Source organism: Heterodontus francisci, chromosome 26, assembly GCF_036365525.1.
Source record: "Heterodontus francisci isolate sHetFra1 chromosome 26, sHetFra1.hap1, whole genome shotgun sequence".
In the NCBI taxonomy this organism is placed as follows: Eukaryota; Metazoa; Chordata; class Chondrichthyes; order Heterodontiformes; family Heterodontidae; genus Heterodontus; species Heterodontus francisci.
This window is the reverse complement of record NC_090396.1, coordinates 6,581,955-6,726,133: the sequence shown is the minus strand read 5'-3', so window position 1 is coordinate 6,726,133 and position 144,179 is coordinate 6,581,955. Positions and strand designations below refer to the sequence as shown.

The 144,179-nt window shown below is 46.5% G+C and overlaps 2 protein-coding genes across 7 annotated transcripts; one reads left to right on the top strand and one right to left on the bottom strand.

Annotated features, from left to right (window-relative positions):
- Nucleotides 1-40,837: 40,837 nt before the first annotated feature.
- Nucleotides 40,838-51,734, bottom strand: LOC137384162 (large ribosomal subunit protein bL27m-like). 2 transcript variants are annotated; one of them, XM_068057767.1, is made up of 4 exons: nucleotides 51,491-51,718; nucleotides 47,459-47,584; nucleotides 44,980-45,047; nucleotides 40,838-41,964 (listed from the first exon to the last, which is right to left on the bottom strand). In XM_068057767.1, the coding sequence occupies exons 1-4, from the start codon at nucleotides 51,519-51,521 to the stop codon at nucleotides 41,758-41,760; spliced, it is 432 nt and encodes a 143-aa protein (XP_067913868.1). In that variant the 5' UTR covers nucleotides 51,522-51,718; the 3' UTR covers nucleotides 40,838-41,757. The 2 variants fall into 2 exon arrangements, with proteins under 2 accessions (XP_067913868.1, XP_067913869.1); XM_068057768.1 differs by lacking the exon at nucleotides 40,838-41,964 and adding an exon at nucleotides 44,736-44,884 and having other exon boundaries at nucleotides 51,491-51,734.
- Nucleotides 51,735-52,030: 296 nt separating this feature from the next.
- On the top strand, nucleotides 52,031-129,944 carry LOC137384161 (crossover junction endonuclease EME1-like). 5 transcript variants are annotated; one of them, XM_068057761.1, is made up of 10 exons: nucleotides 52,031-52,933; nucleotides 65,488-65,759; nucleotides 81,125-82,032; nucleotides 86,419-86,558; nucleotides 109,265-109,354; nucleotides 111,316-111,437; nucleotides 113,946-114,075; nucleotides 114,968-115,083; nucleotides 119,917-120,106; nucleotides 128,672-129,944. In XM_068057761.1, exons 3-10 carry the CDS (start codon nucleotides 81,153-81,155, stop codon nucleotides 128,840-128,842), a joined length of 1,839 nt encoding a protein of 612 aa, XP_067913862.1. In that variant the 5' UTR covers nucleotides 52,031-52,933; nucleotides 65,488-65,759; nucleotides 81,125-81,152; the 3' UTR covers nucleotides 128,843-129,944. The 5 variants fall into 5 exon arrangements, with proteins under 5 accessions (XP_067913862.1, XP_067913865.1, XP_067913867.1 ...); XM_068057764.1 differs by lacking the exon at nucleotides 128,672-129,944 and adding an exon at nucleotides 123,863-123,945; XM_068057766.1 differs by lacking the exon at nucleotides 128,672-129,944 and adding an exon at nucleotides 120,736-120,967.
- The last annotated feature ends 14,235 nt before the right edge of the window (nucleotides 129,945-144,179 follow it).

The window sequence follows — 144,179 nt, the reverse complement described above, 5'->3', positions numbered from 1 at the left end:
TGTTGAGCAGTGTATATATCCGGCGGCTGGTGTTGAGCGGTGTATATATCTGGCGGTTGGTGTTGGGCAGTGTATATATCTGGCGGTTCGTGTTGAGCAGTGTATATATCCGGAGACTGGTGTTGAGCAGTGTATATAAATGGCGGTTGGTGTTGAGCAGTGTATATATCCGGAGACTGGTGTTGAGCAGTGTATATAAATGGCGGTTGGTGTTGAGCAGTGTATATATCCGGAGACTGGTGTTGAGCAGTGTATATAAATGGCGGTTGGTGTTGAGCAGTGTATATATCCGGAGACTGGTGTTGAGCAGTGTATATAAATGGCGGCTGGTGTTGAGCAGTGTATATATCCGGAGACTGGTGTTGAGCAGTGTATATAAATGGCGGTTGGTGTTGAGCAGTGTATATAAATGGCGGTTGCTGTTGAGCGGTGGATATAAATGGCGGTTGGTGTTGAGCAGTGTATATATCCGGAGACTGGTGTTGAGCAGTGTATATAAATGGCGGCTGGTGTTGAGCAGTGTATATATCTGGCGGTTGGTGTTGGGCAGTGTATATATCTGGCGGTTCGTGTTGAGCAGTGTATATATCCGGCGGCTGGTGTTGAGCGGTGTATATATCTGGCGGTTGGTGTTGGGCAGTGTATATATCTGGCGGTTCGTGTTGAGCAGTGTATATATCCGGAGACTGGTGTTGAGCAGTGTATATAAATGGCGGTTGGTCTTGAGCAGTGTATATATCCGGAGACTGGTGTTGAGCAGTGTATATAAATGGCGGCTGGTGTTGAGCAGTGTATATATCCGGAGACTGGTGTTGAGCAGTGTATATAAATGGCGGTTGGTGTTGAGCAGTGTATATAAATGGCGGTTGCTGTTGAGCGGTGGATATAAATGGCGGTTGGTGTTGAGCAGTGTATATATCCGGAGACTGGTGTTGAGCAGTGTATATAAATGGCGGCTGGTGTTGAGCAGTGTATATATCCGGCGGCTGGTGTTGAGCAGTGTATATAAATGGCGGTTGGTGTTGAGCAGTGTATATAAATGGCGGTTGCTGTTGAGCGGTGGATATAAATGGCGGTTGGTTTTGAGCAGTGTATATATCCGGCGGCTGGTGTTGAGCAGTGTATATAAATGGCGGTTGGTTTTGAGCAGTGTATATATCCGGCGGTTGGTGTTGAGCAGTGTATATATCTGGAGACTGGTGTTGAGCGGTGCATATAAATGGCGGTTGGTGTTGAGCGGTGTAGAAAATGGCGGTTGGTCTTGAGCAGTGTATATATCCGGAGACTGGTGTTGAGCAGTGTATATAAATGGCGGTTGGTGTTGAGCAGTGTATATATCCGGAGACTGGTGTTGAGCAGTGTATATAAATGGCGGTTGGTGTTGAGCAGTGTATATATCCGGAGACTGGTGTTGAGCAGTGTATATAAATGGCGGTTGGTGTTGAGCAGTGTATATATCCGGAGACTGGTGTTGAGCAGTGTTTATAAATGGCGGTTGGTCTTGAGCAGTGTATATATCCGGAGACTGGTGTTGAGCAGTGTATATAAATGGCGGTTGGTGTTGAGCAGTGTATATATCCGGCGGCTGGTGTTGAGCAGTGTATATAAATGGCGGTTGGTGTTGAGCAGTGTATATATCCGGAGACTGGTGTTGAGCAGTGTATATAAATGGCGGTTGGTGTTGAGCAGTGTATATATCTGGCGGCTGGTGTTGAGCAGTGTATATAAATGGCGGTTGGTGTTGAGCAGTGTGTATAAATGGCGGTTCGTGTTGAGCAGTGTATATATCCGGAGACTGGTGTTGAGCAGTGTATATAAATGGCGGTTGGTGTTGAGCAGTGTATATATCCGGCGGCTGGTGTTGAGCAGTGTATATAAATGGCGGTTGGTGTTGAGCAGTGTATATATCCGGCGGCTGGTGTTGAGCAGTGTATATAAATGGCGGTTGGTGTTGAGCAGTGTATATATCCGGCGGCTGGTGTTGAGCAGTGTATATAAATGGCGGTTGGTGTTGAGCAGTGTGTATAAATGGCGGTTGCTGTTGAGCGGTGTATATATCCGGAGACTGGTGTTGAGCGGTGCATATAAATGGCGGTTGGTGTTGAGCGGTGTATATAAATGGCGGTTGGTGTTGAGCAGTGTATATATCCGGAGACTGGTGTTGAGCGGTGTATATAAATGGCGGTTGGTGTTGAGCGGTGTATATAAATGGCGGTTGGTGTTGAGCAGTGTATATATCCGGAGACTGGTGTTGAGCGGTGCATATAAATGGCGGTTGGTGTTGAGCAGTGTATATATCCGGAGACTGGTGTTGAGCGGTGTATATAAATGGCGGCTGGTGTTGAGCAGTGTATATAAATGGCGGTTGGTGTTGAGCAGTGTATATATCCGGAGACTGGTGTTGAGCGGTGCATATAAATGGCGGTTGGTGTTGAGCGGTGTATATAAATGGCGGTTGGTGTTGAGCAGTGTATATATCCGGAGACTGGTGTTGAGCGGTGTATATATCCGGCGGTTGATGTTGGGCAGTGTATATATCCGGAGACTGGTGTTGAGCGGTGTATATATCCGGCGGTTGGTGTTATGCAGTGTATATAACCGGCGGCTGGTGTGGGGCGGTGTATATATCCGGCGGTTGGTGTTGAGCAGTGTATATATCTGGACGTTGGTGTTGGGCAGCGTATATATCCGGAGGCTGGTGTTGAGCAGTGTATATATCTGGCAGTTGGTGTTGAACAGCGTATATATCTGGACGTTGGTGTTGGGCAGCGTATATATCCGGAGGCTGGTGTTGAGCAGTGTATATATCTGGCAGTTGGTGTTGAACAGCGTATATATCTGGACGTTGGTGTTGAGCAGTGTATATATCTGATGGTTGATGTTGCGCAGTGTATATATCCGGAGGATGGTGTTGAGCAGTGTATATATCTGGTGGTTGGTGTTGAGCAGTCTATATATCTGGCGGTTGGTGTTGAGCAGTGTATACATCTGGCGGTTGGTGCTGAGCAGTGTATATATCCGGCGGCTGGTGTTGGGCAGTCTATATATCTGGCGGTTGGTGTTGAGCAGTGTATACATCTGGCGGTTGGTGTTGGGCAGTGTATACATATGGCGGTTGGTGCTGAGCAGTGTATATATCCGGCGGCTGGTGTTAGGCAGTGTATATATCTGGCGGCTGGTGTTGGGCAGTGTATACATCTGGCGGTTGGTATTGAGCGGTGTATATATCCGGCGGCTGGTGTTGGGCAGTGTATATATCCGGCGGCTGGTGTTGGGCAGTGTATATATCTGGCGGTTGGTATTGAGCGGTGTATATATCCGGCGGCTGGTGTTGGGCAGTGTATACATCTGGCGGTTGGTGTTGAGCAGTGTATACATCTGGCGGTTGGTGTTGGGCAGTGTATACATCTGGCGGTTGGTGCTGAGCAGTGTATATATCCGGCGGCTGGTGTTGGGCAGTGTATATATCTGGCGGCTGGTGTTGGGCAGTGTATATATCCGGCGGCTGGTGTTGGGCAGTGTATACATCTGGCGGTTGGTGTTGAGCAGTGTATATATCCGGCGGTTGGTATTGAGCGGTGTATATATCTGGTGGTTGGTGCTGGGCAGTGTATATATCTGGCGGTTGGTATTGAGCCGTGTATATATCTGGTGATTGGTGCTGGGCAGTGTATATATCTGGCGGTTGGTGCTGGGCAGTGTATATATCTGGCGGTTGGTGTTGGGCAGTGTCTATATCAGGCGGTTGGTATTGAGCCGTGTATATATCTGGTGATTGGTGCTGGGCAGTGTATATATCTGGCGGTTGGTGTTGAGCAGTGTATATATCAGACGGTTGGTATTGAGCGGTGTATATATCTGGTGGTTGGTGTTGGGCAGTGTATATATCTGGTGGTTGGTGCTGGGCAGTGTATATATCTGGCTGTTGGTGTTGAGCAGTGTATATGTCAGACGGTTGGTATTGAGCGGTGTATATATCTGGTGGTTGGTGTGGGGCAGTGTATATATCTGGTGGTTGGTGCTGGGCAGTGTATATATCAGGCGGTTGGTATTGAGAAGTGTATATATCCGGCGGTTGGTTTTGGGCAGTGTATATATCCGGCGGCTGGCGTTGAGCAGTGTATATATCAGGCGGTGATTGTTGGGCAGTGTATATGTCCAGCAGTTGGTGTTGAGCAGTGTATATTTCTGGCGGCTGGTGTTGGGCATTGTGTATATCATTCGGTTTGTGTTGGGCAGTGTATATATCAGGCAGTTGGTGTTGGGCAGTGTATATATCCGGTGGCTGGTGTTCAGCAATTTATATATCGGGTGGCTGGTGTTGGGCAATGTATTTATCAGGCGGTTGGTGTTGGGCAGTGTATATATCCGGTGGCTGGTATTGGGCAGTGTGTATATCAGGCGGTTGGTGTTGGGCAGTTAATAAATCTGGTGGCTGGTGTTGGGCGGTGTCTATATCCGCTGGCTGGTTTTGGGCAGTGTATATACCCGGTGACTGCTGTTGGGCAGTGTATATATCAGGTAGCTGGTGTTCGGCAGTGTATATATCAGGCGGATGTTGTTCGGCAGTCTATATATCAGGCGGTTGGTGTTGGGCATTTAATAAATCTGGTGGCTGGTGTTGGGCGGTGTCTATATCCGCTGGCTGGTTTTGGGCAGTGTATATACCCGGTGGCTGGTGTTCGGCAGTGTATATATCAGGCGGATGTTGTTCGGCAGTCTATATATCAGGTAGCTGGTGTTCGGCAGTGTATATATCACGCGGATGTTGTTGGGCAGTGTATATATCAGTTGTCTGGTGTTGGGCAGTGCATATATAAGGCGGTTGTTGTTGGGCAGCGTATATATCAGATGGCTGGTGTTGGACAGTGCACATATCAGGTGGCTGGTGTTGGGCAGTGTATAGATCAGGTGGTTGGTGTTGGGCAGTGTATATATCAGGTGGCTGGTGTTGGGCAGTGTATAGATCAGGTGGTTGGTGTTGGGCAGTGTATATATCCGGCGGCTGGTGTTGGGCAGTGTATATATCAGGCGGTTGGTGTTGGGCAGTGGAGATATCAGGTGGTTGGTTTTGGGAAGTGTATATATCAGGTGGCTGGTGTTGGGCAGTGTATATATCTGGCGGTTGGTGTTGGGCAGTGGAGATATAAGGTGGTTGGTGTTGGGCACTGTATATATCAGGTGGTTGGTGTTGGGAAGCGTATATATCAGGTGGCTGGTGTTGGGCAGTGTATATATCTGGCGGTTGGTGTTGGGCAGTGTATATATCTGGCGGTTGGTGTTGGGCAGTGTATATATCCGGCGGCTGCTGTTGAGCGGTGTATATGTCCGGCGGTTGGTGTTGAGCATTGTATATATGCGGCAGTGGGTGTTAAACAGTGTATATATCCGGCAGTTTGTGTTCGGTAGTGTATTTGTCCTGCGGTTGGTGTCGGGCAGTGTATATTTCCGGCGGTTGGTGTTGGGCATTGTTTATATCTGGCGGCTGGTTTTGGGCAGTGTATATACCCGGTGGCTGGTGTTGGACAGTGTATATATCAGGTAGCTGGTGTCGGGCAGTGTATATATCACGCGGATGTTTTTGGGCAGTGTATATATTAGGCGGTTCGTGTTGGGCAGTGAATAAATCTGGTGGCTGGTGTTGGGCGGTGTATATATCCGGTGGCTGGTGTTCGGCAGTGTATATATCCGGTGGCTGGTGTTGGGCAGTGTATATACCCGGTGGCTGGTGTTGGACAGTGTATATATCAGGTAGCTGGTGTCGGGCAGGGTATATATCACGCGGATGTTTTTGGGCAGTGTATATATTAGGTGGTTCGTGTTGAGCAGTGTATATATCAGGCGGATGGTGTTGGGCAGTGTATATATCAGGTGGCTGGTGTTGGGCAGTGTATCTATCCGCTGGCCGATTTTGGGCAGTGTATATACCCGGTGGCTAGTGTTGGGCAGTGTATATATCAGGTAGCTGGTGTTCGGCAGTGTATATATCACGCGGATGTTGTTGGGCAGTGTATATATTAGTTGGCTGGTGTTGGGCAGTGTATATATAAGGCGGTTGGTGTTGGGCAGCGTATATATCAGGTGGCTGGTGTTGGACAGTGTACATATCAGGTGGCTGGTGTTGGGCAGTGTATATATCAGGTGGTTGGTGTTGGGCAGTGGAGATATCAGGTGGTTGGTGTTGGGCAGTGTATATATCAGGTGGCTGGTGTTGGGCAGTGTATATATCTGGCGGTTGGTGTTGGGCATGTATATATCTGGTGGTTGGTGTTGGGCAGTGTATATATCTGGTGGTTGGTGCTGGGCAGTGTATATATCAGGCGGTTGGTATTGAGAAGTGTATATATCCGGCGGTTGGTTTTGGGCAGTGTATATATCCGGCGGCTGGCGTTGAGCAGTGTATATATCAGGCGGTGATTGTTGGGCAGTGTATATGTCCAGCAGTTGGTGTTGAGCAGTGTATATTTCTGGCGGCTGGTGTTGGGCATTGTGTATATCATTCGGTTTGTGTTGGGCAGTGTATATGTCAGGCGGTTGGTGTTGGGCAGTGTATATATCAGGCAGTTGGTGTTGGGCAGTGTATATATCCGGTGGCTGGTGTTCAGCAATTTATATATCGGGTGGCTGGTGTTGGGCAATGTATTTATCAGGCGGTTGGTGTTGGGCAGTGTATATATCCGGTGGCTGGTATTGGGCAGTGTGTATATCAGGCGGTTGGTGTTGGGCAGTTAATAAATCTGGTGGCTGGTGTTGGGCGGTGTCTATATCCGCTGGCTGGTTTTGGGCAGTGTATATACCCGGTGACTGCTGTTGGGCAGTGTATATATCAGGTAGCTGGTGTTCGGCAGTGTATATATCAGGCGGATGTTGTTCGGCAGTCTATATATCAGGCGGTTGGTGTTGGGCATTTAATAAATCTGGTGGCTGGTGTTGGGCGGTGTCTATATCCGCTGGCTGGTTTTGGGCAGTGTATATACCCGGTGGCTGGTGTTCGGCAGTGTATATATCAGGCGGATGTTGTTCGGCAGTCCATATATCAGGTAGCTGGTGTTCGGCAGTGTATATATCACGCGGATGTTGTTGGGCAGTGTATATATCAGTTGTCTGGTGTTGGGCAGTGCATATATAAGGCGGTTGTTGTTGGGCAGCGTATATATCAGATGGCTGGTGTTGGACAGTGCACATATCAGGTGGCTGGTGTTGGGCAGTGTATAGATCAGGTGGTTGGTGTTGGGCAGTGTATATATCAGGTGGCTGGTGTTGGGCAGTGTATAGATCAGGTGGTTGGTGTTGGGCAGTGTATATATCCGGCGGCTGGTGTTGGGCAGTGTATATATCAGGCGGTTGGTGTTGGGCAGTGGAGATATCAGGTGGTTGGTTTTGGGAAGTGTATATATCAGGTGGCTGGTGTTGGGCAGTGTATATATCTGGCGGTTGGTGTTGGGCAGTGGAGATATAAGGTGGTTGGTGTTGGGCACTGTATATATCAGGTGGTTGGTGTTGGGAAGCGTATATATCAGGTGGCTGGTGTTGGGCAGTGTATATATCTGGCGGTTGGTGTTGGGCAGTGTATATATCTGGCGGTTGGTGTTGGGCAGTGTATATATCCGGCGGCTGCTGTTGAGCGGTGTATATGTCCGGCGGTTGGTGTTGAGCATTGTATATATGCGGCAGTGGGTGTTAAACAGTGTATATATCCGGCAGTTTGTGTTCGGTAGTGTATTTGTCCTGCGGTTGGTGTCGGGCAGTGTATATTTCCGGCGGTTGGTGTTGGGCATTGTTTATATCTGGCGGCTGGTTTTGGGCAGTGTATATACCCGGTGGCTGGTGTTGGACAGTGTATATATCAGGTAGCTGGTGTCGGGCAGTGTATATATCACGCGGATGTTTTTGGGCAGTGTATATATTAGGCGGTTCGTGTTGGGCAGTGAATAAATCTGGTGGCTGGTGTTGGGCGGTGTATATATCCGGTGGCTGGTGTTCGGCAGTGTATATATCCGGTGGCTGGTGTTGTGCAGTGTATATACCCGGTGGCTGGTGTTGGACAGTGTATATATCAGGTAGCTGGTGTCGGGCAGGGTATATATCACGCGGATGTTTTTGGGCAGTGTATATATTAGGTGGTTCGTGTTGAGCAGTGTATATATCAGGCGGATGGTGTTGGGCAGTGTATATATCAGGTGGCTGGTGTTGGGCAGTGTATCTATCCGCTGGCCGATTTTGGGCAGTGTATATACCCGGTGGCTAGTGTTGGGCAGTGTATATATCAGGTAGCTGGTGTTCGGCAGTGTATATATCACGCGGATGTTGTTGGGCAGTGTATATATTAGTTGGCTGGTGTTGGGCAGTGTATATATAAGGCGGTTGGTGTTGGGCAGCGTATATATCAGGTGGCTGGTGTTGGACAGTGTACATATCAGGTGGCTGGTGTTGGGCAGTGTATATATCAGGTGGTTGGTGTTGGGCAGTGGAGATATCAGGTGGTTGGTGTTGGGCAGTGTATATATCAGGTGGCTGGTGTTGGGCAGTGTATATATCTGGCGGTTGGTGTTGGGCATGTATATATCAGGTGGCTGGTGTTGAGCATTGTATATATCATTTGGTTCGTGTTGGGCAGTGTATATATCAGGTGGTTGGTGTTGGGCAGTGGAGATATCAGGTGGTTGGTGTTGGGCAGTGTATATATCAGGTGGCTGGTGTTGGGCAGTGTATATATCTGGCGGTTGGTGTTGGGCATGTATATATCAGGTGGCTGGTGTTGAGCATTGTATATATCATTTGGTTCGTGTTGGGCAGTGTATATATCAGGTGGTTGGTGTTGGGCAGTGTATATATCAGGTGGCTGGTGTTGGGCAGTGTATATATCTGGCGGTTGGTGTTGGGCATGTATATATCAGGTGGCTGGTGTTGGGCATTGTATATATCATTCGGTTCGTGTTGGGCAGTTTATATATCAGGCGGTTGGTGTTGGGCAGTGTATATATCCGGCGGCTGGTGTTGGGCAGTGTATATATCCGGTGGCTGTTGTTGGGCAGTGTATATACCCGGTGGCTGGTGTTGGGCAGTGTATATATCAGGTGGCTGGTGTTGAGCAGTGTATATATCAGGCGGTTCGTGTTGGGCAGTGTATATATCGGTGGTTGGTGTTGGGCAGTGTATGTATCAGTTGGCTGGTGTTGGGCAGTTTATATATCAGGCGGTTGGTGTTGGGCAGTTTATATATCAGGCGGTTGTTGTTGAGCTGTGTATATATCCGGCGGCTGGTGTTGGGCATTGTCTATATCAGGCGGTTGGTGTTGGGCGGTGTATATATCTGGCGGCTGGTGTTGGGCTGTGTGTATATCAGGCATTTGGTGTTGGGCGGTGTATTTATCAGGCGGTTTTTGTTGGGCGGTGTATATATCAGGCGGTTGGTGTTGGGCTGTGTATATATCAGGCAGTTTGTGTTGGGCGGTGTATATATCTGGCGGCTGGTGTTGGGCTGTGTGTATATCAGGCGTTTGGTGTTGGGCGGTGTATTTATCAAGCGGTTGGTGTTGGGCAGTGTATATATCAGGCGGTTGGTGTTGGGTAGTGAATATATCAAGCGGTTGGTGTTCGGTGGAGTATATATCAGGCGGTTGGTTTTGGGCAGTGTATATATCAGCTGGTTGGTGTTGGGCAGTGTATATATCAGTTGGCTGGTGTTGAGCAGTTTATATATCAGGCGGTTGGTGTTGGCAGTGGAGATATCAGGTGGTTGGTGTTGGGCACTGTATATATCAGGCAGTTGGTGTTGGGCAGTGTATATATCAGGTGGCTGGTGTTGGGCAGTGTATCTATCCGCTGGCCGATTTTGGGCAGTGTATATACCCGGTGGCTAGTGTTGGGCAGTGTATATATCAGGTAGCTGGTGTTCGGCAGTGTATATATCACGCGGATGTTGTTGGGCAGTGTATATATTAGTTGGCTGGTGTTGGGCAGTGTATATATAAGGCGGTTGGTGTTGGGCAGCGTATATATCAGGTGGCTGGTGTTGGACAGTGTACATATCAGGTGGCTGGTGTTGGGCAGTGTATATATCAGGTGGTTGGTGTTGGGCAGTGGAGATATCAGGTGGTTGGTGTTGGGCAGTGTATATATCAGGTGGCTGGTGTTGGGCAGTGTATATATCTGGCGGTTGGTGTTGGGCATGTATATATCAGGTGGCTGGTGTTGAGCATTGTATATATCATTTGGTTCGTGTTGGGCAGTGTATATATCAGGCGGTTGGTGTTGAGCAGTGCATATATCCGGCGGCTGGTGTTGGGCATTGTATATATCATTCGGTTCGTGTTGGGCAGTTTATATATCAGGCGGTTGGTGTTGGGCAGTGTATATATCCGGCGGCTGGTGTTGGGCAGTGTATATATCCGGTGGCTGTTGTTGGGCAGTGTATATACCCGGTGGCTGGTGTTGGGCAGTGTATATATCAGGTGGCTGGTGTTGAGCAGTGTATATATCAGGCGGTTCGTGTTGGGCAGTGTATATATCGGTGGTTGGTGTTGGGCAGTGTATGTATCAGTTGGCTGGTGTTGGGCAGTTTATATATCAGGCGGTTGGTGTTGGGCAGTTTATATATCAGGCGGTTGTTGTTGAGCTGTGTATATATCCGGCGGCTGGTGTTGGGCATTGTATATATCAGGCGGTTGGTGTTGGGCGGTGTATATATCTGGCGGCTGGTGTTGGGCTGTGTGTATATCAGGCATTTGGTGTTGGGCGGTGTATTTATCAGGCGGTTTTTGTTGGGCGGTGTATATATCAGGCGGTTGGTGTTGGGCTGTGTATATATCAGGCAGTTTGTGTTGGGCGGTGTATATATCTGGCGGCTGGTGTTGGGCTGTGTGTATATCAAGCATTTGGTGTTGGGCGGTGTATTTATCAGGCGGGTTTTGTTGGGCGGTGTATATATCACGCGGTTGTTGTTGAGCTGTGTATATATCTGGCGGCTGGTGTTGGGCTGTGTGTATATCAGGCGTTTGGTGTTGGGCGGTGTATTTATCAAGCGGTTGGTGTTGGGCAGTGTATATATCAGGCGGTTGGTGTTGGGTAGTGAATATATCAAGCGGTTGGTGTTCGGCGGAGTATATATCAGGCGGTTGGTTTTGGGCAGTGTATATATCAGCTGGTTGGTGTTGGGCAGTGTATATATCAGTTGGCTGGTGTTGAGCAGTTTATATATCAGGCGGTTGGTGTTGGCAGTGGAGATATCAGGTGGTTGGTGTTGGGCACTGTATATATCAGGCAGTTGGTGTTGGGCAGTGTATATATCAGGTGGCTGGTGTTGGGCAGTGTATATATCTGGCAGTTCGTGTTGGGCAGTTTATATATCAGGCGGTTGGTGTTGGGCAGTTTATATATCCGGCGGCAGGTGTTGGGCATTGTATATATCATTCGGTTCGTGTTGGGCAGTGTATATATCAGGCGGTTGGTGTTGGGCATGTATATAACCGGCGGCTGGTGTTGGGAATTGTATGTATCATTCGGTTCGTGTTGGGCAGTGTTTATATCCGGCGGCTGGTGTTGGGCATTGTATGTATCATTCGGTTCATGTTGGGCAGTGTATATATCAGGCGGTTGGTGTTGGGCATTGTATGTATCATTCTGTTCGTGTTGGGCAGTGTATATATCATTCGGTTCGTGTTGGGCAGTGTATATATCATTCGGTTCGTGTTGGGCAGTGTATATATCAGGCGGTTGGTGTTGGGCAGTGTATAAATCATTCGGTTCGTGTTGGGCAGTGTATATATCAGGCGGTTGGTGTTGGGCATGTATATATCCGGTGGATGGTGCTGGGCATTGTAAGTATCATTTGGTTCGTGTTGGGCAGTGTATATATCATTCGGTTCGTGTTGGGCAGTGTATATATCAGGCGGTTGGTGTTGGGCATGTATATATCCGGCGGCTGGTGTTGGGCATTGTAAGTATCATTCGGTTCGTGTTGGGCAGTGTATATATCCGGCGGCTGGTGTTGGGCATTGTATATATCATTCGCTCCGTGTTGGGCAGTGTATATATCAGGCGGTTGGTGTTGGGCATGTATCTATCAGGCGGTTGGTGTTGGGCAGTGTATATATCATTCGGTTCGTGTTGGGCAGTGAATATATCAGGCGGTTGGTGTTGGGCATGTATATATCCGGTGGCTGGTGCTGGGCATTGTAAGTATCATTTGGTTCGTGTTGGGCAGTGTATATATCATTCGGTTCGTGTTGGGCAGTGTATATATCAGGCGGTTGGTGTTGGGCATGTATATATCCGGCGGCTGGTGTTGGGCATTGTAAGTATCATTCGGTTCGTGTTGGGCAGTGTATATATCCGGCGGCTGGTGTTGGGCATTGTATATATCATTCGCTCCGTGTTGGGCAGTGTATATATCCGGCGGCTGGTGTTGGGCATTGTAAGTATCATTCGGTTCGTGTTGGGCAGTGTATATATCAGGCGGTTGGTGTTGGGCAGTGTATATATCAGGCGGTTTGTGTTGGGCAGTGTATATATCTGGCGGATGGTGTTGGGCAGTGATTAAATCTGGTGGCTGGTGTTGCGCAGTGTATATATCCGGTGGCTGGTTTTGGGCAGTCTATATATCAGGTGGCTGGTGTTGGGCAGTGTATATATCCGGTGGCTGTTGTTGGGCAGTGTATATACCCGGTGGCTGGTGTTGGGCAGCGTTTGTATCAGGTAGCTGGTGTTGGGCAGTGTATATATCACGCGGTTGTTGTTGAGCTGTGTATATATCTGGCGGCTGATGTTGGGCTGTGTGTATATCAGGCGTTTGGTGTTGGGCGGTGTATTTATCAAGCGGTTAGTGTTGGGCAGTGTATATATCAGGCGGTTGGTGTTGGGCGGTGTATATATCAGGCGGTTGGTGTTGGGTAGTGAATATATCAAGCGGTTGGTGTTTGGCGGAGTATATATCAGGCGGTTGGTTTTGGGCAGTGCATATATCAGTTGGTTGGTGTTGGGCAGTGTATATATCAGTTGGCTGGTGTTGGGCAGTTTATATATCAGACGGTTGGTGTTGGCAGTGGAGATATCAGGTGGATGGTGTTGGGCACTGTATATATCAGGCAGTTGGTGTTGGGCAGTGTATATATCAGGTGGCTGGTGTTGGGCAGTGTATATATCTGGCGGTTGGTGTTGGGCAGTTTATATATCCGGCGGCAGGTGTTGAGCGGTGTATCTCCCCGGCGGTTGGTGTTGAGCAGTGTATTTATCCGGCAGTTGGTGTTCGGTAGTGTATTTGTCCTGCGGTTGGTGTCGGGCAGTGTATATATCCGGCGGTTGTTGTCGGGCATTGTATACATCCGGCGGTTGGTATTGGGCTGTTGAAAAAGCCGGCGGTTCGTGTTGGGCAGTGTATATATCTGGCGGTTCGTGTTGAGCAGTGTAAAAATCTTGCGGATGTTGTTGAGCAGTGTATATATCCGGCGGCTGGTGTTGGGCAGTGTATATATCATTAGGTTCGTGTTGGGCAGTTTATATATCAGACGGTTGGTGTTGGGCAGTGTTTCATCCGGCGGCTGGTGTTGGGCAGTGTATATATCATTCGGTTCGTGTTGGGCAGTGTTTATATCTGGCGGCTGGTGTTGGGCATTGTATATATCATTCGGTTCGTGTTGGGCAGTGTATATATCAGGCGGTTGGTTTTGGGCAGTGTATATATCAGGCGGTTGGTGTTGGGCATTGTATATATCATTCGGTTCGTGTTGGGCAGTGTATATATCAGGCGGTTGGTGTTGGACATGTATATATCCGGCGGCTGGTGTTGGGCATTGTATGTATCATTCGGTTCGTGTTGGGCAGTGTATATAGCAGGCGGTTGATGTTGGGCAGTGTATATATCATTCGGTTCGTGTTGGGCAGTGTATATATCAGGCGGTTGATGTTGGGCAGTGTATATATCAGGCGGTTTGTATTGGGCAGTGTATATATCAGGCGGTTTGTATTGGGCAGTGTATATATCATTCGGTTCGTGTTGGGCAGTGTATATAGCAGGCGGTTGATGTTGGGCAGTGTATATATCATTCGGTTCGTGTTGGGCAGTGTATATATCAGGCGGTTGATGTTGGGCAGTGTATATATCAGGCGGTTTGTATTGGGCAGTGTATATATCAGGCGGTTTGTGTTGGGCAGTGTATATATCTGGCGGATGGTGTTGGGCAGTGATTAAATCTGGTGGCTGGTGTTGCGCGGTGTATATATCTGATGGCTGGTTTTGGGCAGTCTATATATCAGGTGGCTGGTGTTGGGCAGTGTATATATCCGGTGGCTGTTGTTGGGCAGTGTATATACCCGGTGGCTGGTGTTGGGCAGTGTTTTTATCAGGTAGCTGGTGTTGGGCAGTGAATATATCACGCGGATGTTGTTGGGCAGTGTATATATCAGGTGGCTGGTGTTGAGCAGTGTATATATCAGGCGGTTCGTGTTGGGCAGTGTATATATCAGGTGGTTGGTGTGGGGCAGTGTATATATCTGGTGGTTGTTGAGCAGTGTATATATCTGGCGGTTCGTGTTGAGCAGTGTATATATCCGGCGGTTGATGTTGGGCATTGTATATATCAGGCGGTTGGTGTTGGGCGGTGTATATATCTGGCGGCTGGTGTTGGGCTGTGTGTATATCAGGCGTTTGGTGTTGGGTGGTGCATTTATCAGGCGGTTGGTGTTGGGCAGTGTATATATCAAGCGGTTGGTGTTGGGCGGTGTATATATCAGGCGGTTTGTGTTGGCGGTGTATATATCTGGCGGCTGGTGTTGGGCTGTGTGTATTTCAGGCATTTGGTGTTGGGCGGTGTATTTATCAAGCGGTTGGTTTTGGGCAGTGTTTATATCAGGCGGTTGGTGTTGGGCAGTGTATATATCAGGTGGCTGGTGTTGGGCTGTGTATATATCAGGTGGTTGGTGTTGGGCATGTATATATCAGGCGGTTGGTGTTGGGCATGTATATATCAGGCGGTTGGTGTTGGGCATCTATATATCCAACGGCTGGTGTTGGGCATTGTATATATCATTCGGTTCATGTTGGGCAGTGTATATATCAGGTGGCAGGTGTTAGGCAGTGTATATATCATTCGGTTCGTGTTGGGCAGTGTATATATCCGGCGGCTGGTGTTGGGCATTGTATATATCATTCGGTTCATGTTGGGCAGTGTATATATCCGGTGGCAGGTGTTGGGCAGTGTATATATCATTCGGTTCGTGTTGGGCAGTGTATATATCCGGCGGCTGGTGTTGGGCATTGTATATATCATTCGGTACGTGTTGGGCAGTGTTTATATCCGGCGGCTGGTGTTGGGCATTGTATATATCATTCGGTACGTGTTGGGCAGTGTTTATATCCGGCGGCTGGTGTTGGGCATCGTATATATCATTCGGTTCGTGTTGGGCAGTGTTTATATCCAGCGGCTGGTGTTGGGCATTGTATATATCATTCGGTTCGTGTTGGGCAGTGTATATATCAGGTGGCAGGTGTTGGGCAGTGTATATATCCGCTTGCTGGTTTTGGGCAGTGTATATACCCGGTGGCTAATGTTGGGCAGTGTATATATCAGTTAGCTGGTGTTCGGCAGTTTATATATCACGCGGATGTTGTTGGGCAGTGTATATATCAGTTGGCTGGTGTTGGGCAGTGTATATATAAGGCGGTTGGTGTTGGGCAGCATATATATCTGGTGGCTGGTGTTGGACAGTGTACATATCAGGTAGCTGGTGTTGGGCAGTGTATATATCAGGTGGTTGGTATTGGGCACTGTATATATCAGGTGGTTGGTGTTGGGAAGTGGATATATCAGGTGGCTGGTGTTGGGCAATGTATATATCTGGCGGTTGGTGTTGGGCAGTGTATATATCCGGCGGCTGCTGTTGAGCGGTGTATATGTCTGGCGGTTGGTGTTGAGCATTGTATATATGCGGCAGTGGGTGTTAAACAGTGTATATATCCGGCAGTTTGTGTTCGGTAGTGTATTTGTCCTGTGGTTGGTGTCGGGCAGTGTATATATCCGTCGGTTGGTGTTGGCATTGTTTATATCTGGCGGCTGGTGTTGGGCAGTGTATATATACGGTGGCTGGTGTTGGGCAGTGCATATATCAGGCGGTTTGTGTTGGGCAGTGTATATATCAGGCGGTTGGTGTTGGGCTGTGAATAAATCTGGTGGCTGGTGTTGGGCGGTGTATATTTCCGGTGGCTGGTTTTGGGCAGTGTATATATCAGGTGGCTGCTGTTGGGCAGTGTATATATCTGGTGGCTGGTGTTGGGCAGTGTTTATATCCGGTGGCTGGTGTTGGACAGTGTATATATCAGGTCGCTGGTGTTGGGCAGTGTATATGTCACACAGATGTTTTTGGGCAGTGTATATATCAGGCGGTTCGTGTTGAGCAGTGTATATATCCGGTGGCTGGTGTTGGGCAGTGCATATATCAGGCGGTTTGTGTTGGGCAGTGTATATATCAGGCGGTTGGTGTTGGGCAGTGAATAAATCCGGTGGCTGGTTTTGGTCAGTGTATATATCAGGTGGCTGGTGTTGGGCAATGTATATATCCGGTGGCTGGCGTTGGGCAGTGTATATACCCGGTGGCTGGTGTTGGACAGTGTATATATCAGGCGGTTCGTGTTGAGCAGTGTATATATCAGGTGGTTGGTGTTGGGCATTGTGTATATCTTTTGGCTGGTGTTGGGCAGTGTATATATCTGGTGGATGGTGTTGGGCAGTGTATATATCTGGCGGCTGGTGTTGAGCCTTGTGTATATCTGGCGGTTGCTTTTGGGCAGTGTATATATCCAGCGGTTGGAGTTGAGCGGTGTATATATCTGGTGGCTGGTGTTGAGCTGTGTATATTTCTGGTGGCTGGTGTTGGGCAGTTTTTATATCTGGCGGCTGGTGTTCGGCAGTGTATATATCCGTCAGTGGTTGTTGAACAGTGTATATATCCGGCGGATGGTGTCGGGCAGTGTATATATCCGGCGGATGGTGTCGGGCAGTGTATATATCAGGCGGTTGGTGTTGGGCAGTTAATAGATCTTGTGGCTGGTGTTGGGCGGTGTATTTATCCGCTGGCTGGTTTTGGGCAGTGTATATATCAGGCAGTTAGTTTTGGGCAGTTTATGTATCAGGCAGTTGGTTTTGGGCAGTGTATATATCAGGTGGCTGGTGTTCGGCAATTTATATATCAGGCGGTTTGTGTTGGGCAGTTTATGTATCAGGCAGTTGGTTTTGGGCAGTGTATATATTCGGTGGCTGGTGTTCAGCAATTTATATATCCGGTGGCTGGTATTGGGCAGTGTATATATCAGGCGGTTTGTGTTGGGCAGTGTATATATCAGGCGGTTTGTGTTGGGCAGTGTATATATCAGGCGGTTGGTGTTGGGCAGTTAATAAATCTGGTCGCTGGTGTTGGGCGGTGTATATATCCGCTGGCTGGTTTTGGGCAGTGTATATATCAGGCGGTTGGTGTTGGGCAGTGTATATATCAGGCAGTTGGTTTTGGGCAGTGTATATATCCGGTGGCTGGTGTTCGGCAATTTATTTATCCGGTGGCTGGTATTGGGCAGTGTATATATCAGGCGGTTTGTGTTGGGCAGTGTATATATCAGGCGGTTCGTGTTGGGCAGTTAATAAATCTGGTGGCTGGTGTTGGGCGGTGTATATATCCGCTGGCTGGTTTTGGGCAGTGTATATATCAGGCAGTTGGTTTTGGGCAGTGTATATATCATGCGGTTTGTGTTGGGCAGTGTATATATCTGGCGGTTGGTGTTGGGCAGTGTATATATCATTCGGTTCGTGTTGGGCAGTGTATATATCAGGTGGCTGGTGTTGGGCAGTGTATATATCAGGTGACTGGTGTTGGGTAGTGGATATACCCGGTGGCGGCTGTTGGGCATTGTTAATATCAGGTAGCTGGTGTTCGGCAGTGTATATATCACGCGGATGTTGTTGGGCAGTGTATATATCAGGTGGTTGGTGTTGGGCAGTGTATATTTCCGGCGGGTGGTGTTGGGCAGTGTATACATCAGGCGGTTGGTGTTCGGCAATTTATATATCAGGCGGTTGGTGTTGGGCAGTGTATATATCAGGCAGTTGGTTTTGGGCAGTGTATATATCCGGTGGCTGGAGTTCGGCAATTTATATATCAGGCGGTTTGTGTTGGGCAGTGCATATATCAGGCAGTTGGTTTTGGGCAGTGTATATATCCGGTGGCTGGTGTTCGGTAATTTATATATCCGATGGCTGGTATTGGGCAGTGTATATATCAGGCGGTTGGTGTTGGGCAGTGTATATATCAGGCGGTTTGTGTTGGGCAGTGTATGTATCAGGCGGTTGGTGTTGGGCAGTTAATAAATCTGGTGGCTGGTGTTGGGCGGTGTATATATCCGCTGGCTAGTTTTGGGCAGTGTATATATCAGGCGGTTGGTGTTGGGCAGTGTATATATCAGGCAGTTGGTTTTGGGCAGTGTATATATCCGGTGGCTGGTGTTCGGCTTTTATTTATCCGGTGGCTTGTATTGGGCAGTGTATATATCAGGCGGCTTGTGTTGGGCAGTTAATATCTGGTGGCTCGTGTTGGGCGGTGTATATATCTGCTGGCTGGTTTTGGGCAGTGTATATATCAGGCGGTTGGTGTTGGGCAGTGTATATATTAGGCAGTGGGTTTTGGGCAGTGTATATATCTGGTGGCTGGTGTTCGGCAATTTATATATCCGGTGGCTGGTATTGGGCAGTGTATATATCAGGCGGTTTGTGTTGGGCAGTGTATATATCAGGCGGTTGGTGTTGGGCAGATAATAAATCTGGTGGCTGGTGTTGGGCAGTGTATATATCCGTTGGCTGGTGTTCGGCAGTGTATATATCATGCGGATGTTGTTGGGCAGTGTATATATCAGGTGGCTGGTGTTGGACAGTGTACATATCAGGCGGTTAGTGTTGGGTCGTGTATATATCTGGTGGTTGGTGTTGGGCAGTGGAGATATCAGGTGGTTGGTGTTGGGTACTGTATATATCAGGCGGTTGGTGTTGAGCAGTGTGTATATCCGGCGGCTGGTGTTGGTCATTGTATATATCCGGCGGCTGGTGTTGGGCATTGTATAATTCAATCGGTTCGTGTTGGGCAGTGTATATATCAGGCGGTTGGTGTTGGGCAGTGTATATATCAGGCGGTTTGTGTTGGGCAGTGTATATATCAGGCGGCTGGTGTTGGGCAGTTAATAAATCTGGTGGCTGGTGTTGGGCAGTATATATATTAGGCAGTTGGTTTTGGGCAGTGTATATTTCCGGTGGCTGGTGTTCGGCAATTTATTTATCCGGTGGCTTGTATTGGGCAGTGTATATATCAGGTGGTTGGTGTTGGGCAGTTAATATCTGGTGGCTGGTGTTGGGCGGTGTATATATCCGCTGGCTGGTTTTGGGCAGTGTATATATCAGGCGGTTGGTGTTGGGCAGTGTATATATCAGGCCGTTGGTTTTGGGCAGTGTATATATCTGGTGGCTGGTGTTCGGCAATTTATATATCCGGTGGCTGGTATTGGGCAGTGTATATATCAGGTGGTTTGTGTTGGACAGTGTATATATCAGGCGGTTGGTGTTGGGCAGTTAATAAATCTGGTGGCTGGTGTTGGGCGGTGTATATATCCGTTGGCTGGTTTTGGGCAGTGTATATATCCGGTGGCTGGTGTTGGGCAGTGTATATACCCGAAAGCTGCTGTTGGGCAGTGTTAATATCAGGTGGCTGGTGTTCGGCAGTGTATATATCACGCGGATGTTGTTGGGCAGTGTATATATCAGTTGGCTGGTGTTGGGCAGTGTATATATAAGGCGGTTGGTGTTGGGCAGCATATATATCAGGTGGCTGGTGTTGGACAGTGTACATATCAGGTGGCTGGTGTTGGGTAGTGTATATATCAGGTGGTTGGTGTTGGGCAGTGTATATATCAGGTGGCTGGTGTTGGGCAGTGTATGTCTCCGGCGGCTGGTGTTTTGCAGTGTATATATCAGGCGGTTGGTGTTGGGTCGTGTATATATCTGGTGGTTGGTGTTGGGCAGTGGAGATATCAGGTGGCTGGTGTGGGGTACTGTATATATCAGGCGGTTGGTATTGGGCAGTGTATATATCCGGCGGCTGGTGTTGGGCAGTGTAAATATCAGGCGGTTGGTGTTGGGTAGTCTATATATCTGGCGGTTGGTGTTGGGCAGTGGAGATATCAGGTTGCTGGTGTGGGGTACTGTATATATCTGGTGGCTGGTGTTGAGCAGTGTATATATCGGGCGGGTCGTATTGAGCAGTGTACATATCAGGCGGTTGGTGTTGGGCAGTGGAGATATCAGGTGGTTGGTGTTGGGCAGTGTATATATCCGGCGGTTGGTGTTGAGCAGTGTATATATCTGGTGGTTGGTGTTCGGTAGTGTATATGTCCGGCGGTTGGTGTTGGACAGTGTATATATCCAGCCTTTCGTGTTGAGCAGTGTATATATCCGGCGGCTGGTGTTGGGCTGTTGAAAAAGCCGGCGGTTCGTGTTGGGCAGTGTATATATCAGGCGGTTCGTGCTGAGCAGTGTATATATCTGGCAGTTGTTGTTGAGCAGTGTATATATCCGGCGGCTGGTTTTGGGCAGTCTCGATATCCGGTGGCTGGTGTTCGGTAATTTATATGTCTGGCAGTTTGTGTTGGGCAGTGTATATATCAGGCAGTTGGTTTTGGGCAGTGTATATATTCCGGTGGCTGGTGTTTGGCAATTTATATGTTCGGTTTCTGGTATTGGGCTGTGTATATATCAGGCGGTTGGTGTTGGGCAGTGTATATATCAGGCGGTTTGTGTTGGGCAGTGTATATATCAGGCGGTTGGTGTTGGGCAGTTAATAAATCTGGTGTCTGGTGTTGGGTGGTGTATATATCCGCTGGCTGGTTTTGGGCAGTGTATATATCAGGCGGTTGGTGTTGGGCAGTGTATATATCAGGCGGTTTGTGTTGGGCAGTGTATATATCAGGCGGTTGGTGTTGGGCAGTTAATAAATCTGGTGGCTGGTGTTGGGCGGTGTATATGTCCGCTGGCTAGTTTTGGGCAGTGTATATATCAGGCGGTTGGTGTTGGGCAGTGTATATATCAGGCAGTTGGTTTTGGGCAGTGTATATATCCGGTGGCTGGTGTTTGGCATTTATTTATCCGGTGGCTTGTATTGGGCAGTGTATATATCAGGCGGCTTGTGTTGGGCAGTGTATATATCAGGCGGTTGGTATTGTGCAGTTAATATCTGGTGGCTCGTGTTGGGCGGTGTATATATCCGCTGGCTGGTTTTGGGCAGTGTATATATCAGGCGGTTGGTGTTGGGCAGTGTATATATCAGGCAGTTGGTTTTGGGCAGTGTATATATCTGGTGGCTGGTGTTCGGCAATTTATATATCCGGTGGCTGGTCTTGGGCAGTGTATATATCAGGCGGTTTGTGTTGGGCAGTGTATATATCAGGCGGTTGGTGTTGGGCAGATAATAAATCTGGTGGCTGGTGTTGGGCAGTGTATATCTCCGTTGGCTGGTTTTGGGCAGTGTATATATCAGGTGGCTGGTGTTGGGCAGTGTATATACCCGGTGGCTGCTGTTGGGCAGTGTTAATATCAGGTACTGGTGTTCGGCAGTGTATATATCACGCGGATGTTGTTGGGCAGTGTATATATCAGTTGGCTGGTGTTGGGCAGTGTATATGTCAGGTGGTTGGTGTTGGGCAGTGTATATATCAGGTGGATGGTGTTGGGCAGTGTATATATCCGGCGGCTGGTGTTTTGCAGTGTATATATCAGGCGGTTGGTGTTGGGTCGTGTATATATCTGGTGGTTGGTGTTGGGCAGTGGAGATATCAGGTGGCTGGTGTGGGGTACTGTATATATCAGGCGGTTGGTATTGGGCAGTGTATATATCCGGCGGCTGGTGTTGGGCAGTGTAAATGTCAGGCGGTTGGTGTTGGGTAGTCTATATATCTGGCGGTTGGTGTTGGGCAATGGAGATATCAGGTTGCTGGTGTGGGGTACTGTATATATCTGGTGGCTGGTGTTGAGCAGTGTATATATCGGACGGGTCGTATTGAGCAGTGTATATATCAGGCGGTTGGTGTTGGGCTGTGGAGATATCAGGTGGTTGGTGTTGGGCAGTGTATATATCCGGCGGTTGGTGTTGAGCAGTGTATATATCCGGCGGTTGGCGTTCGGTAGTGTATATGTCCTGCGGTTGGTGTCGGGCAGTGTATATATCCGGCGGTTGGTGTCGGGCAGTGTATACATCCGGCTGTTGGTGTTGGGCAGTGTATATATCCAGCCTTTCATGTTGAGCAGTGTATATATCCGGCGGCTGGTGTTGGGCTGTTGAAAAAGCCGGCGGTTCGTGTTGGGCAGTGTATATATCAGGCGGTTCATGCTAAGCAGTGTATTTTTCTGGCAGTTGTTATTGAGCAGTGTATATATCCGGCGGCTGGTTTTGGGCAGTCTCGATATCCGGTGGCTGGTGTTCGGTAATTTATATGTCTGGCAGTTTGTGTTGGGCAGTGTATATATCAGGCAGTTGGTTTTGGGCAGTGTATATATTCCGGTGGCTGGTGTTTGGCAATTTATATGTCCGGTTTCTGGTATTGGGCTGTGTATATATCAGGCGGTTGGTGTTGGGCAGTGTATATATCAGGCGGTTTGTGTTGGGCAGTGTATATATCAGGCGGTTGGTGTTGGGCAGTTAATAAATCTGGTGGCTGGTGTTGGGCGGTGTATATGTCCGCTGGCTAGTTTTGGGCAGTGTATATATCAGGCGGTTGGTGTTGGGCAGTGTATATATCAGGCAGTTGGTTTTGGGCAGTGTATATATCCGGTGGCTGGTGTTCGGCATTTATTTATCCGGTGGCTTGTATTGGGCAGTGTATATATCAGGCGGCTTGTGTTGGGCAGTGTATATATCAGGCGGTTGGTGTTGTGCAGTTAATATCTGGTGGCTCGTGTTGGGCGGTGTATATATCCGCTGGCTGGTTTTGGGCAGTGTATATATCAGGCGGTTGGTGTTGGGCAGTGTATATATCAGGCAGTTGGTTTTGGGCAGTGTATATATCTGGTGGCTGGTGTTCGGCAATTTATATATCCGGTGGCTGGTATTGGGCAGTGTATATATCAGGCGGTTTGTGTTGGGCAGTGAATATATCAGGCGGTTGGTGTTGGGCAGATAATAAATCTGGTGGCTGGTGTTGGGCAGTGTATATCTCCGTTGGCTAGTTTTGGGCAGTGTATATATCAGGTGGCTGGTGTTGGGCAGTGTATATACCCGGTGGCTGCTGTTGGGCAGTGTTAATATCAGGTACTGGTGTTCGGCAGTGTATATATCACGCGGATGTTGTTGGGCAGTGTATATATCAGTTGGCTGGTGTTGGGCAGTGTATATATAATGCGGTTGGTGTTGGGCAGCGTATATATCAGATGGCTGGTGTTGGACAGTGTACATATCAGGCGGTTAGTGTTGGGTAGTGTATATATCTGGTGGTTGGTGTTGGGCAGTGGAGATATCAGGTGGTTGGTGTTGGGCACTGTATATATCAGGCGGTTGGTGTTGGGCAGTGTATATATCAGGTGGTTGGTGTTGGGCAGTGTACATATCCGGCGGCTGGTGTTGAGCGGTGTATATGTCCGGCGGTTGGTGGTGAGCATTGTATATATCCGGCAGTGGGTGTGAAACATTGTATATATCCAGCAGTTGGTGTTCGGTGGTGTATCTGTCCGGCGGCTGGTGTTGGGCAGTGTATATATCCGGCGGTTGGTTTCGGGCAGTGTATATATCCAGCGTTACGTGTTGAGCAGTGTATATATCCGGCGGCTGGTGTTGGGCTGTTGAAATATCCGGCGGTTCGTGTTGGGCAGTGCATATATCTGGCGGCTGGTGTTGAGCTGTGCATATATCTGGCGGCTGGTGTTGAGCAGTGTATATATCTGTTGGTTGGTGTTGGGCAGTGTTTATATCAGGCGGTTTGTGTTGGGCAGTGTATATATCAGGCGGTTGGTGTTGGGCAGTGAATAAATCTGTTGGCTGGTGTTGGGCGGTGTAAAAATCCGGTGGCTGGTTTTGGGCAGTGTATATATCCGGTGGCTGTTGTTGGGCAGTGTATATACCCGGTGGCTGGTGTTGAGCAGTGGAGATATCAGGTGGTTGGTGTTGGGCACTGTATATATCAGGCATTTGGTGTTGGGCCGTGTATATACCTGGCGGTTGGTATTGGGCAGTGTATATATCAGGCGGTTCGTGTTGGACAGTGTATATATCAGGCGGTTGGTGTTGGGCAGTGGAGATATCAGGTGGTTGGTGTTGGGCACTGTATATATCAGGTGGTTGGTGTTGGGCAGTGTACATAATCAGGTGGCTGGTGTTGGGCCGTGTATATGTCTGGCGGTTGGTGTTGGGGAGTTTATATGTCCTGCGTTTGGTGTCGGGCAGTGTATATATCCGGCGGTTGGTGTCGGGCACTGTATACATCCAGCGGTTGGTGTTGGGCAGTGTATATTTCTGGCGGTTGGTGTCGGGCACTGTATACATCCGGCGGTTGGTGTTGGACAGTGTATATATCCAGCGTTTCGTGTTGAGCAGTGTATATATCCGGCGGCTGGTGTTGGGCTGTTGAAAAAGCCGGCGGTTCGTGTTGGGCTGTGTATATATCTGGCGGTTGGTGTTGGGCAGTGCATATATCAGGCGGTTCATGTTGAGCAGTGTATATATCCGGCGGCTGGTGTTGGGCTGTTGAAAAAGCCGGCGGTTCGTGTTGGGCAGTGTATATATCTGGCAGTTGGTGTTGGGCAGTGTATACATCCGGCGGTTGGTGTTGGACAGTGTATATATCCAGCGTTTCGTGTTGAGCAGTGTATATATCCGGCGGCTGGTGTTTGGCAATTTATATGTCCGGTTTCTGGTATTGGGCTGTGTATATATCAGGCGGTTGGTGTTGGGCAGTGTATATATCTGGCGGTTGGTGTCGGGCACTGTATACATCCGGCGGTTGGTGTTGGACAGTGTATATATCCAGCGTTTCGTGTTGAGCAGTGCATATATCCGGCGGCTGGTGTTGGGCTGTTGAAAAAGCTGGTGGTTCGTGTTGGGCTGTGTATATATCTGGCGGTTGGTGTTGGGCAGTGCATATATCAGGCGGTTCGTGTTGAGCAGTGTATATATCCGGCGGCTGGTGTTCGGCTGTTGAAAAAGCCGGCGGTTCGTGTTGGGCAGTGTATATATCTGGCGCTTGGTGTCGGGCACTGTATACATCCGGCGGTTGGTGTTGGACAGTGTATATATCCAGCGTTTCGTGTTGAGCAGTGTATATATCCGGCGGCTGGTGTTTGGCAATTTATATGTCCGGTTTCTGGTATTGGGCTGTGTATATATCAGGCGGTTGGTGTTGGGCAGTGTATATATCAGGCGGTTTGTGTTGGGCAGTGCATATATCAGGCGGTTGGTGTTGGGCAGTTAATAAATCTGGTGGCTGGTGTTGGGCGGTGTATATATCCGCTGGCTGGTTTTGGGCAGTGTATATATCAGGCGGTTGGTGTTGGGCAGTTAATAAATCTGGTGGCTGGTGTTGGGCGGTGTATATATCCGCTGGCTAGTTTTGGGCAGTGTATATATCAGGTGGTTGGTGTTGGGCAGTGTATATATCAGGCAGTTGGTTTTGGGCAGTGTATATATCCGGTGGCTGGTGTTCGGCATTTATTTATCCGGTGGCTTGTATTGGGCAGTGTATATATCAGGCGGTTGGTGTTGTGCAGTTAATATCTGGTGGCTCGTGTTGGGCGGTGTATATATCCGCTGGCTGGTTTTGGGCAGTGTAGATATCAGGCGGTTGGTGTTGGGCAGTGTATATATCAGGCAGTTGGTTTTGGGCAGTGTATATATCTGGTGGCTGGTGTTCGGCAATTTATATATCCGGTGGCTGGTATTGGGCAGTGTATATATCAGGCGGTTTGTGTTGGGCAGTGTATATATCAGGCGGTTGGTGTTGGGCAGATAATAAATCTGGTGGCTGGTGTTGGGCAGTGTATATATCCGTTGGCTGGTTTTGGGCAGTGTATATATCAGGTGGCTGGTGCTGGGCAGTGTATATACCCGGTGGCTGCTGTTGGGCAGTGTTAATATCAGGTACTGGTGTTCGGCAGTGTATATATCACGCGGATGTTGTTGGGCAGTGTATATATCAGTTGGCTGGTGTTGGGCAGTGTATATATAATGCGGTTGGTGTTGGGCAGTGTATATATCAGATGGCTGGTGTTGGACAGTGTACATATCAGGCGGTTAGTGTTGGATAGTGTATATATCTGGTGGTTGGTGTTGGGCAGTGGAGATATCAGGTGGTTGGTGTTGGGTACTGTATATATCAGGCGGTTGGTGTTGGGCAGTGTAGATATCCGGCGGCTGGTGTTGGGCAGTGTATATATCAGGCGGTTGGTGTTGGGTAGTGTATATATCTGGCGGTTGGTGTTGGACAGTGGAGATATCAGATGGTTGGTGTTGGGCACTGTATATATCAGGCTGTTGGTGTTGGGTAGTGTATATATCTGGCGGTTGGTGTTGGACAGTGGAGATATCAGATGGTTGGTGTTGGGCACTGTATATATCAGGCGGTTGGTGTTGGGCAGTGTATATATCAGGTGGCTGGTGTTGGGCAGTGTATATATCTGGCGGTTGGTGTTGGGCAGTGTACATATCCGGCGACTGGTGTTGAGCGGTGTATATGTCCGGCGGTTGGTGGTGAGCATTGTATATATCCGGCAGTGGGTGTTAAACATTGTATATATCCGGCAGTTGGTGTTCGGTGGTGTATCTGTCCGGCGGCTGGTGTTGGGCAGTGTATATATCTGGCGGTTGGTTTCAGGCAGTGTATATATCCGGCGGCTGGTGTTGGGCTGTTGAAATATCCGGCGGTTCGTGTTGGGCAGTGTATATATCTGGCGGCTGGTGTTGAGCTGTGCATATATCTGGCGGCTGGTGTTGAGCAGTGTATATATCAGGCGGTTTGTGTTGGGCAGTGTATATATCAGGCGGTTTGTGTTGGGCAGTGTATATATCAGGCGGTTTGTGTTGGGCAGTGTATATATCAGGCGGTTGGTATTGGGCAGTGTATATATCAGGCGGTTCGTGTTGGACAGTGTATATATCAGGCGGTTGGTGTTGGGCAGTGGAGATATCAGGTGGTTGGTGTTGGGCACTGTATATATCAGGTGGTTGGTGTTGGGCAGTGTATATAATCCGGCGGCTGGTGTTGGGCTGTTGAAAAAGCCGGCGGTTCGTGTTGGGCAGTGTATATATCTGGCGGTTGGTGTTGGGCAGTGTATATATCAGGTGGTTCGTGTTGAGCAGTGTATATATCTGGCGGTTGTTGTTGAGCAGTGTATATATCCGGCGGCTGGTTTTGGGCAGTGTATATATCCGGTGGCTGGTGTTCGGCAATTTATATGTCAGGCAGTTTGTGTTGGGCAGTGTATATATCAGGCAGTTGGTTTTGGGCAGTGTATATATCCGGTGGCTGGTGTTCGGCAATTTATATATCCGGTGGCTGGTATTGGACAGTGTATATATCAGGCGGTTGGTGTTGGGCAGTTAATAAATCTGGTGGCTGGTGTTCGGCAATTTATATATCCGCTGGCTGGTTTTGGGCTGTGTATATATCAGGCGGTTGGTGTTGGGCATTGTATATATCAGGCGGTTTGTGTTGGGCAGTGTATATATCAGGCGGTTGGTGTTGGGCAGTTAATAAATCTGGTGGCTGGTGTTGGGCGGTGTATATATCCGCTGGCTGGTTTTGGGCAGTGTATATATCAGGCGGTTGCTGTTGTCCAGTGTATATATCAGGCAGTTGGGGTTGGGCAGTGTATATATCTGGCGGTTGGTGTTGAGCGGTGTATACATCCGGCAGCTGGTGTTGGGCGGTGTATGTATCAGGCGGTTGGTGTTGTGTAGTGTATATATCTGGCGGTTGGTGTTGGGCGGTGTATATATCTGCCGGTTGGTTTTGGGCAGCGTATATATCCGGCGGCTGGTGTTGGGCAGTATATACATCTGTCGGTTGGTGTTGGGCAGTGTATATATATCTGGCGGTTGGTGTTGGGCAGTATATATATCTGGCGGTTGGTGTTGGGTGGTGTATATATCTAGCGGATGGTGTTGGGCAGTGTATATATCCGGCGGTATGTGGTGGGCAGTGTATATCTATCTAGCAGATGGTGTTGGGCAGTGTATATATCAGGCGGTTGGTTTTGGGCGGTGTATATATCCGGCATTTGGTGTTTGGCGGTGTATATAATCCGGCGGTTGGTGTTGTGCGGTGCATATATCCGGCGGTTGGTTTTTGGCGATGTATATATATCCAGTCGTTGGTATTTGGCAGTGTATTTACCCGCCGGTTGGTGTTTGGCGGTGTATATATCCGGCTGTTGGTTTTTGGCGGTGTGTATATATCTGGCGGTTGGTGTTTGGCGGTGTATATATCTGGCGGTAGGAGTTGGGCAGTGTATATATCCAAAGGTTGCTGTTGGGCGGAGTGGAGTACTGGCGGCTGGCGAAGGGCCGTGTATGTTCCCGGCGGTTGGAGTTGGGCCGAGTATATTACTGGTGGTTGGTGTTAGGCAGAGTATCCTCCCCTCTCTCTCTCACCCCCCCTTTCTAACCCTCTCTTGCTGCTGCTCTCTGCCCCTCCCCCTCTCTTGCCACTGCTCTCAGCCCCCCTTGTCTCTCCGCCCCGTCAACCCCCCTCTCTCCCGCCCCGTCACCCCCCCTCTCTCCCTTCTGCCCTTTTCTCCTCCCCCCGATTCTCTACTCCCCCTCTACCCCCTACTCCACTCTCTATACCCACTCTCCTCTCTGCTCCCCACGCCCCTTTCTGCCCCCCTCCCTTGCCGTTGTTCTCTGCTCCCTTCTCTTCTCACCTCTCTCTGCCAGTTGCAGGGAGCAGATGCGCTCGGCCGAGCAGCTTGGTGGTTGGTCAGTTTTTCAAACAAACATTGCTGACAGCAGGAAGCACCGTCTCTGTCTGAAGTTCAGAAAGCCCAGTTCCCAATTTCTGGATGTGTCAGCTGTGAAACTCACTTCCAATCATTTTTTTAAAATAAAGCCGGTCTGAAAGAAGACAACAATGGAAAATTTCTCATCTCTGAAATACATCCATGGGCCGCATCCTGGCCTGTGGGCCATATGTTGGACAACCCTGTTGTAAGTGCAAGTTTTTTTTTAACAAAGTGATTCCTGATAACGCAGGGACCACTGCCATGATCAGGCTGCGCCACGGTCCACACATGTCCAGACAGGGTCCTGCTCTCTGCGTGTGCATTGCATTGCGACTTGCCAGGACTGGTTTGTGCATCTGCTGATGACATCATCACGTGTCATGTGCATCTTCTGGCAACGTGCCTGGTCGGCCTCTGCGCTTTACGCGTAAAGTAATGCAATGCTAACGGGTATTCACACATGCGTCAAGCTGTGCTCCCCACGCCCCCGCTGCTCTCTCCGTCCGCTCTTCGCTCACAATGCTCCCACTAAAACGTCACAGTCTGTGACTTCAGGCAGCTGCCAGGACTAAAGATGGCGCTGCTCAAATAATCACATGAAGGCAAACTAACCTAAACACATGGCTGCACACAATGCCGGGACAGAGAGCGCGAGTAGGCTGGGGACTGGGGGGGGCGGGGAGTAGAGTAGAGCAGGCCGGGGGAGAGGAAGCAGCCGAAAGAGCGAAGCAGCCGGAGAGAGCAGCATATAAGGAGTTAGGAAGTAAGTTGAAAAGTCGGACCTCAAACGTAGTGATCTCAGGCTCACTATCAGTGCCACGTGCTAGTCAGAGTAGAAATGGCAGGAAATATTGGACAAAGACGTGGCTGAAGAGATGGTTTTAGATTCCTGGGACATTGGGACCAGTTCTGGGGGAGGTGGGACCAGTACAAACTGGACGGGTTACACCTGGGCAGGACCGGGTCTGATGTCCAAAGGAGAGTGGTTGGGGAGGGTTTAAACTAAAATGGCAGGGGGATGGGAACCTTTGCAAGGAGTCTGGGGGGTGGGGGGGGGGGGCAGGTAATCAAAGACAAGAACAAAAGACGGTAAGGGGAATTAGAAGTGATTAGGCAGAGAAATCAAGGGCCAGAATCAAACAGGACCACAGTGAACAATAGTGGGAAGGGGACAGGTAATGTTAAATAGACAAGTCTTAAGGCTTTGTGGCTTAACGCACGGAGCATTCGCAATAAAGTGGATGAATTAATCGCGCAAATAGATGTAAACGGGTATGATATAGTCGGGATTACATAGACATGGCTGCAGGGTGACCAGGAATGGAAAATGAATATCCAGGGGTATTCAGTATTTAGGAAGGACAGACAAAAAGTAAAAAGCAGTGGAGTTGCATTGCTGGTTAAAGAGGAAATTAATGCATTAGTGAGGAAGGATATTAGCTCTGATGATGTGGAATCTGTATGGGTAGAGCTGAGAAACACTAAGGGGCAAAAAACATTACTGGGGGTTGTATACATTGGGCAAATCAAATTAGTCACAATACCACAGAGCAGGAATTCTTGGAGTGTATACGGGATAGATTCCTGGACCAATACATTGAGGAACCAACGAGAGAACAGACCATCCTACACTAGGTATTGTGTAATGAGAGAGGAATAATTGACAATATAGTGGTGCGAGACCCCTTGAAGATGAGCAACCATAATATGATAGAATCCTTCATCAAGATGGAGAGTGACGTAGTTGATTCTGAGACTAGGGTCCTGAATCTTAAAGGAAACTGCAAAGGTATGAGGTGCAAGTTGGCTATGATAGATTGGGAAACTTTACTTAAAGGGATGATGGTAGATAGGCAATGGCAAACATTCAAAGAGTGCATGGATGTATTGCAACAATTGTTTATCCCTGTCTAGCGCAAAAGTAAAATGGGAAAGGTAGCCAAACCATGGCTTACAAGGGAAATTAAAGACAGCATTAAATCCAAAGAAGAAGCATACAAATTTGCCAGAAAAAACAAGAGACCTGAAGATTGCGAGCAATTTAGAATTTAGCAAAGGAGGAGCAAGGGATTGATTAAGAAGGGGAAAATAGAGTACGAGAGTAAGCTTGCAGGGAACATAGAAAAACTGACTGTAAAGGTTTCTATAGGTATGTGAAGAGAAAAAGATTGGTGAAGACAAATGTAGGTCTTACAGTCACAAACAGGGGAATTTATTATGGGGAATAAAGAAATGGCTGACCAACTAAATGCATATTTTGGTTCCATCTTCACAAAGGAGGACATAAATATCACAACAGAAATGTTGGGGAACACAGGGCTTAGTGACAGAAGAACTGAAGGAAATCAGTATTAGTAGAGAAATGGTGTTTGGGAAATTGATGGGATTAAAGGCCGATAAATCCCCACGGCATGATGGTCTGCATCCCAGAGTACTTAAGGAAGTGGCCCTAGAAATAGTGGATGCATTGGTGGTCATCTTCCAAGATTATATGGACTCTGGAACAGTTCCTACATATTGGAGGGTAGCTAATGTAACACCACCATTTAGAGAGGGGACACAGTTGGGGAGGGAGAGAAGGAAAGAGGACATGGTGAGGGGGGGGGGGTGGAGGAGAACAACATAGAGAGGGGGACACAAAGAGAGAGACAGAGAGAGAGATATCAGGATCATTCATAACAGATGGACATCTATCTGGGACACTCCACAAACGCTACAAGAAGTGTGGTGGCAAAAACTGACCACTGGTGCTGGTAAAAAAAAATACCAGGTATCCCACTAAATCAGTGTCCAATATTGTGACGAGAAAGTCAATAAATTAATCTCATTTAAAGCTTCAAGAAATGCACTGTGATTAATTTTCAATGCCTTTATCTTTCTGAAATTGTCTCCCTGTCTGCCCCCCACCCAAATTATTGACAAAAATTGTAATGTGACCCCCTTCTCCACACCCCCCCCCCCCCCCACAATGCAAAAAGGTTGGACAACCCTGATTTACAAGAAAGTAACACCCATACTTGGACAGCAATGAAAGTGGGGCACTGCTCCAGTTCATACATGGAATGTATATGTACTGTTACCACCGAGGCAGGAGGAATGCATTGTTAATTCAGTCCCACTTCTCCACAGGCCATGACATATATTTAAATTTTCCCACTTACCAAAACATATCATACACTCTATTTTCCCCAGAATAAAGCACACGAACCAGGTTTTTTTTAATAACCAACAAAATTATCAGATTATAAACCAAGTTTTAACTAATGAAGTAAACCATACACACAAATTGGAATATTAAAGCCCCTTATTTATCTTAGCCCTCATACACACACACATCCATACACATATATAAAAGCAAAATACTGCGGATGTTGGAAATCTGAAACAAAAACAAGAAATGCTGGATTCACTCAGCAGGTCTGGCAGCATCTGCCAGACCTGCTGAGTGAATCCAGCATTTCTTGTTTTTGTTTCACATCCATACACAACTGGTTAACCAGGAAAAAAATAAAAGGGATTTTTATTTACAGCTGTTGCAAAGAAATAGAAGGAATTTTTAAAAAAACTTAGACGGAAAAGATGATATGGAAAGTATCCTGTGTGTTGGTTAGGCATCCCAAATGCGCATAGGCAGCTGTCACTAGGATCTTCCCAGAACAGTTCCTTCCAAGCAATGTTGAACATCAGTTTGGGTAGGCTTTCCAAGAGGTGCAGCTACAGTGGCTCCAAAAATAGGTCTTGCAGCAGGATGGTTTTTGCTCTCCCACACATTTGATGCACAATTTCTTCAAAGACGCAGGACTTCTTTTCCAGAGAAAAAAAAAGAGATGAGCGGGCTGGATCATCTGCTGTTCAGGCAAAACCACCAACTGCCTTTTTTTTTTCAATAGTTCATATTGAAACTAAAACTTGTCCAGAAACAAGCCTCTTGACAACCATAAATCTCAGCTAGTCACTTCTTCGTACACATTTCTCCAAATCAAAAACCACCCCCTGCTGGGTAATTATCCGGAGACCAGATGCCTTCAAGTAACACTTGTTTACTAGCCGAAATCAGGAACCTTCTGGTAACTTCTTGGTAAACAGACCCCACAAAAGGTCAGAAATCTCTTTAAAATCCCAGATGAATCAGTGTCCATAATTTAGATTTAGATATACAGCACTGAAACAGGCCCTTCGGCCCACCGAGTCTGTGCCGACCATTAACCACCCATTTATACTAATCCAATATTCCTACCACATCCTCACATGTTCCTATATTCACCTACCTATACTAGGGTCAATTTATAATGGCCAATTTACCTATCAACCTGCAAGTCTTTGGCTTGTGGGAAGAAACCGGAGCACCCGGAGGAAACCCACGCAGACACAGGGAGAACTTGCAAACTCCACACAGGCAGTACCCAGAATTGAACCCGGGTCGCTGGAGCTATGAGGCTGCGGTGCTAACCACTGCACCACTGAAAACATATTTTACAAAAGAAATAGAAGCAATCTCTTAATACCTCCACCCTTGGACCAATGATACGCTATTTTTAAATGAGTTTCATTACAATGTACAAAAACAAAACAGAAGTTGAAAACATTTTTTCACATTCATTCCCATTCACTCTCTACCTGTAGTTAATACAATTTTGCTTTGTACCATCTTTGCACTCACATAACTGAAAAAGTTAAAGTCGTGATTAAGCATCTGCAATAACATTATTTTTGCCCGCAATGTGGACAATCTTTAAGCGTAAAGGCTGTAATAGTAAACTCCATTCAGAATATTCCAGAATTCCACATATATGATCACCAAATTATCCAATTGCAACTTTCCAAACAGAACCACCCCATTTGTTCCAAGTGTTCCTTCCATGTGTCACTTTATACCAGCACACCAGCAAGGTAAACTACACAACAATATAAAAGCAAAATACTGCGGATGCTGGAAATCTGAAACAAAAACAAGAAATGCTGGAATCACTCAGCAGGTCTGGCAGCATCTGTGGAAAGAGAAGCAGAGTTAACGTTTCGGGTCAGTGACCCTTCATCGGAACTGACAAATATTAGAAAAGTCACAGGTTATAAGCAAGTGAGGTGGGGGTGGGGCAAGAGATAACAAAGGAGAAGGTGCAGATTGGACCAGGCCACATAGCTGACCAAAAGGTCACGGAGCAAAGGCAAACAATATGTTAACAATGTGTTGAAAGACAAAGCATCAGTACATAAGGTAAACTACACAGTTAGAAACACTGGCTACCACTGGGTTCACTAGTATGAGAGGGGTTTCTGGGACATATTTTAGCCTGAATGGCATTACTTGGCAATGGAAAAGACCATCTGGTGTGACAAAAGCCGATATTTCTTTAGCTCAGGGTGTTAAAGGAACTTGTCAGTATCCCTTTAACAAATATATTTTTGTAAGGAACATGGCACTGCCCACTCTGTCAATCGTCTTCCAAGCAAGGGATTAGGTAGGAGTCTGCCTTTGATACTGTATTAACTTTTCTGTAGTCTATGCAAAGTCTAGTTGAACTGTCAGGTTTAGGCGCCAATGCTATTGGTGAACTCCAGCTGCTTTGACTGGGTTCAATTCGGTGGCTTTCCAGCTTGTATTGGATTTCTGCTTTTACCTGGGCCAATTTCTCTGGACTTAAGCGGTTAGCATGTTGTTTTTTTTAGGAACAGATTCTCCTGCCTCAACATAATGTGTGGTTAAGGTTGTACATCGGGCTTATTCCTAGACTCTTAAATACTGTGAGTAGCCTTGTTAGGTCTTCTCTTGGTTCTGCATCTAAATATGAAAGCAAAGTGTCCAATCTCCCTAGCAATTCAGTATTAGCTAACCGGATAGTAGGAAGTTTAATTTGAGAATTGTCTAGGCTTCCTTCTGCTTCATCCTCACTATCCCGTTTATTCTTCACTGACCCCACTACCTGAGATACCTGTGCTTATTTATCCTCCTCCCGGCGATAATATTGTTTCAACATATTGATATGACACAGTTGATTCTTTTTCCGGTGATCTGGGGTGTCAATCTTACCTTACCAATTCTCTCGACCATGTTATAGGGACCACTGAACCATTCTTTCAACAGTTCACCCTATAAAAAGGTAGTAAACAAACACTTCATCTGCTAGTCAAAATGTTCGGGTCCGAGCATGCTTGTCTGCCCATTTTTTCATAGTTGTTTGGGAAGCTTCAAGGTGTTCCTGAGCCACATTGCAAGCTCTTGTGAGCCATTCCCAGAACAGATACATAATCTAGTACAGAAGATTCATCCCTCTGTTCTAAAAACCTTTAATTAGTTTTAGAGGACCTCTTATCTCAGGTTCATAAACTAATTCAAAAGGAGTAAAATCTGTAGACTCTAAGTGAATCTCTAGTGGCAAACAAAAGGAAGTCTAGCCCTTTATCCCAATCATGGGATTATTCATGACAGTCATTGTTTTAAAGGTCTGATGGTACCTTTCTAAAGCTCCCTGTGTCTGTGGGTGGTCTGCTGAAGATTTTAACCCTGTTATAACCAAATTACCCATAACTTCCTGAAAAATTTGACATATAAAACTGGAACCTTGATCCAACTGAATTCTAATCAGTAATCCATAACTAGTTGAAGAACTGGGTTAACTTCTCTATCACTACCTTAATAGAAACTGTCCTCAAGGAAATGGCCTCTGGGAACAGAGTAACCATATCCATGATGAGTATATATGGTGTCCCGCTTTTGGTAAAGGTCCTACACAGTCTACCAATACCCGACTAAATGGTTCCCCATTAACTGGTACAGGAATTAGAGGTACCGGTTTTATGGCAGGTTGAAGTTTTCCGACAATGTGGCATGCATGGCATGTTTTATACAACTGCACCACGTCCTAGGAAAGACCTTGACAGTAATAATGTTGCCTTCTATGTGATTTGGTCTTCCGGATGCCCACGTCTCCCTATAGGAATTTCATGTGCCAATCTTAATACTTGGAAGTTACCACTATCTGTTGAACAACCGTCCATTCTTCCTATGCAGGTCTGTGAGGCAGTCTCCACTTCCTCATCAGAACCCCATTTTTAATATAATAGCCTTCTACAACTCCTTTTGCCTCAGCTTCTGTTAGAGCTGATTGTGCCACTTTAACTCTGGATTAGCTTGCTGAGCTGTGATCAGAGAAGACATATTAAACATTTCCTTTGGATTACCCAAATCCCCAAAGTTTCAGATATTCGGCTATCTGGCTGTGGTGCCAATTTTACCTCCGACAATGGAACTTGTTTGACCATTGTGCGGGTTACTACACAAGGAGGAAAAATTCCTGGAATCTTTACCTGTAACTGTTCTGTCTCTTTAATTTACTTGGTTTTTCCATGACTACAGGAGGAGCTACTACTTTTGCTCTGGTCAAATCATTCCCCAGGAGTAGATCAACTCTGCCTACAGGCAAACTATGGACAACTGCTACAGCTACCATTCCAGACATTAGGTCGCACTTTAGTTGCACCCGAAACAAAGGTACAGATACATACTCTCCGCCAATATCATTCACTAAAACTTTAGCATTCAGTGAGCTCTCTGGAGGAAATGTTACGTCTTTTCCCAGCAAGAGTGTTTGGGTCGCTCCTGTATCTCTAAGTATAACTATAGGTTTGCCTGCTTCACTTGAGGGATAAGGAGACAATTTTCCTTTCGACAAGAATTCCCTGCAACTCGGGTATATAATCATAGAAAGTTTAAGGCACAGAAAGAGGCCACTTGGCCCATCATGTCTGGTCTGGCCAAAAAATGATTCACCTATTCAAATCCCACCTTCCAGCATGTGGTCTGTAGCCCTGCAGCTTACGGCTCTTGAGGTGCATAACCAAACTCCTTTTGAACGACTTGAGGGTCTCTGCCTCAACTACCCTTTACGGCACAGAGTTCCAGACCATCATCACCCTCTGGGTGAAAATGTTTTTCCTCATCGCCCTCTAATTTTTCTACCAATCACTTTAATTCTATGCCCCCCCCCCCCACCCACCACCACCGACCTCTCTGCTAAGGTGAATAGACCCTTCATCTCCACTCTATCCAGGCCTCTCACAATTTTGTACATTTCAATCAGATCTCCCCTCAGCCTTCTCTGTTCCAAGAAGAACAACCCCAGTCTATCCAATCTTTCCTCATAGCTGCAATTTTCCAGTCCCGGCAACATCCTCGTAAATCTCCTCTGTACCCTCTCTAGCGCAATTACAAGCTTTTTGTAGCGAGGTGACCAGAACGGCACACAGTACTTAAGTTGTGGCCTAACCAATGAGTTATACAGTTCCAGCATAACCTCCTTGTTCTTGTATTCTATACCTCGGCTAATAAAGGAAAGGATTCCATATGCCTTCTTAACCACCTTATCGACCTGTACTGCCACCTTCTGGGATCTGTGGATATTCACTCCAAGGTCCCTTACTTCCTCAACACTTCTCAGCATTTTCCCATTAATGGTGTGTTCCTTTGCCTTGTTTGACCTCCCCAAATGAATCACCTCACTTCAAGTTGAGTTCCATTTGCCACTTTTCTACCCACCTGACCAGACCATCAACATCTTCCTGCAGCTATCCTCCTCACTATCTATCACACGGGTCAATCTTTGTGTCATCCGCAAACTTCTTGATCATGCATATACGTCCAAATCATTAATATACACCACAAAAGGCAGGGGACCTAGTACTGAGCAAAGCAGAACGCCATTGGAAACAGCCCTCCAGTCGCTAAAACAGCTGTCAACTACCTTTCCAGTCCCTGCCACTGAGCCAATTTAGTATCCACCTTGCTGCATTTCCCTGGATCCCATGGGATTTTATTTATTTATTTCAAACCAGTCTGCCATGTGGGACCTTGGCAAAAGCCTAGCTAAAATCCATGTAGACCGCATCAATTGCACCACCCTCATCTATCTTCCTTGTTACTTCTTCAAAAATTTGATCAAGTTGGTCAAACAAGATCTTCCCTCAACAAATCTATGCTGACTATCCTTGATTAACTAGTGCTTTTCTAAGTGACAGTTTATCCTGTCTCAGAATATAGATTCCAATAATTTGCCCACTACGGAGGTTAGAGTGACTGGCCTGTAATTATCTGGTCTATCCTTCGCTCCCCGTTTAAACAGAGGCACAACGTTAGCAATTCTCCAATCTTCCAGAACCAACCTGTATCCAGTGAGGACTGGAAAATGATGGTCAGACCCTCTGCTATTTCCTTGCTTGCTTCCCTTAACAGCCTAGGGTACATTTCATCTGTCCCTGGTGATTTATCAACTTTCAAGGATGCTAATCCCATTACTACTTCCTCGCTCCCTATGTTTATCACATCCAATACTTCACACTCTTCCTCCTTAACTACAATATCTGCATCGTCCCCCTCTTTTGTGAATACAGACGCAAAGTATTCATTAAGAACCATACCAATATCTTCCGCTCCTACACAAAGGTTGCCTTTTTGGTCTGTTATGGGCCCTACTCTCTCCTTAGTTATCCTCTTACTCTTAATGTATTGATAAAACATCTTTGGGTTCACCTTGATTTTGCTTGCCAATATTCTTTCATGCCCTCTTTGCTTTCAAAAAGGAAATTAGGAATTCACTTTCTATACTCTTCTCGGCTTTCTGTAGCATTGAGCTCAGTGTCGGACAGAAGCTTTCCTTTTCTGCCTTATCTTACCCTGTAGGTTCCTTGACATCCATAGGACTCCAGATTTGGCCGCCTCACACTTTCTTTGTGGGAACATGTTTACTCTGACCCCCTTGAATCTCCCATTTGAATGCCTCCCATTGCTCGGACACTGATTTACCTTCAAGTAGCTGTTTCCAGTCCACTTTCACCAAATCACTGCTCAGTTTAGTAAAATTGGCCTTGCCCCATTTGAGAACTCTAACTCCTGTTCTATCTCTATCCTTTTCCATAATTATGTTAAAACTGACAGTTATGAACACTACCACCAAAATGCTCTCCTACTGCCACTCCTTCCACCTGCCCATCTTCATTTCCTAAAATGAAGTCTAAAACTGTGCCGTCTTGCTGGACTTGATGCAGACTGAGCAAAAATGTTCTCCTGAATGCACCTCAAGAATTCTGCTCCCTCAGTTCCTTTCACACTAAAACTACCCCAGTTAATATTGGGGTAACTAAAGTCTCCTATTATGACTGCCCTATTGTTTTTGCACTTCAGATTTGCCTACATATCTGCTCTTCTATCTCCCTCTGACTGTTTGGGGTCTATAGTACACTTCCAGCAGTGAGATTGCCCCTTTCTTGTTCCTTAGCTCAATCCATATGGGCTCATTTAATGAACCGTCCAACATATCATCCCTCCTCACAACTGTAATAGTTTCCTTGACCAAAACTGCCACTCCCCCTCCTTTCTTATCCCCCTCCCTATCGCATCTGAAAACCCTGTAACTAGGAATGTTGAGCTGCCATTCCTGTCTCTCCTTAAGCCATGTTTCTGTAACAGTTATGATACCAGACTGCCATGTGTCTATCTGTGCCCTCAGCTCATCTGCTTTATTTGCTATACTCCTTGCATTGAAATAGACATCCTTGAGCACTGCCAAATACTTCATTTTCTAACCCTCCTTTCCTCTGTCTTCCAGACTCATCCATTAATTTTCCACCTTCCATTTTAATTTCTGATTTTGTCCCAGCTGAGTCTACCCTTTGGTCCCCATCCCCTGACAAACTAGTTTAAACCCTTCCCAACAGCACTAGCAAAATGCCCCGCAAGGAACTCAGTCCCGGCTCTGTTCAGGTAAAACCCGTCCGGCCTGTACTGGTCCCATCTCGCCGAGAGTTGGTCCCAATGTCCCAGGAATCTGAAACCCTCCCTCCGGCACCATCTTACCAGCCACACATTCCTCTGGCTTATCCTTCTATTTCTATACTCACTTGCGCGTGGCACTGGGAGTAATCTGGAGATTACTACTTTTGAGGTCCTGCTTGCTAATTTCTTACCTAGCTTCCTAAATTCTGACTGCAAGACCACACCCCTCTTTCTACCCATGTCATTGGTTCCGATGTGGACCATGACTGCTGGCTGTTCACCCTCCCCCTTCAGGATGCTCTGCAGCTGCCCAGTGACATCCTTGACCCTGGCACACCACATTAGTTTTTGTATGTGGCTTTACAGCTGCAGTCAAAGCTACAGCCTGATCTGCTGTACCCTGTCAGGGCCGCTTTCGCTGTATTGGTTTTGTGTACCCCAATAAGTCCCATGGATTTACCCCACAACTTACAGCATCCTGCACGAAGATGCCCCACCTTGTGGTAATGGTAACAATTCGGCTTCCACCCTCAGCATCATCTTTTCTGGCCTGAGATGATCCTGGGGTGTTCCCAGTTGTTCCATCTTGTCCCCACTACTTGCCTTCCTTTCACTCTCCCACCTTCTATCCTTCTCTGTTTGTGGGGGTGCTGGACAAAGGGTTTGGGCTTATACACAAGCTCATATTAATCAGCAATTTCCACTGCCTGTCTGGCATTGAAACCTTCTGGTTCTCTACATGAGTTCTTATCAAAGAAGGGAGTGAATTTTTAAATTCTTCCAGAAGAATTAATTCCCGAACTTTCTCATACGTGGCTTCCATCTTTAGTGTCCATATCGAACGACCAAAGTTAATTTACTTTACCCTCTCAAATTCTATATAGCCTAGACAATCTCCAAAATTTGTCAATAAGCTTCAGGGACTAACTCATACGCTGCGAGAATAGCCTTTTTTGCCATTTCAATCTGCAGAAGCCTCCTCAAAGCATGGCATAAACTGCATCAGCTCTGCCCTTAATTCAATTTTAGGTTCTTAAAACATATTTTACAAAAGAAACAAACAATCCCATAACAGTACAGAGTAGAAGATGCCAAGTTTAATTTCCAGTCATTGTTAAGTCAGCTTGTTTCAATCAGGGAGCCAGCCCATAATTAGAATTTCCACCCGACTGCCACCTGGCCAAAATGTGAGCTGACGATGTCAGGAGAGGGCAAGGTGGAGCCAGACTGTAATCCCATCCAACCATGGTCAAATAGCCAGCTGACTAAATAAAGGGAACATCTGCAGGGCTATGGGGAAAGAGTCAGGGATGGGGGACTAATTGGATAGCTCTTTAAAGAACCAGCACAGTCACGATGGTCTGAATGGGCTCCTCTGTGGTCTAATATTCTATGACATCCTCAGTGCACGCTCACAAATGAAGAGTGGCTACCTGGGGTTGGGGGGGGGGGGGGTGGGGGCGGGAAAAAGGAGCCCTGCAGGATATCAGGCACCATCCCCTAGCCAGTGTCGATGCTTTAGTAAGGGTGGGGAAAAATAGGTAGAACAATGGGTACAGGCTGACGATAACTCTGTGCTGATGTCCACATAACATATGCTAGCATCTTCTCCAATGGCATTTCAGACAAGGGGCACAAAATACAAACCAATTCAACCCCGATATAATTAAAATATCTTGCATGAAAATGTTTGAGCATGAGCCTTGCTCTCCTACAACTGAAGCTAACTAAAATGGATATGGTCTACTGCTCTGTATCATCTGGCAAAGTACTATGAAAACAGGTGTTACAGACAAATGTTACAGCATCAACTTATCACAGATCATCATTCATCAACAAAAGGAACCTGTTGTAATTCAGCTGGCTCAATCTCATGGAAGTCTTCCAATTCCCACAGGAGGTGGTGTCAGGAGCTCAAAAAGGATAGATCCATGGTCAATGATCATAGATTTGCCCCGTCTGTTATGTAGAGAAACCCATTCCACAAGATCAAAGCATATCCACCAGTTTAAAGCAACCTTCCTGCTTGTTAGGTTCCACATTGATAAATGTCTTGTAAAGGACTGCCCCCTTTGGAAGGCGAGAAATCACTTTCATGGTCTCCAAGCTGCGGGGCGGAGGAATGTAGATTTCCTTAGTATAACGGACAATGCCGTCTTCAAGAGCGACGAGAGTCTTGTTCCGACCTATTGCTACCTGCGATAAGAAGAACTCATGTAAATGCCCATGTGTAAAGACACTGCAAGTGCAAAACTGAACAATACACATCAGCAACTCCCATGTTCAATTGACTAGGCTATAACTGTAGGGCAAACCAGTCACAATCCTCATCACGATCCAGTAATCTCTAGTGGAAGGTGTATGTGTATAGACATTAGGCACAGACAGGATTGGAATCTATTGTGATGTCCTGCTTGGTCAATAGCCTCCCAACACTCACCATCTAGGCTGACACGTCAAGAATGGCCACTTGGGACAAGGTACTGGAGGACAGCTGGCACCAAAGAAGGATACCCACCCCAGCAAGAATCAATGCTCTCAGAAGACAAAACAAGTATCCGATAACTAACAACCGTACATTTATATAATAGATTTTATGTCCTCAGAATGTCCCAAAGCACTTTATGGTCCAATTACTTCTGAAGATAGCCACTGTTTTAATACAGAGAACTGCAGTCAACCAATCAGCACACAGCAAGACCCCAAACGACCAGATAATCTGTTTCAGAGCTGCTGGTTGATGATAAAGAGTGGCCAGAACACTGCAAGAAATCCACTGTGCTTCTTCAAATAGTGCCATGGGATTCATTATGTCCAAATGAACAGATGGCACTTCTGATGGTGCAGCACTCCCCCAGTTCAGCAATGTATAACAAAGACAGAAGCAGATTTACCTCAAAAAAGTGCACAATAGGTTGTCAAAGCAGATCACAGAAACAGAAAGGAAGTTTCAATTCTTTTTCAACTTTCTAGAGTGTAACCAGGAATGGGAACCTGGGTCAATTTCTTACAATCCTCTAACCAGTCTAAGAATACCATGTAACCCATTCCACCTTCGATTGGTCTGTGGGAATCAGATGGCCCATAATGGCAAGGACTTTCTGAATTCCCCTTTTTACAGGTTGCTCCTCTACCTTAACCTCAATGACCTGAGAGTTCAGGCACTTTCCTGGAGTTACCCTGCCAACTGCCATTCGCTCTCAGTATCAACAGCCCTCCTTTTTTATTCAATTGTGGGATGTGAGCATCACTGGTAAGGGCAGCATTAATTGTCCATCCCTAACTAACTTAGAGAAGCTGGAGGTGAGCAGTCTTCTTGAACTGCTACAATCCATGTATACACCCACAGAGCTGTTGGGGAGTTCCAGGATTTTGACCCAGTAACAGCGAAGGAATGGAAATTAAAAAAAATTCTTTCATGGGACGTGAGCGTTGCCAGCAAAGTCAGCACTTATTGCCTATCCCCAATTGCCCTAGAGAAGGTGATGGTGAGCTGCCTTCTTGAACTGAAGTCCTTGGGGTGTTGGTACACCCACAGTACTGTTCGGAAGGGTGTTCCAGGATTTTGACACAGCAACAGTAAAAGGAACGTCGATATCGTTCCAAGTCAGGATGATCTGTACTTGGAGGGGAACTTGCAGGTGGTGGTGTTTGCATGCATCTGCTGCCCTTGTTCTTCTAGAGGTCGTGGGTTTGGAAGGCGCTGTCGAAGGAGCCTTGGTGAGTTGCTCCAGTGCATCTTGTAGATGGTACACACTGCTGCCACTATGTGCCAGTGTTGGCGGGGCAGGGGATGGGGGTGGAAAGTGAATACTGCAGGTGATGGATGGGGTACCGATCAAGTGGGTTGCTTTGTCCTGGAAAGCAGGATGAAAGGTCATAGACCTAAAACGTTAAGTCTGTTTCTCTCTCCTCAGATGCTGCCAGACCTGTTGAGTACTTCCAGCACTTTGTTTTATTAGATCTACTGGTTCCCCTTTATCTACCCTACTAGTTACATCCTCAAAAAACTAATAAAATTTGTCAAACATAGTTTCTCTTTTGTAACACCATGCTGACTTTGTCTGATCATACTGTGATCTTCTAAGAGCATTATTAAGACTTCCTTAACACCAGACTCCAGCATTTTCCCAACAACTGATGCTTGTAGTACCTGGTTTTCTCTCTCCCTCCTTTCTTGAAAAACTGAGTTACATTTGCTACTTCCAATCCACTGGGACCATTCTAGAATCCAGGGAATCAGATTTACGCAGCCGCCTCCTCTGGTTAATTGTTTAATTGTCCACCACCATTCACAACTGGATGTGGCAGGACTGTAGAGCTTTGATCTGACCTGTTGATTGCGGGATCACTTAGTTCTATTGTATGCGGTTTTCGTTGTTTAGCATGTATGCAATCCTGTGTTGTTGCTTCATCAGGTTAGCACCTCATTTTTAGGTATGCTCTCCCACACTCCATGGTAATGGTAGAGTGAGGTATATGATGGGCCATGAGGTTACAGATTGTGGTTGAATACAATTTTGCTGCTCCTGATGGCCCACAGTGACTCATGGATGTCTAGTTTTGAGCAGCTAGATCAGTTCAGAGTCCAACCCATTTAGCACAGTGATAGCACCACACAACACAATGGAAGGTGTCCTCAGTGTGAAGTCTTGTCTTGGTCTTTAAAAGGGCTCTGCGTTGGTTAGTCCTATCAATACTGTAAGGCCAGATGTATCTGCAACAGTAGATTGTTAAGGACAAGGTCAAGTAGGTTTTCCCTCTTGCTGGTTCCCTAAACACCTGCTGCAGACCCAGTCTAGCAGCTATGTCTTTTAGGGCTCGGTCAGTGGTGGAGCTCCTGAGCCACTCCTGGTGATGGACCTTGAAATTCCCCAGAGTACATTCTGTGCCCTTGCTACTCTCAGCATTTCTTCCAAGTGGTGTTTACCACCTAATGCCCTCCCTCACCTGATGAATCAGAGTTAGTCAGCTGGAGATGTCATACCCATGTTTGACTTGATGCTATGAGACTTCCTGGGGTCCAGAGTCAATGTTGAGGCCTCCCAGGGCAACTCACTGCCGACTGTATTCAACTGTGGGAAAAGTGGGAACAAAGACTGCGATCTGGGAGGATCTGAAAACAAATTAAGACAGGACATCTGGAAATCCTTCATAAAAATACCAGATCGGTATTTTCTCCATTAGTTTGTCCCAAAGCCTGGTACTTACATTGGCTCCTGGGTGCCAGCGAATCAGACGCTGAGTTGCCAGAATGTTTCCTGTATGAACAAAATCCCCTGTGGGAAGAAAGGCAAATAGTCAGTCATTCCTCCAGCTTCAGGAGAGACTCATCCAGCAGTGCTCCATTAACAGAATGAAGTAGTGAGGGAGCCCAGTGATGAGGAATGCCCTCTTTCTTCCATCCACTGTCCCCACACATCAAACCTGAGGGCTTTTATTTTATATCTGGGCAAATCCTATCCCACATTTAAAGCAATGAACCATCTGCAACTGAAAGCCGAGCCTGCTCTCATGAATGCCACTAGATTGTTCTATGTAACACCAAGTACAAAGAAAAATAAGAGTAGGCCATTCGGCTCTTCAAGACTGCTCCACCATTCAATATGATCATGGCTGATCACCCAAACTCAGTAACCTGTTCCTGCTTTCTCCCTGTATCCCTTGATCCCATCAGCCCCAAGAACTATATCTAACTCTTTCTTGACTTATTTATGCAGCACTGAAACAGGCCCTTCAGCCCACCGAGTCTATGCCGACCAGCGACCACCCATTTATACTAATCCTACATTAACCCCATATTCCCTACCACATCCCCACCATTCTCCTACCACCTACCTACACGAAGGGCAATTTACAATGGCCAAATTTACCTATCAACCTGCAAGTCTTTGGCTGGGGGAGGAAACCAGAGCACCCGGCGGAAACCCACACGGTCACAGGGAGAACTTGCAAACTCAGCACAGGCAGTACCCAGAACCGAACCTGGGTTGCTGGAGCTGTGAGGCTGCGGTGCTAACCACTGCGCCGCCCTGATATATATTTGACGATTATATTTAACGATTTGGCCTCAACTGCTTTGAGAGAATTCCACAGGTTCACCACTCTCTGGGTGAAGAAATCCCTCCTCATCTCAGTCCTAAAGAGCTTACCCCATATTCTTAGACTGTGACCCCATGGTCCTGGACTCCCCTGCCATCGGGAACATCCTTCCTCCATCTGGTCTGTCCAGTCCGGTTAGAATTTTGTAGGTTTCTATGAGATCCCCTCTCATTCTTCTAAACTCTAGCAAATACAAGCCTAAATCGACCCAATCTCTCTTCATACATCCATCCTGCCATTCTAGGAATCAGTCTGGTGAACCTTCGCTGTACTCCCTCCATAGCAAAAACATCCTTCCTCATAAAGGAGACCAAAACTGCCCACAATACTCCAGATGTGGTCTCACCAAGGCCTTGTATAATTGTAGCAAGACATCCTTACTCCTGTATTCTAATCCTCTCGCTATGAAGGCCAACATACCATTTGCCTTCTTAACTGCCTGCTGCACCCGCATGCTTACTTTCAGCAACTGGTGCACAAGGACACCCAGGTCTCACCGCATCGCCCCCTTTCCCAATTTATCGTTACAATTGCTCTCGGTCCCTAAAGTAGGGTAAAAAGAGGAAAAAATAATCAGCCAGCTCTTCTGGTCCTGATAACTATCCAGTAACCCTCACTGGACAATGTACGGGAAACAGCTGTAACATCCACCATAGTCTAACAGCCCAATATTCACAGGGAACTTGAAAATTGACAAAAGTTAATGCTTTACAGGTTGAAGAATTTTAATAGGTCCATCCATCTCCTGATATTTTGTTTATAAACAAACAGATTATGAAGTAGTAGAAAATATCAGCTGTGTAAATGCGTCTGGCACGTGTTACGACCTTTGCGCTAGAAAGAACTTGCATTTTTACAGAATGTTACACTGTCCCTCCAGACATTCTAATAAGATTCATATTGAATGCTTTTTGAAAGCATTCACTATTACCTGCATAAACACAGCAGCCATAATGACACTTTTGTATCATACTGCAGGCCAGTTCAGCAACAATAGGTATGCGAGTTCTGCAGTCAGTGTAGTCACTCGGCTGCCAGGGATATTCCCCGATACCTGTGGAGGTCACTGCAGGCAGGTAATGGCAAAAGTGCACTGCTGGCCAAAGAAAGAATGTGGCCAGAACCAACAGAGTATAATTGTCTTTATATAATATTTACTGCTGCCAGTGCCCAGCAAACCCCCTCCGATAGTGTTATCTGATATATCAGCCACTCCACATACACAGACACAAACAGAACTGCTCAGGTGAGCACATCACGCCCTTCTCTCACTGACTGTCACTAAAGAAACACCCTTGACATTTTCAGATGTTGATACCAATACTGGAACAGAAATTATAGGATTAGCTTGCATTATCTGTTGCTCCCCAATGGAGGTTCCTATGTTTAATCTCTGACTATCACTGATACTTTCAACGAACTGTCTTCTGGAATGAAGTGTACAGTACTGGATTGCTCCCTCCGACTTTGGGAGCTTGGTGGCAGGGCAATGAAACTGGGTCTTAATGACAGTTCCACCCCCATTGCTAATTAAGCAGACTCATTCACCTCCTATGGGAAAACATTGTCATAGAAGGCCAGTATATACCATCTCCCTTCTTCCATCCGTAACGTCGACCTGGGCTGTTGCCACCCAGGTTTTTGGAACTGCCTCCTGCCTTTTTGGATGCACATCTCACAGTAATAATTGTCGTCTGTGGAAAAGCCAAAAATCCTAAAGGAATATTAAAAGGAGAAAGCATGTTACAATCAGAAAACCATTAAATCAGAGCATTGAAAATATTCAAAGGGAAACTTCTCAGAGGCTGCTTAGATTGGTCTATTGTTTTTAATGTATTGACAAATTCTGAAACTCAATACAAATTAGTAAATATCAAACTGGGGAGGAGGAGCAGTGGAATTAAAAGTACCAATGGAGACTTAGAGACTGAGTTGGTAAAACAATGACAAAAGGATTATAGATAAGTATGATATGCATAGAGAAAGAAAACTTGGGTAATAGATGTACACCATGAATGACATTGAAATAGCTGATAATCAAGCTGAAAATGGGTTGAGTAGACTCAACATGTCTAATTAATTCAGAGCAGTACCAAAAAGCAGTCAGTACAATAGCATACAGGTCAGAGAAAGCAGTGATCAAACTGCACAAGGCTATGACCTGGTGTACTGTGTGCATATCTGGCCACCGAAATACACAAGGGACATTCAAGTGCTGAACATAATACAGTAAAGAGCCACAAGGCTGATCCCTAGTGTTAATGGGATGACAAAACAACAGAGAAACTTAGACTTTTCAGCTCAAAGAGGCATCTGAAGGATGATTTTCTGGAACTATACAAGGTGAAATGGAAGAAGAAAATCCAGAATATTACTGAGTAATTTGCCCAGAGTAGGATAACGGGAGGCAGGTTTAAAGCAGTGAAATGTCTCAAAGCCCCATCACATATCATATTTTCAGGGGATTTGACAGGGTAGATGCTGAGAAGCTGCTTCCCCTGGCTAGAACATCCAGAACTAGGAATTACAGTCTCGGGATAAGGGGACTGAAAAGAGGAAAATTTCTTCACTCAAAGGGTGTGAATCTTTGGAATTCTCTACAGCACAGTTATGGATACTCGCTTATTTATGGCTGAGATCAACAGGTTTTTGGACTTGATGAATCAAGAGCTATGTGACAAGGTGGAAAAGTAGAGTTGAGGTCAAACATCAGCCATGATCTTCTTGAATGATTGCGCAGGCTCGGCAGGCTGCATGGCCTACTTCTGCTACTATTTCGATGTTCCCTGAGCCCACATAAGGAGATATTAGGATAGATGACAAAGCTTGGTCAAGAAGGTGGGTTTTAGGGAGCACCTTAGGAGGGCAGTGAGAGGTAGAGAGCGGAGAGAGGTTTAGGGAGGGAGTTCCAGGGCTTCAGGGCCTTGTCAGCTGAAGGCACAGCAGTCAATGGTTGGAGCATTTAAAACAGGGGATGCTAAAGAGGTCAGAATTAGAGGAGTACAGAGGTCTAGAAGGGTTGTGGGACTGGAAGATGTTATAGAAATAGGTAAGGGTGACGCCATGAAAACAAGAATTTTAAAATTGAGGCATTCTTGGACTGGGAGCCAATGGAGGTCACCAAGCACAGAGGTGATGGTTGAACAGAACTTGATGAGAGTTAGAAAGCAGAGGAGCAGAGAGCAGAGTTTTAGATGGGCTCAAGTTTATGGAGGGGGGAAAAAGATGGGTGGCCAAATAAAGGCTGACTACTCGACCCATGTCTTCCCAGAAGCAGTGTCCAGCCCGATCCGACCCAAGCCCAAATGCTGGACTTGGAATTTCGACCCGACGCATGTAGTCCAGCATTTGGGCTTGGGTCGGATCGGGCTGGACACTGCTTCTGGGAAGACATGGGATCAGGCTTACCCATTATTCCGCACAACTCCTGCTGCAGGAATGGCCCGCTGCCAGGACAGATGAAGGAGATTTGGGTCAGGCACAAAAAAAATTTAAAGGGTTTGGGTTGGCTGTGGTCAGGCCAGGCCCGGGTCAGGTTTTAATTTTATAGTCGAGACAGGCTTTACAGCCAGCCAGGAGAGCACTGGCATAGTTAAACCTGAAGGTAACAAAGGGTTGGATGAGAGTTTTAGCAGTTGCTGAGTTGATGTAGGGGTGGAGTCAGGTGATGTTAGAGGTGGAAATAGACAGTCTTACTGATGGCACAGCGAAGTGGTTGGAAACTCATCTTGGGGTTAAATGTATCAAGGGGGTGAATGGTCTGGTTCAACAGCAGACAGTTAACAGGAAAGGGACGGAGTTGGTGGCTAGGGAATGGTTTGTGATGAGGACTGAAGGCAATGACTTCTGTCTTCCCAATATCTGGTTGGAGGAAAATTTCTGCTCATTCTGTCCTGGATGTCAGACAGTCAGACAATTTAAAGATAGTGGAAGGGAGATGGTGGTGAGGTAGAGCTGGATCCCATCAGCTGACCTGACATATTTTCAGATGATCTCATTGAGGGGCAGCATGTAGAATTGAAATGGGAGGGGTGGGGCAAGGATAGATTGGTGGGAGACACCAGAGGAAATGGTGAGGGGGCAGGAAGAGAAGCCATTACAGGTGATTCTCTGGCTACAACTGAATTAAAAGGCAAATGCAGCGAGTGGTTAAGGTCTGGAATGCACTGCCTGAGAATGTGGCGGAGGCAGGTTCAATTGAAGCATTCAAAACAGAATTGGACAGTTATATGAAAAAGAGGAATGTGCAGGGTTATGGGGAGAAGGCAGAGGAATGGAACTCAAAATTGCTCTTTCAGCGAGCCAGTGCTGACAAGATGGACCAAATAGCCTTCTGCACTAACGATTCTGTGACTCTGCAGCAAGTTTAGTGTCAATTGATCAACTGACACAGATTTTTATAGTATCCTCAAAAAGAGTTAAGGAAGAAGGGGAGCGGAGGGGGTGGGCAGTGGCGAGGACTGGGGAGCAGTGATTCTTTTGTTTTCCAAAATTCAGGAAAATCTGAAATCTGGATGGTCTTGTTCCCAAGAGTGGCAGATTTTGGGACATCCGATCTGCACCATAAAAAGTTATGTCTTTTCAAGTAATTACAATGATTGACACTAAACTTGATGCATCCAAATATTTTCAAAAAGTTGTCTTTTTCAGACAGACAGAATTTGGACATCCAACCTGTACTACCATGCAACCATCAAGAGAAGTGCAGCAGATTATCCCATCTGACCTCACCAAAGTTCTGAGGCTGCATCACTCACAGATGGAAGGATGTCAATCACATCTGTTATGCTGAATCTGCCTATTGTGCCAGTGAGGGTGCCCTATGTTTCCACTGTAATCTATCCAAATGTAGCAAATGCATCTTTGCCAACAGCCTCACCTCACCTCCAAAATCACACTGACACTTCCAAAGACACCAATCTGCTGCCTTTGGCCCACTCCTCATTCTCATCTACACACTGCATGTCAGCATCATCATTCAGACACAGGGCAGCTAACACATTATGCCAATGGCACCCATCTCCACTTGTTCAGACTAAATCAGACCATTCTGCTTGGCCCTGAATGCAACTTTAAGCTGTACACCCTATATATCACCAGTGACTAATTTTCATCTGTGAAGTGGTTGGAGACATTTATTCTACTGAAAACAGCGTACAAATGCAAGTTCTGACCAAAGGTCACAGACCTGAAACGTTCCCCGTTTTTCTCTCCACAGATGCTACTAGACCTGCACTTTCCGTTTTAATTTCAGATTTTCAGCATCCGCAGTATTTTGCTTTAACATAAAAATGCAAGCTATTGCAGGATTCCCTTTAATTGCATCTGTTTCGTGAAATAGTCCTACTTTAGATCTTTTCGTTATACCACTAAACTCTCATGCCAAGATCCTTCCGGTGAATCTTTCCTGGGATCCTCCCGTGCACTAATATAATAGATTGTCCAGAACTACATGCAACTGTGGCCTAGTCAAAGTCCTGTCCAAATTCAGTATCACCCCCTCTTTTATAATTCAATGAGCCTTTATCAAATCTAATGAAATAACAATCTAACTAAATGAAGTAGACAAATGTTTTCATATTAATGTCGGTATTTTGTGATAACAATCTGCTCAACTCACCGCTTCGCGCCCACACCTTCAGAGCCGCCATCTTCCCAGGGCTCGGGCTCTGCCGCCGCTGCCGGCTAAACCGCCTTCTCTCTTTCGATGTACTAGTACTATTTAACTGCTTTGATTGATTGCTCCACTCGTTCAGTCCAAAAGGAGGAAATGTTCACGTGCAACATTTGATTTCGGCTCGGGTCAGCGGGGCGCATGCGCAGGGCCGCCTAGCGCTGTGTTGGTGCGCATGCGCGGCTCCGGCGGGCAATCGGTGGTCCGATTGGTCGCTGCAACTGCTCCAGATTCAGCATCTTAAAGAGATATCTTCCCAGGCAGCCACAACCATCCAGAGCCATATTTCAGTTCATATCTTGCATTTTTATCCAAATCTCATTGCTTTCCCGCCATCCGGTTGAGATACCGTTTCCTGATAGGTCATCAAAGCTGTCAATCAAACCAGGCTTCCATTTCCGTTGGACTATAGCCAATCGGGTTTGCAGCTGCAGAGATTGTGGGCCAATGGGTGGCAAGTGGGCGGGTTTCAGCGCGCGGCGGCAGTTTGTGGAGAGACTTCTGAGACAGACGTTCCTTTCCTTAGACAGAGCAGAAACAGACCGTACCTTCCCCAGACAGAGTAGAGACAGACACATTCCCTTCCCCAGACAGAGTAGAGACAGACACATTCCCTTCCCCAGACAGAGTAGAGACAGACATTCCCTTCCCCAGACAGAGTAGAGACAGACATTCCCTTGCCCAGACAGAGTAGAGACAGACATTCCCTTGCCCAGACAGAGCGCAGACAGACAGACATTCCCTTGCCCAGACAGAGCACAGACAGACATTCCCTTCCCCAGACAGAGTAGAAACAGACATTCCCTTGCCCAGACAGAGCACAGATATACACATTCCCTTCCCCAGACAGAGCAGAGGAAGAAAGACAGACAAACATTCCCTTCCCCAGACACAGCAGAGAGAGAGAAAGACATTCCCTTCCCCAGACAGAGCAGAGAAAGAAAGACAGACACACATTCCCTTCCCCAGACAGACATTCCCTTCCCTAGACAGAGCAGAGAAAGAAAGACAGACACACATTCCCTTCCCTAGACAGAGCAGAGAAAGACAGACACACATTCCCTTCCCCAGACAGAGCAGAAAAAGACAGACAGACATTCCCTTCCCCAGACAGAGCAGAGAAAAACAGACATTCCCTTCCCCAGATAGAGCAGAGACGGAAGACAGACAGATAGACATCCCCTCCCCAGAGAGAGCAGGGAAGGTAGACACTGTGGGCAGTCAACAGAGTAGGAAGGGAAGACAGACAGCCCCTCCCACAGACAGAGTAGAGAGGGCAGACAGAGCATAGAGCTCCCTCTTCCAGCTCCATGCTTCAACGGCCAGTCGGTCCATTCGGGAGCTGCTGAAGAAAGCCGAGGTTTTGCCTCACTCTGATGGTCAGCCGAGGTAGGATCAGTACAACTCATCTCGCTGTTCCAATGGTGACTATCATCCAGGGCGCGCACACACCAGCTAGATATACACAATACTTAAAAACAAATATATAATACCTGTTATACATTGTACAATTTATATATCATACAGAAATGGATGCATACACTTAAATGCATATTTATGCACACTAGCTGCACAAACATTTCCACATGTATATTTAAATTAATTTTCATGGGATGTGGGTGTCGTTGGCGATGCCAACATTTATTGCGCATCACTAATTGGCCTGGAGAAGATGGTGATGAGCTGTCTTCTGGTGTGGGTACACCCACAGTGCTATTAGGGAGGGTGTTCGAGGATTTGACTCAGCGACAGTGAAGGAACAGCGATATGGTTCCAAGTCAGGATGGTGTGTGGCTTGGAGGGGAACTTGTAGGCGGCGGTGTTCCCATGCATCCGCTGCCCTTGTCCTTCTAGGTGGAAGAGGTTGAGGGTTTGGAAGGTGCTGTTGAAGGAGCCTTGGTGCGCTGCTGCAGTGCATCTTGTAGATGGTACACTCTGCATTGGTGGTGGAGGGAGTGAATGTTGAAGGTGGTGGATGGGGTGACGATCAAGTAGTTTGCTTTGATTTGGATGGCGTCGAGTTTCCTTGGTGTGTTGGAGCTGCACTTATCCAGGAATGTGGAGAGTATTCTATTACACACCTGACGTGGGCTTTGCAGATGGTGGACTTTGCGAGTCAGGAGGTGGGTTGCTTCCCGCAGGATTCCCAGCCTCTGACCTGCTCTTGTAGCTGCAATATTTATATGGCTGCTCCAGTTCAGTTTCTGTCAATGGTGATCTTCAGGATGTTGATGATGGGGGATTCAGCGACAGCCAGAGCAGATCAGAGGCTAGGAATCCTGCGGCGAGTAACTCTCCTCCTGACTCCCCAAAGCCTGTCCACCATCGACAAGGCACAAGTCAGGATGTGATGGAATACTTTCCACTTGACTGGATGGGTGCAGCTCCAACAACACTCAAGAAGCTCGACATCATCCAGGATAAAGCAGCCCACTTGATTGGTCCCCCATCTACAAACATTCACTCTCTCCACCACCGACGCACAGTGGCAGCAGTGTGTACCATTTATAAGGTGCACTGCAGCTAAAGGCCTGCTCAGGTCTGCAAAAAAAAAACCCGAGCCCAACAGAACCACATCCGACCCAGCCCGAGTCCTTCCATTTTCTCCTGACCCGACCCAACCATCAGTTAACTTACCTTCCGTTTTTCACTGTTGCTGGTCTGCACAAGCTGAAAATAACTAACAAAACCACCTTTAAATAAATAGAGCATGCCCAACCCGAGCCCAAATGCTGGACCCAGAAGTGCAACCTGAGCTGAGAACCCGACACATGTCGCCGGGTTCAGGCCGGGTAGCAGGCCACCTGCAGCAACTCGCCAGAACTCCTTCGTCAGCACCTTCCAAACCCGCGACCTCTACCACCTAGAAGGACAAGGGCAGCAGATGCATGGGGACACCACCACCTGCAGGTTCCCCTCCAAGTCACACACCATCCTGATTTGGAACGATATCGCCATTCCTTCACTAACTCCCTTCCTAACAGCAATGTGGGTGTACCTACTCCACATGGACTGCAGCGGTTCAAGAAGGCAGCTCACCACCACCTTCTCAAGGGCAGTTGGGGACGGGCAATAAATGCTGGCCCACCCAGGAATGCCCACATCCCGTGAACGACTATAAAAAGTAATCATAAATGCTGAATGTGAACAGAAGATAGTTAGATTGTCTCGTATTAGAGGACGTCATTTCCCGCCACTAGTGTGGCATGAATGTAACTTGCCACTTATCAGCCCAAGCCTGAATATTGTCCAGGTCTTGCTGCATTTGGACATGGCCTGCTTCAGTATCTAAGGAGCTGCGAATGGTACTGAACATCGCACAATCAGCGAACATCCCTGCTCTGAGCTTATGATGGAGGGAAGGTCGTTGATGAACATTTGGTGCCAAGGATACTACCTTGAGGTACTCCTGCAGTGAGTTTCTGGGACTGATTGACCTCCAGCCTTCGCAGTAATCATTGTCTTCTGCCGTGGAGTGAATCAAATTGGCTGAAGACTGGCATCCGTGATGCTGGGGACTTCAGGAGGAAGCTGAGATGGATCATCCACTTGGCTCTTCTGGCTGAAGATTGTTGTAAATGCTTCAGCCTTATCTTTCGCACTGATGTGCTGAGCTCCCCCATCATTGAGGATGGGGATATCTGTGGAGCCACCTCCTCTTGTTTAATTGCCCACCACCATTCACAATTGGATGTGGCAGGACTACAAAGCTTGGATCTGATCCGTTGGTTATGGGATCGCTTAGGTTTGTCTATTGCATGCTGCTTCCGCTGTTCGGCACACAAGTAGTCCTGGGTTATAATTTCACCAGGTTGATGCCTCATTTTGAGGTCTGCCTGGTGCTGTTCCTGGCATGCTCTCCTGCATTCTTCTTTTTATTGATCCCTTGGCTTGATGGTATTGGTAGAGTGAGCGATATGCCGGGCCATGAGGTTACAGATTGTGGTTGAATACAATTCTGCTGATGGTCCACAGCACCTCATGGATGCCCAGTTTTGAGCTGTCAGATCTGTTCTGAATCTACCCCATTTAGCACGGTGGTGGTGCCACATAACAAAATAGAGGGTGTCCTCAGTGTAAAAATGGGACTTTCTCTCCACAAAGACTGAACGGTGGTCACTCTTACCAGTACTGTCATGGACAGATGCATCTGCAACAGGTAGATTGGTAAGGAGAAAATCTAGTTGGTTTTCCCTCTTGTTGGTTCCCTTAACACCTGTCACAGGCCTAGTCTGGCAGATATGTCCTTCAGGGCTCGGTCAGTAGTGGTGCTACCGAGCCACTCTTGGTGATGAACATTGAAGACCCCACCCAGAGTACATTCTGCGCCCTTGCTACCATAAGTGCTGCTTCCAGTTGGTGTTCAGTATGGAGTGCTGATTCATCAGCCGAGGGGGAGGCGGTAGGTGGTATTAAAAAGCTAGTCAAATGGTGACCATGAAACCATTGTTGATTGTTGTAAAACCCATCTGGTTCGCCACTGTCCTTGAGGGAAGGAATCTGCTGGCCTTACCTGGTCTGACCTACATATGACTCCAGAATCAATGTGGTCGACTCTTAATTGCCCTCTGAAATGGCCTAGCAAGCCACTCAGTTGTATCAAACACTACAAAGTGTAAAAAAAAAAGGAATGAAGAACCACCTAGCATTGACCTAGGTATTGGAAATGACAACGGCAAACCCAGCCCTGTCGACCCTACAAAGTCCTCTTTTACTAACTAATATCTGGGGGCTTGGGACAGCTGTCCCACAGATTAGTCAAGCAACAGCCTGACGTTGTCTGTGTGATTCCGTAAGTACGACTATGTCCCAGATACCACCATCACCATCCCTGGGTGTGTCCTGTCCTACTGGCAGGACAGACCCACCAGAGGTGGCAGCACAGTGGTGTATAGTCGGGAGGGAGTTGCCCTGGGATTCCTCAACATTGACTGTGGACCCCATGAAGTCTCATGACATCAGGTCAAACATGGACAAGGAAACCTCCTGCTGATTACCACCTACTACCCTGCCCCCCCCCAGCTGTTGAATCAGTACTCCTCCATGTTGAACACCAATTGGGGGCAGCACTGAGGGTAGCAAGGGCAAAGAATGTATTCTGGGTGGGGGACTTCAATATCTATCACCAAGGGTGGCTTGGTAGCACCATTACTGACCAAGCTGGCTGAGTCCTAAAGGACATAGCTGCTAGACTTGGTCTGTGGGAGGTGGTGAGGGAACCAACAAGAGTAGAAAAACCTACTTGACCTCGTCTTCACCAGTCTACCTGTCGCAGATGCATCTGCCTATGACAGTGTTGGTAGGAGTGACCACTGCACAATCCTTGTGGAGATGAAGTCCCCTCCTCACATTGAGGATGCCTTCCATTGTGTTGAATGGCACTATCACTGTGCGAAATTTCAAACAAATCTAGCAACTCAAAACTGGGCATCCATGAGGCTCTGTGGGCCATCAGCAGCAGCAGAATTGTGTTCAACCACAATCTGTAACCTCATGGCCTGCATATCCCCCACTCTACCAATACCAGTAAGTCAGGGGACCAACCCTGGTTAAATGAATAGTGAAGGCGGGCATGCCAGGAGCAGCACCAGGCTTACCTAAAAATGAGGCGTCAGCCTGTGAAGCTGCAACCCAGGATTACTTGCATATCAAACAGCGTAAGCAACATGCAATAGACAGGGCTAAGCGATGTCACAACCAATGGGTCAGATCTAAGCTCAGCAGTCCTGCCACATCCAATCAGAAATGGTGGTGCAGAATTAAACAACCAGCAGGACATATGAACACACGAATTAGGAGCAGAAATTGGCCATTTGGCCCCTCGAGCCTGCTCCACCATTCAGTAAGATCATGGCTGATCTGTTTGTGTTCCGAATTCCACACTCCCATCAATGTTGGAAATAAATGAGGGGGAACTAGTAAATAAGGCCAGTAAGACTAAGAGGAAGAGCAGGCAGGGAGATGTTGCGGAGCACAGCGGGACTGGTGGTCTGAAGTGCATTTGTTTCAATGCGAGAAGTATAACAGGTAAGGCAGATGAACTTAGAGCTTGGATTAGTACTGGGAACTTTGATGTTGTTGCTATTACAGAGACTTGGTTGAGGGAAGGGCAGGATTGGCAGCTAAATGTTCCAGGATTTAGAAGCTTCAGGCGGGATAGAGGGGGATGTAAAAGGGGTGGGGGAGTTGCATTACTTGTTAAGGAGAATATCACAGCTGTACTGCGGGAGGACACCTCAGAGGGGTCGTGCAGCGAGGCAATATGGGTGGAGCTCAGGAATAGGAAGGGTGCAGTCACGATGTTGGGGGTTTTTCTACAGGCCTCCCAACAGCCAGCGGGAGGTAGAGGAGCAGATATGTAGACAGATTTTGGAAAGAGGTAAAGGTAACAGGGTTGTAGTGGTGGGTGATTTTAACTTCCCCTATATTGACTGGGACTCACTTAGTGCTAGGGGCTTAGATGGGGAAAAATTTGTAAGGAGCATCCAGGAGGCCTTCTTGAAACAATATGTAGATAGTCCAACAAGGGATGGGGCCGTATTGGACCTGGTATTGGGGAATGAGCCCGGCCAGGTGGTCGAAGTTTCAGTAGGGGAGCATTTCGGGAACAGTGACCATAATTCCATAAGTTTTAAGGTACTTGTGGATAAGGATAAGAGTAGTCCTCGGGTGAAGGTGCTAAATTGGGGGAAGGCTAATGAGAACAATATTAGGCAGGAACTGAAAAATTTACATTGGGGGCGGCTGTTTGAGGGTAAATCAACATCTGACATGTGGGAGTCTTTCAAATGTCAGTTGATTAGAATCCAAGACCAGCATGTTCCTGTGAGGATGAAGGATAAGTTTGGCAAGTTTCAGGGACCTTGGATAACGCGGGATATTGTGAGCCAAGTCAAAAAGAAAAAGGAAGCATTTGTAAGGCCTGGAAGGCTAGGAACAGATGAATCCCTTGAGGAATATAAAGACAGTAGAAAGGAACTTAAGCAAGGAGTCAGGACGGCTAAAAGGGGTCATGATAAGTCATTGGCAAACAGAATTAAGGATAATCCCAAGGCTTTTTATACATACATAAAGAGCAAGAGGGTAACGAGGAAAAGGGTTGGCCCGCTCAAGGACAGAGAAGGGAATCTCTGTGTGGAGCCAGAGGAAATGGGCGAGGTACTAAATGAATACTTTGCATCAGTATTCACCAAAGAGAAGGACTTGGTGGATGATGAGCCTAGGGAAGGGAGTGCAGATAGTCTCAGTCATCTCATTATCAAAAAGGAGGAGGTGTTGGGTGTCTTGCAAAGCATTAAGGTAGATAAGTCCCCAGGGCCTGATGGGATCTACCCCAGAATACTAAGGGAGGCAAGGGAAGAAATTGCTGGGGCCTTGACAGAAATCTTTGCATCCTCATTGGCTACAGGTGAGGTCCCAGAGGACTGGAGAATAGCCAATGTTGTTCCTTTGTTTAAGAAGGGTGGCAAGGATAATCCAGTCAATTATAGGCCGGTGAGCCTTACGTCAGTGGTAGGGAAATTATTAGAGAGGATTCTTCAGGACAGGATTTACTCCCATTTGGAAACAAATGTACTTATTAGTGAGAGGCAGCATGGTTTTGTGAAGGGGAGGTCGTGTCTCACTAATTTGATCGAGTTTTTTGAGGAAGTGACAAAGATGATTGATGACAGAAGGGCAGTGGATGTTATCTATATGGACTTCAGTAAAGTCTTTGACAAGGTCCCTCATGGCAGACTGATACAAAAGGTGAAGTCACATGGGATCAGAGGGGAGCTGGCAAGATGGATACAGAACTGGCCCGGTCATAGAAGACAGAGGGTAGCAGTGGAAGGGTGCTTTTCTGAATGGAGGGCTGTGACTAGTGGTGTTCCGCAGGGATCAGTGCTGGGACCTTTGCTCTTTGTAGTATATATAAATGATTTGGAGGAAAATGTAGCTGGTATGATTCGTAAGTTTGCGGACGACACAAAGGTTGGTGGAGTTGTGGATAGTGATGAGGATTGTCAGAGGATACAGCAGGATATAGATCGGTTGGAGACTTGGGCGGAGAAATGGCAGATGGAGTTTAATCCGGACAAATGTGAGGTAATGCATTTTGGAAGGTCTCATACAGGTGGGAAGTATACAGTAAATGGCAGAACCCTTAGGAGTATTGACAGGCAGAGAGATCTGGGCGTACAGGTCCACAGGTCACTGAAAGTGGCAACGCAGGTGGATAAGATAGTCAAGAAAGCATACGGCATGCTTGCCTTCATCGGTCGGGGCATAGATTATAAAAATTGGCAAGTCATGCTGCAGCTGTACAGAACCTTAGTTAGGCCACACTTAGAATATTGCGTGCAATTCTGGTCGCCACACTACCAGAAGGACGTGGAGGCTTTGGAGAGGTCACCGAAGAGGTTTACCAGGATGTTGCCTGGTCTGGAGGGCATTAGCTATGAGGAGAGGTTGGATAAACTCAGATTGTTTTCACTGGAACGACGGAGGTGGAGCGGTGACATGATAGAGGTTTACAAAGTTATGAGCGGCATGGACAGAGTAGATAGTCAGAAGCTTCTTCCAGGGTGGAAGAGTCAGTTCCGAAGAAGGGTCACTGACCCGAAATGTTAACTCTGCTTCTCTTTTCACAGATGCTGCCAGACCTGCTGAGTGGTTCCAGCATTTCTTGTTTTTATTTCAGTTACTTGGGGACATAGGTTTAAGGTGAGAGGGGATGTGCGAGGCAAGTTTTTTACACAGAGGGTGGTGAGTGCCTGGAACCTGCTGCCGGGGGAGGTGGTGGAAGCAGGTACGATAGCGACGTTTAAGAGGCATCTTGACAAATACATGAATAGGATGGGAATAGAGGGATATGGATTCCGGAAGTGCAGAAGGTTTTAGTTTAGACAGGCATCAAGATCGGCGCAGGCTTGGAGGGCCGAATGGCCTGTTCCTGTGCTGTACTGTTCTTTGTTGTTCTTAACCCCTGATAACCCTTGATTCACTTGCCTAACCTTAAAACCTCCACCTTAAAAATATTCAATCACCCTGCCTCCACCACTTTCTGAGGTAGAGTTCCAACACTCAGAAAAAAATTCTCCTCATCTCTGTTCTAAAAGGGTGACCCCTAATTTTAAAACAGTGTCCTCTAGTTCTGGACTCACCCGCAAGAGGAAACACCCTCTCCAATTCCATCTTGTCAAGACTGTTTAGGATCTTATATACTTCAATCAAGTATCCCCTCACTCTTGTAAACACCAGTGAAAACAAGCCCATTCTGTCCAACCTTTCCTCAGAAGACAACCTGCTCAAACAGGTATCAATCTCGTAAACCTTCTCTGAACCACCTCTAATGTATTTACCTCCTTCCTTAAATAAGGAGACCAAAACTGCACACAGTGTTCGAGATGTGGTCTCACCAATTCCCTGTCTCACTGAAGCATGGCATCCTTACTTTTATTTTCAATTCCTCTCGTAATACAGGATAGCATTCCATCAGCTTTCTTTATTACCTGCTGTACCTGCATACTAACTTTTAGCGACTCCTCCACTAGAACACCAAGATCCTTCTGCACCTCGGAATTCTGTAGTCGTTCTTCGTTTAGTACTCTGCTTTTTTATTCTTCCTGCAAAAGTGAACAGCTTCACATTTTCCCACATTATACTCCATTTGCCAGATTTTTGTCCACTATATAACCTGTCTGAATCATCAGAGTCATAGAGCTATACAGCACAGAAACAGACCCTTTGGCCCATCGTGTCTGTGCCGGTCATTAAGCACCTAACTATTCTAATCCCATTTTCCAGCACTTGGCCTTGTATGCTTGTATTGGTCTGCAACCTCCTTCTGTCATAAGATCATAAGAACTAGGAGCAGGAGTAGGCCGTCCGGCCCCTCGCGCCTGCTCCGCCTTTCAATAAGATCATGGCTGATCTTTTCGTGGACTCAGATTCACTTACCCGCGCTCTCACCGTATCCCTTAATTCCTTTATTGTTCAAAAAGATATCTACCTTAGCTTTAAAAACGTTTACTGAAGAAGCGTCAACTACTTCACTGGGCAAGGAATTCCATAGATTAACAACCCTCTGGGTGAAGAAGTTCCTTCTCAATTCAGTCCTAAATCTGCTCCCTCTAATCTTGAGGCTATGCCCTCTTGTCCTAGCTTCACCTGCCAGTGGAAACATCCTCTCTACTTGTATCTTATCTATTCCCTTCATAATTTTATATGTTTCTATAAGATCCCCCCTCATTCTTCTGAATTCCAATGAATATAATCCCAATCTACTCAGTCTCTCCTCATAAGCCAACCCCCTCAACTCCGGAATCAACCTAGTGAACCTCCTCTGCACCCTCTCCAGTGCCAGTACATCCTTTCTCAAGTAAGGAGACCAAAACTGCACACAGTACTCCAGATGCGGCCTCACCAGTACCTTATACAGCTGCAACATAACCTCTCTGCTTTTAAACTCAATCCCTTTAGCAATGAAGGACAAAATTCCATTTGCCTTCCTAATTACTTGCTGTACCTGCTGACCAACCTTCTGCTATTCATGCACAAGGACACCCAGGTCCCTCTGCATAGCAGCATGCTGCAACTTTTTACTATTCAAGTAATAATCCTTTTTACTGTTACTCCTACCGAAATGAATGACTTCACATTTATTAACATTGTATTCCATCTGCCAGACCTTTGCCCACTCACTCAATGTATCTATGTTCCTCTGCAAAGTTTCACAGTCATCTGCACACTTTGCTCTGCCACTCATCTTCGTGTCATCTGCAAACTTTGACATCCTACATGTGGTCCCCAACTCCAAGTCATCTATATAAATTGTAAATAATTGCGGTCCCAACACCAATCCCTGAGGCACACCACTAGTGACTGATTGCCAGCCAGAATAGCACTCATTTATCCCCACTCTCTGCTTCCTGTTAGTCAACCAATCCTCTATCCATGCTAATACTTTACTCCTAACGCCATGCATCCTTATCTTATGCAGCAGCCTCTTGTGCGGCACCTTGTCGAAGGCCTTTTGGAAATCTAGGTACACCACATCCACTGGGTCCCCATTGTCCACCTTGCTCGTAATGTCATCATAGAATTCCAAAAGATTTGTCAAGCATGACCTGCCCTTCATGAACCCATGCTGCGTCTGCCCAACGGGACAATTTCTATCGAGATGCCCTGCTATTTCTTCCTTGATAATACACTCAAGCATCTTCCCCACTACAGAGGTTAAGCTAACCGGTCTATAATTCCCCATCTTTTGTCTACCTCCCTTTTTAAACAGTGGCGTCACATCTGCTGTTTTCCAATCTGCTGGGACTACCCCAGAGTCCAGCGAATTTTGGAAAATTACCGCCAGTGCACCTGCTATTTCTCCCGCCATCTCTTTTAGTAGCCTGGGATGCATTCCATCAGGGCCAGGAGACTTATCGATCCTTAGCTCCATTAGCTTGCCCAACACTACCTCTTCCGTAATAATGAATAATGTCCTCTTCACAACGTACTTTCCTACCTATCTTTGTTTCATCTGCAAATTTAGCTACCGTGCCATCGCTCCCCTCATCTAAGTCATTGATATAAACTGTAAAAGGTTGAGGCCCCAGCACAGACCACTGCAGACTCCACTCGTCACATCCTGCCAATCAGAAAAGGACCCATTTATACATACTCTCTGTTTTCTGCCGGCCAGCCAATCTTCTATCCATCCTACTATGTTATCCACTACACTATGAGCTCCGACATTGCGCAGTTAGCTTTTATGTGGCACCTTGTCAAATACCTTCTGGAATTCCAAGTACATCAACAGGCTCCCCTTTATCCATGTTACTCTTTCAGAGAACTCCAAAACGTTGGTTAAACATGATTATTTATTTATTTAGAGATACAGCACTGAAACAGGCCCTTCGGCCCACCGAGTCTGTACCAACCATCAACCACTCGTTTATACTAATCCTACATTAATCCCATATTCCTACCACATCCCCACCTTCCCTCAATTCCCCTACCACCTACCTATATAGGGACAGGTGGGGATGTCGTAGGAATATGGAATTAGGGTAGGATTAGTATAAAAATGGGTGGTTGATGGTTGGCACAGACTCGGTGGGTCGAAGGGCCTGTTTCAGTGCTGTATCTCTAAACTAAACTATATTAGGGGCAATTTATAATGGCCAATTTACCTATCAACCTGCAAGTCTTTGGCTGTGGGAGGAAACTGGAGAGAAATGGCAGATGGAGTTCAATCAGGGCAAATGCGAGGTGATGCATTTTGGAAGATCTAATTCAAGAGTGAACTATACAATAAATGGAAAAGTCCTGGGGAAAATTGATGTACAGAGAGATTTGGGTGTTCAGGTCCATTGTTCCCTGAAGGTGGCAACGCAGGTCAATAGAGTGGTCAAGAAGGCATACGGCATGCTTTCCTTCATCGGACAGGGTATTGAGTACAAGGGTTGGCAGGTCATGTTACAGTTGTATAGGACTTTGGTTCGGCCACATTTGGAATACTGCGTGCAGTTCTGGTCGCCACATTACCAAAAGGATGTGGATGCTTTGGAGAGGGTGCAGAGGAGGTTCACCAGGATGTTGCCTGGTATGGAGGGCGCTAGCTATGAAGAGAGGTTGAGCAGATTAGGATTATTTTCATTGGAAAGACGGAGGTTGAGGGGGGACCTGATTGAGGTGTACAAAATCATGAGAGGTATAGACAGGGTGGATAGCAAGAAACTTTTTCCCAGAGTGGGGGATTCAGTTACTAGGAGACACGAGCTCAAAGTGAAAGGGGAAAAGTTTAGGGGGGATATGCGTGGAAAGTTCTTTATGCGGAGGGTGGTGGGTGCCTGGAACGCGTTGCCAGCGAAGGTGGTAGACGCAGGCATGATAGCGTCTTTTAAGATGTATCTAGACAGATACATGAATGGGCAGGAAGTAAAGAGATACAGACCCTTAGAAAATAGGCGACAGGTTTAGATAGAGGATTTGGATCGGCGTAGGCTTGGAGGGCCGAAGGGCCTGTTCCTGTGCTGTGATTTTCTTTGTTCTTTGGAGCACCCGGCGGAAACCCACGCGGTCACAGGGAGAACTTGCAAACTCCGCACAGGCAGTGCCCAGAATTGAACCCGGGTCGCTGGAGCTGTGAGGCTTTGGTGCTAACCACTGCACCGCCCTAATGAATTCCGCATCCAGGCTACTATTGCCAATCTGATTGTTCCAGTTTAAATTTAGATTAAAATCACCCATGATTATTGCCCTACATTCATCAGAAGCACCCAATATTTCTTGTATATTTCGTCCTACATTGCGATTACTGTCCGGGGCCTGTTGACCACTGACACTAGTGACTTCTTTCCACTACTATTCCTCATCTCCACCCAAACTGATTCTGCATGCTGATCTCCTGAACCAAGGTCATCTCAAAGTCTTGCACCAGTGCCATCCTTGATTAACAGTGCTACCCCTCCACCTTTACCTAGTTTACTATTCCTCTTGAATGTCACATACCCCTCAATATTCAGGACCCAATCCTTGTCATTCTGCAGCCACACCTCCGTAATAGCTATTATGCACATTAGAGTCATAGAGTCGTACAGCAGAGAAACAGGCCCTTCGGCCCACCGTGTCCATGCTGACCATAATGCCTATCTATACTAATCCCACCTGCCTGCATTAATTCCACATCCCTCTTTGCCTTGCTCATTCAAGTACCTGTCCAGATGCCTCTTAAATGTTGCTACCGTTCCTGCCTCCACCACCTCCTCGGGCAGCTCATTCCAGATACCCATTATTCTTTGTGTGAAAAGTTTACCTCTTTAATCCCCTTTAAACCTCCTCCCTCTCACCTTAAATCTATGCCCTGTAGTTTTAGTCACCCCTACCATGGGAAACAGACTTTGGCTATCTACCCTATCTATGTCTCTCATAATTTTAGATACCTCTATCATGTCCCCTCTCAGCCTCCTTCGCTCCAGGGAAAACAGACTCAGCCTATCCCATCTCTCTTTATAACTCAAGCCCTCCAAACCAGGCAACATCTCTTACCCTCTGGCAGCAGAGCGGACCTGTGGGGAGAACGCCGAGTGCAGAGCCTATAAATCAACCCCGAGGATCGAGGTCCCGTCTCTTACCTTGCGGGAGCGGAGAGCAGTTGAACCTCTTCCAGCGCGCCAGAGTTTTGAAAAAAAATGCCAACATTGATGTCAGAGGAGAGCTGCAAGGTGATTGGTTGGTGAGTAGCAGCTGTTAGAATAAGGGGAAAGTTGGGGTTTTTCTGGTTAGAAAAAAAATCTCTGGTGATAAGGTGAGTACGACTAAAGTGTTTTTTTTTAAGGACTTTAAATTGAAATGGTTAGAACAAAGCTCCTAGTGTAATTAGTATTTTTTTAATTAAGGGAGTAACTAATTAACCTAAGGGTAAGTCACGGCAGGAGAGCTCAGCCCCGTGATCTGCTCCTCCTGCGCGATGTGGGATATCAGGGTCGCTTCCAGTGTCCCTGATGACCATGTGTGCAGGAAGTATATCCATCTGCAGCTACTGGCTACCCGCATTACGGAGCTGGAGCTGCAGGTGGATTCATTGTGGAGCATCCGCCATGCTGAGGACGTGGTGGATAATTGTGGGCGGCGCAGTGGTTAGCACCGCAGCCTCACAGCTCCAGGGACCCGGGTTCAATTCTGGGTACTGCCTGTGTGGAGTTTGCAAGTTCTCCCTGTGTCTGCGTGGGTTTTCTCCGGGTGCTCCGGTTTCCTCCCACAAGCCAAAAGACTTGCAGGTTGGTAGATAAATTGGCAATTATAAATTGCCCCTAGTATAGGTAGGTGGTAGGGAAATACAGGGACAGGTGGGGATGTGGTAGGAATATGGGATTAGTGTAGGATTGGTATATATGGGTGGTTGATGGTCGGCACAGACTCGGTGGGCTGAAGGGCCTGTTTCAGTGCTGTATCTCTAAAAAACTAAAACACGTTTAGTGAGGTGGTCACACTGCAGGTAATGGCTGCACAGGCAGAAAAGGGATGGGTGACCACCAGATGGACTAGTAGGCGCAGGCAGGTAGTGCAGGAGTCCCCTGTGGCCATCCCCCTCTCAAACAGATATACCGCTTTGGATACTGTTGGGGGGGATGACCTCCCAGGGGAAAGCAGCAACAGCCAAGTTCGTGGCACCACGGGGGGCTCTGCTGCAGAGCAGGGGAGGAAAAGGGTTGGAAGAGCTATAGTGACAGGGGATTCTATCGTAAGGGGTGCAGATAGGCGTTTCTGTGACCACAAACAAGACTGCAGGATGGTATGTTGCCACCCTGGTGCTAGGGTCAAGGATGTCTCGGAGCGGCTGCAGGACATTCTGAACGGGGAGGATGAGCAGCCAGAGGTCGTGGTCCATATTGGTACTAACGGCACAGGCAGGAAGAGAGATGAGGTCCTGCAAAGTGAATATAGGGAGTTAGGCAAAAGGTTAAAAAGCAGGACCTCTAGGGTTGTAATCTCAGGATTACTCCCTGTGCCTCGTGCTAGTGAGGGGAGGAATAGGAGGATTAGGCAAATGAATGTGTGGCTGAAGAACTGGTGTAGGCGGGAGGGCTTCAGCTACTTGGATCATTGGGATCACTTCTGGTGCAGAGGTGACCTGTACAAGAGGGACAGGTTGCATCTAAACTGGAGGGGGACCTATATCCTTGCGGGGAGGTTTCCTAGTACTACTCGGGAGGGTTTAAATTAGTCTTGCAGGGGGGTGGGACCCAAATTAGTAGTCTCTCCGATGAGACTGTTGAGGCAAATGTAGAGGTTAAAGCAAGCAAGTCCAGTAGGCAGTCTGGGACAGGGAGCGTGGAAGGTCTGATGGGGTAAACTGCATTTACTTTAATGCAAGAAGCCTTACAGGTAAGGCAGATGAACTCAGAGCATGGATCGGTACATGGGATTGTGATATTATCGCTATTACGGAAATGTGGTTGAGGGATGGGCAGGACTGGCAGCTCAATGTTCCGGGGTGCCAATCCTTCCGGCGTGTCAGAGGTATATAAAATTATGAGAGGCATAGCTAGGGTAGATAGCCAGAGTCTGTTTCCCATGGTAGGGGTGACTAAAACTAGAGGGCATAGATTTAAGGTGAGAGGGAGGAGGTTTAAAGGGGATCAAAGGGGTACATTTTTCACACAAAGAATAGTGGGTATCTGGAATGAGCTGCCTGAGGAGGTGGTGGAGGTAGGAACGGTAGCGACATTTAAGAGGCATCTGGACAGGTACTTGAATGAGCAAGGCATGGAGGGATGTGGAATTAATGCAGGCAGGTGGGATTAGTATAGATAGGCATTATGGTGGGCATGGACGCCGTGGGCCGAAGGGCTTGTATCTATGCTGTATGACTCTATGACAGAGGTGGAGGTAAGAGAAGAGGGGGAGTTGCACTATTAATTAGGGAGGACATCACGGCAGTATTTAGAGCGGATATCCCGGGGGGAATGTCCAGCGAGGCCATATGGGTAGAACGTAGAAATAAGAAAGGAGTGATCACTTTGATGGAATTATACTATAGGCCCCTCAATAGTCAGAGGGAAGTGGAGGAGCATATATGTAGGGAAATCAGAGATAGGTGTAGGAATTATAGGGTTGTAATAGTAGGTGATTTTAACTTCCCTAATGTTAACTGGGACTGCCTTAGTACTAAGGGATCAGATGGGGAAGAATTTGTTAAGTGTCTCCAGGATAGTTTTCTGAAGCAATATGTGGATGGTCCTACTAGAGAAGAGGCTACACACGACCTCCTCTTAGGAAATGAGGATGGGCAGGTGGTTGATGTGTCAGTGGGGGAGCACTTGGGACCAGTGACCATAACTCGATTAGCTTCAAGATAGTTATGGAAAAGGTCCTCAGGTTGAAGTCCTAAATTGGGGGAAGGCTAATTTCGATGGCATCAGACAGGAACTCTCAAAAGTTGAATGGGAGAGGCTGCTTGCAACTAAAGGGACGTCTGGCAAGTGGGAGGCTTTTAAAAATGAGATGGGAAGAGTTCAGGGCCGGCATGTTCCTGATACATGGAAGGGCAAGGCTGGCAAGTTTAGGGAACCTTGGTTGACGAGAGGTATTGAGGGTCTGGTCAGGACAAAGAAGGAGGCATATGTCAGGTATTGGACTACACTTAAGAAGGAAATTAGGAGGGCAAAAAGGGGCCATGAGATTTCCCTGGCAGAAAAGATAAAGGAGAATCCTAAAAGATTCTACTAGTATATTAAGAGGAAAAGGGTATCTAGGGAGAGAGTAGGTCCCCTTAAGGATCAAGCTACGGGAAATGGGCGAGGTCTTAAATGAATATTTCTCATTCGTATTTACCATGGATAAGGTCATGGAAGCTAGTGAGTTCAAGGGAGGGAACAGCGATATCCTGGAGCATATCAACATTACAAAGGAGCCAGTGTTGGAGGTTTTGAAGCGCATTAAGAACAAAGAACAGAGAACAGTACAGCACAGGAACAGGCCATTCGGCCCTCCACGCCTGCGCCGATCTTGATGCCTGTCTAAACTAAAACCTTCTGCACTTCCGGGGACCATATCCCTCCATTCCCATCCTGTTCATGTATTTGTCAAGATGCCTCTTAAACGTCGCTATCGTACCTGCTTCCACCACCTCCCCCGGCAGCAAGTTCCAGGCACTCACCACCCTCTGTGTAAAAACAATTGCCTCGCACATCCCCTCTAAACTTTGCCCCTCTCACCTTAAACCTATGTCCCCTAGTAACTGACTCTTCCACCCTGGGAAAAAGCTTCTGACTATCCACTCTGTCCATGCCACTCGTAACTTTGTAAACCTCTATCATGTCGCCCCTCCACCTCCATCGTTCCAGTGAAAACAGTCCGGGTTCATCCAACCTCTCCTCATTGCTAATGCCCTCCAGACCAGGCAGTATCCTGGTAAACCTCTTCTGTACCCTCTCCAAAGCCTCCACGTCCTTCTGGTAGTGTGGCGACCAGAATTGCACGCAATATTCTAAGTGTGGCTTAACTAAGGTTCTGTACAGCTGCAGCATGACTTGCCAATTTTTATACTCTATGCCCTGACCGATGAAGGCAAGCATGCCGTATGCCTTCTTGACTATCTTATCCACCTCCGTTGCCACTTTCAGTGACCTGTGGACCTGTACGCCCAGATCTCTCTCCCTGTCAATACTCCTAAGGGTTCTGCCATTTACTGTATACTTCCCACCTGTATGAGACCTTCCAAAATGCATTACCTCACATTTGTCCGGATTAAACTCCATCTGCCATTTCTTCGCCCAATTCTCCAACTGATCTATATCCTGCCATATCCTTTTACAATCCTCATCACTGTCCGCAACTCCACCAACCTTTGTGCCGTCCGCAAACTTAGTAATCATACCAGCTACATTTTCCTCCAAATCATTTATATATAATACAAACAGCAAAGGTCCCAGCACTGATCCCTGCGGAACACCACTAGTCACAGCCCTCCATTCAGAAAAGCACACTTCCACTGCTACCCTCTGTCTTCTATGACCGAGCCAGTTCTGTATCCATCTTGCCAGCTCACCTCTGATCCCTTGTGACTTCACCTTTGTACCAGTCTGCCATGAGGGACCTTGTCAAAGACTTTACTGAAGTCCATATAGACAACATCCACTGCCCTTCCTTCATCAATCATCTTCGTCACTTACTCAAAAAACTCAAATCAGGTTAGTGAGACACGACCTCCCCGTCACAAAACTATGCTGCCTCTCACTAATAAGTTCATTTGTTTCCAAATGGGGGTAAATCCTGTCCTGAAGAATCCTCTCTAATAATTTCCCCTACCACTGACGTAAGGCTCACCGGCCTATAATTTCCTGGATTATCCTTGCTACCCTTCTTAAACAAAGGAACAACATTGGCTATTCTTCAGTCCTCTGGGACCTCACCTGTAGCCAATGAGGATACAAAGATTTCTGTCAAGGCCCCAGCAATTTCTTCCCTTGCCTCCCTCAGTATTCTGGGGTAGATCCCATCAGGCCCTGGGGACTTATCTATCTTAATGCTTTGCAAGACACCCAACACCACCTCCTTTTTGGTAACGACATGACCCAGACTATCTACACTCCCTTCCCTAGATTCATCATCCACCAAGTCCTTCTCTTTGGTGAATACTGATGCAAAGTACTCATTTAGTACCTCGCCCATTTGCTCTGGCTCCACACATAGGTCTCCTCCTCTGTCCTTGAGTGGGCCAACCCTTTCCGTGTTTACCCTCTTGCTCTTTATATACGTATAAAAAGCCTTGAGATTCTCCTTAATCCTGTTTGCCAATGACCTTTCATGACCCCTTTAGCCGTCCTGACTCCTTGCTTAAGTTCCTTCCTACTTTCTTTATATTCCTCAAGGGCTTCGTCTGTTCCCAGCCTTCTAGCCCTTACGAATGCTTCCTTTTTCACAATATCCCTCGTTATCCAAGGTTCCCGAAACTTGCCAAACTTATCCTTCTTCCTCACAGGAACATACCGGTCTATGGATTCTAATCAGCTGACGTTTGAAAGACTCCCACATGTCAGGTGTTGATTTACCTTCAAACAGCCGCCCCCGATCTTAATTCTTCAGTTCCTGCCTAATATTGTTATAATTAGCTTTCCCCCAATTTAGCACCTTCACCCGAGGACTACTCTTATCCTTATCCACAAGTACCTTAAAACGTATGGACTTATGGTCACTGTTCCCGAAATGCTCCCCTGCTGAAACTTCGACCACCTGGCCAGGCTCATTCCCCAATACCAGGTCCAGTACGGCCCCTTCCTTAGTTGGACTATCTACATATTGTTTCAAGAAGCCTTCCTGGATGCTCCTTACAAATTCTGCCCCATCCAAGCCCCTAGCACTAAGTGAGTCCCAGTCAATATAGGGGAAGTTAAAATCCCCCCCCCCACTACAACCGTTTACCTCTTTCCAAAATCTGTCTACATATCTGCTCCTCCACCTCCCGCTGGCTGTTGGGAGGCCTGTAGAAAACCCCCAACATCGTGACTGCACCCTTCCTTAGATTGTTCTTGGTCCTTTCCCATAGCCAACCTATGATAGAATGATCACTGTCCCCTGAATGTCTCCTACTGACAATTGATCCACTTGGCCCATCTTATTCCCAATAAACAGGTCCAGCAGTGCCTCTTTTCTCTGTTGCAGTCGATTGATATCATCCTCACTGTCTGCCACACCTCCAAATTTGGTGTCATTGCCAAATTTTGAAATTTTACTCTGTATTCCAATATCCGAGTCCTTTATGTGTAGCAAAAAAGCAGTGGGCCTATAGCACTGAACTTTGGGGAACACCACTGTCTACCATCATCTAGTCTGAAAACAACCATCTACCATGACTCCCTGTTTTCTGCCCTCAAGCCAATTTTTTATCCAAGCTGACACTGATCCTCTTATTCATGAGCCTCATTTTTGGTAACCAACTGTTGTGATTCTTTGTCAAACGCGTTCTTAAATCCAGTTAGATTAGTTGAGCACAATCTGACTTTTACAAATCTGTGCTGGCTATCCTTAATTAACAGAAATCTTTTCAGGCGCCTGTTGATTTTTTTCCCCCTTAATTATTGTTTCTAAACCTTATCCATCACTGATGTTAAACTGACTGGCCTGTAGTTACTAGGAATGCCCTTTCTTGAATAATGGTGACTCATTTGCCACTTCCCTATCCTCTGGCACCTCCCCCATTTCTAGGGAAGATTGGCAGCCGTTCTGCCTTCTTCACCCTAACTTCCCTGAGCAACCTGGAATGCAAGCTCTCCAGACCAGTGACTTGTCTATTCTAAGCATAGCCAGCCTTTGCAGTACATCCTGCCTATCAATAAAATTTTCTGTAACCTGAGAACATTAGGGATGAATTAAGTCGAGCTGTGTGTTTCTGGAGCTTGTGAAACACCATTTTCATGATGGAACTATTTCGTTGCAGGTGTAAGGAGCACCGTCCCAGTCCGTCTGCAGACTAGATCTTGGAGGTTTGTTGGGTTGGCTGCTCTTCAGTGCAATTTCCCTAAAATTAGACAAACCAGTGCAGAACATCACAAGAACACAAGAAATAGAAGCAGGACTAGACTATATATCACGTCGAGCCTGATCCACCATTTAATATGATCGTGGCTGATATTATGCTTCAACTCCACTTTCCCACCCACTTGCCATATCTCTTGATTCCCTGAGAGACCAAAATTCTCTATCTTAGTCTTAAATATATTCAACGATGGAGCATCCACAACCCTCTGGAATAGAGAATTACAAAGATTCACAACCCTTTGAGTGTCGTAATTTCTCCTCATCTTAGTCCTAAATGATTGGCCCCTTATCCTGTGCCCCTGTGTTTGATTTCCCAACCAGCGTAAACAATCTCTGTGTTCACCCTATCCGGCTCCTTCAGAATCTTGTATGTTTCATGATGTTGCCTCTCATTCTTCTAAACCCCAGAGAATGTAGGCCCAATTTACTCAGCCTCTCATCATAGGACAACCCCCTCTTCCCAGGGACCAATTTCGTGAACCTTCGCTGTACCACCTCCAATGCAAGTGTATCTTTTCTTAAATGTGGAGACCAAACTGCACACAGTACTCCAGTTGTAGTATCACCAAAATCCTGTACAAGTGCAGCAAGGCTTATATATTCTTGGGACATTGAAACCGGCTCAGGGGGAGATGGGACCTGTACAGGCTGGATGGGTTGTACCTGAACAGAGCCGGCACTGAGTTCCTTGCGGGACGTTTTGCCAGTGCTGTTGGTTAGGGTTGAAACTAGTGTGGTGGAGGATGGGGACTTGAGGTTAGACTCAGTTGGGACAGAATCAGAAATGAAAATGGAAGACAGAAAGTTAATGGATGAGTCTGGAAGACAGAGGAAACAAAGGTTAAAAAATAAAAAAAAGGAGTAAAGCAAATAAAGCAGATGAGCTGAGGGCACAAGTAGACATGTGCCATTATGATATCATAACTATTACAGAAACATGGCTTAAGGAGGGACAGGATTGGCAGCTCAACGTTCCTGGTTATAGGGATTTCAGTCACGATAGGGAGGGGGATAAGAAAGGAGGGAGAGTGGCAATTTTGGTCAAGGAAACTATTGCAGCTGTGAGGAGGGATGATATGTTGGAAGGTTCATCAAATGAGGCCGTATGGATTGAGCGAAGGAACAAAAAAAGGGCAGTCACACCGCTGGGAGTGTACTATAGACCCCAAACAGAGGGAGATATAAGAACAGATATGAAGGCAAATCTTGGGGAAGTGCAAGAACAATAGGGCAGTAATAGGGTATTTTAACTACCCCAATATTAACTGGAATAGCTTTAGTGTGAAAGGAATTGAGGGAGCTGAATTCTTGAGGCGAATTTCGGAGAACTTTTTTGCCCAGTATGTAGTAAGTCCAACCAGAGGGGGCACAGTTTTAGACTTAGTTTTAGGAAATGAAGATGGGCAGCTGGAAGGAGTGGCAGTGGAAGAGCATTTTGGTGGTAGTGATCATAATTCAGTCAGTTTTAACATAATTATGGAAAAGGACAGAGATTTAACAGGAGTTAGAGTTCTCAATTGGGGCAAGGCCAATTTTACTAAACTGAGGAGTAATTTAGCGAAAGTGGACTGGAAACAGCTACTTGAAGGTAAATCAGTGTCAGAGCAGTGGGAGGCATTCAAAGGAGAGATTCAAGGGGTTCAGAGTAAACATGTTCCCACAAAGAAAAAGAGTGAGGCAGCCAAATCTAGAGCCCCATGGATGTCAAGGAACTTTAAGGGTAAGATAAGGCAGAAAAGGAAAGCTTATGTCCGACACAGAGAACTCAATACTACAGAAAGCGGAAAGGAGTATAGAAAGTGGAGGGGTGAAATCAAAAAGGAAATTAGGAAAACAAAGAGAGGGCATGAAAGAATATTGGCAAGCAAAATCAAGGTGAACCCAATGATTTATTTTTATTTATTTTATTTAGAGATACAGCACTGAAACAGGCCCTTTGGCCCACCGAGTCTGTGCTGACCAAGAACCACCCATTTATACTAACCCCACAGTAATCCCATATTCCCTACCATCTACCTACACTAGGGGCAATTTACAATGGCCAATTTACCTATCACCTGCAAGTCTTTGGCGGTGGGAGAAAACTGGAGCACCCGGTGAAAACCCACGCGGTCACAGGGAGAACTTGCAAACTCCACACAGGCAGTACCCAGAATTGAACCCGGGTCCCTGGAGCTGTGAGGCTGCGGTGCTAACCACTGCGCCAACACATTAGAGTAAGAGGATAACTAAGGAGAGAGTAGGGCCCATAAAAGAGCAAAAAGGTAACCTATGTCTCGGGGCAGAAGATGTCGGTACGGTTCTTAATCTATACTTTGTGTCTGTCTTCACAAAAGAGGGGGACGATGCAGATATTGTAGTTAAGGAGGAAGAGTGTGAAGTATTGGATGTGATAAACATAGGGAGAGAGCAAGTATTAATGGAATTAACATCCTTGAAAGTTGATAAATCACCAGGGCCGGATGAAATGTATCCTTGACTGTTAAAAAAAGCAAGAGAGGAAATAGCAGAAGGTCGGACCATCATTTTCCAGTCTTCACTGGATACAGGTTGGTGCTGGAGGATTGGGGAATTGCTAACGTTCTACCTCTGTTTAAGAAGGGAGTGAAGGATAGACCGAATATTTACAAACCAGTCAGTCTAACCTCAGTAGTGGGCAAGTTATTGGAATCTATTCTGAGAGACAGGATAACCTGTCACTTGGAAAGGCCCAGGAATTGTTCTCCTTGGGTCAGAGAAGGCTGAGGGAAGATCTGATTGAAATGTACAAAATTTTGAGGCGGTCTGGATAGAGTGGAAGTGAAGGGTCGATTCACCTCAGCAGAGAGGTCAGTGACGGGGCACAGATTTAAAGCGATTGGTAGAAAAATTAGAGGGGAGATGAGGAAAAACTTGTTCACCCAGAGGGTAACTATATTAACTTTGCATCAATTGGGGAAAAGCCAGCTTCAATGAGTTAAGAATGGAGCTGGGCCGAATAAATTGGCATCAAAAGTTGACAGGAAATAAGGTAGCTGAGCAATGGGCTACCTTCAAAGAAGAGATAGCTTGACTGTGCCCGAACTATGTTCCTTCGAAGGGGAAAGGTAGGGCAAATAAATCCAGAGAGCTCCCTGGATGACAAAAGGGATAGAGATTAAGATGAAGAAGAAAAAGTGTGCTTATGACAGATGTCAGGTGGATAATACAATGGAGAACCAGGCTAAATATAGAAGGTTCAGAGGGGAAGTGAAAAAGCAAATAAGAGAAACAAAGAGAGAGCATGAAAAGAGATTGGCTGCTGATATAAAAGGGAATCCCAAAGTCTCCTATAGGCATATAAATAGTTAAAGGGTGGTAAAAGATGGAGTAGGGCAGATTAGGGACCAAAAAGTGGACTCACACATGGAAGCAGGGAAAAAAGCTAGGTATTAAATGACTACTTTGCATCTGTTTTTACCAAGGAAAAAGATGCTACCCATGCCATGATGAATTAATGCACTAGAAGGATTTAAAATTGATAAGGAGGAGGTATTGGATACTTAAAGTTGATAAAGCACCAGGACCAGATGAGATACATCCAAGGATACTGAGGAAAGTGAGGGTAGAAATTATGGAGGCACTGGCCATAATTTTCCAGTCTTTCTTAGACAATGGGGGTGGTGCCAGAGGACTGAAGAATTGCAAACGTTACACCTTTGTTCAAAAAAGGGTGTAAAGATAAGCCCAGCAACTACAGGCCAGTCAGTTTAACTTCAGTGGTGGGGAAACTTCTGGAAACAAATATTCGGGATACAATTAATAGGCACGTGGACAAATGTGGGTTAATTAAGGAAAGCCAACATGGATTTGTTAAGGGAAAATCATGTTTAACTAACTTGCTAGAGTTTTTTGAGGAGGTAACGAAGAGGGTTGATGAGGACAATGCTATTGATGTGGTGTGCATGGACTTTCAAAAGACTTTTGATACAGTGCCACACAACAGACTTGTGAGCAAACTTACAGCTCATGGAATAAAATAACAGCAGCAACATGGATGCAAAATTGGCTGAGTGACAGGAAACAAAGAGTGGTGATTAATGTATATTTCTTCGGCTGGAGAAATGTTTGTGATGGAGTTTCCCAGGGATCAGTATTGGGACCCTTGCTTTTCCTGATGTGTATTAATGACCTAGACCTTGGTGTACAGGGCACAATTTCAAAGTTTGCAGATGATATGAAACTTGGAAACATTGTGAACTGTGAGGAGGATAGTGTAGAACTTCAAAAGGACATAGACAAGTTGGTGGAATGGGCAGACAGGTGGCAGATGAAGTTCAATGCAATGAAATGTGAAGTGATTCATTTTGGTCGGAAGAACCTGGAGAGACAATATAGAATAAAAGGTACAATTCTAAAGGGGGTGCAGGAGCAGAGGGACCTGGGGGTCTATGTGCATAAATAATTAAAGTGGCAGGAAAGGTTGAGAGCTTGGTTAATGAAGCAAACAGTATCATAGGCTTTATTAATAGGAGCATAGAGTACAAGAACAAGGAGGTTATGTTGAACTTGTATCAGACACTAGTTCGGCCTCAGCTGGAGTATTGCGCCCAGTTCTAGGCACCGCACTTTAGGAAGATTTGAAAGCATTGAGAGAGTGCAGAAACAATTCACGAGAATGGTTCAAGGGATGCGGAACTTCACGTTGTGAAAGTAGATTGGAGAAGTTATGACTGTTTTCCATGGAGAAGAGAAGGCTGAGAGGAGATTTGATAAAGGTTATTCAAAATCATGAGGGGTCTGGACGGAGTAAATAGAAAAGAACAGTTCCCACTTGTGAAAGGATCGAGAACAAGAGGGTGCAGATTTAAGGTAATTGGTAGTAGAAGCTGAGGACATGAGGAAAACCTTTTTCACGCAGCATGTAATTAAGCTCTGGAATGCACTGCCTGAGTGTGGTGGAGGCAGGTTCAATCAAAACATTCAAAAGGGAATTCGACTGTTACCTGAAAAGGAAGAATGTGCAGGGTTTACAGGGTGAAGGTGGGGAATGGTACTGGGTGAATTGCTCATTCAGACAGCTGATGCAGACATGATGGGCTGAATGGTCTCTTTCTGTACTGTAACAATTCTGTGATTCTGATTCACAAGAGGCGGCTATTCAACCCCTCGAGTCCGTGCTGGCTCTCGGTAGAGCAATCTAATCAGTCCCATTTTTGCTGTATCCCCGGAGCCCTGTAAGTTTATTTCCCTCAAGTGTTCAACCAACTTCCTTTTGAAATCATTGCGTCTCCACACTCACCAGCCTCGTGGGCAGCGAACTCCTGGTCATTACCACTTGCTATGAAGAAAAAAATCTTTCTCACATCACCCCTGCATCTGTTGCTCAAAAGATTAAATCTGTCCCCTCGTTCTTATACAATTAGCTAATGGGAACAGCTTTTCTTTGTCTACTTGTCTAATAACCTGTCATAAGCTTGTACACCTCTGTCAAATCTCCTTTGCTCCAGGGAGAACAACCCCAGCTTCTTCACCCTAACCTTGCAGCTAATATCCTTCATCCCTGGAACCATTCTGGTAAATCTCCTCTGCCTCTCTCGAGGACCTTCACATCCTTCATAAAGTCTGGTGACCAGAACTGGACACAATACTCTAGCCACATCAGAGCATTACAAAGTTTAAGCATAGCTTCCCTGTTTTTGTACTCAATATTTCTATTTATGAAATTCAAGATCCCATATGCTTTGCTATCCACTCTCTCAATATGTCCTGCCACCTTCAAAGGTCCCTCTGCTCCAGCACACTCTTTAGAACTGTGCCATTAAGTCTATATTGCTTCTCCCTATCCTTTCTGCCAAACTGCATCACCTCACACTTCTCTGTACTAAATTCCATCTGCCACTCGTATGCCCATTCTGCTAGGACTATCTGTGTCCTGTTGCACTTGTATCTTCACAGTGGGCGGCACAGTGGCGCAGTGGTTAGCACTGCAGCCTCACAGCTCCAGCGACCCAGGTTCAATTCTGGGTACTGCCTGTGTGGAGTTTGCAAGTTCTCCCTGTGTCTGCGTGGGTTTTCTCCGGGTGCTCCGGTTTCCTCCCACAAGCCAAAAGACTTGCAGGTTGCTAGGTAAATTGGCCATTATAAATTGCCACTAGTATAGGTAGGTGGTAGTGAAATATAGGGACAGGTGGGGATGTTTGGTAGGAATATGGGATTAGTATAAATGGGTGGTTGATGGTCGCACAGACTCGGTGGGCCGAAGGGCCTGTTTCAGTGCTGTATCTCTAAACTAAAGTTTGCTACTCCTCCAAATTTGGTATTATTGGCAAATTTTGAAATTTTACTCCATGTTCCAATATCCAAGTCATTTATATACATCAAAAAAGTAGTGGTCCTAGCACAGACCTTTGGGGAACACCCAACAGTCAGTGGTGGGGAAATTATTAGAGAGGATTCTTCAGTACAGGATTTACTCCCATTTGGAAACAAATGAACTTATTAGCGAGAGGCAGCATGGTTTTGTGAAGGGGAGGTCGTGTCTCACTAACTTGATCGGGTTTTTTGAGGAAGTGACGAAGATGATTGATGAAGGAAGGGCAGTGGATGTTGTCTCTACAGACTTCAGTAAAGCCTTTGACAAGGTCCCTCATGGCAGACTGGTACAAAAGGTGAAGTCACATGGGATCAGAGGTGAGCTGGCAAGATGGATTACAGAACTGACTCGGTCATCGAAAACAGAGGGTAGCAGTGGAAGGGTGCTTTTCTGAATGGAGGGCTGTGACTCGTGGTGTTCCGCAGGGATCAGTGCTGGGACCTTTGTTGTTTGTATTATATATAAATGATTTGGAGGAAAATGTAGCTGGTCTGATTAGTAAGTTTGCGGACGACACAAAGGTTGGTGGAGTTGCGGAGAGTGATAAGGATTGTCAGAGGATACAGCAGGATATAGATCGGTTGGAGACTTGGGCGGAGAAATGGCAGATGGAGTTTAATCTGGACAAATGTGAGGTAATGCATTTTGGAAGGTCTCATACAGGTGGGAAGTATACAGTAAATGGCAGAACCCTTAGGAGTATTGACAGGCAGAGAGATCTGGGCGTACAGGTCCACAGGTCACTGAAAGTGGCAACGCAGGTGGATAAGGTAGTCAAGAAGGCATACGGCATGCTTGCCTTCATCGTTCGGGGCATAGAGTATAAAAATTTGCAAGTCATGCTGCAGCTGTACAAAACCTTAGTTAGGCCATACTTGGAATATTACATGCAATTCTGGTCGCAGCACTACTAGAAGGACGTGGAGGCTTTGGAGAGGGTACAGAAGAGGTTTACCAGGATGTTGCCTGGTCTGGAGGGCATTAGCTATGACGAGAGGTTGGATAAACGCAGATTGTTTTCACTGGAACGATGGAGGTGGAGGGGCGACATGATAGAGGTTTACAAAGTTATGAGTGGCATGGACAGAGTGGATAGTCAGAAGCTTTTTCCCAGGGTGGAAGAATCAGTTACTCGGGGACATAGGTTTAAGGTGAGAGGGGCAAAGTTTAGAGGGGATGTGCGAGGCAAGTTCTTTACACAGGGGGTGGTGAGTGCCTGGAACTTGCTGCCGGAGGAGGTGGTGGAAGCAGGTACGATAGCGACGTTTAAGAGGCATCTTGACAAATACATGAACAGGATGGGAATAGAGGGATACGGTAACCGGAAGTGCAGAAGGTTTTAGTTTAGACAGGCATCAAGATCGGCGCAGGCTTGGAGGGCCGAATGGCCTGTTCCTGTGCTGTACTGTTCTTTGTCTATCAACTTCCAGTGTGAAAAACAAGCATTTACTATGACTTGCTCTTTTCTGTCCTTTAGCCAATTTTTAATGCAATTGGACACTGGCCCTCCTATTCCATGAGCCTCAGTTTTGTTGACCAGCTTTTTATGTTGTACTTTGTCAAACGCTTTCTTCGAATCCATATAGACAACATCTACAGCATTACCTTCTTCAACCTTTTCAGAGGGTTAAGAAATCAAAATTGTGGTTCATTTTGAATTTTCATTCATAAGGTTTATAATGTCACTTTCAAAAGGTTTTAAAATTCTGACTGGGTGATGCATTGGGTTGTTTCAGGCTTTTCATCCACGGGGTCTGTGTTTGAGTCTAACCTGTACTGATGCAAGTCTCCTCTGTCTGCTTGCAGTATGGATTATATGTGAAATGAATTTTCAGGCTAGATCCAGTTCTTGATGGGTTTGGGATCTGGATTGAGATTGTAAACTCATTTGTGGGGAATTAAATGGCAGAATGTCCACAGGAAGGCTGTTGAGACAAGTGGAAAATGGTAAAATGTAGCACTGAAATTTTTAGAGGCACTCTGATGTGTTGAGACTTGGACAGATTGCTGGGGCAGGATAGAGTGTGCTGTATTGTTCCCCTAACCTGTGCTATATCTGACCTGGGAGCTGGATTCTTATACTAGGTGTCTGTAGTGGTAAGTATTCCATTACCCAGCACAATAATTTTTCACCTTAAGCAGCTCAAGCACACTTAAAAAAAAATAGTCTGCAGAATTAAATATTTGTCACTATTTCATATTTTTTCTATTTGTGGTGTGACCAGGTAGAGTTGACGGGGACGTTGTAGTGTGATGATGGAAGAAGACGCTCATGACCCAGACTTAAATAACCATTCACCTGAGCTGCCCATTTTCAGCTTCACTGGCCTTCGAAGCCACACAGCGTGTGATGGCACATTGGATTTCAGAGCTCCAAGACAGTTGGATTCAATTGTCATAGAAGGCTCAGACTCTGAAAGCTGTGACCCTCCGTTCACCAAAACTAGATGTTCTCGGCTGAATCTGAGCCACTCTAAATGCTTGCCTAAGGAAGTACTGACGGTTGTGAGTTGTGAGAGTGATAGTGAGGAAGATCTAATAATCCCTCTATCAGAGAGACTGAAGAGAAGACTCACTGGGAACCGAAATGTTGAGATGTCTGACCACTCGCTTTCTAAATCCAGTCTAAAAAATTCCAGCCACAACTCTGTACGTGGAGCTTCAATACCCAGTAACCCTCAAATTAGTCAAGTTGATCCTGAAATTAAGACAGATGTTGTTGTGCTCAGTAAAGGCCAAGCCATGGGGCCTAGACAGAGAGCTTTCCTTTCACATTCTAGATGGGACATTTCTGACTCAGATGAGGGAGATGAAGTCTGTGTGTTGCAACCAACAAAATCACTTGAGCCTCATTTAAAGTCAGCTCATCTGAGTGTCACGCATGCACTGTCCTCCAGGGACGTGGCATCAGATTCATCCCAGCCACAGAAAAAGATTAAACGGAATGTAGCAGAACAGACTCGAGAGGAGGCACTGAAAAAACGCCAAGAACGAGATCAGCAGAGAGCCAAGAAGGAAACGATTCGTCAGCAACGAGAAGAGGAAAAAGCTCTGAAAAAGGAGTTATCTGACATTGAGAAGATGTTGAGACCAGGGGAATGCCTCAAACACCTGCTGGTGTCCATTGATCCAGGTGAGTGTTTGAAAAAATGATGTGGATATAATGAGAAAGCAAGAGGACAGTTGTTAAAGCAGGGTTCAAGTTGGCCATTGTTGCAAAAATAATGTAGTTTACTAACGGAAATCCATTTTTAAGTACTCGATCACAGAATCAGAAAAGTCACAGCACAAAAGGAGGCCATTTGGTCTCTGTGTCTTGTGCCAGCTTTCTACAAGAGCAACTCACTTAGTCCCACTCCCCTACCCTTTCCCCATAGCCCTGCAATTTTGTGGCAGGTTAGACTGTCCTTCCTCTTGTGTCTTGGATTTAAATCCAGCCAGACTGATGGGATCTATTGACTATAATGAATCCTGTGTGAAATGGATTTGGGAAGCCTCAATCCAGGCAATCAAAAGTGTTGCCTGTTCAGCACTCAGAGGCCACAGGGTGGCTGGTTTGGACATTGACATCATTGGTGATTGGGCTGAATCTGAATTAATAAGTTAGTTAGTTAGTTAGAGATACAGCACTGAAACAGGCCTTTCGGCCCACCGAGTCTGTGCCGACCATCAACCACCCATTTATACTAATCCTACACTAATTCCATATTCCTACCACATCCCCACCTTCCCTCAATTCCCCTACCACCTCCCTACACTAGGGGCAATTTATAATGGCCAATTTACCTATCAACCTGCAAGTCTTTTGGCATGTGGGAGGAAACCGGAGCACCCGGAGGAAACCCACGCAGCCACAGGGAGAACTTGCAAACTCCACACAGGCAGTACCCGGAATTGAACCCGGGTCGCTGGAGCTGTGAGGCTGCGGTGCTAACCACTGCGCCACTGTGCCGTCCCATAAGTGGGAAATAACCACAATCCTCCATCTCTTTCAGGTAGTAAAGGCAAGCGATAGATATTGTCTACAATGTGAGAAATGATTTAAACACTGGATCTGGATATCCAATTGTAAGCTAAACAGAGATGTTCATAGCTTGTGTATTAGTAAAGATATTGCATTAATTACGTCTTTTCAAAAATTGTTTAAACCTGTGATTGCTGGCATTTTATAATTCTCTTTGAAATAGCCTGTTTATTAAGATTTGCAGCATGCTGCTAATAATCTATCCAGTGTAAGTGATAGTTCTCTGAATACTGGTATAATTATTTTTGCATTGTTCCCAGATATCTCTCAAGCTCAGTGCTAGAGAGCACTGTCATGAATGAGTGCTCTCAAGACCTCAGAGCTTTGGATCGCACAATTAAAATCAGCATCAGACTGTGCGACTTCGACTATATCTAGATATCAGCTTCATGCAAAGTATCGATTGTACAGTCACAAAAGATCGGCACAACAAATTTCAATGACTTAAATACATTTGACTTAACTACTCAGTTAACAACTGTACGATACACAATGCTTTGCCACCTTTCCTAGTAACACTGAATCTGAAGAGTAACCTAGTTTTCACAACAGTGAGTAGTTCACAGGTTGACTCTGGGAAAGAAGTTAATTGACAGCTCCTTGCCAGGTAGCAAAATAGATGCAGTAGGTTGCTGCAATTCTCCTTACTCCATTGCTTTAGAAATGAATGGAAAACTTAGTTTGGAGGCTTATCATAACCTTTTGAAGCCTCTGTGTGTTCACGTTTACACCAATGGAATAAGGAGGACTAAGCTGGCAGAGAGCCAGAGCTACCTTACCACTCAACAGTCAAAGGATACAGTGGTACCTGGTTGCACTTGGCTTGGGAGCCTCAACTATTGGAAAGAATCTGCTTCTCTCTACCCTGGCATTTTAAGCCTTTCTATCATAGCTTGCTTGATAAGATATTTAGACATCTCCTGATGGGTCACCTTAATATATTCATGGAGCTACAATTTATAGATCATAGTTTGTAGATTTGAGGATTTTTTTTGTCAGAATGGGGCAAGTGAAATAACTATTTCAAAATAGCTAGGTGATGGTGGATTTTATCAAATTTATTAAGTTTGATTGAGTTATGCATGTTTTGCCAGGTTATGGTATAATAGGTTACAGTACAGATTCTCTGATCATCTGAGTTCAGCATGTTGAAAGTAGTTGCAAATACATATGTTGGCTTTACGCAGCTGTATAATTCTTCTCACTTGGGATATCACCTGAACCTGCACCGATGAATCCGATTTGATTCTGGGCTGAATTTCAAATCCCACACACTGTCCACTGCCAAAATTGTCTCTCTCCTCCTCCTTTCACGTCACTAGGCTCCATCTCTACCTCACTCCATATCCATGTTTTGTCACCTCTGAGCTAGGCTTCTCAGTCCTTATCTGGTTGGTTTCCTGAACTCCACCCTACCTAACTTCCAGTTCATTCAAACCCCAGCTGCCTGCAGCATATGAAATTCCTGTTATAGGAAATGCCTCTAGACCTCCACTTGCTCTCTCCTCAATGCATGTCCTTCAGTGACTCTCGCATCAATTTCAAAAGCTTTGTCCTCACTTAGAAGTTCCATTGGTCTCCTCTCACCCTAGCTTTCTAACTTTCTACTTCCTAACTTCTGGTTGGCCATGAACCATTGAGTGTTGGCTGTATGTCTGGCCTTTCAATTCCAGCCTATTGTTCAATATTCTCCCTCTGCCTCCTCTCCCATTGCAGTGGCAGAACCATAAAATCCTCAAATGGCCTAGATGGAGTTCTCTTCCTAACCTGCGCAGCTTTTATAATCTCTCGCGTGGCGTGATGCCACTACCAGTCGCATCTTCCCCTCCCTTCCCCTGTCAGCATTCCGAAGGGATCGTTCCCTCCGCGACACCCTGGTCCACTCCTCCATTACCCCCACCACCTCCTCCCCGTCCCAGGGCACCTTCCCTTGCAATCGCAGGAGGTGTAATACCTGCCCATTTACCTCCTCTCTCCTCACTATCCCAGGCCCCAAACACTCCTTTCAGGTGAAGCAGCGATTTACTTGTACTTCTTTCAATGTAGTATACTGTATTCGCTGCTCACAGTGTGGTCTCCTCTACATTGGGGAGACCAAGCGCAGACTGGGTGACCGCTTTGCGGAACATCTCCGCTCAGTCCGCAAGCAGGACCCTGAGCTTCCGGTTGCTTGCCATTTCAACACTTCCCCCCTGCTCTCATGCTCACATCTCTGTCCTGGGATTGCTGCAGTGTTCCAGTGAACATCAACGCAAGCTCGAGGAACAGCATCTCATCTACCGATTAGGCACACTACAGCCTGCCGGACTGAACATTGAGTTCAATAATTTCAGAGCATGACAGCCCCCCACTTTACTTTCATTTTTAGTCATTTTTAGTTATTTTTTCTTCTTTTTTTTTTCTTCTTTTTTTTTTACATTCCTTTTTACATTTTTTACAATCTTTTTTTGCATTTATTTCATTTCATCTTAGTTTGTTCAGTTTGCTCACCCACTGTTTTTTTCAGGTCGTTTTTCTTCAGGTTTGCACTTGCTGCTGTTCAATATTCAGTATATTCACACCTAATCTGTACTAATGCTTTGTCTTTCAACACACCATTAACATATTGTTTGCCTTTGCTCCGTGACCTTTTGGTCAGCTATGTGGCCTGGTCCAATCTGCATCTTCTCCTTTGTTATCTCTTGCCCAACCCCCACCTCACTTGTTTATAATCTGTGACTTTTCTAATATTTGTCAGTTCCGAAGAAGGGTCACTGACCCGAAACGTTAACTCTGCTTCTCTTTCCACAGATGCTGCCAGACCTGCTGAGTGAATCCAGCATTTCTTGTTTTTGTTTCAGATTTCCAGCATCCGCAGTATTTTGCTTTTATTTTATAATCTCTCCTTGCTTTCAAAAATCTCAATTTATTTACAACTGCTCCTTCAAGCACTCCCCATATTCTAACTGCTGTGTCAGCCTTACATGGTCCTCAGTGATATGCTTTGGGGTATTTCACTATGTTCAAGATCTATATAAATCCAGGTTGTTAGATTTAATGTTTTCCACCTGGTGTTAATAGTCATGTTTAGTGGATCCATTGTGGATACTGCAATGTCCTAAAGGCTGTTCTAGAATCCTGAGTTGGTCCCAGAGACTTTTTTTGTTTTTTCTTTCCACCTACCCCTCTGAAGTGTTACTTCCCTAGTTGCTACCACACCTACCTCTTGAGAGAAAAGGTTGAAATCCCACTCCAGGACTTCACCATATAATCTTAGTTGACACTTCCATCTATCATTTGAGACATGGGACTGAGGGCCATCTTCCTGCTCTGACATAACAGTCACACTGCTCCAAAAGTAATTTGGGGGAATTTGTTTTTAAATTACACTGTTTTTGAAATGATTTTCTTACAACATTCGTTGGTGATGGATAGGGGAGTGCCAAAACTAGCATATTTCCAGACGAATGCTGCTACACATATGAGCTTGATTTATCTTCTGTTTCACCTACACAGGGCTGCTTCAGGTAGAAGGAGGTGGACAACTGCTGAGCACTCTACAGGCCATGGAGGTGAGCTGTGTGATTGAAAATCAGACAATTCCCCACTGCGTGACCTGGAGAAGGAGACAGGCTTGCATTGTAGGCCAGCAGATGGTAAGTGATATTACTGTGCTCTTTAAGTTGGCTGTGGCTGGAAAAAATCGAGTTATTAAATATGTATAGATGAATTACTGTGTATATCCAGAATTACCAGAAGCATGTAGCAGATTTAGAAGTTAGAGTCGTAGAGTTACTTGTGGCATAGAAGGAGTCCATGCTGGCTTTCTGCAGAGCTATCCAGTAAGTCCCACTCTCCCGCTCGATCCCCGTAGCCCTGCAAGTTTATTTCCTTCAAGTGCTCATCTAATTTCCTTTTGAAATCACTGATTGTCTCTGTCTGCACCACCCTCATGGGCAGCTTTTTTAAAAAAAAGTTCTTCCTCACAAGCCCCCTGCATCTCTTGCCCAAAATCTAAATCTGCGTCCCCTAGTCCTTGTACCAATGGGAACAGTTTTTCCTTGTCCTAAGTTATCTAAGCCTATCATCTTGTACACCTCTATCAAATCTCCCCTCAATCTCCTTTGTTCCAGGGAGAACAACGCCAGCTTTTCCAACATAACCTGGTAACTAAAATCCCCCATCCCTGAAACCATTCTGGTAAATCTCCTCTGCACCTTCACATCCTTCCTAAAGTGTGATGACCAGAACTGGACATTGAAAAGCAAAAACTCAGCAAGACCAATCCATCCGTGGTTCACTCAGGAAGTTAAGGAGAGTATTACATTAAAAGAAGAGGCTTACGATGTTGCAAAAAGAAGTACCAAATCTGAGGATTTGGGAGTGTTTTAGAAACCAGCAAAGGGCCACCAAAATGTTGATTTTTAAAAAAGGAAAAAATAGAACAAGAGTAAACAAGCCAATATATAAAAACAGCTTGTAAGAGCTTTTGTGGGTATATAAAAAGGTAGAGAGTCGCTAAAGTAAACGTTGGTCCCTCAGTAGCAAAGACAGGAGAAATTATCATGGAGAACAAAGAAATGGCAGAGCCACTGAACAAATATTTTGTGTCAATCTTCACAGTAGAAAACAGATGTTTCATACCAGAAGTAGATGGTTACCTAGGGAGTAAAAAGACTGACGAAATTAAGGAAGTTAATATCAGCAGAGACAAAGTATTGGAGAAACGTAAGGGATTAAAATCCGACAAATCCCTGGGACATGAAGGCCTACACCCCAGGGTTCTAAAAGAGATAGCTGCAGAGATAGTGGATGCGCCAGCTATGATTTTCCAAAATTTCTTAGGTTCAGGAATGGTCCCATCAGTTTGGAAGTTACATCGCTTTTCAAGAAAGGAGGGAGAGAGAAAACTGAACTACAGGGCAAATTAGCTTAACATCAGTCATTGGGACAGCGCTGGAATCTATTTTTGTTTATTTGTTCATGGTATGTGGGCATCACTGGCGAGAACAGCATTTATTGTCCATCCCTAATTGCCCTTGAGAAGGTGGTGGTGAGCTGCCTTCTTGAACCACTGCAGTCCATGTTGGGTAGGGACACCCATAGTGCTGTTAGGAAGGGAGTTCCAGGATCTTGTCCCAGTGACTGAAGGAACGGCGATATTGTTCCAAGTCAGGATGGTGTGTGGCTTGGAGGGAAACTCAAAGAAGTGGTAGTGTTCCCTGCATCTGTTGCCCTTGTCCTTCTAGGTGGATGAGGTCGCAGGTTTGGAAGATGCTGTCTAAGGAGCCTTGGTGCATTGCTGTCGTGCATCTTGTTGATGGTACACACTGCTGTCATTGCGTCGCTGGTGGAGGGAGTGAATGTTGAAGGTGGTGGATGGGGTGCCAGTCAAGGGGGCTGCTTTTTCCTAGATGGTGTCGAGCTTCTTGAGTGTTGTTGGAGCTGCACCCATCCAGGCAAGTGGAGAGTATTCCATCACACTCCTGACTCGTGCCTTGTAGATGGAGAACAGACTTTAGGGAGTCAGGATTCTTAGCCTCTGATCTGTTCTTGTCGCCACGGTATTTATATGGCGACTCCAGTTCAGTTTCTGGTCAATAATAACCCCCAGGATGTTGATAGTGGGGATTCAGTGATCTTAATCCCTGTGGGCAAGTGGTTAGCACCGCAGCCTCACAGCTCCAGGGACCCGGGTTCGATTCCGGGTACTGCCTGTGTGGAATTTGCAAGTTCTCCCTGTGTCTGCATGGGTTTTCTCCGGGTGCTCCGGTTTCCTCCCACAAGCCAAAAGACTTGCAGGTTGATAGGTAAATTGGCCATTATAAATTACCCCTAGTATAAGTAGGTGGTAGGGAAATATAAAAACAGGTGGGGATGTTTGGTAGGAATATGGGATTAGTGTAGGATTAGTATAAATGGGTGGTTGATGTTCGGCACAGACTCGGTGGGCCGAAGGGCCTGTTTCAGTGCTGTATCTCTAATCTAATCTAATCTAATCTTAATGCCATTGAACATCAAGGGGAGATGGTTAGATTCTCTCTTGTTTGAGATAATCATTGCATGCCACTTGTGTGGCTCAAATGTTGCTTGCCGCTTCTCAGCCCAAGCCTGGATGTTGTTCCTGGGCTGTTTCAGTATCTGAGGAGTCGCAAATGGTGCTGAACATTGTGCTTTCATCAGCTAACATCCTCACTTCTGACCTGATGATGGAGGGAAGGTCATTGATGAAGCAGCTGAAGATAGTTGTGCCTGGGACACTACCCTGAGGAACTCCTGCAGTGATAACACAAAAATTGGTGGTGTTGTAAATAGTGAGAAGGAAATCCTTAGATTACAGGGAGATATAGCTGGGCTGGTAAGATGGGCGGAGCAGTGACAAATGGAATTTAATCCTGAGAAGTGTGAGGTAATGCATTTTGGGAGGACTAACAAGAATAGACAATGGATGGTAGGACCCTAGGAAGTACAGAAGGTCAAACGGACCTTGGTGTACTTGTTCATAGATCACTGAAGGCAGCAGCACAGGTAGATAAGGTGGTTGGGAAGGCATATGGGATTAGAACATTACAGCGCAGTACAGGCCCTTCGGCCCTCGATGTTGCGCCGACCTGTGAAACCATCTGACCTACACTATTCCATTTTCATCCATATGTCTATCCAATGACCACTTAAATACCCTTAAAGTTGGCGAGTCTACAACTGCTGCAGGCAGGGCGTTCCACGCCCCTACTACTCTCTGCGTAAAGAAACTACCTCTGACATCTGTCCTATATCTATCACCCCTCAACTTAAAGCTATGTCCCCTCGTGTTTGCCATCACCATCCGAGGAAAAAGACTCTCACTATCCACCCTATCTAACCCTCTGATTATCTTATATGTCTCTATTAAGTCACCTCTCCTCCTCCTTCTCTCCAACGAAAACAACCTCAAGTCCCTCAGCCTTTCCTCGTAAGACCTTCCCTCCATACCAGGCAACATCCTAGTAAATCTCCTCTGCACCCTTTCCAAAGCTTCCACATCCTTCCTATAATGCGGTGACCAGAACTGCACGCAGTACTCCAGGTGCGGTCTCACCAGAGTTTTGTACAGCTGCAGCATGACCTCGTGGCTCCGAAACTCGATCCCCCTACTAATAAAAGCTAACACACCATATGCCTTCTTAACAGCCCTATTAACCTGGGTAGCAACTTTCAGGGATTTATGTACCTGGACACCAAGATCTCTCTGTTCATCTACACTACCAAGAATCTTCCCATTAGCCCAGTACTCTGCATTCCTGTTACTCCTTCCAAAGTGAATCACCTCACACTTTTCCGCATTAAACTCCATTTGCCATCTCTCAGCCCAGCTCTGCAGCCTATCTATGTCCGTCTGTACCCTACAACATCCTTCGGCACTATCCACAACTCCACCGACCTTAGTGTCATCCGCAAATTTACTAACCCACCCTTCTACACCCTCTTCCAGGTCATTTATAAAAATGACAAACAGCAGTGGCCCCAAAACAGATCCTTGCGTTACACCACTAGTAACAAAACTCCAGGATGAACATTTGCCATCAACCACCACCCTCTGTCTTCTTTCAGCTAGCCAATTTCTGATCCAAAGCTCTAAATCACCTTCAACCCCATACTTCCGTATTTTCTGCAATAGCCTACCGTGGGGAATCTTATCAAACGCCTTACTGAAATCCATATAGACCACATCCACTGCTTTACCCTCATCCACCTGTTTGGTCACCTTCTCGAAAAACTCAATAAGGTTTGTGAGGCACGACCTACCCTTCACAAAACCGTGCTGACTATTGCTAATGAACTTATTCTTTTCAAGATGATTATAAATCCTGTCTCTTATAACCTTTTCCAACATTTTACCCACAACCGAAGTAAGGCTCACAGGTCTATAATTACCAGGGCTGTCTCTACTCCCCTTCTTGAACAAGGGGACAACATTTGCTATCCTCCAGTCTTCCGGCACTGTTCCTGTCGACAATGACGACATAAAGATCAAGGACAAAGGCTCTGCAATCTCCTCCCTAGCTTCCCAGAGAATCCTAGGATAAATCCCATCTGGCCCAGGGGACTTATCTATTTTCACACTTTCCAAAATTGCTAACACCTCCTCCTTGTGAACCTCAATCCCATCTAGCCTAGTAGCCTGAATCTCAGTATTCTCCTCGACAACATTTTCTTTCTCTACTGTAAATACTGACGCAAAATATTCATTTAACGCTTCCCCTATCTCCTCTGATTCCACACACAACTTCCCACTACTATCCTTGATTGGCCCTAATCTAACTCTAGTCATTCTTTTATTCCTGATATACCTATAGAAAGCCTTAGGGTTTTCCCTGATCCTATCCACCAATGACTTCTCATGTCCTCTCCTTGCTCTTCTTAGCTCTCCCTTTAGATCCTTCCTGGCTAGCTTGTAACTCTCAAGCGCCCTAACTGAGCCTTCACGTCTCATCCTAACATAAGCCTTCTTCTTCCTCTTGACAAGCGCTTCAACGTCTTTAGTAAACCACGGCTCCCTCGCTCGACAACTTCCTCCCTGCCTGACAGGTACATACTTATCAAGGACACGCAGTAGCTGCTCCTTGAATAAGCTCCACATTTCGATTGTTCCCATCCCCTGCAGTTTCCTTCCCCATCCTACGCATCCTAAATCTTGCCTAATCGCATCATAATTTCCTTTCCCCCAGCTATAATTCTTGCCCTGCTGTATATACCTGTCCCTGCCCGTCGCTAAGGTAAACCTAACCGAATTGTGATCACTATCACCAAAGTGCTCACCTACATCTAAATCTAACACCTGGCCGGGTTCATTACCCAGTACCAAATCCAATGTGGCATCGCCCCGGTTGGCCTGTCTACATACTGTGTCAGCAAACCCTCCTGCACACACTGGACAAAAACTGACCCATCTAAAGTACTCGAACTATAGTATTTCCAGTCAATATTTGGAAAGTTAAAGTTCCCATAACAACTACCCTGTTACTCTCGCCCCTGTCGAGAATCATCTTCGCTATCCTTTCCTCTCCATCTCTGGAACTATTCGGAGGTCTATAAAAGACTCCCAACAGGGTGACCTCACCTCTCCTGTTTCTAACCTCGGCCCATACTACCTCAGTAGGCGAGTCCTCAAACGTCCTTTCTGTCGCTGTAATACTCTCCTTGATTAACAATGCCACACCCCCCCCCTCTTTTACCATCTTCTCTGTTCTTACTGAAACATCTAAATCCCGGAACCTGCAACATCCATTCCTGCCCCTGCTCTACCCATGTCTCCGAAATGGCCACTACATCGAGATCCCAGGTACCAACCCATGCTGCAAGCTCACCCACCTTATTCCGGATGCTCCTGGCGTTGAAGTAGACACACTTTAAACCAGGTTCTTGCTTGCCAGTGCCCTCTTGCGTCCTTGTAACCTTATCCCTGACCTCACTACTCACAACATCCTGTACACTGGCACTACAATTTAGATTCCCATTCCCCTGCTGAATTAGTTTAAACCCCCCCAAAGAGCACTAGCAAATCTCCCCACCCCCCCCCCCCCCCCCCAGGATATTGGTACCCCTCTGGTTCAGGTGAAGACCATCCTGTTTGTAGAGGTCCCACCTACCCCAGAAAGAACCCCAATTATCCAGGAAACCAAACCCCTCCCTCCTACACCATCCCTGCAGCCATGTGTTCAACTCCTCTCTCTCCCTATTCCTCGCTTCGCTATCACGTGGCACGGGCAACAACCCAGAGATAACAACTCTGTTTGTTCTCGCTCTAAGCTTCCACCCTAGCTCCCTGAATTTCTGTCTTAAATCCCCATCTCTCTTCCTACCTATGTCGTTGGTGCCTATGTGGACCACGACTTGGGGCTGCTCCCCCTCCCCCTTAAGGATCCCAAAAACACAATCCGAGACATCACGAACCCTGGCACCTGGGAGGCAACACACCAACCGTGAGTCTCTCTCGTTCCCACAGAACCTCCTATCTGTTCCCCTAACTATGGAGTCCCCAATGACTAATGCTCTGCTCCTCTTCCCCCTTCCCTTCTGAGCAACAGGGACAGACTCTGTGCCAGAAACCTGTACCCCATTGCTTACCCCTGGTAAGTCGTCCCCCGCAACAGTATCCAAAACGGTATACCTGTTGTTGAGGGAAACGGCCACAGGGGATCCCTGCACTGCCTGCTGGTTCCCTCTCCTTCCCCTGACGGTAACCCATCTACCTACTTCTTTTACCTGAGGTGTGACTACCTCCCCATAACTCCTCTCAATAACCCCCTCCGCCTCCCGAATGATCCGAAGTTCATCCAGCTCCAGTTCCCTAACGCGATTCTCGAGGAGCTGGAGTTGGGTGCACTTCCCGCAGATGCAGTCAGCAGGGACACTCTTGGCGACCCTTACCTCCCACATTCTGCAGGAGGAACATACAACTGCCTTAACTTCCATTCCCACCATTCTAAATTCTCAACAAATCCAACTGAAATTGACTTCCCAGCTGCAAGTCCGCTCCCGCACTTCCGCTATTGTCAAAGCTGCTGCCACCAAAACTAAAAGCGATACTTGCCTTTATTAGCCAAGGCATAGAATAGAAGAGCAGGGAGGTTATGATGGAGCTGCATAAAATGCTAGTTAGGCCACAGATGGAGTACTGTGTACAGTTCTGGTTACCACACCATAGGGAGGATGTGATTGCACTGGAGAGGGTGCAAAGGAGATTCACCAGGATGTTACCTGGGCTGGAGCATTTCAGCTGTGAAGAGAAGACTGAAAAGGCTAGGGTTGTTTTCCGTAGAGCAGAGAAGGCTGAGGGGGGGACATGATTGAGGTGTACTAGATTATGAGGGGCATTGATAGGGTAGATGGGAAGAAACTTTTTCCCTTAGCAGAGGGGTCAAGAACCAGGGGGCATAGATTTAGGGTAAGGGGTAGGAGGTTTAGAGGGGATTTGAGGAAAAGATTTTTCACCCAGCGGGTGGTTGGAATCTGGAACGCACCACCTGAAGAGGTGGTGGAGGCAGGAACCCTCACAACACTTAAGAAGTATTTAGGTGAGCACTTGAAACGCCATAGCATACAAGGCTACGGGCCAAGTGCAGGAATATGGGATTAGAATAGTTGAGTGCTGGATGGCCGGCACAGACACGATGGGCCGAAGGGCCTGTTTCTGTGCTGTAAAACTCTGACTCTGTGATGTCCTGGGAATGAGATGATTGACCTCCAACAAACACAACCATCTTTCGTTGTGCTCGGTATGACTCCAACCAGTGGAGAGTTTTCTCTCTGATTTCCGTTGACTCCAGTTTTGCTAGGCTCCTTGATGCCAAACTCAGACAAATGCTGCCTTGATGTCAAGGGCAGTCACTCTCACCTGTCTATTATTAAGGAAGTCTCTATAATGCCCTGAGAAAAGCACAGTATGATTAGAACAAGTCAACATGGTTTTTTTTTCATTCATGGGATGTGGGTGTCGCTGGCCAGGCCAGCATTTATTGCCCATCCCTAATTGGCCTTGAGAAGGTGGTGGTGAGCTGCCTTCTTGAACTGCTGCAGTCCATGTGGGGTAGGTATACCCACAGTGCTGTTAGAAAGGGAGTTCCAGGATTTTGACACAGCGACAGGGCAGGAACGGCGATATAGTTCCAAGTCAGGATGGTGCGTGACTTGGAGGGGATCTTGCAGGTGGTGGTGTTCCCATGTATTTGCTGCCCTTGTCCTTCTAGTTGGTAGAGGTCGCGGGTTTGGAAGGTGCTGTCTAAGGAGCCTTGGTGCATTGCTGCAGTGCATCTTGTAGATGGTACACACTGCTGCCACTGTGCGTTGGTGGTGGAGGGAGTGAATGTTTGTAGATGGGGTGCCAATCAAGCGGGCTGCTTTGTCTTGGATGGTGTCGAGCTTCTTGAGTGTTGGAGCTGCACCCATCCAGGCAAGTGGAGAGTATTCCATCACACTCCTAACTTGTGCCTTGTAGATGGTGGACAGGCTTTGGGGAGTCAGGAGGTGAGTTACTCGCCTCAGGATTCCTAGCCTCTGACCTGCTCTTGTAGCCACGGTATTTATATGGCTACTCCAGTTCAGTTTCTGGTCAATGGTAGCCCCTGGGATGTTGATAGTGGGGGATTCAGCGATGGTAATGCTGTTGAATGTCAAGGGGAGATGGTTAGATTCTCTCTTGTTGCCTGGCACTTATGTGGCGCGAATGTTACTTGCCACTTATCAGCTCATGCCTGGATATTTTCCAGGTCTTGCTGCATTTGTCCACGGACTGCTTCAGTATCTGAGGAGTCCCGAATGGTGCTGAACATTGTGCAATCATCCGCGAACAACCCTACTTCTGACCTTATGATTGAAGGAAGGTCATTGAAGCAGCTGAAGATGGTTGAGCCTAGGACACTACCCTGAGGAACTCATGCAGTGATGTCTTGGAGTTCAGATGATTGACCTCCAACAACCACAACCATCTTCCTTTGCGCTAGGTATGACTCCAGCCAGCGGAGGGTTTTCCCCCGATTCCCATTGACCTCAGTTTTGCTAGGGCTCCTTGATGACATACTCGATCAAATGCTGCCTTGATGTCAAGGGCAGTCACTCTCACCTCACCTCTTCAGTTCAGCCCTTTTGTCCATGTTTGAACCAAGGCTGTGATGAGGTCAGGAGCTGAGTGGCCCTGGCGGAACCCAAACTGAGCAGGTTATTGCTAAGCAAGTGCAACTTGATGACATCTTCCATCACTTTACTGATGATTGAGAGTAGGCTGATGGGGCGGTAATTGGTCGGGTTGGACTTGTCCTGTTTTTTGTGTACAGGACATACCTGGGCAATTTTCCACATTGCAGGGTAGATGCCAGTGTTGTAGCTGTACTGGAACAGCTTGGCTAGGGGCGCGGCAAGTTCTGGAGCACAGGTCTTCATTACTATTGCCGGAATATTGTCAGGGCCCATAGCTTTTGCAGTATCCAGTGCCTTCAGTCGTTTCTTGATATCGCGCGGAGTGAATCGAATTGGCTGAAGTCCGGCATCTGTGATGCTGGGGACTTCAGGAGGAGGCCGAGATGGGTCATCAACTTGACACTTCTGGCTGAAGATTGTTGCAAATGCTTCAGCCTTATCTTTCGCACTGATGTGCTGGGCTCCCCCATCATTGAGGATGGGGATATTTGTGGAGCCACCTCCTCTAGTTAGTTGTTTAATTGTCCACCACCTTTCATGACTGGATGTGGCAGGACTGCAGAGCTTAGATCTGATCCGTTGGTTATGGGATCGCTTAGCTCTGTCTATCGCATGCTGCTTATGCAGTTTGGCACGCAGATAGTCCTGTGTTGTCGCTTCACCAGGTTGACACCTCATTTTGAGGTATGCCTGGTGCTGCTCCTGGCATGCCCTCCTGCACTCTTCATTGAACCAGGGTTGGTCTCCTGGCTTGATGATAATGGTAGAGTGGGGGATATGCCGGGCCATGAGGTTACATATTGTGGTTGAGTACAATTCTGCTGCTGCTGATGGCCCACAGCGCCTCATGGATGCCCAGTTTTGCATTGCTGGATCTGTTCGAAATCTATCCCATTTAGCACGGTGATAGTGACACATAACACGATGGACGGTATCCTCAATGTGAAGGCGGGACTTGGTCTCCACAAGGACTGTGCAGTGGTCACTCCTACCAATACAGTTATGGACAGAAGCATCTGCAGCAGGCAGATTGATGAGGACGAGGTCAAGTATGTTTTTCCCTCGTGTTGGTTTCCCCACCACCTGCCGCAGACCCAGTCTAGCAGCTATGTCCTTTAGGACTCTGCCAACTAGTAGTAGTGCTACTGAGCCACTCTTGATGATGGACATTGAAGTCCCCCACCCAGAGTACATTTTGTGCCCTTGCCACCCTCAGTGCTTCCTCCAAGTGGTGTTCAACATGGTGGAGTACTGAGTCATCAGCTGAGGGTGGTAATCAGTAGGAGGTTACCTTGGACATGTTTGACTTCATGGGGTCCGGAGTCATTGTTGAGGACTCCCAGGGCAACTCCCTCCCTACTGTATACCACTGTGCCTCCACCTCTGCTGGGTCTCTTCTGCCGGTGGGACAGGACATATTGATTGCAGTGTCTGGGACATTGTCTGTAAAGTATGATTCCGTGAGTGTGACTGTGTCAGGCTGTTGATTGTATAGTCTGTGGTACAGCTCTCCCAACTTTGGCACAAGCCCAGATGTTAGTAAGGAGGACTTTGCAGGGTCGACAGGGCTGGGTTTGCCGTTGTCGTTTCCGGTGCCTAGGTCAATGCCGGGTGGTCCATCCAATTTCATTCCTCTTTATTGACTTTGTTGCGGTTAGATACAACTGAGTGGCTTACTAGGCCATTTCAGAGGGCATGTAAGAGTTAACCACATTGCTGTGGGTCTGGAGTCACATGTAGGCCAGACCAGGTAAGGACAGCAGATTTCCTTCCCTAAAGGACATTAGTGAACCAGATGGGTTTTTACAACAATCGACAATGGTTTCATGGCCATCATTAGACTAGCTTTTAATTCCAGATTTATTAATTGAATTCAAATTCCACCTTCTGCTGTGGTGGGATTTGAACTCATGTCCGCAGAGCAATACCCTGGGTCTCTGGGTTACTAGTCCAGTGACAATACCACTATGCCATCGCCTCCCCTTCCCTTTTCTTAAGGTAAATCCTGTTTGTCAAATTTATTAGACTTTTTTTGAGGAGGTAACTCATAGGATAGTTAAAGGAGAGCTGGTAGATGTAGTTTACCTGGATTTTCAAAAGGCATTCAATAAGGTTCCACACAAAAGGTTAATAGACAAAATAAGGGCTCATGGAGTTTTGGGGTAATATCTTGGCATGGATAGAGGATTAGCTAACAGACAGGAAGCAAACAGGGTATTTTCAAGTTGGCAGACAGTGAATAGTGGAGTGCCACAATGATCATTGCTGGAGCCTCAGCTATTTACATTGTATATTAATGATTTAGATGAAGAGACAGAGAGCACTGTATCTAAGTTTGCTGATGATCCAAAGCTCGGTGGAATATTTTTTTAAAAGGTGTGAAACTTGTGAGATGTTGATGTTCAGGGAGACTTGGGAGAAAGTTTGCATGCAGATCCAGCAAGGAATTAGGAAGGCAAATGGCATGTTGGCCTTTATTCCAAGGGGTTTGGAGTACAGGAATAAAGAAGTCTTGCTGCAGTTGTACAGGGTTTTGGTGAGACCACATCTGCAGTACTGTGTTTCCACATTTAAGAAAGGATACACTTGCATTGGTGCAACAAAGGTTCACTAAATTGGTCACTGGGACGAGGGGGTTGTCCTGTGATGAGAGGCTGAGCAAATTGGGTCTATGCTTTCTCCAATTTAGAAGAATGAGAGGCAATCTCATTGAAACATACAAGATTCTGAAGGAACTGGATAGGGTAAGCACTGAGAGATTGTTTCCGCTGGTTGGGGAATCTGAAACATCGGGGTACAGTCTCAGGATAAGGGGCCGATCATTTAGGACTGAGATGAGGAGAAATTACTTCACCCAAATGGTTGTGAATCTTTGGAATTCTCTAGCTCAGAGGGTTCTGGATGCTTCTTCATTGAACACATTTAAGGCTGGGAAAGACAGATTTTTAGTGTCTCAGGGAATCAGTGGATATGGCGAGTGGGCAGACAGGTGGGGTTGATGCCTAAGATCAGCCATGATCATATTGAATGGTGGACCGGGCTCGACGGACCATATGGTCTAATCCTGCTCCTATTTCATGTGTTCTTGTCTTGGAGCATCAATCAAGAACCACAATACTGAGAGAATGCTGCACCACCTAAGTTGCTGTTCTTCATTTGAGACAGTTAATTGAGATCCAGTTCAAATAGACGTTGAAAATCCCATGATACTATTTCAATAAAAGCAAGCAGCAACCCAGCCAGTGTTCATTCTTCAACCAATGCCACAAAACATCCATACAATTGGTGGCTTATCTAGTGGTAGTGGTTGCTGTAATTCAAAAGTATTTGATTGCATGTGATATCCTTTGAGACATTAGTTCTCAGGATGTGGGTATCCCTGATGAGGCATTATTATTGCCTATCCCTAAATTAGCCTCATGGGCATTGAGTCAACCAAATCATGTGAGTCTGGAGTCACAGGCCAGGCCAGAAATGGCAGCCTCCCTTCCCTGAAGGAGAATAGTGGACCAGTTCAGGTCAAATATTTGGAAAATAAACTTGAGGATGATGCAGCGAAGCCTTATCCAGGAGTTCACTATTTAAACATTTGTTCCCAGTGCCACGTACTAGTGAGCGTAGGAATAGGAGGATTGATCGATTGAAATTGTGGCTGGAGAACTGGTGTAAGAGGGAGGGAATCAGATTTCTGACGCATTGGGACCGGTTCCGGGGCAGGTACACAGACAAGTTGGACGGGCTATACCTTTACAGGACCGGAACTAATATACTCGCAGGGAGACTTGCTCGTGCTGTTGGGGAGGGTTTAAATTAGCTTGTCAGGGGGAACCTGAGGGGTAGCTCAAATTGGGAGGAGGTAAAGCTGGTAACAGGATGTAGAAAAGTAGCAAGTGACATTAGAAGGCAGGCGAAACAAAGGCGAGAATCAACTTTGCTTAGAATGCTGAATAATGTCAAGAAGACGAGGTTAGGGGTACTCTACCTGAATGCACACAGCATTCGCAACAAGGTAGAGGATTTCAAGACCCGAATAGAGGTAAATGGGTATGATCTAATTGCCATAATGGAAACGTGGCTATAGGGTGACCAAGACGGGGAACTGAATATTCAAGGATATTTGACATTTAGGAAGGGCAGTCAAAAAGGAAAAGGAGGTGGTGTTGCACTGATAATAAGGGATGGGATCAGTACACTAGTGAGGGAGGATCTCAGATCGGAAGAACAGAATGTGGAATCTGTTCGGATGGAGTGAAAAAACAGCAAGTGGCAGCAAACATTGGTAAGAGTTGTTTATAGGCCACCAGTCTTGGCAGTGTGGGCCATGGTATTAATCAGCAGATTAGAGAAGCATGTGGCATGAGTAATGCAGTAATCATGGGTGACTCCAGTCTACATATAGTCTGGGTAAACTGAATGTTACAACAATGGAAGGGGGGCAAAGTGTCTAGGGGGTCTCTTGCTGTCTTCACCTGGTCTTATTGTAACAGGGTTTAATTTTAAACACACTGCTTTGAGCTTCCCTTTTTGTTGAATCCATGTTCACATTTTCCAATTATCAGGAAAATATCTGAGCACAAATAGGCTTTCTTTGGTTTAAAGCAGAAAGATTAAATTTATTAAACCTTAAACTTAACTCTAATACGGTTCACGCCTGCAGATATACGACGTGTTCATGCTAGCATGCACATGCGATATAAACATGCAAGATAGGGACAGAATAGAGTAGAAGAGATAAGTAGAACAGTTTGAGGCAATATCTTGTTACTGTTTCTCAAACTCGCTGTAGTCCTTGACTGAAGTTATATTCTTGCGTTTCGTTGAGGCCCAGGAATCATCTTAACACTTTGTTCACGTGGCAAACCTTTCTCTCTTTGTGTTTCACGTATCTTCAATGGTTTCAGTTCCCTGAGAGATAGATAGGCAGCCAGGAGGTGTTCTTAGTTCCAGGAGAACACATGGTGTTCTGCCTCAAAACCCTTTGTCTGGGAGTTCAAATTCAGAAAGCTCCCAGGGTGCTCAGCAGGTTAGTCATGTGACTAGTTCCTTATATGGAACAGTCTCTTCACATCCCTTGTTGGAGGCTCAAATTTCTCTGCCCCAGCTAGATAGCCATGTGACTAAAACTAGTCCGACCTCTTCTGTGTATTCCCCCATTGTTTCAACATTGCAACCATGGAAATGTCTTTTCAGTCAGAGACTGCAATTTTTAAAGTTTTAATGTTCATGTGGCAAAATAATGTGTGTCTCAGTCTTGGCTGGTGGGGGTTTGCCTGACACTAATACTATGGAGGATGAGTTTCTGGAGTCTGTTGGGGATGGCTTTCTCGAGCAGTATGTTGAGGAACCGACTAGAGAACAGGCTATTTTAGTTCTAGTTTTATGTAATGAGAAAGGGCTAATTAATAATCTTGTTGCAAAAGGGGGATGAGTGGCCATAATATGATAGACATTTAAAGAAATATTACATAGTTTACAGCAACTTCCTTCAAGGCACAAAAACCCCAAAAGTAAAGGCATACGTTTGGCTGAGACAAATGTGGGTCCATTACAGACAGTCAGGATAATTGATAATGGGGAGAGAGAAATGGCAGAGAAGCTAAATGATTACTTTGTGTCTGTCTTCACTGTGGAAGATACAAGAAACCTCCCAGAATTAGAGATCTAGGGATTGGGGGAATGAGGAATTGAAGGAAATTAGTATTAGTAAGAAGGTTGTATTGGAGAAATTAATGGGGCTGAAGGTTAATAAGTCCTCAGGACCTGATATTCTACATCCCAGAGTGATGATCATCTTCCGAAATTCTATAGATTCTGGAGCAGTTCTTGCAGATTGGAAGGTAGCAAATGCCACCCCACTATTTAAGAAGGGAGGGAGAGAGGAAACAGGGAATTACAGACCTGTTAGCCTTACATCGGTCGTTGGGAAAATATTAGAATCTGTTCTAAAGGATGTGATAACTGGACATTTGGATAACAGTGATCTGATTGGGCATAGTCAACATGGATTTAGTGATACAGCACTGAAACAGGCCCTTCGGCCCACCGAGTCTGTGCCGACCATTAACCACCCATTTATACTAATCCTACACTAATCCCATATTCCTACCACATCCTCATATGTTCCTATATTCCCCTACCACCTACCTATACTAGGGTCAATTTGTAATGGCCAATTTACCTATCAACCTGCAAGTCTTTGGCTTGTGGGAGGAAACCGGAGCACCCGGAGGAAACCCACGCAGACACAGGGAGAACTTGCAAACTCCACACAGGCAGTACCCAGAATTGAACCCGGGTCGCTGGAGCTGTGAGGCTGCGGTGCTAACCACTGTGCCACCCTGTGCCACTGTGAATGGGAAATTATGTTTGATGAACCTGTTGAGAGCTTTTTGAGGATGTTGCTTACAGAATTGATAAATGAGTTGGTGGACGTGATATACTTGGATTTTCAGAAGGCTTTTGATAAAGTCCCCCACAGGAGGTGTTTTAGCAAAATTAAAGCACATGGAATAGGAGGTAATATACCGGCATGCATGAAGGCTTGGTTAACAGGCAGAAAGCAGAGAGTAGGAATAAGCGGGTCATTCTTTGATTGGCAGGCCGTGACTAGTGGGGTACCGCAAGGTTCAGTGCTTGGGCCCCAGCTGTACACAATATATATCAATGATTTGGATGTGGAGACCAAATGTAGTATTTTCAAGTTCGGGGATGACACAAAACTGGGTGGGAATGCGTGTTGTGAGGAAGATGCAAAGTGGCTTCAAGGGGATTTGGACAGACTTGGTGAGTGGGCAAGAATGTTGCAGATGGAATATAATGTGGAAAAATGTGAGGTTATCCACTTTGGTAGGGGGAACAGATATGCAGAGTATTTCTTAAATGGTAAGAGATTAGAACATGTAGATGTACAAAGGGTCAAAGGGACCTAGGTGTCCTTGTCAATAAGTCACTGAAAGCTAACATGCAGGTGCAGCAAGCAATTAGGAAGGCTAATGGTATGTTGGCCTTCATCACAAGAGGATTTGAGTACAGGAATAGTGAAGTCTTGCTTTAATTGTATAGAACCTTGTTTAGACCGCACCTGGAGTAGTGTGTGCAGTTTTGGTCCCCTTACCTTAGAAAGGACGACTGAGATACAGAGAAAGTATACTGAGATACAGACTACTAGGCTAGATGGGATTGAGGTTCACAAGGAGGAGGTGTTAGCAATTTTGGGAAGTGTGAAAATAGATAAGTCCCCTGGGCCAGATGGGATTTATCCTAGGATTCTCTGGGAAGCCAGGGAGGAGATTGCAGAGCCTTTGTCCTTGATTTTTATGTCGTCATTGTTGACAGGAATAGTACCGGAAGACTGGAGGATAGCAAATGTTGTCCCCTTGTTCAAGAAGGGGAGTGGAGACAGCCCTGGTAATTATAGACCTGTGAGCCTTACTTCGGTTGTGGGTAAAATGTTGGAAAAGGTTATAAGAGATAGGATTTATAATCATCTTGAAAAGAATAAGTTCATTAGAGATAGTCAGCACGGTTTTGTGAAGGGTAGGTCGTGCCTCACAAACCTTATTGAGTTTGTTGACAAGGTGACCAAACAGGTGGGTGAGGGTAAAGCCATGGATGTGGTCTATATGGATTTCAGTAAGGCGTTTGATAAGGTTCCCCACGGTAGGCTATTGCAGAAAATACAGAAGTATGGGATTGAAGGTGAATTAGTGCTTTGGATCAGAAATTGGCTAGCTGAAAGAAGGTGGTGGTTGATGGCAAATGTTCATCCTGGAGTTTAGTTACCAGTGGTGTACCACAAGGATCTGTTTTGGGGCCACTGCTGTTTGTCATTTTTATAAATGACCTGGATGAGGGTGTAGAAGGGTGGGTTAGTAAATTTGCGGATGACACGAAGGTCGGTGGAGTTGTGGATAGTGCCGAAGGATGTTGTAGGTTACAGAGGGACATAGATAGGCTGCAGAGCTGGGCTGAGAGATGGCAAATGGAGTTTAATGCGGAAAAGTGTGAGGTGATTCACTTCGGAAGGAGTAACAGGATTGCAGAATACTGGGCTAATGGAAAAATTCTTGGTAGTGTAGATGAGCAGAGTGATCTTGGTGTCCAGGTACATTAATCCCTGAAAGTTGCCACCCAGGTTAATAGAGCTGTTAAGAAGGCATATGGTGTGTTAGCTTTTATTAGTAGGGGGATCAAGTTTAGGAGCCACGAGGTCATGCTGCAGCTGTACAGAACTCTGGTGCGGCCGCACCTGGAGTATTGCGTGCAGTTCTGGTCACCGCATTATAGGAAGGATGTGGAAGCTTTGGAAAAGGTGCAGAGGAGATTTACTAGGACGTTGCCTGGTATGGAGGGAAGGTCTTACGAGGAATGGCTGAGGGACTTGAGGTTGTTTTCGTCAGAGAGAAGGAGGAGAAGAGGTGACTTAATAGAGACATATAAGATAATCAGAGGGTTGGACAGGGTGGATAGTGATAGCCTTTTTCCTCGGATGGTGATGGCAAGCACGAGGGGACATAGCTTTAAGTTGAGGGGTGATAGATATAGGACAGATGTCAGAGGTAGTTTCTTTACACAGAGAGTAGTAGGGGCGTGGAACGCCTTGCCTGCAACAGTAGTAGACTCGCCAACTTTAAGGGCATTTAAGTGGTCATTGGATAGACATATGGATGAAAATGGAATAGTGTAGGTCAGATGGTCGGCGCAACATCGAGGGCTGAAGGGCCTGTACTGCGCTGTAATGTTCTATGTTCTCTGAAAGGATATTATTGCCATAGAGGGAGTGCAACAAAGGTTCACCAGACTTGTTCCCGGGATGGCGGCACTGTCCTGTGAAGAGAGATTGGGGAATCTGGGCCTGTATTTGCTAGAGTTTCGAAGAATGAGAGGTGATTTCATTGAAACCGATAAAATACTTAAAGGGATAGACGGTTGATGCAGCGCAGATGTTTCCCCTGGTTGGGGAGTCTAGAACCAGGGGACACAATTTCAAAATAAGGGGGAAGCCACTTAGGACAGAGATGAGGAGAAATTACTTTACGAAGAACAAACAAATAACAGTACAGCACAGGAACAGGCCATTCGGCCCTCCAAGCCTGCGCTGATCAGGATGCCTGTCTCAACTAAAACCTTCTGCACTTCCGGGGTCCGTATCCCTCTATTCCCATCCTATTCATGTATTTGTCAAGGTGCCTCTTAAACATCGCTATCGTACCTGCTTCCACCACCTCCCCCAGCAGCAAGTTCCAGGTACTCACCACTCTCTGTGTAAAAAAAAACTTGCCTTGCACATCCCCTCTAAACTTTGCCCCTTGCACCTTCAACCTATATCCCCAAGTAACTGACTCTTCCACTCTGGGAAAAAGCTTCTGACTATCCACTCTGTCCATGCCGCTCATAACCTTGTAAACCTCTATCATGTCGCCCCTCCACCTCCATCGTTCCAGTGAAAGCAATCCGAGTTTATCCAACCTCTCCTCATAGCTAATACCCTCCAGAGGGTTTACTCAGAGGGTTGTGAATCTTTGGAATTCTCTATCCCAGAGGGCTGTGGAAGCTCAGTCATTGAGTATGTTTAAAGCAGCGATTGACAGATTTCCAAATACAAATGACTTGGGGGCATATGGGGATAGTGTGGGGAAAAAGGCATTGAAGTGGATGATCAGCCATGATGATATTGAATGGCGGTGCAGGCTCGATGAGTTGGATGGCCTACTCTTGCTCCTATGTTCCTATGGTTGGACCTAGGACACTACCCTGAGGATCTCCTGCAGTGATGTCGTGGGACTGAGATGATTGACCTCCAGCAACCACAACCATCTTCCTTTGTGCTCTGTATGACTCTAACCAGTGGAGAGTTTTCCACCTGATTCCCATTGACTCCAGTTTTGCTAGGGTCTCCTTGATGCCATACTTGGTCAAATGCTGTTTTGATGTCAAGGGCAGTCACTCACCTCACCTCACCTCTTGAATTCAGCTCTTTTGTCCATGTTTGGATCAAGGCTGCAATGAGTTCAGTGCTGAGTGGCCCTGGTGGAACTCAAACCGAACGTCACTGAGCAGAATATTGCTTTGTAAAGGCTGCATTGATAGCACTGTCGATGACTCCTTCCATCACTTTAATGATGATTGAGAGTAGACGTATGGGGAATTTGTCCTGCTTGTTTGCGTATGGGACATTCTTGGGCAATTTTCCACATTGTCGGGTGCATGCCAGTCTTGTAGCTGTACTGGAACAGCTTGGCAGGGGCACAGCCAGTTCTGGAGCAGAAGTCTTCAGTACTATTGCTGGAATGTTGTCAGGACCCATCGTCTTTGCAGTATTCTGTGCCTTCAGTTGATTCTTGATATCATGTGGAGTGAATCAAATTGGCTGAATACTGGCATCTGTGATGCAGGGAACCTCAGGAGGAGGCCGAGATGGATCATTCACTTGGCACTTCTGGCTGAAGATCGTTGCAAATGCTGCAGCCTTGTCTTTTGCACTGATGTGCTGGGCTCCCTCATCATTGAGGATAGGGATATTTGTGGAGCCTCCTCCTCCAGTTAGCTTTTTAATTGTTCACTGCCATTCATGACTGGGTGTGGCAGGACTGCAGAGCTGAGATCTTATCTGTTGTTTGGCATGCACATAGTCCTATGTTGTAGCTTCACAAGGCTGACACCTGATTTTTAAGTATGTCGGTGCTGCTCCTGGCATGCCTTCCTGCGCTCTTTAATGAACCTGTATGTTGTCAAAATCCTTAATAATCTAAAAAGCCTCAAGCAGAACTCCACTCAGACTGTATTTGTCCAGTTTTCCAAACCTTATAGGACCCTCTTATGGCCCTAGTTTTACAGTGAATAGTCTGAGCGATGCAGCTCAGGACCCTGATTTTTTCCAAAAATATATATTATTCATAAAAATTTGTAAAAAATGCATTACAAAGCAGTTGAAAATAGTTCAAATCTGACATTTCGGAAAGTACAATAGTGATCAGATTCCTTTGATACAGAACATGATTGCCTCACAACTCTTGCCATTCAATCTTATATGCAATGTATATTTACATTACACAGCAAAAACATATTTTGGTGCATACAACCTGAGGAGTTTTACACAGGTTCCAGCCCCTCGGTATACTATGGTGGGAGGACCTTAGTCAGTTGTCTTTCCCCATTTAGCCTTTGCAGCGGCTGCCCCAAGCTTTACTGCATCCAGGACCCTGTTTGTTTGGCTACAACTGCCTGACAGCTTGAATCTTTAGGGAGCAATCAGTAACCTCTTCAAAGAAAGAACAAAGAACAGTACAGCACAGGAACAGGTCATTCGGCCCTCCAAGTCTGCGCCGATCTTGATGCCTGTCTAAGCTAAAACCTTCTGCACTTACGGGGTCCATATCCCTCTATTCCCATCCTATTCATGTATTTGTCAAGATGCCTCTTAAATGTCGCTATCGTACCTGCTTCCTCCACCTCCCCCAGCAGCAAGTTCCAGGCACTCACCACCCTCTGTGTAAAAAAAACTTGCCTCGCACATCCCCTCTAAACTTTGCCCCTCGCACCTTAAACCTCTGTCCCCTAGTAACTGACTCTTCCACCCTGGGAAAAAGCTTCTGACTATCCACTCTGTCCATGCCACTTGTAACTTTGTAAACCTCTATCAGGTCGCCCCTCCACCTCCATCGTTCCAGTGAAAACAATCTGAGTTTATCCAACCTCTCTTCATAGCTAATACCCTCCAGACCAGGCAACATCCTGGTAAACCTCTTCTGTACCCTCTCCAAATCCTCCACATCCTTCTGGTAGTGTGGCGACCAGAATTGTACGCAATATTCCAAGTGTGGCCTAACTAAGGTTCTGTACAGCTGCAGTACACTTGCCAATTTTTATACTCTATGCCCCGACTGATGAAGGCAAGCATGCCGTATGCTGCCTTGACTACCTTGTCCACCTGCGTTGCCACTTTCTGTGATCTGTGGACCTGTACGCCCAGATATCTCTGCCTGTCAATACTTCAAAGGGTTCTGCCATTCTGCCATTTACTGTATACTTCCCACCTGTATTAGACCTTCCAAAATGCATTATCTCACATTTGTCCAGATTAAACTCCATCTGCCATTTCTCCAACCGATCTATATCCTGCTGTATCCTCTGACAATCCTCATCACTATCCGCAACTCCACCAACCTTTGTGTCGTCCGCAAACTTACTAATCAGACCAGCTATATTTTCCTCCAAATCATTTATATATACTACAAACAGCAATGGTCCCAGCACTGATCCCTGCGGAACACCACTAGTCACAGCCCTCCATTCAGAAAAGCACCCTTCCACTGCTACCCTCTGTCTTCTATGACTGAGCCAGTTCTGTATCCATCTTGCCAGCTCACCTCTGATCCCGTGTGACTTCGTCTTTTGTACTAGTCTGCCATGAGGGCCCTTTTCAAAGTGTCTGTCTCTTCCAGTCACCGTCAATATGCTGTACTTTACCTAAATACTGCATATCTAGGTATATAATTGTATTTGACTACTTTCAAGCACATTTCCAATCTTGGATCCTTTTCCTGTGTCTCTCCCAAATGCTGGTTTCATCTGTGTTCTTAAGGTCCTGATTGCTGCACAATGTTGTATCATCCACAAATTGTATAACTGCTATCTCCAACAGACATAACAAACAGAAGGTGGAGCCCAGCACATATCCCTGGGCATCCCACAGTATTCAGGCCCTGTTGGGAAAGGCCACAATTTAAAGCATCCTTTACCTATGCTCTTTTAGTTAATTTGTGATCCATCTTTCAACGTTTCCTTTGACACCTACTGAAAATCATTTGTGTTTGTCTTGCAAGAATTTCACCATCTAAAGCAAAATAGGTGTTGATCTTACTGGATCTCCCGGTTTAGTGCCTGCACCACTGCTTCTGGACACTACCAAGTCCGACGTGGATGTTCAGTGTCCTGGGACTGTTGCCTGTCTCACCCACTTTTTAGTTTTAGTTTTTTAGTTTTAGAGATACAGCACTGAAACAGGCCCTTCGGCCCACTGAGTCTCTGCCGACCATCTACCACCCATTTATACTAATCCTACACTAATCCCATATTCCTGCCACATCCCCACCTGTCCCTATATTTCCCTACCACCTACCTATACTAGGGGCAATTTATAATGGCCAATTTACCTATCAACCTGCAAGTCTTTTGGCTGTGGGAGGAAACCGGAGCACCCGGAGAAAACCCACGCAGACACAGGGAGAACTTGCAAACTCCACACAGGCAGTACCCAGAATTTTATAAATCAGTCTCGAGCTTTTCTTCTCCTGTCCTACCATCACCCCCATTTTGGTTCCTCAGTTCTCTGTCCAGTTTTCTCTATTGTTTTAAACCATTTCTCCCCCAGAAACCTGAGAGCGAGAGGACTCCTGACTGCCCTCTCTTCCCTTCCTCTTACAGTCTTCAAGCTTTTAAAACCTAGATCAGTTCATGCTTTACCTTGCCTTCTCTTTTATTCATCTGAACCTTGCTGATGTCCTGCCCTTTGGCTTTGGCACTTCACCTTGGTTTCTCGATTATTAAAAATTGAACAGAGATATATATGTACAGTCCTGTGCCATGGTTACACAGGCTGGCTCAACACACCAGCCAGACTATTCTACGTTGTAATTTGTTTTTAAACTTTGATAATAAAACTGTGTCCTGGAAATTACTTTAACAGAATGATAAGAATGACTGGTTGGATGAGCTTCATGTTGTGATCCATATTCCACTGGAGAAGTTTGTGTCGATGGTTCATGCTTATAAACAGGTAAAATTACATATTAATTTATCAATTTCTCTGGCACCTGGAATGGCTAAACCCAGGCCCTCAAATACTTTCCATCGTTAAATTGCTGGTAGTTTTCTAGCATTTACATTTACTTTTAATGTTTCGAATCAGTTTCTTAGTAATTTCTTCCTTAGCTCCTGAAATCAGCTGTTTGTCTCATTTAAAATCATTCCCTGTTGCATTTGGTCATTTTCTGCCAGTTCCACATGCAATTCCCAGATAACAGGAATGGCACCAGGTTTCCAGTGAGAATACAAGATCTCTGGTTTGATTCCTGCTCTGTAGCGAGACAGCTGATATCAGGTGCCCCTGAGGCTAAGAACGTAGAAATAAAAAATCAGCCCTGCTTGTCACTCATATCCAGTGACTCCTGGTAAAGAACACATGTGAGAACCGAGTGAAGATTGGATTAGGCTGTGATGTCCTGTGTAGTTGAGCAGCCCATTGACACTTTGTCTCGGCTCACGCCTGAAGAATGGCTACTTGGGTGGAATATCTGTAGCTGGCCAGCGCTGGTGGAGCTATCCCTTAGCCTGAGTCAGCACCTTCAGGTAAGGTGAGAAAAGCCTGCTCCTCACCTCCTGCCCGGCCTGGTCACAGTTGACCTCTTGCAGCAACAGCGAGTTCAGGTTTTAGTCCTTCTTAGGGAGGGAGAATATCTAACCTGTACTCACTCCTTTCTTTAATGTAACTAAGATCACATGCAAAACTTTCCGAGCAAAATGGAAAGAATTACTCAATGCAATCTCCAAAACACTAATACAAGTCCTGCAGTCTGATGTAATAAAAGTAGAACTTGATAGGAATGAAATAGCAATCCCATCATACATTATAGGCAACGCTACTGACTTCTGCTTTCAGGCAGAATTGTAGAATATGTACCATAAAACACTGTTAAAATTCCTAGGATCCCATGTCATGAAACATGACTTATGATCCTTGTTGAAACTCGAATAGCCTGGTGGTGAAGGATAGAGCAGTGGAGCCCAGGCTTTGTACGCGTCTTTCAGATGAGAGGTTAAATCAAGGCCCGGTCTGCCCTCTCGGGTAGATGTAAAAGATCCGTGGCATTACTTGGCAGACGAGCTGGGGAGTTCTTCCCAGTGTCCTGGTCAATATTTATCCCTTAATCTAAATCACAAAAACACGTTATTTGATGATTATCACATTTTGTGGGAGCTTGCTGTATTAAAATTGGTGGTCACATTTCCTACATTACACAAGCGACTAAGTTCTTCATTGTAATGTGCTTTGGGCCATCCTGTGCATTACAAGTCATCATCATTGTCTTCATAAACTTTATTCTACGGAGATGCACATTGCATATCGTGCACTTCCAACCAACAACCACACTTTCAGCCTGCTATAAACACATATATATTGTATAATACAAAAATATATATATATATTATGGGCGGCACAGTGGCGCAGTGGTTAGCACCGCAGCCTCACAGCTCCAGCGACCAGGGTTCAATTCTGGGTACTGCCTGTGTGGAGTTTGCAAGTTCTCCCTGTGGCTGCGTGGGTTTCCTCCGGGTGCTCCGGTTTCCTCCCACAGCCAAAAGACTTGCAGGTTGATCGGTAAATTGGCCATTATAAATTGCTCCTAGTATAGGTAGGTGGTAGGGGAATTGAGGGACAGGTGAGGATGTGGTAGGAATATGGGATTAGTGTAGGATTAGTCTAAATGGGTGTTAATGGTCAGCACAGACTCGGTGGGCCGAAGGGCTTGTTTCAGTGCTGTATCTCTAAATCTAAATCAAAAATATATATATATATTGTGTGTGTGTGTGTGTGTGTGTATGTTTGCAAAGGTGACTTCTCAATTAATATCATCACCTGAGCACAATTAAATGCCCAGTCCTGATTATGACAACTCGATGAATTCGCACCCTCCCTAGAAGGTCAAAATCCTCCTTGTTTCTTTTCTTTCCACTCAGGAACTGCAAGGTGCAGCTACTGAAGACCAGACGACATTACAAAGTTTTACCCTCAATATTCTTCACAAAAGTGCTGGGAAAGTTCCGTGTTTGGTTGTGGTGGAATTGGAAAAGTACTTCATGTGAGAACTGTACTGAATCTTTTATTGAAGTGCTAGTTTGGGTCCTGTTTATCTTACTGCCCTAAAGCAACTGCTGTCTGCTGCAGTTCAGTGCATCTGCTGAAACTCATGAAAATGGTTATATTTGTGAGGAGTATTTCTGAAGTCCGTGTGGCAAGTGGGGATTGAAGTACAATAGAAAGTTACCCAGTTTAAAAATAACGATGCTTACCCTGAGGCTGAGCCAGGATCAGCTCCCTCTTGCTGGCTCTTTGCCAGTGTCTGATGTCAAAAGCAACCCACACATGCAAACTCTGCATGCTCCTCTGCACTCAAACACAGCAACTGTGGTAAATCCAAAATGCTTGCAGAAGTGTGCACTTGTGGCACTGCCAGTAGCTGGGGTCAGTCCCCAGGGCTGTTCACAGTCCCAGGCACTAACGCATTCATTACCTTGTACATTGAGTTTAATAGAGGTGTTGTAATCCAGTAGCAATTGCAGTAGAAAGGGGTAAGTTAGAAAAGGTAGAGAACCCCAGAAATGACCTGTACTGTCCTCTGTATAAATATATAATACAACATTGCACCTCAGAGGCTCAGTTCGACCAATTACTTTGTAACATCATACGCATTGGAAGATCTTGGCTGATTTCAGTTCGACCAGCAACTGGGACCTGACTGTCTGTCTCAGCGCCCTGGGGTAGGAAGAAGTAAGCCTGCTGTGATTACTACTAGAAACGCTATGAGCCCTGACAGCATCCCGGAAATAATACTGAAGACCTGTGCTGCAGAGCTTGCCACGCCCCTCGCCAAGCTGTTCCAGTATAGCTAAAACACTGGCACCTACCCGACAATGTGGAAAATTGCCCAGGTATGTCCTGTGCGCAAAAAGCAGGACAAATCCGACCCGATCAATTCCCACCCTATCAGTCTACTCCCCGTCATCAGCATGGTGATGGAAGGAGTCATCGACAGTGCTATCAAGTGGCACTTGCTCAGCAATAACCTGTTCAGTGACGCTCAGTTTGGGTCCGCCATGGCCGTTCAGCTCCTGACCTCATTACAGCCTTGGTTCAAACATTGACAAAAGAGCTGCACTCCAGAGCTGAGGTGACAGTGATCGCCCTTGACATCAAGGCAGCATTTGACCGAGTATGGCATCAAGAAGCCCTAGCAAAACTGGAGTCAATAGGAATTGGGGGGAAAACTCTCTGGCTGGAGTCATACCTAGCACAAAGGAAGATGGTTGTGGTTGTTGGAGGTCATTCATCTCAGTCCCAGGACATCACTGCAGGAGTTCCTCGGGAGTGTCCTAGACCCAAACTATCTTCAGCTGCTTCATCAATGACATTCCCTCTATCATAAGGTCACAAGTGGGGATGTTTGCTGATGATTGCACATTGTTCAGCACCATTCGTGACTCCTCAGATAATGAAGCAGTCCATGTAGAAATGCAGCAAGACCCGGACAATATCCAGACTTGGGCTGATAAGTGGCAAGTAACATTCGCACCACACAAGTGCCAGGCAATGACCATCTCAAATAAGAGAGAATCTAATCATCTCCTCTTGACGATCGCTGAATTCCCCACTATCCACATCCTGTGGGTTACCATTGACCAGAAACTGAACTGGACCAGCCACATAAATAGTGTCGTTACTAGAGCAGGTCAGAGGCTAGGAAGTCTGCGGCGAGTAACTCACCTCCTGACCCCCCCAAAGCCTGTCCACCATCTAAAAGGCACAAGTCAAGAGTGCAGGTTTCCCTCCAAGTCACACACCATCCTGACTTGGAACTATATCGCCATTCACTCCACTTGCCTGGATGGGTGCAGCTCCAACAACACTCAGGAAGCTTGACACCATCCAGGATAAAACAGCTTGCTTCATCGGCACTCCATCCACCACTTTCAACATTCCCTCCCTCCACCACCAACGCACAGTGGCGGCAGTATGTACCATCTACAAGATGCACTGCAGCAATGCACCAAGGCTTCTTCGACAGCATCTTCCAAACCAGTGACCTCTTCCACCTAGAAGGACAAGGGCAGAAAATGCATGGGAACACCACCACCTGCAAGTTTCCCTCCAAGTCACACACCATCCTGACTTGGAACTATATCACCATTCACTGTCACTGGGTCAAAATCCTGCAACTCCCTTCCTCACAGCATTGTTGGTGTACCTACCCCACATGGACTGCAGTGGTTCAAGAAGGCAGCTCACCACCACATTCTCAAGGGCAATTAAGGATAGGCAATAAATGTTGGCATATGCAGTGATGCCCACATCCCCCAAATGAATAAAACAAAAGCTATCCAGTGACCCCTGCTGGAAACTATGTCTCTGGAAGCTGGGTGAGGATACTATAGATTCAGCTGTGATGTTGTCTTTCATCGAAGAGTTTGCTGAATGCTAGGGATGCACATTAAGATTCGGATGAGATACAGGAGGGTTGCTAGTCAGCATCCTCAGGAGCGATGGAAAGTAAAAAAAAAAAGTCCTTTTGTGTTCTTTTTTGTTTCTATAGGCCACAGAAGAAGCACAAGTCACAAAAGGAGCACCAGCCAAAAACACCCAGTGAAGAACAAGTCAAATGGAGAAAGACAAAAGGCTGTGATCAGCATGTGCCTCTGATATCACGAGTGGATGTAGAATTAGTGAGTTTTCACTGGCTTCAGGGCAATAGTGCTGCTTTGTTTTCACAAAGTATCCGTGTAATAGCTCAGTGGAGGATATATCATCAGGAAGTAAAAGACTGTGGTTGTTGGAAAACTGAAAGAAAACCTGAAAATTCTGGCCACGATCAGTAGATCAGGCAACATCTGTGACGAACACAGGGGAGTTAATGCTAGGCATGGTCTGTTCATCCTGAACTTTAAACTGTCTGTTATCCCTGCACAGATGCTACCTTAACTGCTCAGTGTTTACAGTATCTTCATGATTTCTCTAATCTTTGTTTTATTTGTATATTTATATCCCTTCAGTACCTCACTTAACGAGTATTGGGAAGTATTGGCAGGCTATGTGACCATGGAGTGCATCTTAGCTCAGCCGGATCCTGTCCTTGGGATGTTTTACTGTGTTAAAGCTGCTCTATAATGCAGGTCATTCTTGTCCTCACAGGCAAATTTGAGTAGGAATAGTGATTGGGAGCAGGCTGACTGTTTCACTGACTCTAGTCCAGCAATGCTGATACCACCTGTAGAGTCCCAACTACTGCTTATTGAGATTAGCTAGTTCAATAGAGAGCAGGGAATATCCCAAAAAAATCAGCCAGGCCAATGACCACTTTGGATAGAACATATGTATTTGCATTGGGTCAGGAGAGGATCTGGCTCAGTCATTAACTTTGCGGCAGTTAAAGAGCCGCCTGATGCTTGGTCTGGACAAGTTACCCAAAACCTGTGGAACTTTTTCCCTTGGGAATAGATGTCCTTCAGAAGAGGAGAAACTAGGTGTTTGAAAGCAATTCCATTGAATGTCATTTTGCCTGATTTAAAATCATTGCTGTGGAATGTCTTACTCATTTGTTCTTCTTTCTTATCTCAGGCTCTAGTGCATTTACAGCTGTCTGTTGGGGTTCAGCTCCAATTATTGGAGACTTGGAAGGAGTTTGCAGATTATATCAGCATGTTCACCAAAGCTGTGGCCGAGACCCCATTCAAGTAAGAGCTGAGTTTGACCAGAACTTCAACCAGCCACAGAAATATTTGTATTTACTGGAAATGAGTTGGGCAGCGACAACTTTGGAACTAACTTGATAGCCTCACTCCAAGCATCCACAGGATGTTTGCTGTGGGAAGTGGAAAAGTGCAAGATTGGTTCGATTGCAGGCTCCCTCCTGAAGCGGAATGAGGATGTGGGGTGATGGACATGGCTTGGTTGCGATGCCCCTATGGTGGAATAGTCTGCCAATGTTCATGAAGAATGTGATAGTGGAGGATTTACTGCACCCTTGGAATCATACCCCACAGCCAGAGCCTTGAAAAAAACAATCCAGAGCAGGAATAGTGATATTTGCTTATAATGTTAACTGTCTAATTAGATTTTTACTTGTTGAGTGCCACAAATGATTTAATGAAGGCTTTTCAAAAAGCAACAGCACAGGCACGCATCAATTACAGTTATCCATGGGGTACTTCACAAGGGGTGATATTAGTAAATAAAATTGCCAGTGGGGCCCTCACTCCTCTTTGGAAACATATAGTACTAGATAAAGAATTCTGTGCATTGCTCTGCCTGTGATATAGCTGGTTCCTGACACCACTTCCAATTCCTGCCCAGTCCACACCTAACTCTCTGATGTGAACATAATTCAATGGCCATTTTAGGGAATGGCTGGTTTGAGTGATTTTAATGCATGGTATGCAGCTGATCGCTCTGCTCTGTATAGAATAGTTCTCAAGGATGTCGGTCTGGATCGCAAAGAGTAATTATTTTTATAAAGGTCACATCACTTACTGCTCCTGTAATGTGTATTGTGACAGCATTTTTTAATATTCTTTCATGGGGTGTGAGCTTTGCTGGCACAGCCAGCATTTATTGCCTGTCGTATTGCCCTTGAGAAGGTGGTGATAAGCTGCCTTCAACTGCTGCATACCATGTGGGGGGGGCGGGTAGGTACACCCACAGTGCTGTTTGGGAGGGAGTTCCAGGATTTTGACCAATTGATAGTGAAGCAACAGCCGATATAGTTCCAAGTCAGGATGGTGTATGAATTTTTAGGTTGTAGTGTTCCCATGCATCTGCTGCCGTTGTTCTAGGTGGTAGTGGGTTGTGGAAGGTGCTGTTGTGAGATACTGTAGTGCGACTTGTAGATGGTACACACTGCTGCCACTATTTTTTTTATTCTTTGATGGGAAGTGGACATCGTTAGCGATTCCAGTATTTATTGCCCATCCCTAATTGCCCTTGAAAAAGTGGTGCTGAGCTGCTTTCTTGAACCACTGCAGTCCATCTGGTGCAGGTACACCCACAGTGCAGTTAGGAAGGGAGTTCCAGGATTTTGACTCAGTGGCAATGAAGGAATGGCGATCTGTTTCCAAATCAGGATGGTGTGTGGCTTGGAGGGGAACTTGCAGGTGGTGGTGTTCCCATGCATCTGCTGTCCTTGTCATTATAGGTGGAAGAGGTCATGGGTTTGGAAGGTGCTGTCGAAGGAGGCATGGTGACTTGCTGCAGTGCATCTTGTATATGGTACACACTGCTGCCTCTTTGCATCGATGGTGGAGGGAGTGAATGTTGAAGGTGGTGGTTGGAGTGCCAATCAGGCAGCCTGCTTTGTCCTGGATGGTGTCAAGCTTCTTGAGTGTTGGAGGTGGAGACAAGTATTCCATCACACTCCTGACTTGTGTCTTGTAGATGGTGGACAGGGTTTGGGGAGTCAGGAGGTGAGTTGCTGGCCACACAGAATTCCCAGTCTCTGACCTGCTCTTGTAGCCACAATATTTATGTGGCTGGTCCAGTTCAGTTTCTGGTCAATGGTAACCCCCAGGATGTTGATAGTGGGGGATTCAGCAATTGTAATGCTGTTGAATGTCAACGGGAGATGGTTAGATTCTCTCTTATTGGAGGAAGACATTGCCTGGTACTTCTGTGGCATGAGTGTTACTTGCCACTTATCAGCCCAAGCCTTAATGTTGTCTAGGTCTTGTTGCATATGCACATGAACTGCTTCAGTATCAGAGGAGTTGCGAATGGCACTGAACATCAGCGAACATCCCCACTTCTGACCTTATGACGGAGGGAAGATCATTGATGAAGCAGCTGAAGGTGGTTGGGCCTAGAACACTACCCTGAGGAGCTCCTTCAAGTGATGTCCTGGGCCTAAGATGATTGGCCTCCAACAACCACACCCTTTGTGCTCGGTATGACTCCAACCAGTGGAGATTTTCCCCCTGATTCCCATTGTGTGGCTAGGGCTCCTTGATGCCACATTCAATCAAATGCTGCCTTGAAATCCAGAGCAATTTTTTTCACCTCACCTCTTAAGTTTAGCTCTTTTGTCCATGTTTAGACCAAAGCTGTAGTGAGGTCAGGAGCCAAGTGGCCCTGGCAGAACCCAAACAGCATTGATGAGGAGGTTACTGCTGAGTAAGAGCCGCTTGATAGCACTGTCGACAACACCTTCCATCACTTTGCTGATGATCAAGAGTAGACTGATGGGGCGCTAATTGGCCAGATTGGATTTGTCCTGCTTTTTGTAGACAGGACATACCTGGGCAATTTTGCACCTTGTCGAGTAGATGCCAGTGTTGTAGCTGTACTGGAACAGCTTGGTTATGGGCAGCGGCTATTAGTCTTCAGTACTATTTCTGGAATGTTGTCAGGACCCATAGTCTTTGCAGTATCCTGTGCCTTCAGCCATTTCTTGATATTAGGTGGAGTGAATCGGATTGGCTGGGGACTTCAGGAGGAGGCTGAGATTTATTGTCTGATTGTGAGTGCTTCAGCCGTGTCTTTTGCAGTGATGTGCTGGGCTCTCCCATAATTGAGAATGGGGATATTTGTGGAGCCATCTCCTATTAGTTGTTTAATTGTCCTCCACCATTCACAACTGGATGTGGCAGGACTGCAGAGCTTAGATCTGATCCGTTAGTTGTGGGATCGCTTAGCTCTGTCTATTGCATGCTGTTTCCGCTGTTTGGCATGCAAGTAGTCCTATGTTTTAGCTTCACCGGTTGACACCTCTTTTTTAGGTCTGCCTGGTGTTGCTCCTGTCATGACCTCCTGCACTCTTCATTGAATCGGGGTTGGTCCTCCAGCCTTGATGGTAATAGTAGAATGAGGCATATGTCGGGCCATGAGGTTACAGTTTGTGGTTGAATACAATTCTGCTGCTACTGATTAGCAACTCATGGATGCCCAGTTTTGAGCTGCCAGATTTGTTCTGAATCGATCCCATTTAGCAGGGTGTTATTGACACAACACAATGGAGGGTGTCCTCTGTGTGAAGATGGGACTTCGCTTTCATAGGGATTGTGTAGTGGTCACTCCGACCGATACAGAGATGGACATATGCATCTACAACAGGTAGATTGGTGAGGACAAGGTCCAATAGGTTTTTCCCTTTTGTTGGTTCCCTCACCTCCTGCTGCAGGCCTAGTCTGGCAGATATGTCCTTCAGGATTCTGCCAGCTTGGTCAGTAGTGATGCTACCTAGCCACGCTTGGTGATGGACATTGAAATCTCCGACCCAGAGTCCATTCTGTGCCCTTGCTACCCTCCATGCTTCTTCCAAGTGGTGTTCAACACGGAGGGGTAATGATGATTCATCAGCTGAGGGAGGGTGGTAGGTGCTAATCAGCAGGAGGTTTCCTTGTCCACGTTTGACCTGATGTCATGAGACTTCATGGGGTCTGGAGACGATGTTGAGGACTCCCAGGGCAATTCCCCATTTTATCACGCTGTTCCGCCACCTCTGGTGGGTCTGTCCTGCCGGTGGAACAAGACATGCCCAGGAATGGTGATACTAGTGTCTGGGACATTGGATGTAAGGTATTTTTCCATGAGTATGACAAGGTCAGGCTGTTATTTGACTAGTCTGTGGGACAGCTGTCCCAATTTTGGCACAAGGCCAGATGTTAGTAAGGAAGACTTTGCAGGGTCGACAGGATTTGTGGTTGTCATTTCCGGTGCCTGGGTCGATGCTGGGTGTTCCATCCGACTTTCTTATTTTTAAACTTTTGTGTGGCTATTTTGTAGAACTGGATGGCTTGCTTGGCCATTTCAGAGGGCCACATTGCTGTGAATCTGGAGTCGCATGTAGGCCAGACCAGGTAAGGACGGCAGATTTCCTTTAAAGCTCATTAGCGAAACAGATGCGTTTTTTTTATGACGATCGATGGTAGTTTCATGGTCAACATTGCAAATTAGCTTTCAATTCTAGATTTTCATTAATTAATTGAATTCATCAATTAACTAAATTTAAATTCCACCATCTGCTATGGTATGATTTGAACCTATGTCCCCAGAGTATTAGCCTGGGTCTCTGTATTACTAGTCCAGTGACATTCCTGCTTTGCCACCATCTCTCCTCTGCGCCAATTGTGAAGGGAGTGATTTTTTAAGGTGATGGGTAGGATGCTGATTAAGAGTGTTATTTACATAACTTACAGATCAATGTAAACTCTAACATTACAACATTTCAAAAGTAATTTGTTGGCTGTAAAGCACTCTGAAGTAATGAAAGATGCTATATAAATACAAGCCTTTCTTTTTAATGTGAAGTCGATCAGAAATGCAAGTACTAGCAATACACAGCAGGTCTGAGCACCTGAACAGAGGTAAAAGACTATTTTTATAGATGCAGATGACCAGCTGTGTATTTCAAACATTTTCTACGCATGCTGTAAATGTAAAGACAATATCTCAAAGCAGAACAGTCTGCTTTGTACATTGATCGGGCAGAAGAAGTGACTCAATTTATTTTAGTTGATTTACACATGATTGTCAAATTGGTACAACAGGATGTTGCTGAAATATTTGTGTCTTGACAGGAGAGGACGGGACAACAATGGGTTATCCGTCTACTTGGCAAATGACGGGTCCAGAGGTGTCAAGGCGGATCGTTCGGGGAAAGGTCTCCTGAGCATTTGGAAGAAACAGATCCAGCAATTAAACAGAGTCAGCTCTGAGATGGCAAATGCCATAGTATCTGTCTATCAATCACCGTGGTCACTTACTCAGGTACAAATTGTCGTGATTGCCTTTTCGATGAAACAGTATTGTTAACAAAGTTAATAGTGATCGGTTGGAAGCTCCAGGATGTTACTGAGCGGCTGCAGAGTAGTTTGGGGGAGGGGGGGGGGGGATGGGGAGGAGTCTGAACAGCCAGAGGTCATAAAAAGAGGAATGAAGCAGAGTTTAGGGAGCTAGGAAGGGGACAAGCAAGCAGGACCTCAAAGGTAGTAAAGTCCAGATTTCTCCCAGTGCCAGGTTGGAGTACAAAAATAGGGGGATATAGCAGATGAATGCATGGTGTAATGCAGGCCCCCACCTGTCAAGAATGAAGCACATTAATTTTGCCTCATGAGCATTAAATTTCAAATTGTTGCTGGGCAGAAGAGAAAGCCTGTGACAAGGAATTGCCATGCCCCTGGCTGAAAAGACATTTTTGCATATTAGCAGACAGTGTTGGAACAAAGGAGCTATCCCCTGCTCACATCCAGATCAGACCTGATCAAATCAGTCAGCAACGTGACTGCCCTGCTGGCTAACTTGGGGAGTTTTAAATTGTAGAGACAGTGTTTGAACTGGCAGAAACCTCTTTGCCCCTGGATGGAAAAGACCTCCTCTCTGCCATCTCTTTCTCACAGAACTCCAAAACCCACTGAAGACACGTGAACCCCAAGAGAGAGAAAAGTCTCCTACAGTGAACAAGGTTTAAGAAGAATACTGGGCCCCAGTGAAAAGCAAGACCATATCTTCAATCAAGAACTATAGCAAGCTCGAAGCACAGTAACAGAAAACCCTCCTCAGAGATTTCCTCAAACTTTTCCACTTTTTTTTCCTTCTATTTTCTGTCCCTATCTGCATGTGTGCATCGTATATGCGCATCATGTATCCATAGGCATTAACCAAATTAGAATTTAAGTTGAATAAAATTTCACCTTCTTTAAACTTAAGAAAGCTTGTTTGTGCTCGTTTCTTTGCCTTATAATTGGAAAGTGGTGAATAAGGATATACCAAGGGGGAGCTCAAATCAGTTTGTGTAAAAATAAAACCCTGTTACAGTAAGACCAGGTGAAGGCTGAAAAGGACCCCAAGGTCTCCTCTTCTCACCTGGTCATAACAATGGCTAGAAAGACTATGCGGGGGGAAGGCTTCAGGTTCCTGGGAGATTGGGACCGGTTCTTGGGACCTATACAGGCTGAACGGGTTGCACCTCTACAGAGCTAGGGCGAATGTCCCCATGGGGCGGTTTGCTAGTGCTGTTGGAGAGGGATTAAATTATCTTCGGAACGAGGAGGTAGCATTAGAAAAGAGAAACAAGGTGCACAAAAGATTGGGAGAGACAGATAGCACTAGAGTAAGAAATAATAAGTATTAAGTGGGCTCAGAGTAAGAGGGAACACAATGAGGTCTGCATTAGGTTTACGGTGCATAATTGTAAACCCACAGAGTGTGGTAAATAATTTTGGTAACCTGCAGCCACAAACAGCCTCATGGAAATATGATGTGCCAATTGAGACCTGGCTCAAAAAAGGGCAGGTATGGTTACTCAATATTCCTGGATACAAGGTGTTTGTGAAAGAAAAGTAGAGGGGTGGTGAGTAACTCACCACCTGACTTCCCAAAGCCTGTCCATCACCTACAAGGCACAAGTCAGGAGTGTGATAGAACACTTGCCTGGATGGGTGCAGCTCCAACAACACTCAAAAAGCTCCACACCGTCCAGGTCAAAGCAGCCCGCTTGATTGGCACCCCATCCACAAACATTCACTCCCTTCACCACCGACGCACAGTGGAAACAATGTGTACCATCTGCAAGACGCACTGCAGCAACGCACCAAGGCTCCTTAGACAGCACCTTCCAAACACAGATCGCTACCACCTAGAAGGATAAGGGCAGCAGATGCATGGGAACACCACCATCTGCAAGTTCTCCTCCAAGTCAAACACCATCCTGACTTGGAACTATATCGCTGTTCCTTCACTGTTGCTGGGTCAACATCCTGGAACTCCCTTTCTAACAGTATTGTACCCCACATGGACTGCAGCGGTTCAAGAAGGCAGCTCACCACCATCTTCTCAAGGGCAATTGGGGATGGGCAATAAATGCTGGCCTCGCCAATGATGCCCGCATCCCATGAGCAAATAAAACAAAAATTGATTAAGGAGAATATTACACTGCTGGAGAGAGAGGATCCTGGAGGGACAGATTCTATTTGGTTATAGCAAAGGAATATTAGAGATACCATTCAGGTACTGAGTGTATTCTATAGACATCCAACTAGTGGGAAAGATAAAGAGGAACAAATTTGCAGAGAGGTGGGGTCATGGTGGCGTAGCAATACTGTGTGAACTGGTAATCCAGAGGCCCAGGTTAATGCCCTGGAGACAGGGGTTCAAATCCCGCCATGGCAGCTGGTAGAATTTAAATTCAATTAATTAATAAAAAAATGCATAAAAATAAAAATCTGGAACTGAAAGCTAGTCTCAGTAATCATCGATTGTTGTAAAAATCCATCTGGTTCACTAATGTCCTTTAGGGAAGGAAATCTGTCCTTACCTGGTCTGGTCTACATGTGACTCCAGACCCACAGCAATGTGGTTGACTCTTAACTGCCCTCTGAAATAGTCTTGCAAGCCACTCCGTTGTCAAGCGCAATTAAGGATGAGCAACAAATGCTAACCTGCCAGCGATGCATGCCAGGGTCAAGGATGTCAGAGTGGCTGCAGGACATTCTTCTGGCAGAGGATGAACAGCCAGAGATTGTGGTCCACATTGATACCAACAACATAGGTAGGAACATAGATGGGGTCTAGGAAAGAGATTAAAAAGCAGGACCTCCAAAGCAGTAATCTCAGGATTACTCCCAGTGCCATGTGCTAGTGAGCATAGAAATAGGAAAATTGAGTGATTGAACATATTTTTGGAGAATTGATTCAGGAGGGGAGGCATCAGATTTCTGAAGCACTGGGGACCGGTTCTGGGGCGCATGGGACCTGTACAAGATGGATGGGTTGCACCTTAGCAGGACCGGAACTAATATCCTTGCACGGAGATTTGCAAGTGCTGTTAGGGAGTGCAGCAGGCAGTTAAGGCAAATAGTGTGTTGCCCTTCATAGCGAGAGGATTCGAGTACAGGAGTAAGGATGTCTTGCTACAATTATACAGGGCCTTGGTGAGACCACATCTGGAATATTGTGTGCAGTTTTGGTCTCCTTATCTGAGGAACGATGTTCTTGCTATGGATGGAGTGCAGCGAAGTTTTCACCAGACTGATTCCTGGGATGGCAGGACTGACGTATGAAGAGAGATTGGGTCGATTAGGCTTGTATTCGCTGGAGTTCAGAAGAATGAGAGGGGATCTCATAGAAACCTACAAAATCTTAACAGGAATGAACAGACTAGATGCAAGAAGGATGTTGTCGATGGCGGGGGAGTCCAAGACCAGGGGTCACAATCTAAGGATAAGGGGTAAGCCATTTAGGACTGAAATGAGGAGGGGATTTCTTCACCCAGAGAGTGGTGAACCTGTGGAATTTTCTACCACAGAAAGCAGTTGAGGCCAAATCATTATCTAACTCTTTCTTGAATATATTTATAGTTCTTAGGGTTAAAGGAATCAAGGGATGCAGGGAGAAAACGGGAAAAGAGTACTGAGTTTGGATGATCAGCCATGTTCGTATTGAATGGCGGTGCAGGCTCGAAGGGCCAAATGACTTACTCCTGCTCCTATTTTCTATGTTTCTGTGTTTTTAAACTATGACTTACAGAGCACGAAAGGACACTGCTACTAGACTGGGCCTGCGGCAGGTGGTGAGGGAACCAACAAGAGGGAAAAATCAACTTGACCCCATCCTCACCAATCTACCTGTCTTAGTTGCATCTGTTGATTAAAGTATTGGTTAAAGTGACTACCACACAGTCCTTGTGGAGACAAAGTCCTGTATTCACATTGAGGATATCCATCATTGTGTTGTGTGACACTGCCACCATGTTAAATGGGATAGATTTCGAACAGGTCTATCACTCCAAAACTGGGCATCCATGAGGCACTGTGGGCCATCAGCAGCAGCAGAATTGCATTCAACCACAATCTGTAGCCTCATGGCCCAGCATATCCCCCACTCTACCATTACCATCAAGCTGGGGTACGAACCCTGGTTCAATGAAGAGTGCAGGAGGGCATGCTTGGAGCAACACCAGACAAACCTGAAAATGATGTGTCAACTTGGTGAAGCTAAAACACAGGACTACTTGCATGCCAAACTGCAAAAGCAGCATGCAAGAGACAGAGTCATAAAGAGATACAGCACTGAAACAGGCCCTTCGGCCCACCGAGTCTGTGCCGACCAACAACCACCCATTTATACTAATCCTACATTAATCTCATATTCCCTACCATTCTCCTACCACCTACCTACCTAAACTAGGGGCAATTTACAATGGTCAATTTACCTATCAACCTGTAAGTCTTCGGCTGTGGGAGGAAACCGGAGCACCCGGCGGAAACCCACGCCGTCACAGGGAGAACTTACAAACTCCGCACAGGCAGTACCCAGAACCGAACCTGGGTTGCTGGAGCTGTGGGGCTGCCGTGCTAACCATTGCGCCACTGTGCTGCCAGAGCTAAGCAATCCCACAACCAACGGATCAGATCTAAGCTCTGCAGTCCTGTCGCATCCAGTCGTGAATGGTGGTGGACAATTAAACGACTGACCGGAGGAGGAAGCTCCACAAATATCCCCATCCTCAATTATGGGGGAGCCCAGCTCATCAGTGCGAAAGAATTGACTGAAGCATTTTCACCCATCTTCAGCCAGAAGTGCTGAGTGGATGATCCATCTGGGCTTCCTTCTGAGGTCCCCAGCATCACAGATGCCAGTCTTCAGCCAATCCAATTCACTCCACATGATATCAAGAAATGGCAGAAGGCATTGGATACTGCAAAGACTGTGGGCCCTGATAGCATTACATCAGTGTCCTACTGAAGACCTGTGCTCCAGAACTAGTCGCACTCCTAGCAAAGCTGTTCCAGTACAGCTACAACACTGGCATCTACCTGGCAATGTGGAAAATTGCCCAGGTATGTCCTGTACTCAAAAAGCAGGACAAATCCCACCAGGCCATCATCAGCCAAAGTGATGGAAGGGGTCGTCGACAGTGTTATCAAACGGCACTTGCTCGGCAATAACCTGCTCACTGACACTCAGTTTGGGTTCCACCAGGGCCAGTCAGCTCCTGACCTCATTACAGCCTTGGTCCAAACATGGACAAATGAGCTGAACTCCAGAGCTGAGGTGAGAATGACTGCGCTTGACATCAAGGCAGCATTTGACCGTGCCTTAGCAAAACTGGAGTCGATGGGAATCAGGGAAAACTCTCCACTGGTTGGAGTCATACCTAGCACAAAGGAAGATGGTTGTGGTTGTTGGACATTAATTATCTCAGTCCTCAGCAGGAATTCCTCAGAGTAGTGCCCTCGGCCCAACATCTTCAGCTGCTTCCCTCCATCATAAGGTCAGAGGTGAGGATGTTCGCTGATGCTTGGACAATTCGTGACTCCTCAGATACTGAAGCAGCCCGTATCCAGATGCAGCAAGACCTGGACAACGTCCAGGCTTGGGTTGATAAGTGGCAAATAACATTCATGCCATGCAAGTGCCAGGTAATGACCATCTCAAATACAAGTGAATCTAACCATCTCCCCTTGATTTTCAATGGAATTACCAGCACTGTATCCCCCACCATCAGCATCCTGGGGGTTACCACTGACCAGAAACTGAACTGGACGAGCCACGTAAATGCTGTGGCTGCAAGAGCAAGTCAGAAGCTAGGAATTCTGCGGCGAGTAACTCACCTCCTGACTCCCCAAAGCCTGTCCTTCAGGGAGCGGAGAGGACCTGAGGGGAGTACGCCGCGAGAGCAGCCAATAAATACAGCCCGAGGATCGAGGCCCAGTCACTTACCTTCTGGGAGCGGAGTGGAGAGGAGCGGAGCTGTGTGAGAGCAGTTCAGGCGTGCCGGAGTTTGGAAAAAAGTCAACAGTTACATCACAGGAAAGCTGCAAGGTGATTGGTTGGTGAGTAACAGCTGTTAGTGCCTGGAAATCAAATCAAATCAGGGGAACATTCTTTTTTTAAACCTACCTTCTAAGTGATGAGGTTAGTCCTACGGAAGTGTGTTCTTTTTCAAATTATTGTAATTTATTAAGGACTTTAGATTGTAGTGGGTAGTATTTGGAGTAGAACAAGGCCCCGAGTGTAATTAGTATTTTTTAAAGGAAGTAACTAATTAATGTAAAGGTAAGCCATGACAGGAGAGCTCAGCCCCGTGATATGCTCCTCCTGCGCAATGTGGGAAATCAGGGATGCTTCCAGTGTCTCTGATGACCATGTGTGCAGGAAGTATATCCATTTGCAGCTACTGGCTACCCGCATTACGGAGCTGGAGCTGCGGGTGGATTCACTGTGGAGCATCCGCGATGCTGAGGATGTCATGGGTAGCATGTTTGGTGAGGTGGTCACACCGCAGGTAATGGCTGCACGGGCAGAATAGGGATGGGTGACCACCAGGTGGAGTAGTAGGCGCAAGCAGGTAGTGCAGGAGTCCCCTGTGGCCATCCCTCTCTCAAACAGATATACCGCTTTGGATAGCGTTGGGGGGGGATGGCCTCCCAGAAGAAAGCAGCAACGGCCAAGTTGTGGCACCACGGAGGGCTCTGCTACACAGCTGCTGTGGGGTGGGGGGGGTGGGTGGGTGTGGGGGTTGGTGAAGGACTGGGAGAGCCATAGTGATAGGAGATTCAATTATAAGGGGAACAGACAGGCATTTCTGTGGCTGCAAATGAGACTCCAGGATGGCATGTTGCCTCCTTGGTGCCAGGATCAAAGATGTCTTGGAGAAGCTGCAGGACATTCTGAAGGGGGAGGGTAAACAGCCAGTGGTTGTGGTACATGTCGGTACCAACGACATAGGTAGAAAAAGGGATGAGGTCCGGCAAGAGGAATTTAAGGAGTTAGGAGCTAAATTAAAAAGCAGGACCTCAAAGGTAGTAATCTCAGGATTACTTCCTGTGCCACGTATTAGTGAGTATAAGAACAGGAGAATAGAGCAGATGAATGCATGGCTGGAGAAATAGTGCAGGAGGGAGGGATTTAGATTCCTGGGACATTGGGACTGGTTCTGGGACAGGCGAGACCTGTACAAGCGGGATGGATTACACCCAGGCAGGACCAGAACTGATATCTTTGCAGGGGCATTTGCTAGTGCTGTTGGGAAGGATTTAAACTAGAATGTTAGGGGGATGGGAACCTGAGCAGGGAGACTGAGGAGGAGGAAACAAGGATAGAAACGAAAGACAGGAAACAAAAAGGCAAAAGTGGAAGGCATAGAAATCAAGGGCAAGAAACAAATAGGGTCATAGTGCGAAATAATGCTAAGATGACTAAGAATGTTAAAAAGACAAGCCGAAATGTTGTAATGTAATGTAAGAGATCTCTTGCCCCACCTCCGCTTTATTTGCTTAAAACCTATTACATTTCTAACCTTTGCCAGTTCTGATGAAGAGTCACTGACCTGAAACGTTAACTCTGCTTTTCTGTCCACAGTTGCTGCCAGACCTGCTGAGTATTTCCAGCATCTTTTGTTTTTATACAGGGACAGGCCTGTACCGCAGTATTATACAAGGGCAGATCTGTACCCACCTGTACTGTACAGTGAGACCTGTACCCATCAGTACTGTACCCAAGCGTCATACAGGGACATATACCCACAGTATTGTACCCCAGTATTATACAGTGAGACCTCTACCCGCCAGTACTTACCCGTGTAATCAGTGACAGATCTGTACCCACCTTAACTGTTCCCCCATGTTATTCAGTGAGACCTGTACCCACTAGTACTGTACCTCAGTGCTATACTGGGTTACATTACAGTTGAGTAAAGGTCTGTCCCTGTATAACACGTGGATACAGTACAGGTGGGTACAGATCTGTCCCTATGCCCAAATGTTATACAGGGACAGACCAGTATCCTCCAGTACTGAATCCATTGTTATAGATGGACAGATCTGTAGCCACCTGTAGTGTACCCCTGTTTATACACGGACAGACTAGTACATATCAGTACTGTAGTCCAGTTTTATGCAGGAACAGACCTGTACCCATCAGTACTCTACCCGAGTGTAATACAGCAACAGAACTGTACCCACCAGCACAGAATCCCAGTATTACATACAGAGTTAAACCTGTATCCACCCATACTATACTCCAATATATGCTTGCTCCAGCACCAGCCAAGTTTGGAAGGATTTGTGCTGCTATGTGTTTTTCACAATCCAAGTGGACAAAGTGTCCGAATTTCACATCACAATCTGTGAAATGTTTTCAGTTTTATTTCTAGGAGAGGTGATTAAAGGTGATTCTCTCTCTGTCGTAATATTTATTAACTTTACTGTAGAATGTATCTGAACTAACAATATTACTGAAGTTGATTCTTGTGTATGTTGTGTGCAGGTGAAATATTGATCGATGTGCTACATATATTGAATAGAAGGTCAGTTGCTTGTTTTTTCTCTTTAGGCATATCAAATGTGCAGTTCTGAGCGAGACAAGGAGAAGCTACTTGCTGACATCCCCGTTCGCCGTGGAGAAGGAGCAATTACAACAACACGCAGGATTGGACCAGAGCTATCGAAACGGGTCTATTTGCTGATGACTTCCCTGGAACCCGAAATTTTTCTTGAGTTATGAGTAGTGACTATTCCGCAGGACCTGAAGCCTTAAATCCTTTTGCTTTATGATTCCTTTCCATGGAGCACAGCATGTGCATCCCTCCAATGACTGGAACATCGATAAATGGGCTGGTGGTGGGCCAATGGTCATGAGAAGACGTTTGTCATTTCACAGTAAGAAGGTTATATCATACCAACCAATTACCATAGCTTAAGTTACTACTGTAGCAATAGTACAGTTTCAGTACACTGATAGCAGATGCACATTTCTGCTTTTTTTTTACTGGAGGGTTTTAGGAATGAAGTTCCCCGACCAGTGTGGATATAGGATGTTTGAAGTTCTGAAAACATTCACCTCCATTTTTCATAATTCAGGAGTACTGGCTGATGAGCATTTGAGAATGAGGCTTCAGCTTTGCTCTTTATGCTACTTGTTCCCTGATGAGTGGACGGGTGAGGCATTCCTTCCTGCTGCCCTCACGAAGGCTGCCATGAAGCCAGATAGTGGGAGAAGTACGAGAGTGGCATCCCTGCAGTCACATTGTAGAGCTGTGCAGCCACATCTCCACTCCAGCATAGTGATCCAACTAAAGTTTTGAAGGCTGGTTTGTGCACTGATTGCCTGGTGTTACCTGGTGTACGAGGCACTGTCTTGTGTCATACTGAACTATAAAAATCACAAGATCCCAGCTTCAGTTGCTAGTTTGTGGTGGGTGAGCTGATGTCAGCCAGGGCACCATTTGGGATACCATTATTATAATTGGCTTTGAAGTCCTTGAGCAGAGGAGAAAATTGGCCAGGGTTCCAGTCCAGTGACCCCTGATGGAAAATGTATATGTAGACATTGGGCGAGGACAGGATCAAACACAGCTGTGATCCCTTCAAATCTCTGGCATTCAGTCATTTTTTTACTTGTTAGGCTGTGAGTATAATGAGTTTTTTTGGGGGGGTGAGGTACTGGAATGATTATGAACTGAACCCAGAAAGAGTCAGAGTTTTCAAGAAAGGAGGGGAGAAGAAATGGAAAAAATATATAATGTATAGATATCTTCATCACAATCAGGATAAAAGATTTTGTTTTTTTAAGCAATAATGGTGAAATGTAAATGTACTGTTTTCTATGGAAGCTTATCATTTTCTACATTAAACTGTTCTTGATCATTTCATAGAATCTTAGAGTCATAAAGTCATTACAGCACAGCAGGAAGCCATCTATGAGCCTGGAGAGAGAGGGTTGGCAGGCTGTTTGACTCTGACAATCGTAGCTGGGCCTGACTTAATATCCAGAAATGTGCAGCACGGCTCACTGGTTAGTGATCAAGAGCTCAGTTACACACTAGTTAAGCCAACTCAGCTATTAGGCATAAATAAAAACAAGAAATGCTGGAACCACTCAGCAGGTCTGGCAGCATCTGTGGAAAGAGAAGCAGAGTTAACGTTTCGGGTCAGTGACCCTTCTTAGGAACTGCCTGTTCTGAAGAAGGGTCACTGACCCGAAACGTTAACTCTGCTTCTCTTTCCACAGACGCTGCCAGACCTGCTGAGTGGTTCCAGCATTTCTTGTTTTTATTTCAGATTTCCAGCATCCGCAGTATTTTGCTTTTATTTCAGCTATCAGGCAAGCTGTGGGTCATTCTAACTGCAGCTGTGGTTCAGTGGGTAATACTCTCGCCTCTGAGTCACAAGGTTCCTGGTTCAAGTCCTACTCCAGGCCTTGAGCACAAAAATCAAGGCGGAACTCCAGTCGGAGGTGCTGTCTTTCAGATGAGACGTTAAACTGTCTGGTCGGGTACTTTGTAAACGATTCAATGGCACTATTCCAAAGAAGAGGAGAGGAGTTATCCCAGTGTCCCTCAAACAACATCACAAAAATAGATTATCTGATCACTGCTACTTTGCTGTTTTTTGTTTTTTTTCAATGGAGTACTGCTTCAACAGAATACTTAACTCAGGGAATTTGGTGAATGTGGGAAATCGGCTCATTGACGGAAGAGGTGCTGTTCTGTGTTTTGTTTTCAAAACAAGGAGGGGTTCAAGTGAGGGGATGGGAGACAGCTCCAAGAGCTGAAGTCTGGAAGCATTGATTGGTGAGTAAAGTTGGACTCACCAGTGGTAGACCTACATGGAGACCGAATGCAGCGACAAGGAGTTAAAGTCAGGGAAGAGAGTCTCTGACAACAAAAGCAGCATCTGTGAATAGCTATGGTTACATCCCAACCAGGAAGGAGCCAAGTGGTGAGTAACTGGTAAGTGTTTCCAGATAATAGTGAAGGCAGGGCACCTGAGCCCTGTGGAATGCACATCCAGAGCCATGTGGGAAATCCTGGGCGCTTCTCGTGGCCTAGACGACCACGTGTGCAAGAAGTGTTGTCAGCTTGAGCTCTGGGTTTTGGAGCTTTTGTGGCAGCTGGAGTCTGAGAGCTTTGTGGATAGCATGTTTTTGGAGGCGGTCACCCAGCGGCTTAAAGATGTGCAACTGCCAGAAGGAATAAAGAGGACCAGTCAGGCAGGGCAGGGATCCCATGGGTACATCTCACTCTCCGGTCGGTATTCAGTTCGGAATACTAATGAGAGTGATGGTTCCTCTGGAGAGTGCAGGCAGAGCCAAGTCCATGCACCATGGGTGGTTCAGCTGCACAGGAGAATGGAGGTAAAGAAGAAGAGGGGAACAGACAGGTGCTTCTGTGGCCGCAGACGTGACTCCAGGAAGGTTTGTTGCTTCCAGGGTCAAGGATGTCACTAAACAGCTGCAGGACATGAGGCAGGAGGGTGAACAGCCCGAGATCGGGGTCCATAGCAGACCAATGATATCGGCAGAAAGAGAGATGAGGTCCTGAAGGCAGTGTCTAGGGAGCAAGGCGAGAGATTGAAAAGCTGGACCTCAAAGGTAGTTATGATGGCAGATTCTCTGTGGCAGTTGGCTTGATTGTTGGTGACTGAAGGCTTTTGAGCAGTTGGGGCACAGGAGCTCTTGGTTTGTAGGGGCTGTGCGATAAGCAGACTCATTCTGTTGTCTGTGCCTTTCTTCAGCAGCCTCACATCTGTTTATTTTGAACTTGCAGGTTGCTTTCTAGGTTGTTGTGTGCCAGCTGTCTCTGTCAGCAGCCTCCTGTTCCCACACCTGTTGGTTTTTAAAGCGTTTGTGAGGTGCACCTCGATCTCGCTTAAACAGGCGCAGAGTTCACCATAAAGCACTGCTTTTGGCATGCTGGAGTCCTCCATGTATGACACATGTCCTGCCCAGCACAATTGGCATTGTGAGAGAACACATTCAATGCTGGGCAGATTGGTTCTGTTGAGGACTTTATTATTTGTGGTGTAGTCCTGCCATCTGATGCTTGATCAAAGACAGCCTTGATAGAAGTGCTCCAGCAGTCGTATTTGTTTTCCGTACAGATCCCATGATTCTGACCCATGCAAGAGAGTGGTGAAGACAACCGCTCTGGAGACTTGAATTTTGGTGGAGATGTGTAGTGAATGGTCACCAGTGTGTCTGGCGAAACCGAAGGAGCTGTTGGCCTTGGACAGTCAGTTGTCTATGTCCTTGTTGACAGTGGCATCATTTGAGATAATGCTACCTAGGGAGGTAAACTGTTTCACTGCATTGAGGTTGCTGCTGTCAATGCTAATCTGCAGTGGATTATAATTTCCTCAGGGCCGTGGTTGGTACAGCATTTCTCTTTTCTTTAGGCTAATAGTAAGACCAAAGGTGTTTGCTGCCTCAGAGAAGCAGTTTACAATGAAGTGCATTGCCTCCTTCATGTGGGCCAGAAGGGCACAATCATCAGCAAACAGAAGTCCACTGTAAGCTGTTCTGTGGTTTTGGTATGTGCCAGTAGTCATTGCAGGTTGAAGAGACTGCCACCTGTTCAGAAGTGGATGTACAAGCCCTCTGTCAAGCCTGCCTTTGCCTCTTGAAGCATCATACTGAAAAAAATAGAGAAAAGGGTCGGTACCAGAATACACCCTTGGAGATGGGAAGCTGTCTTGAGAGCGCTCCATTTTACTCGACCTGACATTTCTGGCCTTTGTGCAGTTGATGGAGGATGATGACCTTGGAGGGCACCCCAAACTAGTTTAGTATCTTGCAAAGTCTGACCTAGTTGACTGTATCGAACTCCTTGGTGAGATCTACAGAGGTAACGTACAGGCCCATGTTTTGCTCTCTGCACTTCTCCTGAATCTGTCTCAACGTAAAAACAATCACGTCTGTAGTTCCCCTATTGGGTCTGAATCTGCAGTGACTTTTCACGAGGCTTTCTTCAGCTATTGTCAGAACAAGTCTATTTAGAAGCACTGGCCAAGATTTTACCTCAATGGAGAGTAAGGTGATGTCTCTGTACCTTGTAGAGTCAGACTTCACTCCCTTGTTATTGTAGAGGGAGACAATCACTGCATTTCAAAGATCCTGAGGCACTGTCCCTTTCTCCCAGCATGCTGTAAATAGATCACATCTCCGCCTTTTATAGACCTCGGTTAGAATCGCACCCATTCCAGGGGCTGGGAATGATTTTAATTGTGCAGTAGTGGTCTTGTTCTCTTCACAGCTTTGGTGGTTCATCCAGCTCAGACTTCACTTCCCTAAGAGATTTTTGAAATGGACGTCTCCATCACCAAATAGGCTTTCAAAGCGTTCTGACCATCGGTCCAAGATGGACTCTTCATCTATAAGCAGCGTTGTCCCATCCAAAGAGTTTAGTGATGCCAGCACCTGGTGGGAATGTCAATATACAAGGCTTAGTAGAATGATCTCATATCTCCTATATCTGCCTATGTATCCTCTCCAAGCACTGTCTACTACCACTGTTTTGGATGACTTAGAGGTTGGTTTGCAGAATGCTGCAGCTGCACAGAGTGGAGACGTCGCCTGAGTGAGATGAGGTCAGAGGATGAAGGTGGGAATTTGGTCCACATGGTAAGCTCTGGTAAGTTTTTCTCAAGTTCAATTTAGATTCAGTGTCAGGCTTTAACACGAACTTTTAAACTGTGTTAGTTAAATTGCCTTGTTAAACAGACAGCTGTCTGGGAGTGGCAGTTACACGTCAGTCAGCTAAAAGTTAATTCAGTAGGTGTTAAATACTGTCGCAGGAAGCTAAGCTAGCTAGTGACTTAAGAGCACAAATAGGAAAAGGTGTAAGCCATTCAGCCCATTGAGCCTGCTCTGCCATTCAGTGAGATCATGGCTGATCTACTTCAACACCATTTCCTGTACTTTGCCTGTATCCCTTGATACCTTCCAGGAGAGGAGCGGACCTGTGGGAAGAACACAGAACGTGGAGTGGATAAATACAGCCCGAGGATCGCGGCCTAGAGCACTTACCTTCCGGGAGAGCAGCGGAGAGGAGTCCAGGTGCGCTGGCGTTTGTAAACAAAGTGTACAGTGACGTCACAGGAAAGCTTCAAGGTGATTAGTTGGAGAGTAACTGCTATTAGGGAATAACTCGAAATAGCTGGGTTAGTATATTACTGTTAGGGTTTGTGTGTAAATAGATTAATAATAAGGAACAAGTGAGTAGCTGGGTTTTTTTTTGGAGTAAGGTTTATTTTAACGAGTGAACTGTATTGATTTTTAGTAGGATTTATCGGTTTTAGTAAGGTTTTATTAATAATTCTCAGTACCTCAGTACCTTGCTCTATGGCAGCGAGGCCTGGACAACGTATGCCAGCCAAGAGCGACGTCTCAATTCATTCCATCTTCGCTGCCTTCGGAGAATACTTGGCATCAGGTGGCAGGACTATATCTCCAACACAGAAGTCCTTGAAGCGGCCAACATCCCCAGCTTATACACACTACTGAGTCAGCGGCGCTTGAGATGGCTTGGCCATGTGAGCCGCATGGAAGATGGCAGGATCCCCAAAGACACATTGTACAGCGAGCTCGCCACTGGTATCAGACCCACCGGCCGTCCATGTCTCCGTTATAAAGACGTCTGCAAACGCGACATGAAATCGTGTGACATTGATCACAAGTCGTGGGAGTCAGTTGCCAGCATTCGCCAGAGCTGGCGGGCAGCCATAAAGACAGGGCTAAATTGTGGCGAGTCGAAGAGACTTAGTAGTTGGCAGGAAAAAAGACAGAGGCGCAAGGGGAGAGCCAACTGTCCAACAGCCCCAACAAACAAATTTCTCTGCAGCACCTGTGGAAGAGCCTGTTACTCCAGAATTGGCCTTTATAGCCACTCCAGGCGCTGCTTCACAAACCACTGACCACCTCCAGGCGCGTATCCATTGTCTCTCGAGATAAGGAGGCCCAAAAGAAAGATTAATAATTCTAAGGTGTTGTAGTATTAAGGTTTTATCTTTAGCAGTAGCAAAGGGCCAACTAATAACCAAAGGAATGGCTGGGTTGCTTCAACCGCAAGAGTGCACCTCCTGTGCTATGTGGGAGCTCTAGGATGCTTCCCGTATTCTGGAGAACCATTTGTGCAGGAAGTGTCGTCAATTGAAGCAGCTTGAGTTCCGGATTTTGGAACTCGAGCAGCAGCTTGCCACACTGCGGTGCATTCATGAAGATGAGAGCTATGTGGACAGCATGTTTCTAGATGTGGTCACCCCACAGCTTAAGAGTATGCAGGGAGAGAGGGAATGGGTGACAACCAGACAGTCATAAAGAATCAGGCAGGTAGTGCAGGAGACCCCTGAGTGCATCTCATTCTCCAACAGGTATTCAGTTCTGAAAACTGAGGAAAGTGATGCTTCACCTGGGGAGTGCAGCCAGAGCCAAGTCCATGGCACCACGGGTGGCTCAACTTCACAAGGGGGTACAGGGAAGACTGGAAGAGCCACAGTGATAGGTGATTCAATAGTCAGGGGAACAGACAGACGTTTCGGTGGCCACAGACGTGAATCCAGGATAGTGTGTTGCTTCCTTGATGCCAGGGTCAAGGATGTCACTGAGCGGTTACAGAGTATCCTGAAGGGGGAGGGTGAACAGCCAGCTGTCGTGATCCATATCGGAACTAATGACATAGGTAGAAAGAGGGATTTGGTCTTGCAGTCAGAATTTAGGGAGCTAGGTAAGAAATTAGCAAGCAGGACCTCAAAAGTAGTAATCTCCGGATTACTCCCAGTGCCACGCGCAAGTGAATATAGAAATAGAAGGATAACACGGATGAATGTATGGCTGGAAAAATGGTGCAGGAGAGAGGACTTCATATTCCTGGGACATTGGGACCGGCTCTGGGGTGGAGGGGGGGGGGGGGTGCGGAGATGGGACCTGTACAGGCCAGACGGATTGCACCTGAACAGAACCTGGACTGAGTTCCTTGTGGGATGTTTTGCGAGTGCTGTTGGGAGGGTTTAAACTAGTTTGGCAGGGGGATGGGGACCTGAGGATAGACTTAGCTGGGTCAAAATCAGAAATGAAAATGGAAGGCGGAAAATTAATGGATGAGTCTGGAAGACAGAGGAAACAAGGGTGAGAAAAAAAAAAAAGGTGTTTGGCAGTGCTCAAGGGTATCTTTCAATGCAAGAAGTATTGCAAATAAAGCAGATGAGCTGAGGGCACAGATAGACACATGGCAGAATGATATCATAGCTATTACAGAAACATGGCTTAAGGAGGGACAGGATTGGCAGCTCACCGTTCCTGGTTGCAGAGTTTTCAGACGCGATAGGGAGGGGGATAAGAAAGGAGGGGGAGTGGCAATTTTGGTCAAGGAAACTATTGCAGCTGTGAGGAGGGATGATATGTTGGAAGGTTCATCAAATGAGGCCATATGGATTGAGCTGAGGATCAAAAAAGGGACAATCACACTGCTGGGAGTATACTATAGACCCCAAAACAGTCAGAGGGAGATAGAAGAGCAGATCTGCAGGCAAATCTCTGAGAAGTACAAGAACAATAGGGCAGTAATAGGGGATTTTACCTACCCCAATATTAACTGGGATAGTTTTAGTGTGAAAGGAATTGAGGGAGCAGAATTCTTGAGGTACATTGAGAAGAATATTTTAGCCAGTCTGTAGCAAGTCCAACAAGAGAGGGTGCAGTTTTAGTCTTAGTTATAGGAAATGAAGATGGGCAGGTGGAAGGAGTGGCAGTGGGAGAGCCTTTTGGTGTTCGTGTTCATAATTCAGTCAGTTTTAACTTAATTATGGAAAAGGACAGAGATAGAACAGGAGTTAGAGATCTCAATTGGGATAAGGCCAATTTTACTAAACAGGAATAATTTAGCGAAAGTGGACTGGAAACAGCATTTGAAGGTAAATCAGTGTCAGAGCAGTGGGAAGCATTCAAAGGGGAGATTCATGGGGTTCAGAGTAAATATGTTCCCACAAAGAAAATGGGTGAGGCGTCCAAATCTGGAGCCCCATGGATGTCAAGGAGCCTACAGGGTAAGATAAGGCAGAAGAGGAAAGCTTATGTCCGACACCGAGAACTCAATACTACAGAAAGCCGACAGGAGTATAGAAAGTGAATTCAAAAAGGAAATTAGGAAAGCAAAGAGAGGGCATGAAAGAATATTGGCAAGCAAAATCAAGGTGAACCCAAAGATGTTTTATCAATACATTAAGAGTAAGAGGATAACTAAGGAGAGAGTAGGGCCCATAACAGACCAAAAATGTAACCTTTGTGTAGGAGCGGAAGATATCGGTATGGTTCTTAATGAATACTTTGCGTCTGTCTTCACAAGAAGGGGACGATGCAGATATTGTGGTTAAGGAAGAGGGGTCTGAAGTATTGGATCTGATAAACATAGGGGGAGAGGAAGTATTAATGGGATTAGCATCCTTGAAAGTTGATAAATCACCAGAGCCAGATGAAATGTATCCTAGGCTGTTAAAAGAAGCAAGCAAGGAAATAGCAGGGGGTCTGACCATCATTTCCCAGTCCTCACTGGATACAGGTGTGGTACCAGAGAATTGGTGAATTTCTAACGTCGTACCTCTGTTTAAAAAGGGAGCGAAAGAGAGACCGAATAATTGCAGGCCAGTCAGTCTAACCTCAGTAGTGGGCAAATTATTGGAATCTGTTCTGAGAGACAGGATAAACTGTCACTTAGGAAGGCACAGGTTAATCATCGATGTGTTAAGGGAAGATCTTGTTTAACCAACTTGATCAAAGTTTGAAGTAACAAGGAAGATAGATGATGGTAGTGCAGTTGATGTGGATACATGAATTTTAGCAAGGCTTTTGATAAGATTCCACATGGCAGACTAGTTAAAAAAATAATATTCCATAGGATCCAGGGAAATGCAGCAAGGTGGATGCAAAATTGGCTCAGTGGCAGGAAACAAAGGATAATTGTTGACGGCTGTTTTAGCGACTGGAGGGCTTTTTCCAGTGGCGTTCTGCAGGGCTCAGTACTGCTTTTGTGGTGTATATTAATGATTTGGATGTAAATGTTGGGGGCATGTTCAAGACGTTTGCAGGCGGCACAAAGATTGGCTGTGTAGTAGATAGAAAGGTGGATAGCTGTAGGCTGCAGGAAGATGTTGATGGTCTGGTCAGATGGGCAGAAAAGTGACAAATAGAAATCAACTTGGGGAAGTGTGAGGTGATGCATTTGCGGAGGTCAAACAAGACCGAGTGGGAGACACCCAGAGAGGGGGAGAAACCAAGAGAGAGACTGAGAGAGACCGACAGACAGAGAGAGACCCAGAGAGAGAGACTGAGACAGACCGAGAGGGAGGCCGAGACCCAGAGACTGAGAGAGACAGAGGGAACGCCAGATGGTGACTGAGAGAGACCCAGAGGGAGACGGAGAGAAACCCAGAGAGTGACTGAGAGAGACCGACCCAGAGGGAGAGACTGAGAGAGACCCAGAGGGAGAGAGAGAGAAACCCTGAGAGAGACCGACCGACGGAGAGAAACCCTGAGAGAGACTGAGAGGGAGACCCGGAGGGAGACCCAGAGGGAAACTGAGAGAGACCGATAGAAACCCAGAGACCGAGAGAGAACCCCAGATGGTGACTGAGAGAGACTCCGAGAAACCCAGAGGGAGGCCCAGAGAGACAGACAGAAATCCAGAGAGACCGAGAGAGACCCAGACGGAGACTCAGAGAGAGAGAGAGAGAGAGAAACTCAGAAAGACACCGAGAGAGACCCAGAGGGAGACTGAGAGAGAGAGAGACCCAGAGCCGAGAGGGAGACCCAGAGGGATACTGAGAGAGAGAGAGAAACCCAGAGAGAGAGAGACTGAAAGAGACCAAGAGACAGAGATAAACCCAGAGAGAGACTGAGGGAGACCGAGAGGGAGTCGGAGAGAAACCCAGAGGAAGACTGAGGGAGAGATCCATAGAGAAATCCATAGAGACCCAGAAGGAGACAGAGAGAGAGAGAGAGAGAAGCCCATAGAAAGACCGAGAGAGAGACCCAGAGGGAGACTGAGAGAGACCCACAGGGAAACGCAGAGAAAGACCGAGAGAGACCCAGAGGGAGACCCAGAGGGAAACCCTGAGAGAGACCGAAAGACAGAGAGATACCTTGAGAGCCTGAGAGAGACCGAGAGGGAGACCCAGAGAGAGACTGAGAGTCGGAGAGAGACCCAGAGGGAGACTGAGAGACAGACGGAGAGACAGATAGAAACCCAGAGAGAGACGGAGAGAAAAAGACCCATATAGAGACCCAGAGACTGAGAGAGACCTCGGGAACCCCAGATGGTGACTGAGAGAGACCCAGAGAGAGAGAGAGAGACCCAGAGAGAGAGAGGGAGAGAGACCCAGAGAGAGAGAGGGAGAGCCCCAGACTGCTGCAAATCGGTGTTCCTGCTCTTTACACTGCAGCCGCTCTGTGTTCCTGCTCTTTGCACTGCTGCCGCTCTGTGTTCCTGCCATTTACACTGCTGCCGCTCTGTGTTCCTGCTCTTTCCACTGCAGCCGGTCTGTGTTCCTGCCCTTTACACTGCTGCCGCTCTGTGTTCCTGCCATTTACACTGCTGCCGCTCTGTGTTCCTGCCCTTTACACTGCAGCCGCTCTGTGTTCCTGCCATTTACACTGCTGCCGATCTGTGTTCCTGCCATTTACATTGCTGCCGATCTGTGTTCCTGCCCTTTACACTGCAGCCGCTCTTTGTTCCTGCCCTTTACACTGCTGCCGCTCTGTGTTCCTGCAGTTTACACTGCAGCCGCTCTGTGTTCCTTCTCCTTACACTTCTGCCGGTCTGTGTTCCTGCCCTTTACACTGCTGCCGCTCTGTGTTCCTGCCATTTACACTGCTGCCGCTCTGTGTTCCTGCCCTTTACACTGCAGCCGCTCTGTGTTCCTGCCATTTACACTGCTGCCGATCTGTGTTCCTGCCATTTACACTGCTGCCGATCTGTGTTCCTGCCCTTTACACTGCAGCCGCTCTTTATTCCTGCCCTTTACACTGCTGCCGCTCTGTGTTCCTGCAGTTTACACTGCAGCCGCTCTGTGTTCCTTCTCCTTACACTTCTGCCGCTCTGTGTTCCTGCTCTTTACACTTCTGCCGCTCTGTGTTCCTGCTCTTTACACTGCTGCCGCTCTGTGTTCCTACCTTTTACACTGCAGCTGCTCTGAGTTCCTGCTCTTGACACTGCTGCTGCTCTGTGTTCCGCATCTTTCAACTGCTGGCGATCTGTGTTCCTGCACATTACACAGCGGCCTATCTGTGTTCCTGCATTTTTCACTGCTGCCAATCTGTGTTCCTGCTCTTCCCACTGCAGCCGCTCTGTGTTCCTGCACTGTCCACTACTGCCGCTCTGTGTTCCTGCTCTTTACACTGCTGCCGCTCTGTGTTCCTGCCCTTTACACTGCTGCCGCTCTGAGTTCCTGCTCTTGACACTGCTGCCGCTCTGTGTCCCTGCCCTTTACACTGCTGCCGCTCTGTGTTCCTGCCCTTTACACTGCTGCCGTTCTGTGTTCCTGCCCTTTACACTGCAGTCGCTCTGTGTTCCTGCCCTTTACACTGCTGCTGCTCTGTGTTCCTGCCCTTTACACTGCAGTCGCTCTGTGTTCCTGCCCTTTACACTGCAGTCGCTCTGTGTTCCTGCCCTTTACACTGCAGTCGCTCTGTGTTCCTGCCCTTTACACTGCAGTCGCTCTGTGTTCCTGCCCTTTACACTGCAGTCGCTCTGTGTTCCTGCCCTTTACACTGCAGTCGCTCTGTGTTCCTGCCCTTTACACTGCAGTCGCTCTGTGTTCCTGCCCTTTACACTGCTGCCGCTCTGTGTTCCTGCCCTTTACACTGCTGCCGCTCTGTGTTCCTGCCCTTTACACTGCTGCCGCTCTGTGTTCCTGCCCTTTACACTGCTGCCGCTCTGTGTTCCTGCCCTTTACACTGCTGCCGCTCTGTGTTCCTGCCCTTTACACTGCTGCCGCTCTGTGTTCCTGCCCTTTACACTGCTGCCGCTCTGTGTTCCTGCCCTTTACACTGCTGCCGCTCTGTGTTCCTGCCCTTTACACTGCTGCCGCTCTGTGTTCCTGCCCTTTACACTGCTGCCGCTCTGTGTTCCTGCCCTTTACACTGCTGCCGCTCTGTGTTCCTGCCCTTTACACTGCAGTCGCTCTGTGTTCCTGCACTGTACACTACTGCCGCTCTGTGTTCCTGCAGATTACACTGCTGCTAATCTGTGTTCCTGCTCTTTAAACTGCTGCCGTTCTGTGTTCCTGCCATTTAAACTGCAGCTGCTCTTTGTTCCTGCCCTTTACACTGCAGCTGCTCTTTGTTCCTGCACTTTACACTGCTGCCACTCTGTGTTTTTGCGATTTACACTGCTCCCAATCTGTGTTCCTGCTCTATAAACTGCTGCCGTTCTGTGTTCCTGCCATTTAAACTGCAGCTGCTCTTTGTTCCTGCCCTTTACACTGCAGCTGCTGTTTGTTCCTGCACTTTACACTGTTGCCGCTCTGTGTTCCTGCGCTTTGCACTGTTGCTGCTCTGTGTTCCTGCCCTTTACACTGCAGCCGCTCTGTGTTCCTTCTCCTTGCACTGCTGCCACTCTGTGTTCCTTCTCATTACACTGAAGCCGCTCTGTGTTCCTGCTCTTTACACTTCTGCCGCTCTGTGTTCCTGCTCATTACACTGCTGCCGTTCTGTGTTCCTACCTTTTACACTGCAGCTGCTCTGAGTTCCTGCTCTTTACACTGCTGCCGCTCTGTGTTCCGAATCTTTCAACTGCTGGCGATCTGTGTTCCTGCACATTACACAGCGGCCTATCTGTGTTCCTGCATTTTTCACTGCTGCCAATCTGTGTTCCTGCCCTTAACACTACAACTGCTCTGTGTTCCTGCTTTTTACACTGCTGCCGCTCTGTGTTCCTGCTCTTTACACTGCTGCTGCTCTGTGTTCCTGCTCTTTACACTGCTGCTGCTCTGTGTTCCTGCTCTTTACACTGCTGCTGCTCTGTGTTCCTGCTCTTTCCACTGCTGCTGCTCTGTGTTCCTGCTCTTTACACTGCTGCTGCTCTGTGTTCCTGCTCTTTACACTGCTGCTGCTCTGTGTTCCTGCTCTTTACACTGCTGCTGCTCAGTGTTCCTGCCCTTTACACTGCAGTCGCTCAGTGTTCCTGCTCTTTACACTGCAGTCGCTCTGTGTTCCTGCACTGTACACTACTGCTGCTCTGTGTTCCTGCCGATTACACTGCGGCCAATCTGCTTTCCTGCTTTTTACACTGCTGCCGCTCTGTGTTCCTGCTCTTTACACTGCAGCCGCTCTGGGTTCCTGGCCTTTATACTGCAGTCGCTCTGTGTTCCTGCTCTTTGCACTGCTGCTGCTCTGTGTTCCTTCCCTTTACACTGCAGTCGCTCTGTGTTCCTGCTCTTTACATTGCTGCCGCTCTGTGTTCCTTCTTTTTCCACTGCTGCCAATCTGTGTTCCTGACCTTCACACTGCTGCCGCTCTGTGTTCCTGCTCTTTACACTTCTGCCGCTCTGTGTTCCTGCTCATTACACTGCTGCCGTTCTGTGTTCCTACCTTTTACACTGCAGCTGCTCTGAGTTCCTGCTCTTTACACTGCTGCCGCTCTGTGTTCCGAATCTTTCAACTGCTGGCTATCTGTGTTCCTGCACATTACACAGCGGCCTATCTGTGTTCCTGCATTTTTCACTGCTGCCAATCTGTGTTCCTGCCCTTTACACTGCTGCTGCTCTGTGTTCCTGCCCTTTACACTGCAGTCGCTCTGTGTTCCTGCCCTTTACACTGCAGTCGCTCTGTGTTCCTGCCCTTTACACTGCAGTCGCTCTGTGTTCCTGCCCTTTGCACTACAGTCGCTCTGTGTTCCTGCCCTTTACACTGCAGTCGCTCTGTGTTCCTCCTCTTTGCACAGCTCCCGCTCTGTGTTCCTGCACTGTACACTACTGCTGCTCTGTGTTCCTGCAGATTGCACTGCGGCCAATCAGTTTTCCTGCCCTTTACACTGCTCCCAATCTGTGTTCCTGCTCTTTACAATGCTGCCAATCTGTGTTCCTGCTCTTTACACTGCAGCCGCTCTGTGTTCCTGCTCTTTACACGACAGCCGCCCTGTGTTCCTGCTCTTTACACTGCTGCTACTCTGTGTTCCTTCCCTTTGCACTGCAGTCGCTCTGTGTTCCTGCCCTTTACACTGCAATCGCTCTGTGTTCCTGCTCTTTACACTGCTGCTGCTCGGTGTTCCTGCCCTTTACACTGCAGTTGCTCTGTGTTCCTGCCCTTTACACTGCAGTCGCTCTGTGTTCCTGCCCTTTACACTGCAGTCGCTCTGTGTTCCTGTTCTTCACACTGCAGTCGCTGTGTTCCTGCCCTTTACACTGCAGTCGCTCTGTGTTCCTGCCCTTTACACTGCAGTCGCTCTGTGTTCCTGCTCTTTACACTGCTGCTGCTCTGTGTTCCTGCCCTTTACACTGCAGTCGCTCAGTGTTCCTGCTCTTTACACTGCAGTCGCTCTGTGTTCCTGCACTGTACACTACTGCTGCTCTGTGTTCCTGCCGATTACACTGCGGCCAATCTGCTTTCCTGCTTTTTACACTGCTGCCGCTCTGTGTTCCTGCTCTTTACACTGCAGCCGCTCTGGGTTCCTGGCCTTTATACTGCAGTCGCTCTGTGTTCCTGCTCTTTGCACTGCTGCTGCTCTGTGTTCCTTCCCTTTACACTGCAGTCGCTCTGTGTTCCTGCTCTTTACATTGCTGCCGCTCTGTGTTCCTTCTTTTTCCACTGCTGCCAATCTGTGTTCCTGACCTTCACACTGCTGCCGCTCTGTGTTCCTGCTCTTTACACTTCTGCCGCTCTGTGTTCCTGCTCATTACACTGCTGCCGTTCTGTGTTCCTACCTTTTACACTGCAGCTGCTCTGAGTTCCTGCTCTTTACACTGCTGCCGCTCTGTGTTCCGAATCTTTCAACTGCTGGCTATCTGTGTTCCTGCACATTACACAGCGGCCTATCTGTGTTCCTGCATTTTTCACTGCTGCCAATCTGTGTTCC

Bases quoted from the DNA above. Each gene is read 5' to 3' on its own strand.
- LOC137384162 (XM_068057767.1), bottom strand. From the start codon at position 51,521: ATGGCGGCTCTGAAGGTGTGGGCGCGAAGCG. The intron at 47,585-51,490 runs GTGAGTTGAGCA...ATATTCCTTTAG, and splicing joins GAAGGTGTGGGCGCGAAGCG to GATTTTTGGCTTTTCCACAG. The intron at 45,048-47,458 runs GTATATACTGGC...TTCTTCCCACAG, and splicing joins CGGATGGAAGAAGGGAGATG to GGGATTTTGTTCATACAGGA.
- LOC137384161 (XM_068057762.1), top strand. From the start codon at position 81,153: ATGATGGAAGAAGACGCTCATGACCCAGACTTAAATAACCATTCACCT. The intron at 86,559-109,264 runs GTAAGTGATATT...TTACTTTAACAG, and splicing joins GCATTGTAGGCCAGCAGATG to AATGATAAGAATGACTGGTT. The intron at 115,084-119,916 runs GTAAGAGCTGAG...GTGTCTTGACAG, and splicing joins GTGGCCGAGACCCCATTCAA to GAGAGGACGGGACAACAATG.